Source organism: Saccopteryx leptura, chromosome 5 (assembly GCF_036850995.1).
Source record: "Saccopteryx leptura isolate mSacLep1 chromosome 5, mSacLep1_pri_phased_curated, whole genome shotgun sequence".
Lineage (NCBI taxonomy): Eukaryota > Metazoa > Chordata > Mammalia > Chiroptera > Emballonuridae > Saccopteryx > Saccopteryx leptura.
In genome coordinates this window covers 63,647,221-63,769,116 of record NC_089507.1, presented here as the reverse complement: position 1 = coordinate 63,769,116, position 121,896 = coordinate 63,647,221, and the positions used below count along the sequence as shown (strand labels likewise).

General features: G+C 42.2%; 3 protein-coding genes across 8 annotated transcripts in view; 2 read left to right on the top strand and 1 right to left on the bottom strand.

Moving 5' to 3' along the window:
- Positions 1–2,787: 2,787 nt before the first annotated feature.
- ENOPH1 (enolase-phosphatase 1) lies at positions 2,788–67,229 on the bottom strand. 2 transcript variants are annotated; one of them, XM_066385484.1, is made up of 7 exons: positions 66,935–67,229; positions 23,095–23,168; positions 15,112–15,213; positions 13,700–13,902; positions 11,415–11,547; positions 8,918–9,041; positions 2,788–3,995 (listed from the first exon to the last, which is right to left on the bottom strand). In XM_066385484.1, the coding sequence occupies exons 1-7, from the start codon at positions 66,987–66,989 to the stop codon at positions 3,856–3,858; spliced, it is 831 nt and encodes a 276-aa protein (XP_066241581.1). In that variant the 5' UTR covers positions 66,990–67,229; the 3' UTR covers positions 2,788–3,855. The 2 variants fall into 2 exon arrangements, with proteins under 2 accessions (XP_066241581.1, XP_066241582.1); XM_066385485.1 differs by lacking the exon at positions 23,095–23,168 and having other exon boundaries at positions 66,906–67,228.
- Positions 67,230–67,367: 138 nt separating this feature from the next.
- Positions 67,368–73,073, top strand: HNRNPDL (heterogeneous nuclear ribonucleoprotein D like). 2 transcript variants are annotated; one of them, XR_010751583.1, is made up of 9 exons: positions 67,368–68,542; positions 69,315–69,483; positions 69,586–69,747; positions 70,208–70,339; positions 70,474–70,588; positions 71,098–71,268; positions 71,580–71,673; positions 72,031–72,135; positions 72,811–73,073. XR_010751583.1 is itself a non-coding variant. In XM_066385474.1 (8 exons), the coding sequence occupies exons 1-7, from the start codon at positions 68,100–68,102 to the stop codon at positions 71,648–71,650; spliced, it is 1,263 nt and encodes a 420-aa protein (XP_066241571.1). In that variant the 5' UTR covers positions 67,369–68,099; the 3' UTR covers positions 71,651–71,673; positions 72,811–73,073. The 2 variants fall into 2 exon arrangements, 1 of the variants encoding a protein (XP_066241571.1); XM_066385474.1 differs by lacking the exon at positions 72,031–72,135 and having other exon boundaries at positions 67,369–68,542.
- A 39,009-nt stretch (positions 73,074–112,082) lies between these two features.
- The window catches only part of HNRNPD (heterogeneous nuclear ribonucleoprotein D), a 17,363-nt gene continuing 7,549 nt past the window's right edge, over positions 112,083–121,896 (top strand). For 2 of the 4 annotated variants that reach the window (XM_066385482.1, XM_066385480.1), the window contains exons 1-2: positions 112,086–112,611; positions 114,408–114,464. In XM_066385482.1, the coding sequence (XP_066241579.1) occupies positions 112,379–112,611; positions 114,408–114,464 (290 nt within the window). In that variant the 5' untranslated portion in view covers positions 112,086–112,378. Of the gene's footprint in view, positions 112,612–114,407; positions 114,465–121,896 lie in introns of all 4 variants that reach the window. The other 2 variants (XM_066385481.1, XM_066385483.1) reach the window with 2 other exon arrangements.

The window sequence follows — 121,896 nt, the reverse complement described above, 5'->3', positions numbered from 1 at the left end:
CAAGTGGATTAAAAAGCAGTGGTACATATATACAATGGAATACTATGGGGCTACAAAAAAGAAGGAAATCTTAACTTTTGCAACAATATGGATGGACCTGGAAACTATTATGTTAAGTGAAATAAGCCAGGCAGAGAAAGAAAAATATATGACCTCACTCACTGGAGGAATCCAATGAACAATGTGAACTGAGGAACGGAATAGAGGCAGAGGTGGGATCAAAGGGACCAGAGGAAAAGGGGATGAGAGGATGGGATCAGAGAAGGGAAAGAGATGAATGAAATTATATATACATAACACAGCATTATAGGGAATAGGACAGCAAATCCTGGAGGGAAGGGGGGAATGCATTAGGGGGAAGCGGCATGGGGGAGCCGAGGGGAATAAGGGATAGGTGGAGATATATTCGGTGGGACACTTGAATCTATGTAAACACAAATTATAATTAATTATAAATTAAAAAAAAAAACATATGGCAGGGAACAAGAGGGAAGAATATTAGTGGATGAATTTCATTCGATTACTGCCATTTTTTCAAAAGTACTCTGACTCTTAAAATATCATGCTATTTCCTTTTAAAGATAAATGAACTATATGTACTTTCTCTTAATGCTCTGCTCCATCTGCTGTAGCTGGCGGCCTCAGGCTTGGTAAGGTCTCTGGAGAAACAGCACCATCTGCTGGGCAAAGGCTCTGTGCAACTGTCTTGATACCAGACCAGTAGTTCTCAACCTTTCCTTGTACAAAATGCTACACTGGATCCCAGTTAGGCTTAGCAACCAAGGCCAGCCTTTCAGAAGGCCAAACAAGAAGCTTACCACTCCAAAACTACTAGGAAGATTAGAGAAGCCAATCTGTCTGAGGCTTTTCTTTTAAGAAACCAACTTGGGTTTTGACTCAGGATTAAAAATCTGCCATTGTGGGAAAGAGCAATCTGGATTAACAAACAGAAATGAAAAGGGCCACACCTCAAGGGGCCGCAGGATGCTGAGAAAATTTAGTGCCTTTGTTCTCCTTCTGAAAACTCCAGAAGTGAGATTTGTCTTTCCATACTAAGGGCCATGAGTTTATCTGGATTTTCCTCCTAGCTGCTCGCTACCCACTTTCTAGGCAACTTCTTCCCTCGTGGCCAGTCTCCTTGAAGACTCAAGAATCTTCCTAAAATCCTGTCTATCACACTGTGAATGAGTTTCTTAGGATCTAAGAAATAGTCCCCTCACCTTTTCCCCTTCCTCCTTCCTTTCACACCCCTCTTTGGCCAACTTGATATCGTCACCTTCTCTTTAATTTTTGAATTTATTTCTATCTTCAGTTACTCAATATAAACTCGTTTTTCTAGTACCTTTTTTAAAAAATCATGGACAGTACATGCCTGTTGCTATAGACGACTACATGTTTCTGCCCCCAACAAATGCATATATTGAAACTTAACACCCAAAGGGATGTATCTGGAAATGGGGCCTTTGGGGGCCTTGACAGAGCCCTCAGGAGTGGGATTTTAAAACAAGTCCTTTTAAAAGAAGCCCAAGAGAGCTCTTCGTCCCTTTCACCATGTGAGATTACAAAGAGAAAACTGGTCTATGAAGAAACCGGCTCTCATCAGACTTTAAGTGTGCAACAACATGATCTTGAACTTCCCAGCCTTCAGAACTGTAATAACATTTTGTTGTTTATAAGCCACTTGTCTCTGGTATTTTGCTACAGCAGCCTGAATCCACTAAGACACTGCTCTACCTCAGTTCTCCATTGGCAAGATATTGAGTACCATTGCTTTTTCTTAAATTCTTTTCTAATCCAGACTCTGATGTGTACTTTTCTCATTTCTTCCTTAGTTTTCCAATTATTCCTTTACTTTTATTGAGACACCTTTTTCTGTCATCTTGTGAGCTTTTTCAGAAATTGTATGAAATTGAACCTTTTATTATCATTTGTGGTTTTATTATCATTTACAACTCACTCCCGTTTCTAAGATTATTCTAATTCATTCCCAACCACGACCAGTGGCTCAGTGGATAGAGGGTCTGCTGGGCATATGGATGTCCCAGGTTTGGTTCCTGGTCAGGGCACACAGGAGAAGTGACCATTTCCTTCTCTCTCTTTCCCTCTCTCCTCGTGCTTTTCCCCTCTTGCAGCCACTGGCTCCACTGATTCAAGCATGGCCCCAGGTGCTGAGGATAGCTTGGTTGGTCTGAGTGTGTCAGCCTCAAGTGCTAAAAATAGCTCAGTATTTGAGCATCAGCCCAGACAGGGTTGCCGGGCAGATCTTGGTCAGGGCACATGCAGGAGTCCATTTCACTATCTCCCCTCTTCTCACTTAAAATAAAAAGAATTTCCCTTTTACTACTCTTCCGTATTTCCAGTTCTTAGATTTTTTAATTAGCTACTAGAAGATAAAAATTATTAACATAAAATTTTTTATATTCCCTGTCCTTTCATATTTGAAAGGCTACTTCCTTCTTATTCAAAGCATTTCCAAAAGTATTACTCCAGAATTCATTAGTTTTTCTTGATTAATTAGAATAACTGCCTCCTTCAAGCATTATCCTATATACCTCAAATATGTCTCATATTCTGAATGTTTACTATCAAAATGAAATAACTAATGAAATTAGCCATATATGTATACCTACCTCAAATAATAGTCAATAATTTTCCAATAGCATTCTATTAAAACAAAAACAATTAAGACAAAAACAAAAATAAAATCCTATTTTTCTCAATCTTTACAGTTTCTCTTTTGATTACAGCAGTATGTGGTGTAGTTCAGGGACCTACATAAAACCAAGCAAAGAAGAAAATGTGTTTATTAACCACAACATGAAACTAACATGACATCCCTTTAGAATTGAGCAAGTAGAAGTAATGCTGCTATAAAATTTACATTTCTCACATTCATTTTAAGGAAAATAGCACACGGTAGTGCTCTTCCAGGTCTTATAAACTGATTTCAGTAAACTAAAAAAAATAATAAACAGTATTAATAAATATTCTCAAACTGTGCTAAGAAGGAGTTAGAAAGGCAACTATAATATCTGCAGTGATAATAACTGACAGGATCAGAACTGTTTTGTTAAGACTATTAAGATGTTGACACTCATGTTTCTGTGTTACCTGATACATCAGTGCACCCTTTTCAGTGACAAGGCAGCTGCCTGCTGAGGGTGCCATAATGATTAGCAAGTTTCTTAAATAATAGACATTTGATTAATCAGGACTCAAATAAGCTTCTTTTCCTAATTTTGTCACTTTTGGAGCAGAAATAAATAACTGTCTTTTGTACATAAGGTTGCTAATATTTTGAAATTCAGCTGTTGTAATCTTTTTTTTCTTTTCTTTTTTAATTCAGTGAGAGGAGGGGAGGCAGAGTCAGACACCCGCATGCGCCCTAACTGGGGTCCACCCTGCAAGCCCTCAAGGGGCGTTGCTCCATTGCTCAATAACTGAGCTCTTCTTAGTGCCTGAGGCAGAGGCCATGGAGCCATCCTCAGTGCCTGAGGCCAATTTGATCCAATCATACCATGGCTGTAGGAGGGAAAGAGAGAAAGAGCGAGAGAGAGAAGGGAGAGTGGAGGAGTGGAGAAGCAGATGGGTGCTTCTCCTATGTGCCTGACCAGGAATCGAACCCAGGATATCCACATGCCAGGCTGACACTCTACCACTGAGCCAACCAGCCAGAGCAGCTGCTGTAATCTTCTAACTCATCATTAAAAGGGGAGATGAATTATTATTAGAATAAGTCATTGAAATACTTCCAGTTTACATGTATGCTTAAAGTTCATTCCTCTTACCATTAGAATAAAACTAGACTACTGGGATAACTCTGAGAAGACAATGGTCTCCCTTGGAAACCCTCCCCTAGGCAGAGGAGGGCAGGGACAGTTCGCTGAAGGATGTGATGAGGCTGTAGTAAGTCTTTTCATCATCCGTCAGTCCTGCGTTGCCAGGCCTCACCACCACGGCTACATGCACATCTGCTTCCTCAGCAGCACTGGCCTCTGTGAAAATCAGAAGATGTGTCAGAAACATTAAAATATGACCTGAGATTTGCTTCAAGTAATCAGAGGAATGTGGGAATGTAAGAAACAAGTCTGGCCCTGATCTGATAATTGCTGAAGCTAGAAGATTGGCACATGGACGGTTACTCTATTATTCTCTTTTACATAACTTTAATTTTTCTGTAATAAAAAAATTTCAATATACAATTGTACTTGACAGACTAGAATGCCAATGTATCCAGACTGCAAAGTTTTATTAAGTACACATGGCAGAAGGGCAGAGCCATGCTCTGTCCATGACTTTCCTCTATTCCCTTCCACTAGTCCTACAAAGAACTGAGCTGTTTCCCAAAGGGCAGCCTGGCAGGAAAAACACCAATTAGGCAGATACGAGACAAGTGGAATCTTAGGGCCCAAACAGGCTGAAATACCTGCTCTCACTTCCAGAGCCCAAACGTGTCATGACTAGACTGCCCATCTTTTTTCCTGGTAAATTCCTACTCTTTAAAATTCAACTCAAATATCTCACCTTCCACTATTACAGCATCCTATGTGCTCCTCTGACATCCTATATTTAGTTCTATTGTGACAGCATTAATGGACAGTTATTATCTGTGGTCTGTCTCCTCCCTCAAGGACTGCATGATAGATAGAAATAAAAATAGAACTAATAAAACTAGGTAAACTAGATATTACAGGAAATATCTCTAAAATTACTGGGTTACATTTCTCTCCATTTTGATTCCATCTGAAAGAGTAACAGCTAATATATTAATTTAGCACCTACTATGGACCAGGTACTGTTCCAGGAGCAGAGAACAAAACAAAGCTCCTCCTTCATGGAGCTCCCCTTCTCATCTAAATCTTCACAACCCCAAGGTAGTTAGTATCACTATCCCCACCTACAGCTATGGAAACTGAGCGCTAGCAAGTGGTAAAACTAAAGTTGGAAATTGTTCATCTGACTCTGTGATCTGTGCTCTAGAAGAAGGGTCAGCAAATTATGGCCTGCCACTTGTTTTTGTAAATATAATTTTATTGGAACACAACCATGACCATTCAGTTGTGTTCTATTTATGGCTGCTTTTGCACTCTAAGGACAGAGTTGAATAGTTATGACGAAGGCTGCATGGCCTGCAAAGCCTAAAATATGTACTCTCGGCCCTTTGTGGAACACATTTGCCAACTCCTGTTCTAGAGTACTACCAGCCTTAGTTGATCCATGGACCAGCAGTGTGGGAGCCACCTGGCAGCTTGTAAAAACTGAAGAAGCTCAGGTCCCCAGGGTGGAATTGCTGCGTTAGGATCTGCAATTTAACAAACGACACCTCTGCCGAGGGTGAGTTTTGATCGGAAATTTCAAGGAAAGAAAACTGGCAAGAGAGGAGGCATTCTAGGCAGACATAAAATATATGTGTGACTATTGGAAGAATGGAACAAGTCAGTGTAGGAGACAGGACACAGGTCAGAGAGTGTGCATATTTGGATAGAGAGCAAAACTGAGGAATAACCTGAAATGCATGCTACAGAATTTAGATGTGGTATAAAAAAAACTTCAGTGGTTTCGAAACCTTTGGAAAACAGTTGCAGCATCTGAATGGACTAAAGGACAGCAGTGTTAAGAGAGATAGTAAGTTTCCAGAGAGAGTAAATGGGACAGAGCTGCCTTCCTTCTACTCACCTCAAGTGTCTATCTTCTGCTCTTCCTGGGAAAGAGCTGTCACCTTCCCAGGGCAAAAAAGTGCTAACCAATCCCGTCCTTGGTCAAACACTGCACATGCCATTCCGTCCAGCAGAAGAGGCCGCTGCCTCCTGCTCCCTTGCCAGTTTCCAGCTCAAATGCCTCAAGCAAAGCTTTCCTCCTATCTAGCAATCGGGGATCTTCACTCAGCTAAGCCATCATGATCTATGCATGATGCACGATCCACAATCCAACAGGGGACTTGACACTAGCTAATGATTGTTCCACACTCAACATCTTACCTAGATAACCACCAGACAAGTTTTGTTCCTAAGCATCTAATTTGCTCTATTCATATAAAGTCAAGACACTTCACTAATATTTGTTGACTTAAAACCCTGGATCTCTAAACCCCCCCCCCCAAAAAAAAAACAAAAAACAAAAAAACAAAACAAAAAAACCCCAACTCTGGATCTCTTTTCTTTCCCCAAAGGGAGAAAGTCTTTCAGTTCTCCCAATATACTTGGGTATTATTTGGGATATCACTTAGTCTTCCATTCTGCCTTGGCAATGGAAGTCTGGGCACATGGTACCAAAACACAGGATCAGAGATAACAGACAAGAGTGAGGCAGGCAGCCAGCTGCCTGGCCCTGGCCCAGCTGCAGATGGGCCCAGTTCTGGCTCTACTACGGGGCGGGGTCTGGCAGAAGTCTAGGGGCAGGAATAAAACCTTTTTGTGGAGAACTCGGAGCCAATTTCATTGTGAGGCAACTTGGGAATCATCTCTACTCTCTAAAAAGAATAGGAATAATTTCTGGGACTGCAACCTAAGAAAATGGCTTAAGGGAAAAAAGAAAGATCTGGAAGTATAGATGTGCTATGATGGCAATTAAGACAAAAAATGTGGTTAAAAACAAGACTGTGAAGAAACTTTAAGGGGTCTTAGGTGGGGGATAGGACGAGTGTCTGGGGATCACAGAATGCTCAGGACAGGATGACTGGGGGGGGGGGGGTCCTGCCACAGGCAAATCCTTAACACTAAGCTGCAGAAATTTACCACTCAAAATGCTAAGGAAATTAAATATAGGACAAACCACAAGATTTTCATCTCCAGCAGCTCCCTTTATGTGAATGATTAAAGAAAAGCCATTCACAGATGAAACCAGACTAACTTACCAGAACAAGGCCTGTCTCCATAAAGAGCAAAATTATCATTACTCACAGAAACTGCTGGCACATCCCTAACCTATACAGACAGTAAAGCACCCTCCCTACCCCACCACTCTAAACCCCCCCAAAATCGTTACTGTATATTGTGGCTCTGAATCAGTAAAAGGCTTTTTTTTGATAGGCGAACATTTACAGTTCAAAGTAGAGACCAGGTGAAACCCTTGCTGTTACGGCTAACATTTGCTGACAGTACAGTTAGGTGGCTTGGTACCTAGTTACACAATGAACCTGAAGCAGTGTGTCTGTGCATCTGTCTGCCACTCACCTTCAATGCAGTCAGACGTGCAAACAGAGCGCTTTACGAGATGCAGAAAAATGAGATACGATTTGCAGAAACCTTTAGACTCTTGAAGCTGACGCAAGCCAGGGAGTGCAGGGCAGGGACTGATCCCCACGAAACACTGTCTACCTAGGTCAAAAATTCCAGTCTAGATTCACCAGGCTCCGAGATTTAACAAAGGTATTAAGAATTACTGAATGTCTACTGTGTACCAGGCGAAATTAAGCCTCTTTTACTACTTTTACTGTGAAAAACATGTAACTTCTCAAAGGCATCAGATGACCTGTGCTGATTATGATTTCTTTTTCAAAACCACTTAGCAGATTAGTAGTCGCTTCCGTATACCTACAATTTTCCCCTAACAGACCCAAAGGTCAAGGGTCAGCAGTAAAAAAGTATACTCATACACACGAACACAGGTAAGACGCCTCTGCCAGCAGCCTGGATCCTAGCTCTGAATGTCCTAGTGAATGAGGGTGACTTTAGCTCTGTGACAACAGACAGAGGGCTGAAGGGAGAAGCAGTGTTTACAGGTACTGACGCTGCCTCCAAGGGGCCCAGGAGCCACGTGGAGCTGACTAGGTACCCCTGGCCCTCGGCCTCTTCCCCAACACCCTTCCCCAGCCTGCCGCACTGACAGGGTGCTGGAGCAACAGTACACAGAGCTGTTTGGGGGGTAATGGAGGGTGAAATTTAAAATCCAAGGGGAGTGGAAGAAACAAATACATAGACCTACACTCAAATACAAGTGCAATTATAAACACACCAAAAGGAGGCCTCTGGGAGATGCACAGCTCTAAGGAAAACGACCATGCAATCAAAACCCGGGGTCAGGCTGGGAAGTGTGGGAAAGCCGTACCAACTAGGGGCTTTCAGGTAAGAAGGGCAGAGATCACCTTCCCCAGCCCCCTCTATCTCTGTGCCTGCGGCTTCCTGTTTTCCTTCTTCACCACTCTCCTGCTAGAATTCTGTAGAGGACCTAGTCTTATACAGACTCTTGAGTGCATGTTTTACATTTGGTCAAACCACTCTTGAAATTACTTAGATTACCAACAGTATATATTGTTTTGTGCACGCAATCTGTAAAGTAATAATGTATCTGCTAATGTACCATATAAAATAAAGTGGGCCAAGTTGGGTAAAAAAGACTCTATCTTTGAACAGGTGAATCATGAGAGGTGCCTAGGGGACTGAGACTGTCCTCGGGAAGGCAGGGATGAGGCTCCCAGTCTCCGCTGGGCAGTGTGCATCAATCGGAATGACAACGAGGCAGAGTCATTTCAAACTACAGAGTCTTCTTTCTCTCTTTATTGGCTGAGTGTGTATATGTGATCTCACTGTACTAAATATATTTGATGCAGGTCCACTGTGACTTTATTGTCCTTAACTAGACATGCACCTACTGTCATATTTTTGCTTGCATGCTCATTCCCACAATATCGCTTTTAAGTTATCCCGCTTATTTCATCTGTGTGCATAGGTACAGAGGAATGGTAGGGGACCAAGGATAAGGAGTTAAGATGAGAAGAATTAGTCTTTCCAATGCCATTTCCCCACACCCAACCCCCAAGGATGGGTAAATGGAGAGGGAGTTGAGTTGGCTAGTTCACTGCTTCTTTTATAAATCTCTTATTTTTCAAGGGTCCAGACATAAACTTTCTTTAAAGAGGCGATGTGTTTGCAGTGCCAGGCTCAACTCCCCTCATGGAGTAAGAAGTCAGATTACTCACCTCGAGTAACGTCTGTCAGAAACAAGATGTTGTTGGTTGAGCACCCAATGCTGCTCGCAATCTTTCGGTAACTCTCACTCTCTACTTTGTGTCCAATCTTGGTATCAAAATGACCATCAACGAGCTGAACACAGAGAAGGGGAAGAATGACTCTCTCAATACACTTGTGATCTGGCCCCCTTGTCTCTCATCCCTTATCTCTGACACACACAACAATCAGAGTAAGCTCACTCAATACGTAACTGACAATCTTCCTTTATTTTTTTTTACCTTTTTTTCTTTAAGTGAGAGGAGAGGAGATAAGACTCTCGCATGTACCCTGACCGGGTCTACCCAGCAACCCTTGTCTGGGGCTGATGCTATAACCAACCGGGTTATCCTCAGCACTTGAGGTTGATGCTAGAGCTATCCTCAGTGTCCAGGGCTGAAGCTTAAACCATGCAGCTCAAACCAATCAAGCCACTGGCTGCGGGAAGGGAAAGAGAGAAGGGAAAGGGAGGGGAAGAGAAGCAGATGGTCGCTTCTTAAGTGTGCCCTGACTGGTGATCAAACCCAGGACATCTGCACACTGGGCCGTTGCTCTATCCACTGAGCCAACTGGCCAGGGCCTGAAAACCTACTCAATGGAGATCTTAGTGAGGCTTTGTGAAGTACCAAGGTTTTATAGCAATAAACATTCAAAAGGAGAAAACTATTGCAACTAATTCAACATATATAAGATCATTTTATAAACTGCTTTTCTTTCATCAGCATTACTTTTTTATCCAAACTCTTTTGGATAAAAGTACATGCCCTACTTTGTACCCTTAAAATATATAACATTTGCACTCAAACTAGTTACTGAACTAGATTTCTCTAACCTGCCTCATTAATAAGCTGTTACTTGACTTTCCAGGAACTTTCATTTTTTGATTAAAACGTTCTGAAATTCTACCCAAGAGCTAGTATATACCCTTGCTGTCTTAGAAATAATTGGGCCAAATGTGTACCCTGCAAATCAACCAACAGTGATTAAAATAAATCCATACTAAAGATCAGATTTTATAATGTGATCTTTTAAATATGTACTTTCAGAAGTTTTTTTTTTTTTGTGGCAGAGATAGAGTCAGACAGAGGGACAGACAGACAGAAGGGGAGAGAGATGAGAAACAACGATTCTTTGCTGTGGTTCCTTAGTAGATTGGTTTCTCATATGTGCCTTGACTGGGGGGGGGAGGGGCTACAGCAGACCGAGTGACCCCTTGCTCGAGTCAGCAACCTTGGGCTGAAGCTGACGACCTCGGGATCTCGAACCTGGGTCCTCTGCGTCCCAGTTCGATGCTCTATCCACTGCGCCACCGCCTGGTCAGGCTCAGAACTTTTCACAAACTAAAAAACAAGCCTAACAAGCACTCAAAGACAAATTAAGGTAATATAAATATTATGACTTTTTAAATTCTAAAAAGATTGGTTTTGTATATTTTTTCTCTCAAGTCTGCCACACTTAGTAACTGGAGAATAAAGTTTTTATTATTGAACTCAGTACATAATTATGGTCTCTTATACCAGAGAGTATAAAAGACGTTTGCATCTATTCAGAGGACAACAGCTACTAATAATTTTAAAATGTTATTACTGATTTAATTTTTGATTTAGAATAAAAAGCATGAAAGTACTAAAATGAGAACTCGACAATCTCCAAAGCCAGTGTTCTCTGTATACAGAAGTAATTCAATAAGTATTTATTTTTAAAAATAGTTGGCTGAGTGACAGCACCAAGTTCAGTGTGTACTGAGTGAGCGTTTCTGTTTGAAGCCCTACAGGTATTCCCTTCCTCCAATGACCACTCCTCTTCCAGGGGCCGTGGGGATGGCAGGGTAGAGGAATGAACAAGAATTTCTCATGAACAAATTTAACAGGTGGTCTTAACTTATAATGTTTAATAATGTACCCAGTTCTCTTACACAAGAATGCTGGTTCTGCTAAAATAAAAATCTATATCTCTCCAAAGTACCAGAAAACAATCAATCCTTGTTGTACTCTGCTGCATTCAAGAAATCTATTTTTTTTTCATATAGTGGCACCTATCATTATTTTACATTTTACCTGCTACTTAAATGTCTTTGTTAACTGTATTTTATATATTGTTCTAGTACTACCATCACCAGAATCACTTAGGGTGAATGTTTAAAAATGCAGGTTCCCGACTCCCCACCCCAGCCCTGCCAATTCAGATTTGCTGGAAGGCAGGGCTCAGGGCTCCACATTTTTAACCACTCCCCAGGTGACCCTTATGCTTGACAAAGTTTAAGAACCTTGCTGCAAAGGCTGATAACAGAAACATTTCGCCCTTGCCTGTAACATGTTCCCCAGTTTTTCTACTTCCCCTTACAACATGCTTAGCATATATAAGTACAATTATCTGAATGCTGATTTAGCTGAAACTGTAGCGTATTCCTTTAACATTCATTATTTTATGCTTTAACAGTGTCAAAGACAAAGTAATCATGTAACCTACCTCAAGGATGTCTCCCTCAGTAGAATGACCAAACAATAGTTTCTGCGCCTCTACACTCCCTGAAGAATAAATATACACCTTCATCCCAGCCTCTCGCCACTTCCTGACTGCTGGAACTACATCTTCAAAGAACCTATAGGGAAAACCAAGTTAAATGCAGAAACATATTATCTAGCAGGATAAAAGTCAGTCAAAATTGTTGTCGCAGTTTCTCTATTTGTGCCCAAATGATCGCCATCAGAAGTAACTCCATGAGACTGTATCTGCAGATCTGAGAAGGGTGTCGGCGGAGTTCCAGGATCACCGCAGAGCAGAACAGCTTGGCTGGAGAGGAGGACAGTTTTTGATAGCCCTGCTAATGATAGTCAAAAGTGATTACAGATAAAGGGAGAAATGAGAAAGTGACGTTTTAAATTCCCAAGTAACTCAGAAAAGCAAACAATAATATTCTATTATTATTTAATCATTGATGTAATGTATAAGAAAAGGTTAATTTATGTCCAGTGTGCCTTAAGAAAGCATGGGAATGCATTAAGAGAGATTTGCACCCAAACAAAAGAAAAAATGTTTAGGGGCTCAAAGCTACTAATCTTTGGTTAGCTAGAAAATGGAACTATATTTCTTGAGAACTAAGATAACCTAAGGTTTTACTATACAGGAAAGAAAACTATGTAACAAATCAGATAAGAGACTTATACCATCTCACTAATCAGAAAACAGTGTCTGGTTTTCTGATTCCTGACATTGTCCTGTTTACAATTTTATGGCATATTCAGTGGTGAAAATATCGCAGGAGATGGGTGAAAAGTGAAGCACAAGGAAGTTGGGACGTGGAGCTCGCCATCCTTCAAAGATTAACTGAAAAATGTCGGAGAGGTCCTCTACTGGGTAAAACAGCTTAATATGGTGCACTAACTGAAGAAACCAGCACACATAATTGTGAGTTACTCTGTGTTATTTTGTACCCAAGGAGACACAATTTTTCCATGTTGAATATGCAGATTGTTACTGCACCAAAGCAGGGCTTAGAAGCGTAAGACAACTTATTTCAGGTCCCTGGTTTTACTGAGGAATCAAGACCAAGAGAAGGAAGGGCTAAGTACTTGGAACATAGTCTCCTACCTCCACTCTTGAGTGTTTTACAAAGCTATCTAGCTGATTTTCCCAGATCACTGGACTATACTACAATTCCAGTGCATCCTTCAAACGGTGGAAGCCCCTTATAAGGTACATAAAGAAACTGGCATCTCATTTGCAAAAAACAAAGGAAACAACGGCAGCTGGAAACAGTCTCGGGCCTTAGGGTTTACATCAGCCAATGGCCTAAAATCCTTAGTAGCAGTGTCTTAAGAGTTTCTTAGCAGCACGTGACTTAGAAGTCTCCTTTAGCAGGAGTACTCTCAGGAAATCCACACCAAGACAAAGGGTCTGTGGAAGTTGCTCAAAAGAGCACAGAAAAGAGTGGCACTGCTGATACTGTGAGTACCCCCAAAGTGACAGGTGCATAATTTTATAGAGTTCTCATTTCTCTAACACAAGAGAAAACAGGTCATCTAATGGTTCTGGGAAGCAGCCCAATAGGGCTATTACTCTTATGCAAAGGCTCAAATATGACTTAGTTCAAGAAAAGTTATCATTGTCTTAGAAGCTATTTTCAAATTGGGATTAAAAGTTCTTCAACCAGCCTGACCAGGTGGTGGCTCAGTGGAGAGTGTCGGTCTGAGACACGGAGGACCCAGGTTTGAAACCCCAAGGTTGCCAACTTGAGCATGGGTTCATCTGGCTTGAGCACAGGGTCGCTGGCTTGAGAGCTGGATCACAGACATGACCCCATGGTCGCTGGCTTGAGCCCAAGGTTGCTGGCTTGAGCAAGGGGTCACTTGCACTGCTGCAGCCCCTGGTCAAGGCACATATAAGAAAGTAACCAATGAACAACTAAAGAGCCTAAAGAGCTGCAACAAAGGATTGATGCTTCTCATCTCTCTTCCTTCCCGTTTGTCCCGCTCTCTCTCTGTCACACACACACACAAAAAAAGATCTTCAGCCATCCCACAAAGCCAAACATCAGGTTCGGGGAATTTGGCTGGGTGAAATGTTTTTATTCCTAGCTTTGAAAAAGCAAAACACTTACTTGTTAGAATGAAAAGAATGTTGACTGTATCTATTTTACTAATCATGCAACACTGGAGGGAGAGTACTAGTGGAAAATGTATTCGGTTTTTTTTTTAAATGTATTCGGTTTTGAAGCGAGTGAAACGTTCAGAGCCACAGGAGCAGCTACATACTCGGCTTTCACGCGCCCCGCTGTGAACGCTGCCCTCCACATGTGGCCCTGCAGCTGTTTCAGTGCCGTGGTCTTTCGGTCCAGAGCCATCTGCCAGCACACATTATCTACCACGGCCTGGATTGTCTGTTGCAGGTCATCTGCCCCATTCTCAGATGCAGCAGGGATCGGAACAGCCCCATCCAGGAGGGAGTCTTCTTCAGCCTTCAAGTCATAAACAACATGAAGATTGTTTCTTAGTTATTTGAAAAAAAGAATATTGAAAACAAGACCTGAAAACCAAGGTGACCAGCTTTCTCCAACTATCATTAGCACCAAGCACTGTTACAAATTAAAAGTATCCTACACTTTGGGGCTGATCTGAATGATTCCTAAAAGAAACCAGAGTATAATTAATAACTTACTATATAACTAACACTGAAATTTACAATGAGAGGTATGTGTGAAGAGAGGTGGCACATGATAAAATGACACAGTAAGACCTGGTTTGTTGATTCACTTACTAGGATTGATAAACCAGGACTTCAATTAAATGTGATCATTTCCTCTGCATGTTCTAACTGAGGAAAAAACAAAGAAAGCCTTTAAAATTAGTTCATGCCTGGAATTCAATGAAAAGAAGCCAGTGAAGTAAAGCCTTCAGCTGGTTCACATTCAGTCTCTTGCCATCTCCCACATCTTACAAAAACTCTTAACAGCTACTGGAACAACCACAATGTGACAGCACCTATTTCAACCTCTAAAGACCCAATGATTTATATCCTACAATGAGGGAGTATGCAGGCATGTTTTCACAAGACATTTGAGACAACAAAAATGGTAAGGGAGGGGAGTGTTTCAAACTAACCAGAGTTATCTAGAAAATCCAAGAAACCTAAATATCACACGCCCATAACGGATATGACTAACATTAAAAAATCCAGAGAGCATTCCACATTGTCCAATGTAGAAAATTAACTAGAAGATTACCGCCACAGAGTGAGCTCCGCACAGCATGTAAGATCTATGCCACTGAAGCAATTGTAATAGGAAAAAATACAAAAGAGGAGTTCCGTAGCACACAGAATGGAAGGGGGAAAAAAGAGACTGAAAACGGCACTCGACAGAGCAGAATAGAGCATGTGAGAGTTGGATGGGTAGGAGGGCTGAGCCTCGTTTGAGCTGGGGAAGGGGTCTGGAGGCGAGGTGCGGGTGTGAGGGGTAGGAGCTCCAGGCTGGGCTCAGCCGGCGCTCATGCCAGGAGGCAGAAGAGAGTGGAGAATGAAGTGATGAGGTGCTATCACTTGGAGCCATTAATGAAAAATGCAAAAAGACAGCACAGAACCTTTTGCAAGGGCCTAAGCATAAGGCTCTAGCACCTTTATTTCTAAGACACTTGGGAATATAGAAGCAATGGCACAGTACTGTCCCGACCTGTTTTCTCAGGAGACTGACGTCCTGCTGGCACTCCTCTTCTTCCCAATGTGTCTGCAGATAATCTTTAACATTTTCTTTGATATAAGGAAATAAAATGTCCTGGTAAAAGGGTAGAAGAAAAAACCAAGAATTAGCTTTAGTCATCTGCATGAGATCAAGTTCTTCAACAATCTCACCTTAGCTAATTGTAGCAAATTAGCCACTGAAAATATGAAAATTGCAGCTGCAGATATATGAGTGAGACAAACAGAAACCAAGAAATAAATGAAGTAGATAAGAATCAGTAAACTATGGCCCCTGGAACATACCTGTTCTACCTTTTCTTTTTGTAAATGAAGTTTATTGGAGCACAGCCACCATCATAATTACATAGTATTGATGGCTACTTTGGGGATACAACAGCAGAGCTGAGTATTTATAACCAAGACCATATGGCCACAAAGTCCAAAAATTTACTATTCAGCCCTTTACAGAAAGTCCGCTGACTCCAGAACGAGATTGCTAGACCACAGGTCCTTGAGGGCTGGGACCAAGGATATGCTGCTATGTTGCTTGCAGCTGTAACCACAATGCACCCCACAGCACTCGGCACATGTACCTCACTCAAATATCCACTAAAAGGATGGTGTCCATGCGAGTGCTGTGCAGGAGGCGCGGTACAGAGTTGCAATTACTCACGGATGGATTTCGGGAAATTTATTATGATTAATAACAATAAAAAATAATCAAGGCAAAATCAAAAGTGGTTTGAACTTTTATGGGTAACCTAAAGTAGAATAAAGAAAAAGAATCAATGCAACAGTAAGCTACACAACATCACCAGATGAAAACACATCAGCCTAAGCTCCAGAGCAGGGGTCGGGAACCTTTCTGGCTGAGAGAGCCATGAACGCCACATATTTTAAAATGTAATTCCGTGAGAGCCATACAACAACCCGTGTACCTTATGCATTATCCAATAAAAATTTGGTGTTGTCCCGGAGGACAGCTGTGATTGACTCTAGCCACCCACAACCATGAACATGAGCAGTAGGAAATGAATGGATTGTAATACATGAGAATGTTTTATATTTTTAACATTATTTTATTAAAAATTTGTCTGCGAGCCAGATGTAGCCATCAAAAGAGCCACATCTGGCTCGCAAGCCATAGGTTCCAGACCCCTGCTCTAGAGTAGTAAATAGCTAGTTAAAGCAACAGACTAAGAAGAGAATTACGAGTACGTACAAATCCCACCAAACCCTGGAGGAACACAACACCACACTGGGAAGCAACAGCCTGGGCTCCAAAGTCGGCCACAGGCCTTGCACATCCACAGGAAGAATTCTCTAGCACCTCAGGGGTGGTCTAAAACTCTACCTATTTTATGGGAAAATTTTGGCTGGAGGCTGCATAACCTCTAGGAACAAAGAAAGGTCACCACATTCTGGAATAATTAACTAGGCCAGCAGTCAAGTGATGAGAACATCCTCCCTGGTTTCCAGAAGAACTACTGCAGGAGTCTCATCCCACCCTCAGTAAATGACTCAGTCATTCCTGCAGCCATTTTTTTCTGACTCTTATTGTTCATGTTCAACTGCATTCAAATTCATATATATATATATATATATATTTTTTTTTTTTAATTTTAGTGAGACGAGGGGAGGCAGAGACAGACTTCCGCATGTGCCCCGACCAGGATACACTCTGCAAGCCCACTAGGAGGTGATGCCATGCCCAGCTGGGGCCCTTGCTCCACTGCAACCGGAACCATTTTTTAGCACCTGAGGCAGAGGCCATGGAGCCATCCTTAGCACCAGGGGCCAACTTGCTCCAATTGAGCCATGGCTGCAGGAGGGGAGAGGGGAAGAGAGAGAGAGAGAGAGAGAGAGAAACAAGAGGGGTAAGATAGAGAAGCAGATGGGCACTTCTCCTGTGTGCCCTGGCCACGAATCAAACCCAGGACATCCACACACCAGGCTGACGCTCTACCACTGAGCCAACTGGCCAGGGCCCATATACTTTTTATATACTGTTCTTCCACAATGCATGACAAATGTTTTTTAAAAAAACACTTGATCACTATGATTCCACTTATTAGAATACTCTTGTAAGGCTGGTGGCCATCACTGTCATGGCCATGCAGGTTTACACTGGATTTGGGTAGATGGTAAAAGTGTGGTAAGGCACCAAAAAGTTGCAAAATTAATACTGATATTTTAGGAGGAAAGGTCAGGCTTTCTGTTCCGTCCTTTCCTTGGGGAGGGGAGGGAGAAGAATGTGGAAGCTTCCTGACCTACAAGGACAATGGGTCATTTAGTTTTAACTATAGAATAAAGGTTGTCTGAGGAGCTTCTTTTCCCTCTCAGTAAGAGACAGAATTTACATACTATCCTACATTGATTTTGGCTCTTTCTCCCTTCCTGGAATCCTGAGAGTAACATACCTCCAGGAAAAAGAGGGAAAATAGACACTAAAAGATTTGTAAATGTCTTTGATTGTATTACTTTGAAAGTTTTAATGTTCTTATGAAGCCCCTAAACAAATGTTATAAGCTCGTGTCATGATGTCATGCTCCCCCCAGACTGTTATGTGATCAAGGGTATATAACCAGCCTCTGAAATGCATTTAGTGCGCATGATTTGGATCTGCAATGCCCTGTGTTAGCCATATGCGGCTGGCATATTTAATAAATCTCCTTTCAATAAAACCCTTCAAAATTCATCTGGACTTTGTGTCTCTACGTAAACCTGCAGAAGTGAGGTACGAGTACTTTACAACAGTGGTCCCCAACCCCCGGGCCACGCAGACCGGTAGCGGTCCGTGGGCCATTTGGTACCGTCCGCAGAGAAAGAATAAATAACTTACATTATTTCCATTTTATTTATATTTAAGTCTGAACAATGTTTTATTTTAAAAAAATGACCAGATTCCCTGTTACATCCGTCTAAGACTCACTCTTGACGCTTGTCTCAGTCACGTGATACATTTATCCGTCTGTAAAGCCAGGAGCTACAGCCAGGGCCACTGTCAGAGCAGCCCTCTGGCCCATGCAGGTTCGCATTGGATTCGGACAGTTGGTAAAGAAACAACAGAGCCACAAACTGATGAGCCATAGTCTTTAATTCTAGGTTGCACCCGGCGGGCAAGTAAAAAATACACACTGGGCTCCAAAACCCAATCACATTCAGTGCTCACAAAGCCACTGACTTATCCAAGTGTAAAGCCAGGAGCCGCCATCATGGCCATTCACATGCAGGTTCCCACTGGATTCGGACAGTCGGTAAAGAAACAGCGGAGCCAAAAACTGGTGGGCCATAGTCTTTAATTCTAGCTCGCACCCGGCGGGCAAGTAAAAATACACACTGGGCTCCAAAACCCAGTCACATTCAGTGCTCACAAAGCTACTGACTTATCCGAGTTTCCTAGAATCAAAGGTTTCTAGCTCACCAGACTTATTCACCTCTGTTCCCCATCTCCTTCCTTATCCCATATACAAACTCTACACAAACTGGCATCTCACTCAGCACTCCGCCATCTTGGCTGCTTCTCCTGGCCTCCTCCACGTGGCCTTTCTCTGCTCTCCTCTGCTCTCTCTTCTAATGATAATTTCAGGAACCAAGAGCGCAAGTTCCCGTTCTACCCCTATTTTATAGTGTAGATTCACAACCTCTAATCCAATAAACAAAATAGGGAAGTCTCTAATACAAAGTCACTTCTCTGAGGCATGATTGGATTGTACCACCCCACATCAAAAAGGGTGGGAAAGGCTTAATCCCAAAACCAAGCCCCAGGCTACAAGGATTCTGCCTGCCCAGAGACACACATTAATATCACCTGGGCAACGGCCTCCACGTGGGCAACAGTTATCTTTTACAAAGTGAGCATAATACATTTTATCTGCCCAACAAACACCATCAGCCTCAGCAGGGTTCCCAAACCCCTCAGCACTCCCTCTTTTTTTCTAGACTTCCCAGCAAAACAAGCCAGGTCTAAATACCCCTTCTCAGGCAAACAATTGCAAACAATCACCCCTCCCCATGGAGAAGGCAATCTGCAGTATGCTGCCCTGAGGGCAAGCACCTGCAGCCTTCCATAGACTATACACATAGTGCACTATCCAAATACAAGCAAGCAAACTTAACACTTGTTTACCCAACAACTCTATAAGAAAGTGATATGTGCCTGACCAGGTGGTGGCACAGTAGATAGAGCGTTGGACTGGGATGTGGAGGACCCAGGTTCGAGACCTCAAGGTCGCCAGCTTGAGCGCAGGCTCATCTGGTTTGAGCAAGGCTCATCAGCTTGAGCCCAAGGGCACTGGCTTGAACAAGGAGTCACTCAGTCTGCTGCAGCCCCCCCCTCCCGTCAAGGCACATATGAGAAATCAATCAATGAACTAAGGAGCTGCAATGAAGAACTGATGTTTCTCATCTCTCTCTTCCTGTCTGTCTGTCCCTATCTGTCCCTCTCTCTGACTCTCTCTGTCTCTGCCCCCCCCTCAAAAAGTGATATGCAAAACAAGTCAGAAACTGTCAGTAATCCATGCAATGGGAAGATGATTTCTCTTAGGTTAAAAAGTTTTACATTCACTTGCAATTGTAACATATGTATCTTTTCAAGTGAAATGTGGCACTCTCAACAATTATTTCAGTGTCTACTATATACCAAGATATGCGAGTCCTAGAGTGGGGCATGGAGAAATGGACTGAAAAGATAAATAAATCACAGTCCCTATTCTCAATAAGTTTAACGTTGAGGTGGCAGGTTGTTGGGCAAACCAATGTGTTTCAAGTGTGTTTAGGTTTGCTTGCTTGTACTGGGGCAGCACCACGTGTGTGTAGTCTATGGAAGGCTGCGGGTGCCTGCCCTCAGGGTGGCAGGCCACAAATTGCCGACTGCCTGCTGCAGTGGGGAGGGGCGGCTGTTTGCCAGAGAGGGGCTATTTCCACCCCACCTGTTTTGCTGGAGAGTGCTGAGGCTGGTGGGGGCCTGTGGGTCCAGAGAATGAGTCTGTGTTGTGGAACTGAAGACTTGAGTAGAGTCGGGGCTTGGGAGCCCTGAGAAAAAGGGAAGCAGTTTTCCCTGCCTGTGTGCTTGTCCGCCATTACAAGGCTCTAATAAACAGAATGGCCCGCCATTTTCTGGCTCCACAGTTCCTTTACCGTCTGCCCAAATCCAATATGAACCTGCATCTGCGTGGCCATGGCCACTGGCCTTACACAGGTAAACAAAGACTTATACTGGGGTACAATGGGGAAGACTAACAGAGTATGAACAGAACACTGTGTGAACTCAGGGTATAACGGCTCTGCCACAGTCTTAGGAATAGTGAGTCTAAAAAACATGCTGTGAATGTAGATCCCAAGTATATAATTCAGAGTAGGTCTTCTTACATTATAAGAGAAATTCCACAATGAAGTTGAACTCAAGAAGTCAACTAGAATTCATTCACTCATTTATTTATCCAAATATTTACCTAATGTCCGATACAGGGCAGGCCCTGTGCTAAGAACTGGAAATATAACTATGAACAAAAACCGCACCGGACCACTAATCTCAAGGAGTAGAATCGGACCCTTTTAGGGGGTCCCGTAAGGGCAAACTATTTTTATAAGGACACTAAGTTATTTGCCTTTTTCAGTTCCATCTCTTCAGGACTATGTAATAGTTTTTCAGAGCCTATACAATGTGTGATATCACAAGAGATCCAATGCAGACAAGAGAATCCAGATGTCTTCAATAGCTAGACAGTGAAGAGGAATACAGAACATATGAAACAACGCCACTCTTCTAACCATGTTTTCCAAAACAAAAAACTTGTTTTGTGAAAACATAATTTACGTTAAAGTAATGAGATTTATTGTTGTTTAAAATAAATGAGTATTTTAAAATTACTGTTTTAACTTCTAATAAGGTAAATATTGGTCAGTGTAATCCACATAAATAAAAGTTCTTTGGTTCCTCAGTCATTTTTAAGAGTGTAATGGAGGCCCTGGCAGGTGGCTCAGTGGATCAAGTATTGGCCCAGTGTATGGACGTCCCAGGGTCGATTCCCAGTCAATCACACAGAAAAAGCAACCATCAGCTTCTCTACCCCTCCCCCTGCAGCCAGCGGCTGGATTAGTTTGAGCACGGCCCCAGGTGCTCAGGATAGCTCCACTGGATAGCCTCAGGCACTAAAAATAGCTCAGTACTCCAGCATTAGCCCCAGATTGGGTGCCAGGTAGATCCTGGTAGGGGTGCCTATGAGAGTCTGCCTCACCATCTCCCCTGCTGTCACCTAAAAAAATAAACAAACAAGAACAAGGGTGTAAAGGAATCCTGAAAACAAAAAGTCTGAGAACCACAAAGTGAACAGGATTAACACAGAGAGGACCAGAGGAGAGAACGTTCCACACAGAGAAAACCCTGTGGGAGGGAACGGTTCTAAGTAGTCACCTGATCTATGAAGCATTTAAATCAGAGATATAAGACACAGGTTTCCAAATATTCCCATACCACCTTGAGGTGTACAAAAGGCCCTGAAGGTAAGCAATCCTACTTCTTGCAAAGAGGGCTCACTAAATGTAATAATAAGAATGGGGTCCAATTCCTGAAGCTCCAGCATGTGCCAAACAGAGCACCCACCTTTTCTGATTAGTATTAACCAGAACCTGCCTTCAGCTCAGCTTTGTGGGGTGTAGGGAACATATTACAACCACAGATCCAAGCTTTCTCCCTCTCTTCCCTTTTGACGTCCTCCTCGTTACAAGCTTCTAGACCATTACATTTTCCTAAATACTAGTACAAGAGTGAACAAGGGCAAAAAGAGGTGTAAGAAGCTGGCAGAAAGCTGAGAGAGAATATGGTTAGGACACAGTTAATAGACCCATATAAACACAACTACACTGCTCACAAAAATTAGGAGATTTTTTATTGCTTCATGTTCATTTTGAAATGTCTGCTAATTTTTGTGAGTAGTATATGTGCTGTTTTAGTGTGTAGAGTGTTTCCCTAACTGACACAAAGGTTTGGAATCATAATTAGAATCTGTTAATATCTCAGAAGACCCAAGTCTAAGTTCAACTTAAACTGCACTCACAAATGAAAATATACAAGAAAGTTACTATGGCTTTTTTTTTTTTTAAATGGTAGGACTTAAGTATTTATCTCCCTCATAATATGTTATTCAAATTTCACCAGCCCTAGAAAACAGAAAGAAGTCATTCAATTTTGCTTGTTCTTATGTAGCATTCCAGCAAGTAATAGATCATTCAGCGGATTGTGAAGCATACAAACAGATCGGGCATATTTTTCAGCGTACTTGACAGAAGAGCCTCCTTTAAGCTCAATAAAAACTCATTCTTGATCTAAAACAAGAAAAATGAAGAGTTAAGATTGACAGCTTCCTTTTTCTGCATGAAAATCCTTTTACCCTACTGATATACTTCTGATTTTCTTTGAGTTTTCCCATCATGCCCAACATCGCGCCCCTCCCCACTTGCGCACTGTCATCTGCGGCAAACTGGCCCCTACTTGAGATTGCTACCTGAGAAGATGTTGTAAAAGGGAAGGCGCACTAGCCATTCCTTTCTAGGCATATACCACAGAGTAACTAACACATGCACAAAGGGCAAAGTAAGAAAATGTTTATTGTAGCACTGGGTATAAGCACAAAGTAACCAGAAACACATAATTATCAGCTAGAAAATAAACTGGGGGATATTCATACTCTAAACATTATAAAACAGTTAAACATGAATGTACCAAAATTATATTTGTCAATATAAATATAAATGCTAACATATAAATAAAACTCTAATACAAAATGGCTTATACTCGGGCCTCAGTTTTATCTGTAATGTTTTATCTCTGAGATCTGAAACAAACATAGTATCAAAAGTTAGCTTTATGGTGGGTGCATGGTCATTACAATACTTTTTCTTCTTGATATTTTAATTGTTTCACAATTAAAAAACAAGCAAGCTAACTTTGTTCCCTTATCCTACCTACACTTACTTGCCTTTTTCTCTTGGTCATCCTCCTCCAGTGTCCTGCCTCCATTCCCAATTTCCAAGCAACCAGAAATACTCCTGGGGGAAAACTGTTGGTTAGATTCAGGACCTCCTAGTAACTGAAGAGCTAAAGTACTAACCAGAAGTTATAAAAATGCACGCAGGTTCTAGACTGCTTTGTGCTTCACAAAGACTAATTTCCTACGTACACCTCTATTGGTACCAAGAATAATTCGTGAGATGAACTGTAAATGCTGAGATCCCAGTTTCCTGTGCTCTGTGGGACAGGAGATGAATACAGATTCTAGGCGGCAGGCCAGGGCAGGCCCCTATCTTTTACTAGCTGTGTTCAAGTAACTTACCTTTCTGAGTCTCAGTTTTCTCATCTGCTATATGTAAATAATATCAAGCAAAGACACTGTAGTAATTCAAGACAAATAGAAAGCACCTTCTATCACTTATTATATTCTCCAACACAGACAAATATATACACTGGGCAAGGATCACCTTTGACCTGAGTTTATTGGTAAATAATAGCAAAAAAGTTCCCAGGGGATAAAGCGAACCAACTCATTTACCAGATATTTACTGAAGATCTATTTAATGCCAGATAATTCTGATAATGGTAGTTATAAACCATAACCCCGCTCCTCAGAGAACGTGCAGAAACAAAAGGTGCAAGGTTCCTAACAATTCCAAACTTTTAGGAAAAACTTGAGAAGTTAGAGATTACTTTGGAATTCCTGTTCATCCAATTTGCCCCTTTCCTCTATAAGTAAACTTCTCTTCTGCACTGAGTAAACCCCAAACTAGGCAATGAAGCTAGAACTTACTTACACCTAGAATATCAATATCACCTGGGGGTGGCATGTTAGCAGACTGTTCTATTTTAGTGCCAAAGTATTACTGCATAACATAAAAGTATAGTTAACTACATTGTAAAGATTTGTCCAGCCTTTCAATATACATATTGAGCATATATTATGTAAATTAAGTAAAATTCCTTCACGTTGCTTATTTTAAAAAGCCAGTAATTATATCATGGTCTGAATGTGCTATGATACCATATAGGGAAGCTCTAAAAATAAACTTTTTAAAGCTGGTGTTTATTGCCCAACCCTGCCGCACTGAAAATGTTCAGGCTTTAAAAGTAATTCCACAAATAACTGTGATGGTAAACATTTTAACTTCAGTTATAATCCATTTATAGATAATTTCAGAATTCTATATATAGTACAAAAAATGCAGCTATGAACCTATGATTACAATTGTGTGCCTATTTTTAGTTCATCAGATACCTGAGGGGTTGTTGTGGTTTAGTAGTACATATAGCAAAAGGCTATAGAAATAAATGAGAGTAGAAGACAAGATGGCGATGGAGTAGGCGGACATACCAACTTCTACCTCCCAAAACCAAAGTGGATTACAAACTAATTTTAAGAACCATCATCTGGAAAAACCAACTTTGGACTAAACTAAGAGGACTCTTCAACCAAGGAACACAGAAGAAGCCACACTGAGACTGGTAGGAAAAGCGGAAACGCGGAGAGGGCTGCCCAGCTCCTCCGAGCGAACGGCAGCTGGGAGAGACTTGCGTGGCAGGAAGTGAGTTTAGCAGAGAGGGGAGGGTCCTAAGCCCCAGGAACAAAGCCCCAGCCTGCAGCTCCAGAGCCTAGAAGAGGTGTATGGACAGTATTTAGCTGGAAATAAGGCAGGATACTGTTTGTGAGAAAGACTGACTTCTCAGACCGAGGATTCTTCTTAAAGGGACCGCACAGAAAACCTCTCTCACAACCACTCACCTGGGGCTACAGGGGATGAGGAGAGGACTTGAGTAGCAGGAAGAGAGTGTAATCTAGGAGGCACAGGGAGAAACATTTTGAGAGACAGCCACCCTAACCCCTGGGACAAGTCACTCCCCAAACCTGAAGTGAATATTTCCCCTGGAAACAGCAATACCAGCAAAGGGAAGCAGGACACCAGCCAAACAAGGTCTCCTGTGGCACTCAGCACAGAGTTGCTTAGAAGGAGGGAGCTTTCGGGACTACAGTAGTCTTAGGGTCTGAGCTGCAGCGCCCCCACCCACATGGCTGAGGGCTAGCCTGAGGGCGGGCGGCGGCGGGACGCAGAAGTCCAGTTCTGTCGGAGAGGGCGGAAGCTGACTGGCCTCCACTGAGGCCCAGGTGTGAGCTCAGTCTTGCCCAGTTGGAGAGGAGGGGACGTTGGAAAGTGGTCAAGCCCAGCTGTGGGCCGCCTTCAATCCAGCCTGGAGAGGGGGGAAGAGCAGGAACCCCGGAAGAGATGGAGACCCGCCCTAAAGCAACGGCGTAGAAGCCCAGCCCAGCCCCGCCCTGCCCACGGAACCGAGGCTTGTGGCCTGACTTGGGAGCCAGCTCCTTCCGGCGGGTGGTGGAGCCAAAAGCCCAGAACAGGCGGAGTCCCGCTGAGCGTGGGCACGCAGTCCCACGGGCCTGTGGAGCCAAGGCTTGCAGTCGTCCCACGAGCAGGCTCCTCCTGCAAGGGCGAGCGAAAGCCTGGAATCAGGTGGAGACCCGCAGCTGAGCAAAGGTGCTCACCCCTGCCCTCAGGGCCCAGCATGACGCCACCCGCGGGGATGGGGCGAAGGCCAAGTCCACCTAGGCTTGTATACCGATCATGTGATCACAGCCACTCCCGTGAAGGAGAGGTGGAAACCACAGCAACAGCCCCAGTGGGCAGGCACCGGCAACGCCCATACCTGAACGCCCCAGGCAGCAACAGCAGAGGGGGTGGTGGGACTGCAGACAGACCACACATAGGGAACACAGAGGATACACCCAGTGGATTCCAGTGACCAAAACCTTCTTTTACACAGACAAAATGAAATGACAGCGAAATGCAACACAAATGAATCAAGAGAAATCCCTAGAAAAGAACCTGAATGAGTAAGATATAACCAAATTACCAGATGCAGAGTTTAAAATAACAATTGTTAGGATGCCCAAAGATATTAGAACAACAATAGATAGTCATTACGAACACCTAAATAGATAGCAAATATAAAAAAGGACATTGAAATAATAAAAAAGAATCAGTCAGAAATGACAAATACAATATCAGAAATGAAGAACACAATGGAAGGAATTAAAAGCAGATGGATGAAGCTGCGAATCGAATCAGCGAGTTAGAGGACAAGATAAATAAAGGCATGGAAGCAGAGCAGAAAAAAGAAAAGAGACTCAAAAAGTCTGAGGAAACTCTAAGAGAGCTCTGTGACAACATGAAGAGAAATAACATCCGCATCATAGGGGTTCCTGAAGAAGAAGAGAAAGAACAAGGGATAAAGACTTTGTTCAAACATATCATAGCTGAAAACTTCCATCAATTAAGGCAGGAAAACATCTCACAAGTTCAAGAAGCACAGAGAACTCCATTAAAGAGAAACCCGAAGAAATCTACACCAAGACATATCATAATTAAAATACCAAAGCAAAGTGATAAAGAGAAAATATTAAAAGCTGGTAGAGAAGAAAAGACTGTCATCTACAAAGGAGCCCCCATAAGGATGACTTCCGACTTCTCAACAGAAACACTTGAGGCCAGAAGGGAATGGCAAGAAATATTCAAAGTAATGCAAAACAAGAGCCTACAATCAAGACTACTTTATCCAGCAAGGCTATTGTTTAAAATTGAAGGAGAAATAAAAAGCTTTACAGACAAAAAAAAACTCAAGGAATTCACTACAACCAAACCAAGGCTGCAAGAAATATTAAGGGGCCTGTTGTAAACAGTTCAAAGGAGAAAAAGAATATAGCAAAAGAGGAATACAGTTTTAAAGAATAAAATGGCAATAAACAATTACATATCAATAATAACCTTAAATGTAAATGGATTAAATTGATCCGATCAAAAGACATAGGGTAGCTGCGTGAATAAGAAAACAGGACCCATACATATACTGTCTATAAGAGTCACACCTTAAAACAAAAGATGCACATAGACTGAAGATAAAAGGATGGAAAAAAATATTTCAAGCAAATGGAAATGAAAAAAAAGCTGGGGTAGCAATACTTATATCAGACAAAATGGACTTTAAAACAAAGACTATAGTTAGAGATAAAGAAGGTCAATACATAATGATAAAGGGAGCAATCCAACAGGAAAATATAACCGTTATAAATATCTACACACCTAATATAGGAGCACCTAAATATATCGTATATAAAGCAGACTTTGGTGGATTTAAAGGGCGAGATCAACAGCAATACTATAATAGTAGGGGATTTCAATACCCCACTAACATCATGAGATAGATCCTCAAGAAAGAAAATTAACAAAGAAACAGCAGACTTAAAGGACATACTAGATCAACTTAATTTAATAGATATCTTCAGAACCTTTTACCCTAAAGCAGCAGTATATACATTTTTTTCAAGTGCTCATGGTACATTCTCTAGGATAGACCACATGTTAGGGCACAAAAGCGACTTCTACAAATTTAAGAAGATTGAAATCGTTATCGAACACTTTCTCTGATCACAATGGCATGAAACTAGAAATCAACCACAACAGAAAAACTGAAAAATACTCAAACACTTGGAAACTAAACAGCATGTTGTTAAATAATGAATGGGTTAACAATGAGATCAAAGAAATTGAAAAATTCCTAGAAATAAATGATAACAAGTATACATCAACTCAAAATTTATGGGACACAGCAAAAGCAGTCCTGAGAGGGAAGTTCATAGCATTACAGGCATACCTCAAGAAGCTAGAAAAAGCTCAAATAAAAAATTTGACCCTGCATCTAAAAGAACTAGAAAAAGAACTAGTAAAGCCCAGAGCTAGTAGAAGGAAGGAAATAATAAAGATCAGAGCAGAAATAAATGACATAGAAGCTAAAGAAACAATACAGAGGATCAATGAAACCAGGAGCTGGTTCTTTGAAAAGATAAACTAGATTGATGAACCTTTAACCAGACTCACCAAGAAAAAAAGAGAGAGGACTCAAATAAATAAAATTAGAAATGAGAATGGAGAAGTAACAACTGACACAACATAAATACAAAATATTTTAAGAAAATACTATGAAGAACTGTATGCCAAAAAACTAGACAACCTAGATGAAATGGACAAATTCCTTGAATCATATAATCTTCCAAAAATTAATCTGGAAGAATCAGAAAACCTAAACAGACCAATTACAACAAATGAGATTGAAACAGTTATCAAAAAACTCCCAAAAAAGAAAAGTCCTGGGACTGATGGCTTCACAAGTGAATTCTACCAAATGTTCAAAGAAGAACTAACTCCCATCCTTCTCAAGCTATTTCAAAAAATTCAAGAGGAAGACTTCCAAGCTCCTTTTATGAGGCGAGTATAATTCTGAATCCAAAACCGGGCAAAGACAACACAAAGAAAGAAAATTATAGGCCAATATCCCTGATGAATTTAGATGCTAAAATCCTCAACAAAATATTAGCAAACCAGATCCAGCAATATATGAAAAAAATCATACACCATGATCAAGTGGGATTTATTCTTGGGAGACAAGGCTGGTACAATATTCACAAATCAATCAATGTGATTCATCACATAAACAAAAGGAAGGAGAAAAGCCACATGATAATATCAATAGATGTAGAAAAAGCATTTGATAAAATCCAGCACCGATTCATGATCAAAACTCTCAGCAAAGTGGGAATATAAGGAACATACCTCAACATGATAAAGGCCATCTATGAAAAACCCACAGCCAACATCATGCTCAATGGGCAAAAGTTAAAAGCAATCCCCTTAAGATCAGGAACAAGGCAGTGGTGCCCCCTTTCACCACTCTTATTCAACATAGTTCTGGAAGTCCTAGCCACAGCAATCAGACAAGAAAAACAAATAAAAGGCATCCAAATTGGAAAAGAAGAAGTAAAACTATCATTATTTGCAGATGATATGATAATGTATATATAAAACCCTAAAGTCTCAGTCAGAAAACTACTAGACCTGATAAATGAATTCAGCAAGGTGGCAGGATATAAAATTAATACTCAGAAATCAGAGGCATTTTTATACACTAACAATGAACTGTCAGAAAGAGAAATTAAGGAAGCAATCCCCTTTACCATTGCAACCAAAAAAATAAAGTACCTAGGTATAAATTTAACGAGTGAGATTAAAGACTTGTACTTGGAAAATTATAAAACATTGATAAAAGAAATCAGGGAAGATACAAACAAGTGGAAGCATATACTGTGCTCATGGTTAGGAAGAATAAACATCATTAAAATGTCTATATTACCCAAAGCAATTTATCATATAAATTCAATGCAATACCGATTAAAATACCAATGACTTACTTCAAAGATATAGAACACATATTCCAAAACTTTATATGGAACCAAAAGAGAACACGAATAGCCACAGCAATCTTGAAAAGGAAGAATAAAGTGGGAGGTATCACACTTCCAGATATCAAGTTTTACTACAAGGCCATTGTACTCAAAACAGCCTTATACTGGCATAAGAACAGGCATATAGATAAATGGAACAGAACAGAGAACCCAGAAATAAACCCATAGATCTATGGACAACTGATATTTGACAAAGGAGGTAAGAGCATACAATGGAGCAAAGACAGCCTCTTTAACAAATGGTGTTGGGAAAATTGGACAGCTACCTGCAAAAAAAATGAAACTAGACCAACTTACACCATTCACAAAAATAAACTCAAAATGGATAAAAGACTTGAATGTAAGCCGTGAAACCATAAGTATCTTAGAAGAAAACATAGGCAGTAAGCTCTCCGACATCTCTCGCAATATATTTGCCGATTTATCTCCACGGGCTAGTGAAATAAAAGACAGGATAAACAAATGGGACTATATCAAACTAAAAAGCTTCTGCACAGCTAAAGACAATACGAACAGAATAAAAAGAAAAACTACACGATGGGAGAATATATTTGACAATACATCTGATAAGGGGTTAATAACCAAAATTTATAAAGAACTTGTAAAACTCAATATCAGGAAGACAAACAATCCAATCAAAAATGTGAAAAAGAAATGAATAGACACTTCTCCAAAGAGGACATACAGATGGCCAATAGGCATATGAAAAAATGCTCAACATCACTAATCATTAGAGAAGTGCAAATTAAAACCACAATGAGATATCACCTCACACCAGTCAGAATGGCGCTCATCAACAAAACAACACAGAGTAAGTGCTGGAGAGGATGTGGAGAAAAGGGAACCCTCCTGCACTGCTGGTGGGAATGCAGACTGGTGCAGCCACTGTGGAAAACAATATGGAGATTTCTCAAGAAATTAAAAATCGAACTGCCTTTTGACCCAGCTATCCCACTTTTAGGAATATACCCCAAGAACACCATAGCACTGTTTGAAAAGAAGAAATGCACCCCCAGCAGCATTGTTCACAATAGCGAAGATATGGATACAGCCCAAGTATCCGTCAGTGGATGAGTGGATTAAGAAGCTTTGGTACATATATACTATGGAATACTACTCAGCCATAAGAAACGATGACATCAGATCATTTACAACAACATGGATGGACCTTGATAACATTATACTGAGCGAAATAAGTAAATCAGAAAAAAACTAAGAACTGTATGATTCCATACAAAGGTGGGATATAAAAATGAGACTCAGAGACATGGACAAGAGTGTGGGGGTTATGGGGAGGGGGGGAGGAGAGGGAGGGGGTTGGGGGAGGAGAGGGGCACAAAGAAAACCAGTTAGAAGGTGACAGAAAACAATTGGACTTTGGGTGATGGGAATGCAGCATAATCAAATGTCAAAATAACGTAGAGATGTTCTTTCTGAACATATGTACCCTGATTTATCAATGTCACTCCATTAAAATTAAAAAAAAAATCTCCCAATGAATGCATGAGTGGGTAGAAAAAAAATCAATGTTTATTTCTATCTTTCTCTTCCTCTCCCCCCTTTCTCTTTCTCTAAAATCAATCAATAAAAATATATTTAGAGAAATGTATGACATACTTCATCAGCATTAAATTTCTAACTTTGCCTTCATGGTTCTGTTGTTGTTGGACACAAGTCTTTAAAATGCTTCCAAAGCAGGGAGTCTCAATCTTAGCAACACTGACATTTTGACCTGGATAATTCTTAGGGAGGGATAGGGCACACAGGCTTTCCTGTGCATTGTAAGATATTTAGCAGCATTCCTCACCATTACCCCATTAGATGCCAGTAGAACCCCACCTTACTCCATTTGTAACAACCATGTTTCCAGACACAGCCACATAGACACTAGGGAAGGGGGGTAAAAAAATAAAAAATAAAACATAAAGAAATAAATGAGAGTATTTGTCTTCCAGGGCACTATGATTAAATTCTGCTAAATGCCAGAAGAGATGATGCAAGCAGCAATCTATTCTACTCTGTACAGTTCTATGGCAGCTTTCTGAAAGCACTCCATTTAGGGCCACAGAACTTCTGAAGATCTAATTAAAGAAGTTGCCTCATAAATGCTTAGAAGTCCAAATATGGATCTGTTTTATGATTAAGCAGTTATTTTAGTGGGAAAGTCATAGAATCAATAAAAATAAAATTGTTATAATATTTTCGTCTCCTGTGAAGAAATTGTGTATATAAAAAGGTAATGGGCCCTATGTTCAGTGCAGTGTTATTTACAATAGCCAAGATCTGGAAGTAGCTCACCATCCATCAGTAGGTGAGTGGATAAAAAAGCTATGGTAGGTCCTGGCCAGTTAGATCAGTCCGAGCAGTGGTTCACAGAGCCAAATATCAACAGTACAACGATTGAAATTTCTTTTGAGAGCCAAATTTTTTAAACTTAAACTATATAGGTAGGTACATTCCTTATCGAGGTAGCACTTGCACATGGTATTTTGTGGATGAGCCACACTTTGCCAACCACTGAGATAGAGCACTGTCCCAACTGCCAAGGTTGTGGGTTTGATCCCTGGTTATGGCACATAGAGGAAGCAACCTGATGAATGTACGTACAATACAACTAAGTGAAAACACAAATGAATGCTTCTCTCCCTCCCTCTCTCTCTCTCTCTCTCTCCCTGTCTCTCTAAAAGCAATAACAAACAAACAAAAAAAGCTGTGGTAGGTACATTTACACAATGGAATACTACTCAGCCATAAAAAAGGAGATGGAAATCTTACCTTTCCCGACAGCATGAATAGACCTGGAGAGCATTATGCTAAGCGAAATAAGCCAGTCAGAGAAAGATAGGTACCATATGAAATCACTTATATGTGGAATCTAATGAACAAAATAAACTAACAAAAAAAAAAACCAGACTCATAGATACAGAGAACACACTGACAGCTGTCAGAAAAGAGGGTAGTTGGGGAGCTTGGTGAAAAAGGTGAAAAGCTTAAGCAGAAACAAAATAAAACAAAACAAACACTCATAGGCACAGACAACAGTATGGTGATTATCAGAGGGAAAGGGGTTAGGGGAGGTAGAAGAGTTGGTATAGGGGGAATAAATGGTGATGGAGAGAGACTTGACTTGGGGTGGTGAACACACAATATATAGATGATGTATTGTATACAATGGTACTTTTGAAACCTATATAATTTTATTAACCAATGTCACCCCAATAAATTCAACAATTAAAAAAAGGTAATAGGTAATACTTAGAGTGGGTATAACTACTTAAAGAAACTACTTGAAAAGTATTCCAAAGAAACCACATAGTGCAAATGATCTCTAGTATTTGAGAATTTAAAACTTTTTAGCCAGAAAATTAAACAACACAAAGACAATATTGATGGGCTACTACAGTATTTCTCTATTAATCTGAGAGCCTAACAAGCATAGAAAAATTACATGGTTTGATGGGTCTTAAATCACATTCTCTAAAAAAGAAATAAAACAGATTACCAACAGTATATAGAGCACAACCCTATTTGAGGGACAATCCACAGAACAAAATCTAAGAGAACATGGACATAGTTTACAAAGGTTCTCTCTGGGTCATGAGATTACAGCCAAAAGGGGTTTAAAAAAACCCTTTTGGGGGGGCATATCTATCTTTTACAATAAAAGTGTATAATCCTTTTTTAAACACAATGATTCAACACAATAAGTCTTTTTAACATCTGTCATCATAAATTTTTTTAATGAGAAGTTTTTAAGATCTACTCTTAATGACTTTCCAATATACAACATAATATAATTAACTAGAGTCACCATGCTGTACATTACATTCCCAGGACTGACTTATTTTATTACTAGAAGTTTGTAACTGCTTGGACATTTCTAATGCTGGGAATTTACTCCCTTTTAGAATGAGTGGTCCATGCTGTTCATCAGACAGCCTTAGTAGTTGTGGTATTAGAACTGCTCCGTGAATATACTTCCTGAAGACCACTCTAGAACCTACCAAGAAAAGTATTACACAGGGCTACATGTTGTCCCTATCTTCAGGGGTTAAGTAGGAACATAACCATTCTCTTCTGAAAGCTGAAGTCTTTAGGAAAAACCATTAGATTTCACTATTTACATTCAAAATGAATTAATAAATGTGTTGCTGATGACACAATAGTGTCTTCTACACCCCATTAAGGATATTAAGCTGTAATTAAAGAAAGACAAACTATTATTTAATTAATGCAATGAACCACATCACACAAGGGAAGATTATCATTATAAGGGGCTAATAAGTTGGGATAGGTTTTTAAAAAGCAGAAATCAGAGAATATCTCATGTTCTGGAGAAGAAAATTTGGCCCAGAGTCCTAGTCCCTAAAAGAGGGGAAAGGAAAGGAAAGGGAAAGGGAAAGGACATTTATCTCCCTGAACCCATCTATCAGCCCTGCAAGGTGACCTTTTACAGATGAAGACGAAGTTCAAAAAGGTTTCACTGCTGATACAAAGTAAAGCTAGGACGCAAACCCTATGCCTGAGCCCATCCAGCTTATAGGTGGATGACTGGGCAGCACAACTTATTAGGATCACCTAACTCCTAATACTATATTCTCTGTAGGCATTCCTAATGTACTTTTGGTTTCTGAAAGAGAGTCTACTAAGAAAATGAGAGATTTGCGTTCACCTGGCAGTTCTGTAAGATACCCAATAAACAGTGATAATATGAGTAGCCTGGCCAGCAGTGGCACAGAGGATAGAGCATTGATCTGGGACACTGAGGTCCCACGTTTGAAACCCCAAGGTTGCTGGCTTGAGTGCAGGATCAACATGATCCCATGGTCACTAGCTTGATTCCATGGTCGCTGACTTGAGCCCAAGGTCACCGGCTTGAGCAAGGGGTCATTGGCTTGGCTAGAGCCCCCCAGTCAAGGCACACATGAGAAACAACCAATGAACAACTAAAGTGCCACACAATGAGTTGATTTTTCTCATCTCTCTTTTTCTTCTTGTCTATATCTCTCACTCTAAAACCTCAATTGTCTCCCAATCTAAAACAATAATAATAGTAATACGAGCAGTTATAGTAATGGGGGGAGTAATGCCAGCATTTACTAAGCCCCTACTATTGCAGGCACCTCTATTTACAGACAATCCTTAATGAGCTCATCTAATCCCATGATTTTAAACACCATCTATTATTGCTAATGACCTCCAAATCCATAGCTTTAGTCCAGACCTCCTTCCCTAAATTCCAGACTGATTTTCTCTGTCTATCCCAAATCTCCACTTGCATGTCTGAAACCAAATTGCTGCTTCTGCTCCTAAATCCTACCCCTCCCATGTCTCCCCATCGCAGTGTGGAGCAGCCCCACCTATCCGTGTGCCCAGGCCGAAGCCTTGGAGGCAGCCATCTCTGACTCCTCTCCTTCACACTCCGGGTCCAAGCAATCCATCAGCAAACTCTGTCAGTCCTACCAGCAACTATCCAGATTCTAATCACTTCTCACCACTGCTCCTGCTACCAAGCACTTCAAATTACTCAAAGAATTAATCGAGTAAAGAATGGCTTGAATGACCGCATTTCAATTCTCACAATAACCCTATGAAACAAGTGCTATTATTGTCTCCATTTTATAGAGGTAAAGGTTACGAGGAAATCAATGAAGTATGATTACAGTTTATTAGTCAAGTCTCTTTCTTTTAAGTTTGAAGAGTCAGATCCCCATGCCTTATTATCCCCATTGAAGAGATCTATTTAGCTTACTAAGAAAGTCCAGCCCACTTAGTCTCTGGGAGCGCACCAGATGTCAAACACTGGTCTTGCCTGATCTCTGGTGGCTAAAGCCACCACAGTGGATAAAGCGTCAATCTGGAAATGCTGAGGTTGCTGGTTCAAAACCCTGGGCTTGCTCCCATATGGGTCAAGGCACATATGGGAGTTGATGCTTCCAGCTCCTCCCTCCCTTCTCTCTCTCTCTCTCTCTCTCTCTCTCTCTCTCCCCTCTCTATAATGAATAAATAAAATCTCTGAAAAAAAAAAAACACTGGTCTGACCAGGAGCTCCTCTTCAAAATCCAAACCCAAGTCCCACTGCTGGGATTACTACTAGTTTTCAAACTTTGTGTTTTAGTCTCTCTTCACTCAGTAAAAGGTGTCAGCACCACACTTTTAAGACTTAAAAGAACCTGGCCCTGGCTGGTTGGCTCAGCAGTAGAGCGTCTGCCTGGTGTGTGGAAGCCCCAGGTTCGATTCCTGGCCAGGGCACATAGGAGAAGTGCCCATCTGCTTCTCCACCCTTCCCCCTCTCCTTTCTCTCTGTCTTTCTCTTCTCCTCCTGCAGCCAAGGCTCCGTTGGAGCAAAAGGTTGGCCTGGGTGCTGAGGATGGCTCCATGGCATCTGCCTCAGGTGCTAGAATGGCTCTGGTAGCAGTGGAGCAACACCACAGATGGGCAGAGCATCATCCCCTGGTGGGCGTGCCAGATGGATTCTGATCGGGCGCATGCGGGAGTCTGTCTATGTGTGCTCCCCTCCGCCCGGCTTCTCATTTTGGAAAAAAATGACTTAAGAGAACCTGTTAAAAGGTGACAAAATGAATCATTGAAAAGCAAATCAAGAAATGAACCTCTCTCCAGGCCTGACCTGTGGTGGTGCAGTGGATAAAGCGTCGACCTGGAAATGCTGAGGTCGCCGGTTCGAAACCCTGGGCTTGCCTGGTCAAGGCACATATGGGAGTTGATGCTTCCAGCTCCTCCCCCCCTTCTTTCTCTCTGTCTCTCCCTCTCATCTCTAAAGATGAATAAAAAAAAATAAAAGACTTGTCTTTGTATGAAATCTGTGTTTCTAAAATGGAGTACCCTGGGAACTATCAGAGATATTCCAGGAGGGCTTCTTAGGACAAGGCTAGTGACTTTCCACACAATTCTTCAGAGAGGTGATGGAGAACCTGGTGCAACAGGAGAAGGGTGGGTTGCCTCTCACCCCTCCTCTGACTCCTACCTTCACCAAACCAATTTGGAAATTAAATGAGTTAATAAACATGAAAATCAAGTTTTATTTAAAAATGAGCTTTCTTAAAAAAGAAGCTTTTACTGAAAAAAGAAGACCTTTTTTTCCTTTCCTTTTAGTGAAAGGGTGGCATAGGGTGAGCTGTAAAAATGGAAAGTTTTAAGAACCATCAGACAAAGTAGGCCTTTATTGACCTAAACACGGGGTATCCTTAAGATGTTTATCTGAACAAGACAAAAGTCTACCTATGTATTTAAAAAGGGGTCATATATTCCAACTGTGCCTAATTTGGGGTTGACCTGATTACATTTCTTTCAAGGATCTAAATGACTTTATGTATAAGGGGAAAAAAAATCAGAAGGAATGTTAACCAAACTCCTGATGGTCATCTCTGGGTGGAAGGAACATATGAGAAGGGGGCTTCACTCTCATTATACTCTTCTACAGTGTTTGCGATTTTTAAACAAGTATAAAATTAATTTTTGAGAAAATGAATTTGGAAAAAAAATACTTTCCTCTACCTCACATTAATAGATACAAGTTTCCACAGAATAATTAACTTTTCAACTTAATTTTAATTAATAAATTTCTTCCTTTTATGGTTTTAAATTTCCATTGTTAGCTGATTTCTTCTTCTAAAATGTGTAGGTTTTAGAGTTTTAGAAATGTTGAATCAGTGAAAATTCTATGCTTCCCTAGAAACACTTTCATTAAATTGCATGCTGTTCAAATGGGATCAAGTAGCATTTTAATGAAATCTGAAATAGCAAGAATAGCAGAGTGTGGGAGAAACCTGATTCCAGCCTCTCCCAGGCCCATTCTGGAATGCATCACATCACCAACACTAAGCATTTACTGAATGCCTTATTGCAAAGGTCGGGAACCTAGGGCTCACGAGCCAGATGTGGCTCTTTTGATGGCTGCATCTGGCTCGCAGACAAATCTTTAATAAAAAAATAATAATGATAAAAATATAAAAAATTCTTATGTATTACAATCCATTCATTTCCTACCACTCATGTTCATGGTTGCAGGTGGCTGGAGCCAATCACAGCTGTCCTCTGGGACAACACCAAATTTTTATTGGATAATGCATAATGTACACGGGGCGTTGTGAGGTCAGGAAGTAAACTTCCCTCCTTTTAATCAAGTAGTCAGCTAGCTAACTGCAGAAACCCTTTTGACAAAGAAGATGGCTAAAATAAAAAAAGATGAGGAGTATCATACTTTTCAGCAGGAATGGACAGAGGAATTCGCCTTTGTGGAGAGAGCAGGTTCTGCATTGTCTAATATGCAAAGATAAAATTGCATCAATGAAACACGGTCAAATATAAAGTGGCACTTCACCTGACTGGGCGGTGATGCAGTGGATAGGGCATCGGACTGGAATGCGGAGGACCCAGGATTGAGACCCTGAGGTCGCCAGCTTGAGTGCGGGCTCATCTGGTTTGAGCAAAGCTCACCAGCTTGGACCCAAGGTCGCTGGCTTGAGCAAGGGGTTACTTGTCAGAAGCTGATCAACAGCTGCTGGTTGACAAAGTCACAGCAGAGAAGATCAATGGCTGCTGGTTGACACAGTAACAGCAGAGAAAAGGCGTGATACTGCCCCCTTTAACTTTTTGAATTAATTTGACCTTTTATCCCCCCTTTTTCTGGGTGTGTGTGCTATCATTTATGGCACAGGGATAATAGCACCGTGCTTTCCCTGAGTTTGTAGTAATTTCTTTGGAAATGAGACAGAGGGTGTGAGTTCCACAGAAAAGCCTGTAAGTCCCTTTGCCTGGCCTCATAGACATAAGAGGCTGGCTATGATATCCCTCAAAAAGGGTTAAGTTTGTAGGAGAATTCCTTCCTATTAATCATGTTAGAAAAAATAGATTGTGACTTATGAATAGGTAGGAAACAGTAACCATACAAAGAAGTACCTTTCAGCCTTCACTTAATTCATTACTTTACCTCCCTAGCCTTTTCATGTGGTAGAGAAAACTTTCCTTTCCTCTTGCATACCTGACCTGCAGATGGTAGAACACTCTGAGAAAAATAAAGTTAGAACTTAACTAGTATATAAATATAGTAGACACATAAAATTTGACTGGACAATAGACCCTTAGATAAAATAGTTATTAATCAATACTGACCTTTTAGAAGTTTGTGCCAATATTATTGTTGCTACTCCAGTTATTGTATAACTATACTTAGAATGACTTACCACCTGATTTATAGCTTATAGAAATGAATTAACTGTTGCCTAGAAATATGTAACCATGGTGAAACAAAAACAATTATTAATCAATGTATTCTGAATACCATATGATTGTAACTTAGTGTGTGTGTATAAAGATAAAGCTAGACTAGCCATTGGCAGAGATGCCTGGCAGTGAATGCTAAAAAAGAATTCGGCTCTCTCACTAGTTTCGTGCTGACGCCGTCTCTTCCTGTGGGACCCCTGGATTCCCCCCGGGGCTGGAACCCGGAAGTTAGTCTGCTGCAGCCCCATGGTCAAGGCACATATGAGAAAGCAATCAATGAACAACTAAGGTTTCGCAACAAAAAAGTAATGATTGATGCTTCTCATCTCTCTCCGTTCCTGTCTGTCTGTCCCTATCTATGCCTCTCTCTCTGTTACTGTAGTAAAAAAAAAAAAAAAAAAAAAGCGGCACTTCAACACACGCCATACTACATTTGCATCAAAATATCCAGCGGGGACAGCAGGAAGAAAGCATGTCAAGAGCTACCGTGCAGAGTGCACGCTAGTCAGCAGCAACTCCGTGTTTGGACCCAACAAGGTGACTAGAATTCGGCTAGCTTTGCTGGAGCTTTAGCAATTGTGAGAAGTGGAAAGCCATTCACAGATGGGGAGTATGCCAAAACATTCATGCTTGATGTTGCCAATGAACTTTTTGACGACTTTTCAGATAAAGACAAGATAATCAAAACGAATAAAAGACATGCCTCTGCAAGAACTGTTCACGATAGTACCATCATGATGGCAAATCAAATTGTGGCAACACAAATGAAGGACATAAATGCAGCACCATTCTTTTCTCTCGCTTTAGATGAGTCAACAGATGTAAGCCATTTATCCCAGTTCAGCGTGATTGCAAGGTATGCTGTCGGTGACACACTACATGAGGAAAGTCTTCCTGTTTTGCCTATGAAAGAGACAACAGAGGGGAGGATTTATTCAAGTCTTTCACTGAGTTCGCTAAGAAAAAAATCTACCGATGGATAAACTTATTTCGATGTGTACTGATGGTGCTCCGTGTATGGTGGGGAAAAACAGAGGATTTGTAGCGCCTCTTTGTGAACATGAAAAGAGACCCATCCTAAGTTTTCACTGCATCCTACATTAGAAGGCGCTTTGTGCTCAGCTGTGTGGCAAGCAGCTTGGTGAGGTGATGTCGCTGGTCATTTGGGTGGTCAACTGTATTGTTGTCTGAGCTTTAAATGATCACCAGTTTAAAACACTACTGGATGAAGTTGGGAATAATTATCCTGGTCTGCTTCTGCACAGCAATGTGCGTTGGTTGTCAAGAGGGAAGGTGCTCAGCCGTTTCGTGGCTTGTCTGAACTAAATTCGGACTTTTCTTTTTTTTTTCAGCGACAGAGAGAGAGTCAGAGAGAGAGATAGATAGAGACAGACAAACAAGAATGGAGAGAGATGAGAAGCATCAATCACCAGTTTTCATTGTAACACTTTAGTTGTTCATTGATTACTTTCTCATATGTGCCTTGACTGCAGGCCTTCAGCAGACCAAGTAACCTCTTGCTCAAGCCAGTGACCTTGGGTCCAAGTTAGTGAGCTTTTTGCTCAAGCCAGATGAGCCTGCACTCAAGCTGGCGACCTCAGGGTCTCGAACCTGGGTCCTCCGCATCCCAGTCCGACGTTCTATCCACTGCGCCAGCACCTGGTCAGGCCGAACTTTTCTTAAAATGAAAAACGTCAAGCATCCCAAGTTAGCTAACACTGAGTGGCTCCTAAAGTTCTACTATCTCGTGGACATGACTGAACATCTGAACCAGCTCAATGTGAAAACACAAGGCAATGGAAATACAGTCTTATCCCTTCAACAAGTAGTGTTTGCATTTGAAAACAAGCTGGAACTCTTCATCGCAGACACTGAAACAGGTCATTTACTACACTTTGAAAAACTGGGAGAGTCAAAGTGCACTCGTCTTTTTAAGTTCAGCACCCACCCACACGTGTGCTGTGGACAGTGCCGGCCTGAGTTACATCTCTGTGTCTCCGTTAGAGATTTTGAGCTACAAGCTGCTGACCTGAAGGCCTCAGACATGTGGGTGAATAAGTTCAAGTCATTGAATGAAGATTTGGAAAGACTTGCATGACAGCAAGCAGAGTTGGCGAGCAAACACAAGTGGGGAGAGATGAAAACACTTTAACCCGCGGACCAGCTGATTGTCAAAACTTGGAACGTGCTGCCTGACCAGGCGGTGGCGCAGTGGATAGAGCATTGGACTGGGGTGCCGAGGACTCAGGTTCGAGATCCCGAAGTCACCAGCTTGAGCGCGGGCTCATCTGGTTTGAGCAAAGCTCACCAGCTTGGACCCGAGGTCTCTGGCTCAAGCAAGGGGTTACTCGGTCTGCTGTAGCCCCACGGTCAAGGCACATATGAGAAAACAACCAATGAACAACTAAGGTGTTGCAACAAAAACCTGATGATTGATGCTTCTCATTTCTCTCTGTTCCTGTCTGTCCCTATCTATCCCTCTCTCTGACTGTCTCAAAAAAAAAAAAAAAAAAAAAAAAAAAAAAGCTGCCTGACCAGGTAGTGGCGCAGTGGATAGAGCATTGGACTGGGATGCGGAAGGACCCAGGTTCGAGACCCTGAGGTCGCCAGCTTCAGTGCGGGCTCATCTGGTTTGAGCAAAAGCTCACCAGCTTGGACCCAAGGTTGCTGGCTCGAGCAAGGGGCTACTCGGTCTGCTGAAGGCCCGTGGTCAAGGCACATATGAGAAAGCAATCAATGAACAACTAAGGTGTCGCAACACGCAATGAAAAACTAATAATTGATGCATCTCGTCTCTCCGTTCCTGTCTGTCTGTCCCTGTCTATCCCTCTCTCTGACTCTCTCTCTGTCTCTGTAAAAAAAAACAAAAACTTGGAACGCGCTTCCCATCACATACCACACACTGCAGCACCAGAAGTCGCATTAATGGTGAGAAGTACTTTACTCATCATTGATTAGTAACAGCATAACAATGTTATTAAAAAGAATTCAGAGACTTACTGTACTTTAAAAGTGTTGGTCTTACATAAAATGCACACATTTACTTGTATTTAGTGTTAAACATATTGTATGGCTCTCACAGAATTACATTTTAAAATATGTGGCGTTCATGGCTCTCTCAGCCAAAAAGTTCCTGACCCCTGCCTTATTGTGTAAGCACTGTGCAAGACTCTGGTACCTGCCCTTGAGCGCTCTCAGCATTGCTGGAAAGAAAAAACATATACAACACATGGCAGCATCTCCGACAGTGGCAAACACAGGACCATTAAGAGGAGGGAGAAGACTTTTAAATTTCTAGTTAAACAAAAGTCCTTTGAGAGCGGAAGCTGGTCTCACCTCTGTATTGCCACAGCCTAGTAAAAGAAATATTTTTAAGCCTGACCAGGCAGTGGTGCAGTGGATGGAGTGTCAGACTGGGATGTGGAGGACCCAGGTTTGAGACCCCGAGGTTGCCAGCTTCAGCACGAGCCCATCTGGTTTGGGCAAGGCTCACCAGCTTGAGCCCAAAGTCGCTGGCTCGAGCAAGCGACTCGGTCTGTTGTAGCCCCATGGTCAAGGCACATATGAGAAATCAATCAATGAACAACTAAGGAACTGCAATAAAGAATTGATGTTTCTCATCTCTCTCCCTTCCTATCTGTCTGTCCTTATCTGTCCCTCTCTGTGACTCTGTCTCTCCCACACACACAAAAAAAGTTTTAAGTTAATGAGTGCATGGGACCACTTTGCACTTGAAGAGGAAAAAGTAGAACATTCCAAGATGGAGTAATGGCGGTGGCATGAAACAGCATGACCCTAACGGGTTTTTCCAGCTATAAAAAGTATAAAGAAATAGAAGGACAGCAAGTTGGAAAACCCAATTCATTGAAGTTAGAAGCTGAAACAACCTCTTAGCCATTAGGAAACCATAAAGGATTAAAAAAAAATATCTTTTATGTATTCATTTTAGAGAGGAAAGGAAGAAGGAGGAGGGGGGAAGAAGGGGGAGAGAGAGAGACGAGAGGAGCAGGAAGCATCAACTCCCATTTGTGCCTTGACCAGGCAAGCCCAGGGCTGTGAACCAGCAACCTCATTATTCCAGGTCATGCTTTATCCACTGTGCCACCACAGGTCAGGCCATAAAGGATTTTATGGTACAAAGACAACCTGTTTATGAACCTGTCTTTCTTATTAGGTCCTTCAGTGTTGTAACTGGGTCTTAAGGATTTTGGCTCACTAACAGACCCTAACACATAATAAGTATTCAAATAAATGTGAAAGAAAGGATTAATTAGGCTGGAAAGATTATACAAGTGCCATAATACAGAATCTTCTAGAAAAAGAGATCAGAAATGAAAGCCAAAGGTGCTTTCATGATGTCCCTCTGGATATACACAGACCCAATTGGTAATTCTCCAAAGGTTCCCCCCCTTATTGCAAACTGAATCAACAAAAATCCTCTCTCATACCACCAAGGGTATATATCCCTATAGGAATCATTACCCCAAGCAATTGGGAAGTTTCAGAGGAATGTTAATTAACTACTTGTCAAAGTTCTGCCATTCCAGTTTTTCCACAAATTCTGAGATTAGCAATGTTCTGGGTCTTCCTTTTTTTTTTAAACTATTTTTATTTATTTATTTATTTTAGAGAAGAGAGACAGAGAGAGAGAGAGAGACAGAGAGAAAGAAGGGGGGAGGAGCAGGAAGCATCAACTCCCATACATGCCTTAGCCAGGCAAGCCCAGGGTTTTGAACTGGTGACCTCAATATTTCAGGTTGATGCTTGATCCACTGCGCCACCACAGGTCAGGCTCTTTCTTAACATATTTTTGGCTAGGGCCATAAGGAGCAGAAGTGGAGGCAATCATGGTGGGTGTAAAGCCAGGAGGCAAGGCCAGGGCCACCATCACAGCAGCCTTCTGGCCCATGCAGGTTCGCATTTGATTCGGACAGTCGGTAAAGAAACAGCGGAGCCAAAAACTGGTGGGCCATAACCTTTAATCCTACCTTGCACCCGGCGGGCAAGTAAAAATACACACTGGGCTCCAAAACCCAGTCACACTCAGTGCTCACAAAGCCACTGACTTATCCGAGTTTCCTAGAATCAAAGGTTTCTAGCTCACCAACCTTATTCTCCTCAGTTCCCCATTTCCTTCCTTATCCCAGATACAAACTCTACACAAACTGGCATCTCACTCAGCACTCCGCCATCTTGGCTGCTTTTCCTGGCCTTCTCCACGTGGCTTCCTCCCGCTGCTGGCTCTATTCTCTCTGCTCTCTCATGCTAACCTCAGGAACCAAGCGCCCAAACTCTCGTTCCGTCCCCATTTTATAGTGTAGAAATCCAAACCCTTAATCCAATATACATAATAGGGAAGTCTTTAATACAAAGTCACTTCTCTGAGGCATGATAGGATTGTACCACCTTACACCAAAAAGGGTAGGAAAGGCTTAATCCCAAAACCAAGCCCCAGGCTACAAGGATTCTGCCTGCCTTTAGCCCACCCCAACACACATTAATACCACCTGGGCAACGGCCTCTTTAACAAAGTGAGCATAATACATTTTATCTGCCCAACAATCCACCCCTATGCTCACTTTACTACCCACAATTTACATCACCAGCATTCCTGTGCAAGGAAATTAGAACATTACACAGATTACAACAGCAAAAATCATACAGTTTCAACAATTACAAAGGTACATTTCACCAGTCTCTGAGCACTTAGCCCAAAGCGCAAAATGTCCTCGGTCTTCTTTCTAGCCATGGGAAAAGCTTCCCGGGGTAGGGGAGTGCTTCCAGCAAAGCCACCCCCCACCCCCATCAGGGTATTTTACATTGTCCAAAATCCGTAATCCGAAAGTCCATCCAACAAAGGAGCCAATGCCCACTCCGGTCGTAGTCCAGGAAATCAGTCCACGCACGTGGGTCATCAGCCACCCCCCTCATTCCTGCCGTCCTGGCAGGTTTCACACTGTCCCAAAGAGGGGCACGTGGCAATGGCAGTCAGCATTTCCATCTCTGCTCCGGAAAGCATGTCCAGCCCTATGTCCCCAAATCGCAGACCTACCAGGGCCGTAGTAGGTGCTCCTTTCAGCTGCGTTTTCACCTTCTGGAGACTGCGGATTGCAACTCCAGTCCAATTCTCCTCATCCTCCAAAGAGGGACTGAAAACACCAGCTCCGGCTGCCGGGCTCGAGCCTCCGTCTGCCGCAGCCTTCTGCTCCACAGACCTTGCAGCTCCGGACCCGGCCTCAGCTTCAGCTTCAGCTTCAGCCTCAGCCTCAGCCTCAGCCCCAGCCTCCTGCCGCTGCTGGCTCTCCGCAACATCCAGGGCAAGCTGCAACTCACGAACCTCTGAATCCTCCTCCAGCGTTTGCTCCATTTCCAGGCGAATCTCGAACACCTGGTCGGCCTCCTCCTCCAGCATTTCCTCCAGCTCCAGGGTCAGCATCTGTTTCTCCTGCGTTTGCTCCAGCTCCTTCTGCTGCTCGGTGTGCAGGTCCCGGGCAGCCTCTCCCACAGAGCTCTCAGTTTCCTCACACATGGCTGTAAAAGTCAGCCAGCCTACAATCCCCAAAAGGACAGCCATGGGGAACCCTAACACTAGCCAGTCCTCTACTCCACCACTCAAAGGCTCCTTGCCGATCTGTATCGAATCCTGCCACAGACTACGCCAAATGTAAAGCCAGGAGGCAAGGCCAGGGCCACCATCACAGCAGCCTTCTGGCCCATGCAGGTTCGCATTTGATTCGGACAGTCGGTAAAGAAACAGCGGAGCCAAAAACTGGTGGGCCATAACCTTTAATCCTACCTTGCACCCGGTGGGCAAGTAAAAATACACACTGGGCTCCAAAACCCAGTCACACTCAGTGCTCACAAAGCCACTGACTTATCCGAGTTTCCTAGAATCAAAGGTTTCTAGCTCACCAACCTTATTCTCCTCAGTTCCCCATTTCCTTCCTTATCCCAGATACAAACTCTACACAAACTGGCATCTCACTCAGCACTCCGCCATCTTGGCTGCTTTTCCTGGCCTTCTCCACGTGGCTTCCTCCCGCTGCTGGCTCTATTCTCTCTGCTCTCTCATGTTAACCTCAGGAACCAAGCGCCCAAACTCTCGTTCCGTCCCCATTTTATAGTGTAGAAATCCAAACCCTTAATCCAATATACATAATAGGGAAGTCTCTAATACAAAGTCACTTCTCTGAGGCATGATAGGATTGTACCACCCCACATCAAAAAGGGTAGGAAAGGCTTAATCCCAAAACCAAGCCCCAGGCTACAAGGATTCTGCCTGCCTTTAGCCCACCCCAACACACATTAATACCACCTGGGCAACGGCCTCTTTAACAAAGTGAGCATAATACATTTTATCTGCCCAACAGTGGGAAACAACTGGGAACATGGAGGGTTTCAGTAAATGTTAGTTCCCCTTTTCCTTACTGATCCTTCACAAGTACTTTCTGTCTCTACCAGTCTGATATCTACTGTACTATATCAGTGTTTCTACAGAGCTCTGTAATTTTTTTCTTTCTTTTTAAATGTTTATTTTATTGATTTTAGAGAGAGGCTGGGAGAGAGAGAGAGAAAAAGAGATAGAACATCAATCTGTTTCTGTATGTGCCCTGACCAGGGATCGAACCAGAAACCTCTGTCCTTCAAGATGATGCTCTAACCAACCCAGCTATCTGGTCAGGGCAGGGCTTTATAATTTTCAAAAGCTTTTGCATTCCATCTCATTTGATCTTCATCAGCACCTTACAAGCATGACAAATCCTACCTAGTACCTCATTCTTGCAGGTGAAAAAACCTAAATCCATAGATTGAATGAAGACAGGGAAGTTACTCAATTACAGTTACCAGTGTCAATGAAAACACAGGTGAAAGCAAGCTTCCGGTTGCTGCCCCCTGTGGACAGTCTGCTAAGTTTCATATTGAGAGCAGAGTGGGTATCCTATACTTCTCAGAGCTGAGAACATCAGAAGTGATAATACTTTTCAAATAACTGTTTAACAACAAAGTTGGGAGATAATATCAAACAACACAAACTCTCTTCCTAGAAGGACCATTAAAATTAACATAGCTGTTCTCATGAGAATAAAATGACAACTACAACATACCCTATTATCTTCTAAAATATAGTTAGAATATAAAACATAAGGGTAAATTATATACATTAATAAACAATCAGGAATATATTGGCTATTAACACAAAATATATTTATTAAACACCAGAAAAAGTAAACAAGCAGGTTTGTTTTTAAAGGGAATCAAAATATTTATCATTTTGACTTTCAATTAAATAGGTATCTGCTATTTCAAATATTATTATTATTATTGAGAAGAGAGGAAGGGAGAGAAGGAAAGGGGAAAGGGAGGGAGGGAAAGTGGGGAGAAAGGTAGGGAAAGGGGGGAGAAAGGCAGGGAAAAGGGGGAGGAGAGAGGGAAAGTGTGGGGAGAGAGAGAGAGAGAGAGAGAGAAAGAGAGAGAGAGAGGGAGGGAGGAAGGGTGAGAGAGAAGCATCAACTTGTTGCTCCACTTTTAGTTGTGAATCCACTGACTGGTTCTCACAGTGTCTTGACTGGAGATAAAACTGGAGATACAGGCTGGCGATCACAGGCTGGAGCCAGCAACCATGGGCTCAAGCCAGTGACCTTGGGCTCAAGCTGCAGGATTGAACCAGCAACCTCTGCACTCTGGGTCAACACTCTGTCCACTGTGCCACCACTGGCCAGGCTCAAATTATATTTATAAGATAAAGGATTTATTTGCTTAGTTAAAATTTTCTAACATAGTTTGGTACGAGATTTCTTCTTTTCCTTTAGTCTTGTTCAAAACCTTGCCAAATACCTCTTTTTCTAAAGTAAAACTCCAGTCTCTAAATACTGTCTTTACTAACCTCTATACCACCAAAATCCTCAAACACCAACATAATCTAAAAAAAAAAAAAAAAAAAAAAAGTCAAGGAGCATTTGAGATCTTGCTTTCTGACACTATTGTCAGTTTGGCTCAAAATGAATATTTACACAATTTTAAAATTAAATAATTTTTAAATAAAAAAATTTAAATTATAGATTATATCCAACACCATAAATAATAAATTTTGGCCCTGGCCAGTTGGCTCAGTGGTAGAGCATTGGCCCGGCGTGCAGGAGTCCCGGGTTCGATTCCCAGCCAGGGCACACAGGAGAAGCGCTCATCTGCTTCTCCACCCCTCCCCATCTCCTTCCTCTCTGTCTCTCTCTTCCCCTCCCGCAGCCAAGGCTCCATTGGAGCAAAGTTGGCCCAGGCACTGAGGATGGCTCCATGGCCTCTGCCTCAGGCGCTAGAATGGCTCTGGTTGCAACAGAGCGACGCCCCAGATGGGCAGAGCATCGCCCCCTGGTGGGCATGCCGGGTGGATCCCGGTCGGGTGCATGCGGGAGTCTGTCTGACTGCCTTCCTGTTTCCAACTTCAGGAAAAAATAAATAAATAAATAAATAAATAAAATAAAATAAATTTCAAAACAAAATTATAGCCATTATAAAGTCTAACTCCTATGTAGCTAAGAACCTGTAAAGACACCTACAGTCAGGCCTGACCTGTGGTGGCGCAGTGGATAAAGCATCGACCTGGAAATGCTGAGGTCACTGGTTCGAAACCCTGGGCTTGCCTAGTCAAGGCATATATGGGAGTTGATGCTTCCAGCTCCTCCCCCCTTCTCTCTCTCTGTGTCTCTCTCTCCTCTCTATCTCTGTCTCTCTCTCTCCTCTCTAAAAATGAATAAATTAAAAAAAAAAAAAAGACACCTACAGTCAGAAATGTTTGAGTTAACCAAGTGTGTTAGAGAAGACAATGTTCCTTACCCTTAATAGCCACATCCTACTTCCCAAAATCTGTGAATGTTAAATAGCCACATCCTACTTCCTAAATTCTGTGAATGTTACTTTACATAGCAAAAAGAGCTTTGCAGATATGAATAAATTAAAGATCTCAAAAAACGGCAGAGTATCCTGGCTTATCTGGTTGGGTTTAATACAATTCCAGGGTCCTTCTAGGTCAGGGGTCTCAAACTCAACTCAGCATGTGGGCCGCAGAGCAAGATCACAGCCCTTTGGCAGGCCGCACTAGGTCTACAAAAGGCAACTGTTACGCAACACTTTTCTCACTGCAGTTGAAAACAAAAAAAAATCAGTACAACAAGCACAATCGTACATGCAGTTTACTTAGTGTCACAAAACGACCAGAAACTGTAGTTCGCATCACAACTGCTGTTAACTAAGCTAATATCTAGCTAGGATGCTAGAGAAATGAAAAATACAAATAGGCCCCTAGGCTTACTTAATTTTATCCAAAATATTTTGAACTTCGTGGATTAGTCTGCGGGCCGCACAAAATTGTTCGGCGGGCCGCATCGGCCCGTGGGCCGCGAGTTTGAGACCCCTGTTCTAGGTGAAAGAGGAGAAAGCAGAACAGTCAGAGTCAAAGTCAGGGAGTGAAGTACGGATCTGCAGAAGTTACACTACTGACTTTGAAGACAGAGAAAGGGCCAAAGAGCCAGGGAAAGTAGCCAGTGTCTAGAACAGGGGTCCCCAAACTACGGCTTGTGGGCCACATGCGGCCCCCGGAGGCCGCACTTCTGGAAGGGCACCTCTTTCATTGGTGGTCAGTGAGAGGAGCATAGTTCCTATTGAAATATTGGTCAGTTTGTTGATTTAAATTTACTTGTTCTTTATTTTAAATATTGTATTTGTTCCCGTTTTGTTTTTTTACTTTAAAATAAGATATGTGCAGTGTGCATAGGAATTTGTTCATAGTTTTTTTTATAGTCCAGCCCTCCAAAGGTCTGAGGGACAGTGAACTGGACCCCTGTGTAAAAGGGTTTGGGGACCCCTGGTCTAGAAGCTGGGAAAGCAAGGAATAGAATTTTCCTCTAGTCTCCAGAAAGGACATAGCCTGTCAATAACTTGATTTTAGCTCAGTGAGACTCATTTCAGAGTTCTGACCCTCCAGAACTGTAAGATGATAAACGTGTATTGTTTTGTGGTAATTTTTTATAGCAATCATAGGACACTAATACAACAGGTTTAGCAAGGGACTATTTACCTGTCCACCTGCCAAGGCCTATTATGCAGGTCCCTTTAGTACAGATATTTAGTACCAACAAATTATCTACAAATCAACACAAGATGGTGCTAGTCGAGGAATGGAGAGATTCACAAAAGAATTTTGGATATGTCAGGAATTTTTAGGCCTCTTAGCCGCTTTCCTACAAATACATCTCACTCCTAATTGTCCTTTAAGAAATGTGCTTTTGCTTTATTTATAGTTCAGTTATGGAAGACTTTGTAAAAGCTGGGCAAGTGGCCACTTGCTTAATGCTTTGGTCTACCAGGTTTATTTCATTATCTTGCTTTCTTTTGTAAAGAGCCTTACTCATCCATAATCAATTTACTGAGAGATTTGGGTTCTGTAAATTTGGGTTCCTCCAATTTATCTACTTCTCTTGCTTGGTCTGCCTTATCATGCACAAACTCTTGTTCACAGCTACTCCTAAGCTCCTAGAGACAGCCACCAGGGTCCCTAAGACCTTCTCCCATACTGCAGATGGCATTTTCCTGGGTGGGGCAGTCCCCTCCATTTGGCATCAGCCTGAAGGAAAGCAATAGCTCCACCCTCTGGGACTCCCTGCCACCTTATTCTGCAGAGCTTGTGCCCTGCTGAGGAGTCAGCTGCCTGGGCTAGGTATAGAGTTCTGGGCAGAATTAGGGGTGTCAGTGACTGAGTTGTGTGGCTTTGAGTTAGAGGGCATATGCCCACTTTCCTGTGAACCTGGCTGGTGCTACTTCCTCATGGAGATTGGCAAAACTCACTCTCTGATATCCTGGTGGCCACACCCTCCTGAATCCTGGTGGCTCCATCCTGCCAAGGGCTGGGCAGGATCTGGGACAGAACTGAGTTGTGTGAGTCTGGGTTGGAGGCCCCCCTCACCTTCCCTTAAGCCTGCCAGCACCATCTCTTACACAGGAGATCCACCAGCCCTCCCCTCCCCAACTCCCAGTAGCCTGCCCAGCTGAGATTGGCTCCTGGGCAGAATCTGGGAAAGACTGAGTTGTGTGGCTCTAAGATGGAGGACATTTTTTCTTCGCACACCCGAGCGGAACAGATCCCTCCCTTCACACAGTCAAATCTTGGTCTGTTGGAACCTGATAAGACTGCAGGCCTTACCCTGATGACTCCCTGGGATCCTGCCTCACCAAAATGGTGTGCAAGCCCCCAGGAGGGGGAGCTAGACTTGGTATACCTTGGGACATTTGCTGAGTAGCGTCAGACCCAGCACTGGCACACAGTTTGAATCTGTATTAGTCTGGTGAACACCATTCACCCCTCTGCCTGGTGACTCACCAAGAATCTACCTCATGCAACTCAAGTGCCACCAGAGACTCTTTCAGTTACCGAGCATAACAGGCAGCTAGCTGGCTGAGGCAGATCTGGGGTGCCTTGAGACTATTGCTGACCCTGCCTCTGGGGCCTGGCGCTGGCAAATGCCAGCCTTGGTGCACAGCTTAGAACTTCCCATGCACACCCAGGCCCCACAGAAGCAGCCACAAACTATAGATCCCTTTGTAGCTCCAAACAGGCTGCCCAGGGCCAATTACAGGCAGCATCTGACACTGGCTTGCACCAGAGTCCTTCCCAAGTGCCCCCAGAACCAACACATCCACTGGTCAGCTTCACACAACAACATAGCAGGACCCAATAAGCTTCACAAGTAGCATATCCAAAGGGAAATATCAGCAGGCCCCAGACCCTGCTGAGGTGTATTCTACTTCATGTGATCAACACCTAGACAACAGCTCATACAACCTAAGGGTTGACCCCATATATGAAAAGGGTTAACAGCAATCAAGACTCAATTACAACAAGAGGGCCCACATAACACCCACAAGGGACACTCCTGGAACACATAGCTCAGGTGATCAAGGAGACTATGCCACTGGGCACTGGGTCCCTGGGCAGCACACCTACTACATAAGGCCACCTTACCAAGACTGGGAGTCACAGTAGCTCTACCTCATACACAGAAACAAGCACAAAGAGGCAACCAAAAGAGGAGATAAAGAAACAAGCCCTAAATGAAAGAATAGGAGAAATCTTGAGAAAAAGAGAGCTAAATGAAATGGAAGCAAGCAATTATCAAGCAGAGTTCAGAAAAATGGTTATAAAAATGCCCAAGGAACTTAGTGAGAAATACAACAGGCCGCGGCTGGTTAGCTCAGTCGATAAGTGTGCCATCCTCAAACGCCAAGGTTACAGGTTTGATTCCAGGTCAGGGCACAAAGGTGAAGCAACCAACAGATACACAACTAAGTGGAACAACAGAATGAATGCTTCTCTCTCTTTCTTCCCACGCCCTTGCTCCTTCTGTCTCTCTAAAATCAAGTCCTGACCAGATAGCTCCATTGGTTAAGCATCATCCCTATACACAAAGGTTGTGGGTTAGATCCCCAGTCAGGGTACATACAGGAACAGAGTGATGCTTCTGTATCTGTCTCCCCCCCTTCTCTCTCTAATATCAATAAATAAAAATTAAAAAAAAAGGCCTGACCAGGCGATGGCTGGCGCAGTGGATAGAGTGTCGAACTGGGATGCAGAAGACCCAGGTTCGAGACCCCGAGGTCTCCAACTTGAGCGCAGGCTCATCTGGTTGGCGCAAAAAGCTCATTGGCTTGAGCCCAAGGTCGCTGGCTTGAGCAAGGGGTTACTCGGTCTGCTGAAGGCCCGCGGATAAGGCACATATGAGAAAGCAATCAATGAACAGCTAAGGTGTTGCAACATGCAACGAAAAACTAATGATTGATGCCTCTCATCTCTCCATTCCTGTCTGTCTGTCCCTGTCTATCCCTCTCTCTGACTCTCTGTCTCTGTAAAAAAAAAAAAAAAAAAAAAAAAAAAAAGAACCACTACAGCAAGGAGTCAATGGCTCAGCTGGAGCTCCCCAGTAATGGCACAAACAAGAATCAATGAACAGCCTGACCTGTGGTGGCGCAGTGGATAAAGTGTTGACCTGGAAATGCTGAGGTTGCCGGTTCAAAATCCTGGGCTTGCCTGGTCAAGGCACATATGGGAGTTGATGCTTCCTGCTCCTCCCCCCTTCTCTCTCTTCCCTAAAATGAATGAATAAATAAATAATTGAATAAAATGAAAAAAATAAAAAAAAAGAATCAATGAACAATTAAAGTGCCGCAACTGCAAGTTGATTCTTCTCATCCTTCTCCCTTCCTGTCAACAAATAACCAAACAAACAAAAGTTTCAACAAATTTAAGAAGACTGAAATCATATGTCAAGCACATTCTCTGACTATATGGTATGAAACTACAAATCAATCACAAGAAAAAAACTGAAACACACAAAAACATGGAAGCTAAATAACATATTACTGAACAATAAATGGGTTAGCAATGAGATCAAGGAAGAAATCAAAAGATACCATAAAACAAATGAAAATGAGAATACAACAACCCAAAATATATGGTACATAGTGAAAGCAGTCCTCAGAAGGAGAGTCACAGCACTGCAGGCTAATCTCAAGAAACAAGAAAAATCTCAAATAAACAATCTAACTTTACACTTAAAACTTAAAAAAAGCCTGACCAGGTGGTGGCACAGTAGATAGAGGATTGGACTGTGGATGCGGAGAACCCAGGTTCAAAACTCCGAGGTCACCGGCTTGAGTGCAGGCTCACTCAGCTTGAGCGTGGGGTCATAGACATGACCCCATGGTCACTGGCTTGAGCCCAAAGGTTGCTGGCTTGAGCAAGGGGTTACTCGCTCTGCTAGAGCCCCCCAGTCAAGGCACATATGAAAAAGCAATCAATGAACAACTAAGGAGCCTCAACGAAGAATTGATGCTTCTCACCTCTCTCCCTTCCTGTCTGTCTGTCCCTATCTGTCCCTCTGACTCTCTCTGTCTCTGTAAACCCCCCCCCCAAAAAAAACCCTTGAAAAAAACAACAAAGCCCAAAGTTAGTAGCAAAAAGTAAATAAGATCAGAGCAGAAGCAAATAAAATGGAGTCCATAAAAACAACACAAAAGATCAATAGAACCAAGAACTGGTTCTTTTTTTTTTTTTTTAATGTACCTTTCTTTTAATTTTTATTTATTTATTCATTTTAGAGGAGAGGGAGAGACAGATACAGAGAGAGAGAGAGAGAGAGAGAGAGAGAGAGAGAGAGGAGAGACAGAGAGAGAGAAGGGGGGAGGAGCTGGAAGCATCAACTCCCACATGTGCCTTGACCAGGCAAGCCCAGGGTTTCGAACCGGCAACCTCAGCATTTCCAGGTCGACACTTTATCCACTGCGCCACCACAGGTCAGGCCAAGAACTGGTTCTTTGAAAAGATAAACAAGACTGCCTGACCAGGTGGTAGTGCAGTGGACAGAGCATCAGCATGGGACACCAAGGACCCAGGTTCGAAAACCTGAGGTTGCAGGCTCATCTGGCTTGAGCGCAGGCTCACCAGCTTGAGTGTGGGATCATAGACATGATCCCATGATCACTGGCTTGAGCAAGGGATCAGTGGCCCACCCCCATCAAGGCACGTATGAACAACTAAGGTGCCAGAACTATGAGTAGATGCTTCTCATCTCTCTCCTCCCTGTCTGTCTCTCTCATTTAAAAAATAAATAAAAAAGGATAAACAAGACTGACAAACCTTTAACCAGGCTCATCAAGAAAAAAAGGAGAGAAGGCTCAAATTAATAAAATCAGAAATAAAAGAGAAGTAACAACTGACACCAAAGGAAACACAAAGGATTGTAAGAAAATATTCCAAACAAGCATATGCCAACAAATTGAACAATTTGGACAAAATAGATGAATTCCTAGAAACATATGATCTTCCAAAACTGAATCAGGAAGAATCAGAAAATCTGAACAGATTATAACTACTGAAATTGAAACAGTAAAAAAAACCCCAAAACTCCAACAAACAATAAGTCCTGGACTAGATGGCTTCACAGGTGAATTTTATCAAACACTCAAAGAAGAACTAACACCTATGCTTCTCAAACTATTCCAAAAATTTCACGAGGAGGGAAAACTACCAAGCTCATTGTACAAGTCCAGCATTATCCTAATTCCAAAATCAGATAAAGATAATATATACATTAAAAAGATCATACACCATGATCAAGTGGGCTTTTTTGGGGGTATGCAAGGTTGATACAATATCCACAAATCAATAAACATGATACAACACACAAATAAAAGACAAAAACCACATGATCATATCAATAGGTGCAGAAAAAACATTTGATAAAATCCAGCACTCATTTGTGATAAAAACTCTCAACAAATGGAAATAGAGGGAATGTTAAAGGCCATATATAACAAACCCACAACCAACATCATACTCAATGGGCAAAAACTATGTGTTTTCCTTAAGATCAGGAACAAGACAGAGATGTGCACTATCACCACTCGTATTCAGCACAGTACTGGAAGTCCTAGACAATGCAATAAGACAAGAAAAAGAAATAAAAGGCATCCAAATTGGAAAGGAGGAAATAAATCTGTCATTATTTTCAGATGACATGATAATGTATATATAGAACCCTAAAGATTCCACCAAAACACTACTAAAACTAATAAATGAATTCAGTAAAGTAGCAGGGTACAAAATAAATATTGAGAACTCAGTTGTATATTTATATACCAACAATGAATTATCATAAAGGGAAACTAAGAAAACAATTCCATTTATGACTGCATCAAAAAAATTAAAATACCTAGAAATAAATTTATCAAGAATGTAAGACTCATACTTAAAAAATATAAGACATTGAAGAAAGAAACAAGGAGACACATAAATGGAAGTATCTACCATGCTCATGAAGAATTAACATCATTAAAATGTCATACTACCGCCTGACCAGGTGGTGGCGCAGTGGATAGAGCGTCGGACTGGGATGCGGAGGACCCAGGTTCGAGACCCCGAGGTCACCAGCTTGAGCGCAGGCTCATCTGGTTTGAGCAAAGCTCACCAGCTTGGACCCAAGGTTGCTGGCTTAAGCAAGGGGTTACTTGGTCTGCTGAAGGCCCACGGTCAAGGTACATATGAGAAAGCAATCAATGAACAACTAAGGTGTCACAATGAAAAACTAATGATTGATGCTTCTCATCTCTCTCCATTCCTGTCTGTCTGTCCCTATCTATCCCTCTCTCTGACTCTGTCTCTGAAAAAATAAAAAAATAAATAAAATAAAAATGTCATATTACCTATCATACTACCCAAAGCAATCTATAGATTCAATGCCAATTGGTATCAAGATACCAATGGTGTATTTCATAAAACTAGAACAGCCTGACCTGTGGTGGTGCAGTGGATCAAGTGACGACCTGGAATGCTGAGGTCGCCGGTTCAAAACCCTAGGCTTGCCCAGTCAAGGCACATATGGGAGTTGGTGCTTCCTGCTCCTCCCCCTCTTCTCTCTCTCTCTCTATCTCTCTCTGTCTCTCTTCTCTAAAAATGAATAAATAAATTAAAAAGAAAAAAAAAACTAGAACAAATATTCCAAAAGTTTATACAGAACCACAAAAGACCCCAAATAGCCCCAACAATCTTGAAAAAGAACAAATTTGGAGTAATCACGCTGCCTATACTACAACACTATACTAAATCAAAACAGCATGGTACTGGCATAGAAACAGACATATCGATCAATGGAACAGAAAACAGAGAGCCCAGAAATAAATCTACGTCTTTATGGTCAATTAATATTTGACAAAGGGACAAAAACATACAAAGGGGTAAGATAGTCTATTCAATAAACAGTGTTGGGAAAATTGAACAGGTATGTGAAAAAAGTGAAATTAGACCACCGTCTTACAGCATACAAAAGAATAAGCTCAAAATGAATTATAAACTTAAATGTTAGACTTGAAACCATAAAAATCCTAGAGGAAAATAGAAGCAGTGGCCTGACCTGTGGTGGCGCAGTGGGATAAAGCGTTGACCTGGAACACTGAGGTCGCCGGTTCGAAACCTTGGGCTTGCCTGGTCAAGGCACATATGGGAGTTGATGCTTCCTGTTCCTCCCCCTTCTCTCTCTCTCTGTCTCTCTCTCTCTCACTCCTCTCTCTCTAAAAAATCAATAAATAAAATATTAAAAAAAAAAAAAAAATAGAAGCAGTAAAATCTTGGACACTGGTTATAGGGATATTTTTTCTGATGTATCTCCTCTGGAGAAAAAAACAAAAGAAGAAATAAATAGGAGTTCACCAATTAAGAAGTTTTTGCACAGCCAAGGAAACCATCAACAAAATGTAGACAATTCACCTGACCGGTGATGGCACAGTGGATAAAAGTGTTGACTTGGGACACTGAGGTTCCAGGTTGGCAACCGAGGTTGTCGGCTTGAGCACAGGCTCATCAGCTTGAGCATGGGATTATCGAAATGATCCCATTGTCTCTGGCCTGAGCCCAAAGGTCGCTGGCTTGGGTAAGGGGTCACTGGCTCGGCTTGAGCTCCCCCACCCCCATCAAGACACGCATGAGAAGCAATCATGAACAACTAAAGTGACATAATTAAAGTTGATGCTTCTCATCTCTCCCTTCTTGTCTGTATTTCTTGCTTAAAAAAAGAAAAAAAAAGATGGGTAAAGGACCTGAACAGAAATACAGATATGAAAAGATGCTCAACGTCACTAATCATAAAAAAAATGCAAGTTAAAACCATAACAAGGCCCTGGCCGGTTGGCTCAATGGTAGAGTGTTGGCCCAGCATGTGAATGTCCTGACTTTGATTCCCAGTCAGGGCACACAGGAGAAGCCACCATCTGCTTCTCCACTCCTCCCTTCTATCTCTCTCTTTCTATTCCAAAGCCATGACTTGATTGGTTTAAGCACATGGTGCCCCAGGTGCTGAGGATGACTCCAAGGAGCCTCCGCCTCAGGCATTAAAAATAGCTAGGTTGCAAGCATGGCCCCAGATGGGCAGACCACTGGCCCCAAATGGGGGTTGCCAGATAGATCCTGTTCACGGCACATGTTGGAGTCTGTCCATTTCCCATCTTCTCATTTGGAAAGAAAAAAAAAACAAGCATAATGAGACATCATCTCACACCTGTCAAAATGGCTATCATCAAGAAATCAATAAACTAGTATTGGCGAGGGTGTGGAAAAAAAGAAACAAACCCTTGTGCACTGTTGTTGGGAATGCAGATTTTAGTACAGCCACGGTGGAAAGCAGTATAGTTACCTCAAAAAATTAAAAATAGAACTCCTTATGATCTAGCAAGTCTACTTTTGGGAACATATCCAAAGAAATCCAAAACAGTAAGTCAAAAGAACATATGCACCCCAGTGTTCCCTGCAGCATTATTTACAATATCCAAGATTTGGAAGCAGCACAAGTGTCCATCAGTAGAAAAGCAGATTAAAAAAAAAAAAAAGAAGCTGCCTGACCTGTGGTGGCACAGTGGTTAAAGCGTCTACCTGGAATGCTGAGGTCGCAGGTTCAAATCCCTGGGCTTGCCCAGTCAAGGCACATACAAGGAAGCAACCACAAGTTTATGCTTCCTGCTCCTCCCTCCACCCCTTTCTCTCTTTCTCTCCCTCTCTAAAATGAATAAATAAAATCCTTAAAAAATTTTTAAAAGCTGTTGTACATATAATCAATGGAATACCATGCGGCCATAAAAAAGAAAAACTTACCATTTGTGACTACATGGACGGATCTGGAGAGTATTATAAGTGAAATAAGCCAGTAAGAGGAAGACAAGTATTGTATTATTTCACATATAGATGGAATCTAATGAACACAATAAACCTAAAGAGCAAAACAGAAACAGACTGACAAAGAGAAAGGACTGACAGCTGTTGGAAGGGAGGACGGTTGGAGAGCTGAGTGAAAAGGAGAAGAAATTAATAAAAAAACAACTCACAGAGATAGACAAGAGTATGGTGATTATCAGATGGAAAAGGGGGTGAGGTAATAGAAGAGGGTAAAGGAGGGATAAATGGTGATAAAAGGAGACTTGACTTGGGGTGGTGAACACACAATGCAATATATCAGGGGTCTGGAACCTTTTTGGCTAAGAGAGCCATGAACGCCACATATTTTAAAATGTAATTCCATGAGAGCCATACAATATGTTTAACACTAAATACAAGTAAATGTGTACATTTTATGTAAGACCAACACTTTTAAAGTACAGTAAGTCTCTGAATTCTTTTTAATAACATTGTTATGCTGTTACTAATCAATGATGAATAAAGTACTTCTTACCATTAATGCAACTTCTGGTGCTGCATGGTTTTGCTGATGGCTTTGTAGTCTGGTTGATACGTGGTGAGGTTAAGCTTCATGCAGGTGTTGAGACTTTCATCCATTAAACGTGATCGTAGGTTGGTCTTAACGTTCTTTAGATGTGAGAAAGACTGCTCACATGCATACATAGAGCCAAACATTGTCAGTACAGCAATACTCACACACTGCAGTGTGAGGTATGTGACAAGAAGCGCGTTCCAAGTTTGTTTGTTTGTTTGTTTTTTTACAGAGACAGAGAGAGAGTCGGAGAGAGGGATAGACAGGGACAGACAGACAGGAATGGAAAGACGAGATGCATCAATTAGTTTTTCGTTGCGTGTTGCGACACCTTAGTTGTTCATTGATTGCTTTCTCATTTGTGCCTTGACGGCAGGCCTTCAGCAGACTGAGTAATCCCTTGCTCGAACCAGCAACCTTGGGTCCAAGCTGGTGAGCTTTTGCTCAAACCAGATGAGCCCGCGCTGAAGCTGGCGACCTCAGGGTCTTGAACCTGGGTCCTTCCGCATCCCAGTCCAATGCTCTATCCACTGTGCCACTATCTGGTCAGGCAGCATTTTATCTTTGTTTTTGTTTTTTTTTTACAGAGACAGAGAGAGAGTCAGAGACAGGGATAGATAGGGACAGACAGGAACAGAGAGAAATGAGAAGCATCAATCATCAGGGGTTTTTTTTTGTTTTTGTTTTTTTTTGTATTTTTCTGAAGCTGGAAACTGGGAGTCAGACAGACTCCCACATGCACCCGACCGGGATCCACCCTGCACGCCCACCAGGGGCAACGCTCTGCCCACCAGGGGGCGACGCTCTGCCCCTCCGGGGCGTCGCTCTGCCACGACCAGAGCCACTCTAGTGCCTGGGCAGAGGCCAAGGAGCCATCCCCAGCGCCAGGGCCATCTTTGCTCCAATGGAGCCTTGGCTGCGGGAGGGGAAGAGAGAGACAGAGAGGAAGGAGGGGGGGGGGGTGAAGAAGCAAATGGGCGCTTCTCCTATGTGCCTGGCCGGGAATCGAACCCAGGTCCCCCGCACGCCAGGCCGCCGCTCTACCGCTGAGCCAACCGGCCAGGGCCAATCATCAGGTTTTTGTTGCGACACCTTAATTGTTCATTGATTGCTTTCTCATATGTGCCTTGACCGTGGGCCTTCAGCAGACCGAGTAACCCCTTGCTTGAGCCAGAGACTTTGGGTCCAAGCTGGTGAGTTTTGCTCAAACCAGATGAGCCCGAGCTCAAGCTGGCGACCTCGGGGTCTCGAACCTGGGTCCTCGGCACCCCAGTCCGATGCTCTATCCACTGCTCCACCGCCTGGTCAGGCGATGCATTCTAAGTTTTGACAATCAGCTGGTCCGCGGGTTGAAGTGTTTTCATCTCTCCCCACTTGTGTTTGCTCGCCAACTCTGCTTGCTGTCGTGCAAGTCTTTCCAAATCTTCATTCAATGATTTGAACTTATTCACCCACATGTCTGAGGCCTTCAGGTCAGCAGCTTGTAGCTCAAAATCTCTAACGGAGACACCGGGGATGTAACTCAGGCCGGCACTGTCCACTGCACACTTGTGTGGATGGGTGCTGAACTTAAAAAGACGAGTGCGCTTTGAATGACTGCAGGAGATTAGATGTGAAGCCCACTAGGTGCTGGAGATCAAGATGTTGAGCAGGGTCATTTGCTGTGCATGCATCTTTAAACTCTCCCAGTTTTTCAAAGTGTAGTAAACAACCTGTTTCAATGTTGGAGATGAAGAGTTCCAGCTTGTTTTCAAATGCAAACACTGCTTGTTGAAGGGATAAGACGGTATCTTCAACACCTTGCATTTTCACATTGAGCTGGTTCAGATGTTCAGTCATGTCCACGAGATAGTAGAACTTCAGGAGCCACTCAGTGTTAGCTAACTCAGGATGCTTGACGTTTTTCATTTCAAGAAAAGTCCGGATTTCGCTCAGACAAGCCACAAAACGGCTGAGCACCTTCCCTCTTGACAACCAATGCACATTGCTGTGCAGAAGCAGACCAGGATAATTATTCCCAACTTCATCCAGCAGTGTTTTAAACTAGCGATCATTTAAAGCTCAGACAACAATACAGTTGACCACCCAAATGACCAGCAATATCACCTCACCAAGCTGCTTGCCACACAGCTGAGCACAAAGCACCTCCTGATGTTGGATGCAGTAAGAACTTAGGATGGGTCTCTTTTCATGTTCACGAAGAAGTGCTACGAATCCTGTTTTTCCCCACCATACACGGAGCACCATCAGTACACACCGAAATAAGTTTATCCATTGGTAGATTTTTTTCTTAGCGAACTCAGTGAAAGACTTGAATAAATCCTCCCCTCTGTTGTCTCTTTCATAGGCAAAACAGGAAGACTTTCCTCACGTAGTGTGTCACCGACAGCATACCTTGCAATCACGCTGAACTGGAATAAATGGCTTACGTCTGTTGACTCATACAAAGCGAGAGAAAAGAATGGTGCTGCATTTATGTCCTTCATTTGTGTTGCCACAATTTGATTTGCCATCATGATGGTACAATCGTGAACAGTTCTTGCAGACAGAGGCATGTCTTTTATTCGTTTTGATTATCTTGTCTTTATCTGAAAAATCGTCAAAAAGTTCATTGGCAACATCAAGCATGGACATTTTGGCATACTCCCCATCTGTGAATGGCTTTCCATTTCTCACAATTGCTAAAGCACCAGCAAACCTAGCCAAATTCCAGTCACCCTACTGAGTCCAAATATGGAGTTGCTGCTGACTAGCTTGCACTCTGCACAGTAGCTCTTGACATGCTTTCTTCCTGCTGTCCCCGCTGGATATTTCGATACAAATGTAATACGGCGTGTGTCGAGGTGCGGCTTTATATTTGACCATTTCATCGATGCAATTTTATCATTGCATATTAGACACACAGCAGAATCTGCTCTCTCCACAAAGGTGAATTCCTCTGTCCATTCCTGCTGTAAAGTACGATATTCCTCATCTCTTTTTCTTTTAGCCATCTTCTTCATCAAAAGGGTTTCTGCAGTTAGCTAGCTGACTACTTCATTAAAAGGAGGGAAGTTTACATCCTGATCTCACAACGACCTGTGTACGTTATGCATTATCCAATAAAAATTTGGTGTTGTCCCAGAGGACAGCTGTGATTGGCTCCAGCCACCCGCAACCATGAACATGAATGGTAGAAAATGAATGGATTGTAATACATGAAAATGTTTTATATTTTTATCATTATTTTTTTTATTAAAGATTTGTCTGCGAGCCAGATGCAGCCATCAAAACAGCCACATCTGACTCGCGAGCCATAGGTTCCCTACTCCTGCAATATATGAATGATGCATTACAGAACTGTACACCTGAAACCTATATAAATTTAGTAACCACTGACATGCCAATAAATTCAATTGAAAAATAAAAAGTAGAAATTAAAAAATTTTTTTGAAAAAACAGATGTACACATTCCAAGCAAAAGGTGATGCTTGCCTCATTTCACCTCCCATATTTTAAATAAGCATCCTTTTCAGAGTCTATTTAGTGGCACATTTTTTCTCATTTTATTCTCTTTGTTGGTGATTTTGCAGCTTAAAATTGGCCAAGTACTGTCTAATGTTCCGTTGGGCAAGAAAGCTTTGATGTGCCTTATGCAGAAAATTGTGTTAGACAAGCTTTATTAAAGCATGAGTTACACTGCCATTGGCCAGGAGTTCAATGGTAACGAATCAATAATATATATTAAACAAGGTAAACAGAAACACATAAAGCAAGTTTATATATTGATCCGTGGATGAAAATGTTGTGACCAGAGGCTCACAGGAACCTAACCCTGTATTTTCTCTAGGGGAGATAATTCAGTATTTGCTAACATGATGTTCTCAGTGACTTTACAGAACATAACTACTGCAACTGTTGTTACATGTAGTAACTCAACATGTAGCAACAGGAAAGCCACCGAATTATAGAGCATTTTCAGGGACAAGAGGTCATTTTCTCCAAACTCAAACATTAGTTGAAGGTTCCTGACAGGATAACTACTGGGGCTGATGATAGTGTTATTTCATAGCATACATAATAAAGACATTAGAAGAACGCAACGCACAAAGTCAGAAAATGAAAAATAGATCACCAAGTTCAAAAATCAAGAGGTGGCTGCATGGGGGTAAGGGAAGAGAATATAACATTTATCTATACTTATTAATTTTGTCTTTAAATTTCAATTTACTTTATAATTTAATAATGGTACAATATGTGTACACAGTTTATAAATTCTATTGGTACTGCCTGCTGCAATTCTGCTGATGGTGTACAGGACTGAAAAAAGTTGGGAGATCACCACTACAGAGGATCAGTCAGTATCTGCAAATAAACACCAAGGGCACCTGTCGTTCAGTGAGGGACAGGGCTGGTGGTTTTGAGGAGTCAGATGCACTGGGAACATGTGAGGAAATCTAGGTTCTACTGCTGCTCTGCCCCCAAGTTGTGATGATCTTTACAAAGCTGTGATGATCCTCACACCGGACATTCCTACAGGAATCAATTGTCTCATGAAAAATTAATTCACAGATTGTAACACTCACCAAACTAAGCCAGGAGCCCTTCTTGCTGCAAAAATTTGACAATTCTATGACTCGGAGAAAAAGACACAATAGCTGGTAAGTAAAACCACTGTGTGCTGTCGCCTGGAGTCCCCAATGGTTGAGGCATGCCCTTGATAGAGTGACAGGCTGTCCACAGAACACTACTTCCCGAATGGGAAGAGTCTATGGAATCCTTCAAGAGACTCTGTTAGTGTTGTATTACATAGTTCAACTAATCGACTGTAAGTGCTCGGCAAAAAAGAGAGAGTTGGGGAGGGAAGGAAAAACTAATCCTAACCATAACCAGTGCTGGCAATCTGTCTGTCATTCCACCAAATGAGGGTTTTCTGTTCCCTGGGTCAATTCACCAGGCTCTAACAATGTGAGGTTCATATCTAATACAATGTATTATTCATTTATATCACCTGACCATTAATCAACTACTTTCTTTGGTGCCCAAGTGGAGAAACAGGTATTGTTTCAACCTTAAAGGAAAAATGGCTGCATCTGACTTACTAAAAGATGGAAATCAGCCATAGAGGACTGACCTCCTCAGAATAATTGACAATATTCAATTTTCACAGTATACACTGACTATAGAATCAACCCCCAAATAAAGTAATACTCATTACAATTTATTCTAGTCTAAGAGCTCACTCCTGAACCTATCACCAAGAGGTAGTGTAAAGTGAATTTTGTTACAATATGCCTTTATGGTACCTCACATTGTTTAAAGTGCTCTCATATTAACTGAGTCATTTAATGCAAAGACAGAACAAGAACTGTGGTTCCCAACTCAGAGATCAAATGCAATAATGAAAAAGATTTTGAGCCAGACAATTAGAGTTCAAATTCCATACTGTTCAAATTTTCAGAGCTTTAGTTTCCTATCATTTTCACACCTCACCGAGTTTTTGAGGATGAGTCAAGTATACAAATTGCATGTATACAGTTCTTTCATCATTCCACAGAAAATAGTGCTTCAAGTTCACACACCTAATGTGACTAATCCCTAATTCTCAGCTCCATCAGCTCCCTGTTCAGAGATTCAAGAAAAATTTAACAGACTGACTGGTGGTGGTACAGTGGATAGTGTGGACCCAGAACACAGGTCACAGGTTGAAGCCCTGGGGTCCCTGGCTCTGAGTGTGGGGCTCATCAGCATAGGGTTGCTGGCTTGAGTGGGAGAATGTTCCACATGATCCCAAAGCTCGCCAACTGGAGCCCAGAGGTCGCTGGCATGAAAAGCCCAAAGTCGCTGGTTTGAGCAAGGGTTTGGCCCCAGTCATGGCACAGACAAGAAGCAATCAATGCACAACTAAAGTGAAAGCAACTACAAGTTGATGCCTCTCACCCTCTCTCAATTCCTGTTTCTCACTCTCTTGCTCAAAAAACAAAGAATATAACCTAGCATCTTTTAAAAAGATGTTCAAAAGATAGAACTAGGCCCTGGCCAGTTGGCTCAGCAGTAGCGTCCACCCAGCATGTGGAAGTTCCACACTGATTCCTGCTCAGGGCACATAGAAGTGCCCATCAGCTTCTACACCCCTCCCCTTCTCCCCTCCCTCCCTTTTTCTCTCTCTTCCCCTCTTGCAGCCACGGCTGGATAGGTTCCAGCATTAGGCCCCCTGGCCCTAAAAATAGCTAGGTTGCTGGCATCTGCCAGGTGGATCCTGGTTGCGGTGCATGCAGGAATCTGTCTCTCTCTCTCTCTCCTCTCCTCTCATTTAAAAACAAAACGAACTACTCCGCGAAATGTTTTGGTTCAAGTAAATTTGTGAAATGCTCTCTTGAAGACTCAAAAAGGGTATGTTTGTGCAGGTGTGTATAATACAAAGTCTCTATAATTGTTTTTATATAAAGCTGGCTCATCATGTACACATTTCCCAAAAGTACATTTAATAATGGAATCCCGCCTGACCTGTGGTGGCGCACTGGGTAAAGCACTGACCTGGAATGAAGTTGCTCGTTCGAAACCCCAGGCTTGCCTGGTCAAGGCACATATGGGAGTTGATGCTTCCTGCTACTCCCTCTGTTCTATCTCTTTCCTCTCTCTCTCTCTCCTCTCTCTCTAGGGATAAAAATGAATAAATAAAAAAAAATAAAATCAATAAATATATTTTAAAAAATAATGGAATCCCTTTTTGCATAATTACTATAAACAAGCACACAGACCTAGACTTCTTATGAACATATAGTACTGTCAGGTGAACCTACTTTTTTAGAAACGTTGGTTTTGAGGCCCTGGCCGGATAGCTCAGTTGGTTAGAGCATGGCAGGACATATACACATTGCAGGTTCATCCCTGTCAGGGTACATACAACAATCAACCAATGATGGCATGAATAATTGGAACAAGAAGTCAATGTTTTTCTCTGTCTCTCCCTCTCTCTCTAAAAATCATTTTAAAAAGTTAAAAAATAAACATCGGTTTAGATAAATCAGTGTATAGCAAATTGACATAATTATATTAGGGTAGTTAATATTAATAAAATGATTAACAGATTGTAGAACAAGACACAAGAAACCAGGGATACCTGAAAAATCATCCTAACACTTAAGTCTTTTTTTTTTTTTTGTATTTTTCTGAAGTTGGAAACGGGGAGGCAGTCAGACTGACTCTCGCATGCGCCAGACCGGGATCCACCCGGCATGCCCACCAGGGGGCGATGCTCTATTGCAACCAGGGCCATTCTAGCGCCTGAGGCAGAGGCCACGGAGCCATCCTCAGTCCCGGGCCAACTTTGCTCCAATGGAGCCTTGGCAGCAGGAGGAGAAGAGAGAAAGGAGAGGGGGAGGGGTGGAGAAGATGGTCGCTTCTCCTGTGTGCCCTGGCTGGGAATTGAACCCGGGACTCCTGCACGCCAGGCCGACGCTCTACCACTGAGCCAACCAGCCAGGGCCTAACACTTAAGTCTTTCCTTTCGCAGGACTAGAAGCCTCAAGGACCACTAGATCGCGGCCACCACATCGCCAAGTCAACCAGACAGAAGGCGGGGGTTCAACTACGCCGCGGGCGGCGCACACTTCGCCTCATCCTGATGCTGCAGACAATTCCCTCCTCCACCCTCTTCCACCACCACCTCCATCCTTTCCCACCCATCTGCTTGTAACCAAACACTGGGATGGGAGAGGGTGAGATGGTGCCGGGAGAAAAAGCATCCCCGCAAGCCGCCGCAGCCTTTCTACTTCTCCCCCACAGCGGGTGCAAAGCCACACCGCCTTTTCTACCTCTCGTGTCTCTACTGCAAGGTCTACAATACTCAAAATATTTTAAATTGATTTTAAGCACAAGTAACTTCCCCGCTCCCTTCCTCCCCTCACCTTCACGAAAGCAATCGGGGTAGTGGTACCTTCGATATCTAACAGGATCACTGTGACTTCGGCGGGCACTGAAAGCACGACCATTTCAACACCGAATTATTACCACGGGCCTACTGGTAAGGAGGGCGGTGCCGAGCGCGCCCCCTGCACTATCCTGGGCTTCTGACAGCTCCGCAGGGATCTCGCAGTGGTCAACCGCCAGCAGCCGGAAGCACGAGGGGAAGAAGCCACCTCCACGCCCCCGAAAATGGAGAAGGGAGCGCGCAAGGCACCTGAGCTCTGCAGCTGCCCAGAGCCGGAGGCCGAGACCACGTGGGCAGGAAAAAGGCGGGCCTGGCGGGGCGAAGGGGTGGGGGGAAGTAAAAGCGTCGACACCGGTTGGCCGCTAGAGAGCCTCGAACTGATCCGTCAAAATAGACCTCGCATGGGCGGGAACAAAGCGAACGCGGGAGCGGAGTGCGCGGGCGCGCTCTCTCCGCAGACTGGTTGAGCGAGCGGGAGCCCCGCGAGTGGCGCGCCGGGGATGTGAGTGCCCCCTGCCCTCTACAGCACCTGGCCCCCACCCCGCCCACTGTCTCCGTTTTTGCATATATACAGTAATCGGGCCGGCCCTGCGCCCCTCCTCCCGTCCTCAGCCAGCAAAAGAGGCCGTACGGACGTCCTGGCTGGTTTGACTGCGGTGGCGCGGGTCCGGCCTATCGGCCGCAGGGAGACCCGCCGCCCCTCTCGCCTGGCGTACTAGTAGCGGTAGGGGAAGAGGCGCCGGCGCCGCGGGCCGTAGGGGCCGCCGCGCGCCCGTTTCCTGTTCGGCTGGTTCCAGCCAGCTCGAGGACAAAACACGCGTGCGCGCGGCGGACGGGCAGGCGCGCTCGCCGCCTCATCCGTCGGTGCCGGGTGCAGTCCGCCTTTTTCTGGAGCAGGCCGGCCAGGGTGCTAATCGATAGCGGCAGCCGCAGCAGTTCCGCACTGGGAACCGAGGGCGGAGGAAGGCAGGGTTGACGGCTGTTGCTAAGAGTGGGCTGGACCGGACGCCAGAGACAAAGGCTCTCAAGGCAAGAAAGACTTGGCCCTGTGACCGCGCTGCTCGGGATTTTTGAACCCAGGAATTTTCGCCCCTTCGTTTTCTCTTCGGACGCTTCTCTCCCAAGCCTGCGTCCTCTCATCCGCGACCTCGCTCCTCACCGGAGGGCCGCGATGGAGGTCCCGCCCCGGCTTTCCCATGTGCCGCCGCCATTGTTTCCCTCCGCTCCCGCTACTTTAGCCTCCCGCAGCCTCTCCCATTGGCGGCCACGGGCACCGCGGCAGCTCGCCCCGCTCCTCCCTTCGCTCGCTCCCAGCTCTGCCCGACAGGGGGCGCGCCGTGCCCAGCGCCACGTCACCGCCCAGCAGCCCTCCCGATTGGCGGGCGGGGCGGCTATAAAGGGAGGGCGCAGGCGGCGCCCGGATCTCTTCCGCCGCCATTTTAAATCTAGTTCCATACAACGCTCCGCCGCCGCTGCTGCCGGGACTCGATCTACGCGCCAGCACCCCCTAGCAGACAGCTCCGCCACCATGGAGGACATGAACGAGTACAGCAACATAGAGGAATTCGCAGAGGGATCCAAGATCAACGCGAGCAAGAATCAGCAGGATGACGGGTACCGCACGCTTCTCCCCTCTCCCCCAGCGCGCCGCACGCGCCCTTCGTCTCTCGAGAGCCGCGCGCTGCCCACATCCTTGCCCGGAGTCGATGCCCCGCGTGCCCGCTGTGCCCTACTAGCTTGAAGGGGAGAGAAAAGTAGGAGACGGAGGGTTTGACTCGAGAGGCCCGCGGAAGGTGGGGGAAGGGCGGAGGGGTTGGAGGCGGAGGGCGGAGACGGCGTCTGTGTCCCGAGTGCGCAGGCGTCGCTTGGGGCCCAAGGGGGAGGGGCCGGTCTCGCTGCACCACATGCTGCAGCTGCGGCCGCCTCTTCATTGTATGTGTGTGTGTGTGGCTCCGCAGTTTTCCTGGAAAGAGTTTAGAGAACTCTTAATTTGGGAACCAGTGTGCAGTGGTCCCCAGGTCCCTAAAACGCGTTACTATGAGTTTCTTAGGTGGAACTTCAGCTTGACAGCTGAGGGAGAGGGTGGACCTAAATTTTGAGGGATTAGAAAGAAAGCAAGCTGGACTTTCTGAAGTAAAACAGTGCTTAACATTTTGTTGGCCTTGGCCTGGTTTAAACTTTGCGTTTATGCAGTGTGGAAGAGCAAGCTGTAATGACCTCAGTGGGATTTTGGAGTTTTTTGTGGTCTATTGATAATGTACTCTGAAAACATGGATTAAATTATTTGTGCATAGAGATTAATTACATTTACTGTACTTGTTTCATAAACCTAATCCCAAAATTTGATCATTTTAGTTTTTAACCTTTAAAAAAATTTTATTTCTAGTAAAATGTTTATTGGAGGCTTGAGCTGGGATACAAGTAAGAAAGATCTGACTGAGTATTTGTCTCGATTTGGGGAAGTGGTAGACTGCACAATTAAAACCGATCCAGTCACCGGAAGATCAAGAGGATTTGGATTTGTGCTTTTCAAAGATGCCGCTAGTGTTGATAAGGTAGGAATGTGTTTTGCATGATGCTGCTCTTGTGTGCTTCTTGCCAGTTGTTAGGAGGGTTGGTTGTATACTGCTGTCAGATTAAATAAATGTGTCTTTTAGGTTTTGGAACTGAAGGAACACAAACTGGATGGCAAATTGATAGACCCTAAAAGGGCCAAAGCTTTAAAAGGGAAGGAACCCCCAAAAAAGGTCTTTGTGGGTGGATTGAGCCCAGATACTTCTGAAGAACAAATTAAAGAATATTTTGGAGCCTTTGGAGAGGTGGGCTGTGTTGTTGCTAATATGTGTCTTATATTTGATTCCTTTATGTAATATTTATCCTTGGCCTACTTCTTACAGAACAAATTCATGTCAGGTGAGGGGTTAAATTACTGCTTCCAGTCACACCATAGTTGGATCACTGTCTTTTGTGCTGCAATGGCAATCAGTTTCTAATTTTGGTGAAAACTTGGATGCTCTGGTGTGGTCATTGTTTGAACTTGTAACTATTGGACTCTGTTGATTATGAAATGATACTGGGGGAAAAAAAGGTTTTTTTCTCCAGGTCACCAGAAATACTTAATGGATGAAGTGAATCACATTTAGTTTGATGTCGATATTAAGTCGCAGTAGTCTACAGAAGTGATCTTGTTAGAGTAACGTGTTATGTTGAAGCTTGCAAAGGGCCTGTGATGTTCTGAAACCTTTGCTGGCTGATCTTGAGTGTGCTTCTTGATTTCAGATTGAAAACATTGAACTTCCCATGGATACAAAAACAAATGAAAGAAGAGGTTTTTGTTTTATCACATATACAGATGAGGAGCCAGTAAAGAAATTGTTAGAAAGCAGATACCATCAAATTGGTTCTGGGAAGGTAAAGCTATTTTAGTTATATTGAATGAAAGGTTTTGAATATCTTTTCACTAATGAAATAGTTTGTTTTGAGAATAAAATCTCATAACAGAACTTAAGTAACAATATTGTTTGCTTTTTAAAATTTGTCTATAGTGTGAAATCAAAGTTGCCCAACCCAAAGAGGTATATAGGCAGCAACAGCAACAACAAAAAGGAGGAAGAGGTGCTGCAACTGGTGGACGAGGTGGTACTAGGGGTCGTGGCCGAGGTGAGGTTTAATTGTAGGGTCATGACTTACTGGTTTGAGCTGTAAACTACTAAATATGAGTAAGCCCATAAGAAAGTAAAGCCAGGTTTTAAATGTTTCAACATGGAAAATGCTCAGTTGAGTGGGTTGGTTTTTCATTTTAAAGATTGGCCACTGTAACACTGTCATCAATGATAGGGGAATCATACCCATTAAATGTAGTAAAGATTACATAAAACACCAGGGCACGATAGTTTTTCTTGGGCATGAGTTCTTGCTTTATAATTAGTCTGCCTGTCTTCACCTTTATCCTGATTTTCCATTAAATTTAGGAAGCCTGATACTGGCATGATTGGACTTTCTGCCCCTGCCCCTGCCCCCCCCCCCCCTTATGGCAGCTGGAGTAATACTTTTTCAGTCAGATGGTCCATTCTGCCTTGTTAAGATTTGCAGAGTGAGAGATAGGAACATATCATTTTATGTTAGGAATGGGGGTCAAAATTGTTTCCTAACATTGTGCATTGTTTCAGGTCAGGGCCAAAACTGGAACCAAGGATTTAATAACTATTATGATCAAGGATATGGAAATTACAATAGTGCCTATGGTGGTGATCAAAACTATAGTGGCTATGGCGGCTATGATTATACTGGGTATAACTATGGGAACTATGGATATGGACAGGGATATGCAGACTACAGTGGTAAGAATATTTAACTTAATTTCCTAACCATTGGTATTAAAATTCAGTGTTAAATTATAATCCATTCTGAAATTGTGTGACTTTTCATTGAAGTATTTGAAGTTATATTTTTAAGGCAATTGATAGTCATAGGGTGATGTGAAGCTCAGGTTACAGATTTTCAAGATTGTGTGACTAGTTTGTAGGCTGTTGAAATGATTGTTTTCATATTTGTCATGCACAGTTCTATACATCTAATAGTTTTCTAAAATATATATAATAAAACCATGTTGTAAAGTCTCTTAATAAACATTTTTGTATTGTCAAAATAGGCCAGCAGAGCACTTATGGCAAGGCGTCTCGAGGGGGTGGCAATCACCAAAACAATTATCAGCCATACTAAAAGGCGGACATTGGAGAAAACAGGTGTGTATAAGAGCACAAGCCACCAGTAAAATTACCTAATTTAATTTAAAGATCAATAGACAAATGAAAAACAAGTAAAAACATATTGCGTAGCCTGTTTTTACTAAATTGTTAATTTTAATTGCTTTTTGCCTAAAGTGTCTATAGATCTTTAACTTTAAAGTTTTACCTCACTTTCTTTAGTATTACAGAAAAACTTAAAAGTTTTTCTGTTTGCTTTGTGTACCAGGTGGTCTAGAGGAATAATTAAACTTTTTTAGAACTATTAACAGGTAAAGTACTGAAATGGGTACAACTTAAGGAAAACACGAATGTTGTCTTCTAACTCTGACATTATACCTTGTTTGTACCCGCCAGCGGGAACTTCATTGCAGGCCGTGTGTCACCCTGACCACGTCTATCTCTGGGGGTCGCACGTTGCGGGCAGAGCGCAAGGCATACACCAGAAAACGCTGTCCTGTGGTATGGTCTCTTCCAACTTCATGTACCAGCGTAAAGATTAAAGTGGAAAACTTCAGACTTTGGCTTCTTTTTTAATCTTTTTGGAGATTAAGTGTCTAAACTTAACTTAAATGGTTTTTTACAGGAGTTAAAGTACATAAATGCCTTTTTACAGCTTAATCATTTTGGTCTTCTGTTTAGTGTTGTATTTCAATTGTGGAGCCTCATTTTAAGTGTTCATTCTTTAAGATTTAATGCTTGCTTTTTCTTTTTATAGCTAATAGTGAAATCTACAAACCAAAACAAGAACTTTAAAATCTGGGATATTAATTAAAGATCATATGCACACAGCAATTTTTCTTGTGACATAATAACCTCATTAGAAATTAATATTTGTAGAAGCATTTTACTTGGTTTACTAGAGATGCTTCTAGTAGACTAATCTAGCACAGTTCAACCTGTGGATATGGGAAGGTTGCATTCCCCAATTCTTTTCTAAATAGATTTAAATTGATATCATTTGGGAACTTCAGGGTGAATTTATTATGTACTCAAATTGCATTTTGCCAATGAATATGCATGTGATCTTTAATTATTGAAGAAAATAAAGTGAGGACTTAAAACAATTCATGAAAGTGGACCTGAAAGCTTGTCAGCTTTGCACAAATCTAATTACTATTTTGTTTTTGTTTTTAGGAGGAGATTGTTAAAGTAACGCATCTCGCAGGATGACATTGAAGATTGATCTTCTGTTGCTCTAAGATGATTATTTTGTAAAAGACTTTCTAGTGTACAGACACAACTGTGTCCAACTGTATATAGCTGCCAATTAGTTTTCTTTGTTTTTACTTTGTCTTTTGCTATCTGTGTTATGATTCAATGTGGATTTGTGTTTATACAAACTTTATTTGTATGATTTCATGTTAAACCTCAAATAAATGCTTCCTTATGTGATTGTTTTTCTGTGTCAGGTACTAAATAGATCTGTAAAAGTGTGATTTTTAAATAAGCAATAATTAAGGCACAGTTTGTTTTGTAAGGAGTGTTGGTACATAAGCAGAAACTGGTCTTCATGAATAGCCAGCTATAGTGTCACCCTGTTCCTCCTTTTTAGATGTATTCTACACTCCCAGTCTTCATCTCCTTGTTAATAGAGGCTTTCACTACACTTCTAAATAATGTAATTTCCTCTCTGTATCTGGAGATGTTGTCATGGAAATCTCCATGTTGTTGTGGTGTGATTAGTGGAAGCTTTGTAGTAGGCTGTGAGTCTTCTAAGGATTATATTCTGAAGATAAGTAACCCTTTAATGGCACAAAGCATGTTAGCTCCTTTTATGAATAGAAAAGGTTTTGCTTTGTTCCTGTCAATGGAAAGACATTTGTTACAATTTGCTAAATATCTCTTAACTTAATCAGTAGCCTGTTTGGGTGGGCCTTTGAATAATCATAGTTCCATGAATTTAACTTTTGGTAAATTAAAGAAGCCCAGGGAAAGGGCACTGTTAAACTGGTAAGACCTACAGTTTGAGAGTATCAAAAATAGTCACATCACACAGGAATTTGGTAGATAAGCCTGAGGTTATTAAAATTAGAGCAAAAGTGAGATTAAGGTATTTGAAGTAGTGCCTGAGTAAATTAGTTGTATTCTGTTAGTATGTCATAGCAAGCACCAAACTGAACAGTTTACTACTGGGTTATTACGGAGCTTTATTGAGTGTGAGCAAGGTGATATGATCTCTTAGAAAAAGCCGTGCTAATAGATTTGTTTTTAATCCAATTAGTGCATGAGCTGTGTAGGTAAGCATATCCATATTTGTACATAGAAGGAATACTGGGAAATGATATGCTTGAAGTCTTATGTTAATGCAGATCTAAGGGTGACAAAGTCGTGTCATTACAGCAGATCTTCCTGGTACACTAAAAAGCAATTTTAACTAGATTTTAAAGGATTTCCTAGGTAAATCCAAGCTTTGAATTTTACAGTAAGTGAAGTTAATAGAATTAAGGTTTTTAAAGTTTTGTTTTTATGGATCCATGTTAGTCACTAGGATTGACATATGTGTTCACGTGTAAATAGCTGACCTCATCTTAAAGTGTAAATTTTATGCTGATGAACCTGCCCTCTTATTTGGTGCCTGCAACTTTGTTCCGATGATGTCTGTACTTGCTGGAGTATTAAGTTGCAACGCTCTTGGCTTTGTTTTGCTCCGGTTTTCCTTTAATCTAATACCTAGGCCAAGTACCAGTTTTGGCTATTACAAGGGGTGCTGTTGATTCTTTATACAACGCTAGGGAACAGAAGGGTTGGTTTTGCTTTGGGGGGAATATTTTTCACTTTATGTTGTCAAAGTCAGTAGGTGCAGTGTCTTTAGGGTAGTGAATTCTGTAGTTCAAGTTTATGATTAGGTGACAGGCTGACATTGAGATTGTCCTTTCCCTGATCAAAATTGAATAAAGGCTTTTTAAACAAAATCCAAACTCTTCAATCAAGTCTTGATATATATGACTTAAGAAATACACTACATCTAGAGATTGAGATCTTTTACAAAGATTTGGAGCGGGAATGAATATGCTCGTGTTTTGCACTTGTCTGAGGTACTTCGGACTCAATTGTGATTTTAGGCTCTAGTACCAGCATGAAAATTTGAAATAAATATCCCAAGGCTAAGTGCTATAGACAATTCTGTAAGGATGAATGGTAAAGTTAGTATCAAGGTTTCACTATGAAGTACCTAGAACTAAGCAAAGTGATTTGACAATTGAAGGGGAAGTAGAAATTCTGAAGTACCTGTAATAAACACTCAGCAAGATTTTTAGAGGCGAGGGGAGGAGCAGGAAGCATCAGCTCCCTTATGTGCCTTGACCAAGCAAGTCCAGTTTTGAACTGGCGACCTCAGCATTTCAGGTTGTTGCTTTATCCACTGCATCACCACAGGCCAGGCTAGCAAGTCTCATAGCTATGTTTATAAGATTAAGAATATTCAGCCCTGGCTGGTTGGCTCTGTGGTAGAGCGTCGGCCTGGTGTGCAGAAGTCCTGGGTTCGATTCCCAGCCAGGGCACACAGGAGAAGCACCCATCTGCTTCTCCACCCCTCCCCCTCTCCTTCCTCTCTGTCTCTTCCCCTCCCGCAGGCTCCACTGGAGCAAAGATGGCCCGGGCGCTGGGGATGGCTCCTTGGCCTCTGCCCCAGGCGCTAGAGTGGCTCTGGTCGCAACAGAGCGACGCCCCGGAGGGGCAGAGCATCGCCCCCTGGTGGGCGTGCCGGGTGGATCCTGGTCGGGCGCATGCGGGAGTCTGTCTGACTGTCCCCATTTCCAGCTTCAGAAAAATACAAAAAAAAAAAAAAAAAAAAATTCAGATGTGTGTTTGGCTTGATTGGTTCAAGTGCATTGGCCCTGGGTGCTGAAGATGGCTGCATGGAACCTTTACTTCCAGTGCTAAAAATAGCTTGGTTGCAAGCATGGCCCCAGTTGGGCCGAGCATTGGTGCCAGGTGGATCCTGATCGGGGCGCATGTGGGAGTCTATCATCTCCCTGTCACTTAGAAAAAGAAGGAAAAAAAGTCTATTGGGAAACTAAACATGGATGAGCAGAGCTTTAATTTCATTGTTTGATATTTTCGTCATGGTGAGAGACCAAAAACCCTTTGCTTATCTCCAGTAATTGTAATAGAAATATTCACTACTAAGGTTACGATGTGATAACTCACTTAACTGAAAAGGTAATTCAGAACACTGCAGGTATGATAAATTAATTTTTAGTTGTAGGAAATGAATGTTATATAATTTGAATTGCTTCACCATTAAGCAAAATCATACCATTCTGTAAAAATCACTGCAGTCTGACTAGGCAAGTGGCGCAGTGGATAGAGCATTGGCCTGGAATACTGAGGACCCAGGTTTGAAACCCCAAGGTCATTGGTTTGCGCACAATCTCACAGGCTTGAGTGCAGCGTCGCTGGCTTGACCCCATGATAGCTGGAGCCCCAGGGTCAAGACACATGAGAAAGCAATCAATGAACAACTAAGGTGCTGCAACTACGAGTTGGTGCTTATCTCTCTCCCTGTCTCCCTGCACCCCTTGCTAAAAAAAAACAAAACAAAAAAAAAACAAAACTAATTCCTCCCAACTTTCCAACCTAGTCACTGCCATTTACTGAGGTCTCAACTTTTGGAGCAAAAATAATGCAACTTTATCTTTTATACTGTCATTCAAAAGTGTATTAGTCATAAAAATATGGGCTGTTCTTTTAGGATTGGTTAGTTTTATATATTTTTGTCTTGAAACAGTCCAACTGGATGTGGAATACAAGTTTTGGTTGAATAACAGAAATTCACATAGGACTTCTCAACCACTTTTTTTATAAATGGTAGGAAAGAATACAGTGGTCTGGAGGCTAAAGGGTTATGCTGAACATTCTGAAGATTTGTTACTTTAAATGGCAGTTCAAGCTCGTTTTAGCCTTGGCTGGTTAGCTCAGTGGTAGAGCATCGGCCCAGTGTGTGGAAGTCCAGGGTTCAATTCTTGGTCAGGGCACACAGGAGAAGCGACCATCTGCTTCTCCACCCCTCCCCCCTTTCTCTTAGTCCCGCAGCCATGGCTCGTTGGCATGATTTGAGCAATTTGGTCCTGGGTCCTAAGAAAGGTACCATGGCTTTGCCTTGGATGCTGAAAAGGCTTGGTTGCTGAGCAACAGAGCAGTGGCCCCAGATGGGCCGAGCATCACCCTGTAGGGGGTTTGCCAAGTGGACCCAGTCAGTTGGGGTGCATGCTGGAGTCTGCCTCCCCACCTCCCCACCTCTTAAAAAATCTCCAGTTTTCCTCCTATCAGTATTCATTTAAGAGGTGTGCCACTTGGGAAGGCATATCATCTTGGTGGTGGGACTGAGGGACAGTTTAAAAAGATATTCAACATAATCTCCAGATTTGTTACTTAAAATTTAGTAAGATAAAAATGATTACATAAGTTGTGATTTAACAAAAATCAGCAGAAGTTTGAAATATCTGAGAAACACTATCCTTATCCAGCAGAACTCTTCAGATGAAAGGAAAACTTAAAACATATCTATACACAAGTAAATGTAGTTCCAGCGAAATTAAACTTTGAAAGCCACGTAGCTTAAGTGGCTCTTGAAATTGTTTGCTTTTATGGTAGAATGACTAAAATTTATTGAATTTGCTATCATTGATGAGTTGCACAGAGCTTCAGGTGGTACTTGGATATTTGTGTATTGGCTGGTGAATACTCATAGGGTGACTGTTATATTGATGAGACAGTAATGGCCAATCCCACAAAAGGTCCTATGCAAAACCTTGATTAATTCTGATTTTTCAGGTTGGAGAAGTTAGCCAATTAGTTGGAAATGCCCATTTATTAAATTTAGTAAACCTACATTTCTATCAAGCTTCTATAAAACTGTCAAGCATTTCTGAGGCCTAGATTTTGAAAAGTATTCTGGAAATAAATTTTAAGCATTAAGACTGGTCAGCAGTCTTTTAGTTAATTTCTGAGTGCTGAGATCTTTTGAAGTGGGATTTTTTTTTTTTTCCATTTTTCCAAAGCTGGAAATGGGGAGGCAGTCAGACAGACTCCCACATGCGCCCGACCGGGATCCACCCGGCATGCCCACCAGGGGGCAATGCTCTGCCCCTCTGGGGCATGGCTCTGTTGCATCCAGAGCCATTCTAGCACCTGAGGCAGAGGCCATGGAGGCGTCCTTAGCACCCGGGCCAATTTTGTTCCAGTGGAGCCTTGCCTGCGGGAGGGGAAGAGACAGAGGAAGGAGAGGGGGAGGGGTGGAGAAACAGTGGGCGCTTCTCCTGTGTGCCCTGGCCAGGAATCGAACCTGGGACTCCTACACGCCAGGCTGATGCTCTACCACTGAGCCAACCGGCCAGGGCCTGAAGTAGGACTTAATAATTGATTTCATTCTGTTCCTCTGATAAACTGGAGCCACCGCTTGTTCCCATGATAGGTATGTCCTATGGAATTGACAGCGACTATTTCAGGTAGTCCTACACCATCACACATTTGGGACAAAGTTAGTTTTCTATAGACTAGTGGTTCTCAACCTTTTTACACTTTGGGGCTGGTGAAAATAGGATTATTTCGGGGACCGCTAAGGTGCAAATCACCCTGAGCATAAGATCACTGAGTACATCAGGGTGATTAATACTTTCATGGACCGGCATGAAATTTCTAGCAGACTGGTCAGCAGACCAGCGGTTGAAAACCACTGCAATAGACCACACAAGCAGAGGGAGAAAAAGCAGGAGGGATAGTGGGGGCTATGTGGTATTAGGGTAGTTTGAACATTTTTCATTACTAGGAAATCTTTTATTTTCTCCCTGTGGACTCTATGTTTTGAATAACTTTACTTGTCAAATTGTATATTGCTCTCATTATGCAGTGTCATTTCTATTAAAGGCATATAGCTGCCAGAACTATACAGTATGTGATAATCAGCATCATACCACCAAGTTAATACAATGCCAGCTAAAATCACAGGAACCATTTTTGTTAGCTTGTGCTGATTTTTTTTAATGATACGTGTTTCTATCACTTTAAACATATTGATAATCACTCCCAAGAATTTACTATAGTAGCCCCCTTATCCATGGTTTTGCTTTCCACAGTTTGTTACCCACAGTCGACCAAGGTCCAAAAATATTAAATGGGAAATTCCAGAAATAAACAATTCATAAGTTTTATTTTTTTAATTTATTTTATTGATTTTAGAGAGAAAGGGAGAGAAACATTGACTTGTTTGTTGCTCCGCCATTCATGCATTCACTGGTTAATTCTTTATGTGTCCTGACCAGGGATCATACCCACAATTTTGGTGTATTGGAATGATGCTCTAACCAACTAAGCTACCCGGCCAAGGCTGACAATTCATCAGTGTTAAATCGCACCATTCTGAGTAGCATAATTAAATCTTTTTTAAAATTTATTTATTCATTTTAGAGAGGGGAGGGAGAGACAGAGAGAGAGAGAGGAGAGACAGAGAGAGAGAAGGGGGGAGGAGCTGGAAGCATCAACTCCCATATGTGCCTTGACCAGGCAAGCCCAAGGTTTCGAACCGGCGACCTCAGCATTTCCAGGTCGACGCTTTATCCACTGCACCACCACAGGTCAGGCCATAATTAAATCTTGTACTATCCTGCTCTGTCCCACCGGGGACGTGAATCATCCCCTTGTCCAGTGTGTCCACACTGTATATGCTTCCCACCCGTTAGTCACTTAGTCGCTGTCTCAGTTACTGGATCAACTGTTGTGGTACTGCAGTGCTTGTGTTGAAGTAACTTTTTTACTTAATAATCACCCCAAAGTTCAAGAGTAGTGAAGCTGGGAATTCAGATCTGCCAAAGAGAAGCCTTTGGCATACAGTACTTCCTTTAACTGAAAAGGTGAAAGGTCTGGACTTACTAAGGAAAGAAAAAATTGTATGCTGTGCTTGCCTAAATGTAGTGAAAACAAATCTATTGAAGTGTGAAGTAAAAAAACTTCTTGCCAGTTATAGGTTATCATTAGTTATTTTTGTTACAGTAGATTATCATTAGTTGTAGTTAATCTCTTACCACGCTTAATTTATACATTCGACTATATCATAGGTATGCATGTATAGAAAAACAGGAAATATCAGGTTAGGTACTATCCACGTTTCAGGCTCCACTGGGGTCTTGGAATGCATACACCTCAGATAAGAGGGAGTATGCATTGCTTTCATAATCTGGAAAAAAAGGATTTAAAAATACTTGTGGTATGGATATAATTAAAATTTTTTAAATTTTGCATGTGAAATAAAAAGTCCCCCAAATTGTACTTTTGATTTCATTTAAAACATATACTATTTTTCATATATTTATATTTTAGTTTTAATCCATGTAAACATAGGGTTTAGACCCTATGAAAACTAAGAATAACTCCACTCTGGTCTATGATTTCCCCTATTCTTTTACTTTAAAGTTATTTTAGTTGCTATTAGCATGATGTTTTAGACATGAAGATACACACTAGCAAAAGTGTTATTTCCCCTGAATTTCCCATCTGAGACAATGCCAAATGCAAACACACCATTTCATTTCTGATTCTCTGCTGAAAGTAGGATTATTATTTTTTTTAATATCATTCCCAAGAAGGGAAGGTCTTCTTGGTGTTGGTGACAGATACAGAGAGATTTTCCATTGATTCACACTCAAGAACCACAGTACTACCAAACTAGTACTTGATTTTTTAAATCTGAATCTTTTTAAGTTCTGGGTGTAAAACATGCTCTTGATGAAATGAAGTCATTCTTTTCTTCATTAAGTATACCAAGGGGCAAATTTCTCTCTGCCTGTAACAGAAACAATCAAGCACTCCTAACCAGGAGATGTACAGGCATTAATTACTGTTCTCTTGACAGTTCTCCTAGGAACGGCAAACAAATTCAGTATAACTTAAGAACAGTGGTCACTTTATTAACTCCATTTGCTGCCATGAGAAAGAAAAAAAAGACATTAAATGAAGACGTCAAAGGTTCTCAGATTCACTAGTTCATAAATTGCTCCCAAGATCATGTCCTGTTCTTTTTTATGTCGCATTACATCACATTTCCATGTGTTAGCAGTCTTACATATAGTGTAAAAGTATACACTCAGGTGTATAAATATATGCATATAAAAGGTAGATACGTTTTCAAAAAGTATTGCTTCCGCCTGACCGGTGGTGGTGCAGTGGATAGTGTTGATCTGGGACACTGAAGTCCCAATTTGAAACCCCCAAGATTGCTGGCTTGAGTGCCAGCTCATCTGCCTTGAGCACAGGATTACCAGCTTGTCCATGGGATCATCGACATAATCCCATGGTTGCTGGTTCTGCTGGAGTGCCCCCCACCCTCCCACCTCAGGCAAAGCACATATGAGTAGCAATCATATGCATTGATGCTTCTCATCTCTCTCTTCCTGTCTCTCTTAAGAGGAAAAAAAAAAAAAAAAAAAAGACTGCTTCTACTTGCAGCAACAAATACAAAATAATATTGAATGTAAACCGTAACTGAAATATAAAATTTTAAGCTTGAGCGCGGGCTCATCTGGTTTGAGCAAAAAGCTCACCAGCTTGGACCCCGGGTCACTGGCTCAAGCAAGGGGTTGCTCGGTCTGCTGTAGGCCCATGGTCAAGGCACATATGAGAAAGCAATCAGTGAAAAACTAAGGTGTTGCAATGCGGAACAAAAAACTAATGATTGATGCTTCTCATCTCTCCATTCCTGTCTGTCTGTCCCTGTCTATCCCTCTCTCTGACTCTCTCTGTCTCTGTAAAAAATAAAAATAAAGGCCCTGGCCGGTTGGCTCAGCGGTAGAGCGTCGGCCTAGCGTGCGGAGGACCCGGGTTCGATTCCTAGCCAGGGCACACAGGAGAAGCGCCCATTTGCTTCTCCACCCCCCCTCCTTCCTCTCTGTCTCTCTCTTCCCCTCCCGCAGCCAAGGCTCCATTGAAGCAAAGATGGCCCGGGCGCTGGGGATGGCTCTGTGGCTTCTGCCTCAGGCGCTAGAGTGGCTCTGGTCGCAACATGGCGATGCCCAGGATGGGCAGAGCATCGCCCCCTGGTGGGCAGAGCGTCGCCCCATGGTGGGCGTGCCGGGTGGATCCCGGTCGGGCGCATGCGGGAGTCTGTCTGTCTCTCCCTGTTTCCAGCTTCAGAAAAATGCAAAAGAAAATGCAAAAAAAAAAAAATAATAATAAATAAATAAATAAGTAAATAAATAAAACACTGAAAGAGAGAGAAATTCACGTGGCTAAAACCTAAAAGGTCAAAACCTAAAACTGGTACTCAAACTGGATTTTGACGGCCTTATGGGACAAAGGACACAGAAGTCAAAGTTTTTGTGTGTTTTTTTTTTACAGAGAGTGAGTCAGAGAGAGGGATAGACAGACAGGGAGAGATGAGAAGCATCAATCATTAGTTTTTTGTTGCACGTTGCGACACTTTAGTTGTTCATTGATTGCTTTCTCATACGTGCCTTGACCATGGGCCTTCAGCAGACCGAGTAACCCCTTGCTCGAGCCAGCAAGCTTGGGCTCAAGCTGGTGACCTCAGGGTCTCTAACCTGGGTTTTCTGCATCCCAGTCTGATGCTCTATCAACTGTGCCACTGCCCGGTCAGGCAGAAGTCAAAGCTTAAAACCAACTGAAGACTCTGATTACTCCATCAAAAAGCTTCCACAGGGCTACATTCTCCAGACAAGATGTAATCCGGGTCCTCAACTGGGTGGTTAAGGAAACCTCAACCTCAGAATTTAAAAGTCCTAGAAAGGTAAGGAGCCTCAAGTACCTGAAATAAAACAAATAAAAATCATTTCTTCACTTGATTTGATTGTTTTGACAAAGATTTTCTTTTTTTTTAATTTATAATTTTTTACAGTTCTTTTTAGATTTTATTTATTCATTTTTAGAGACAGAGAGAAGGGGTGGGAGAATTAGGAAGCATCAACTCCCATATGTGCCTTGACCAGGCAAGCCCAGATTTTTTTGAATCAGCGACCTCAGTGTTCCAGGTCAACACTTTATCCACTGCACCACCACAGGTCAGGCTCAAATATTGTTTTCTAACATATAAAAATGTAAAAACTTACTTTCCCAGGCTCCCTTAGTGCCAGAGCACAAATATGTGATCTCAGCTATTATCAATTGAAATTCTCCTACATTAGATTTTTGATTTTTTTTTTTTTTAAGAAATAGAGGGAGAAAGAGAAGGAGTGAGATCGTAGTTGCTTCACTTTAGTTGTTCACTGATTGCTTCTCATAAACACCTTGACTGGGCAAGCCCAGGGTTTCGAACTGGCAACCACAGCATTCCGGATGGATCAACTCCACCCACTGCACCACCACAGATCAGGCAACGTTAGACTTTGAGACAGGAGTTAGTAAATCAAATTGGTTTAGTGGAATTGATGCTAGAACAGGTGGCAGCCACAGTGGCAAGTACTTTACTAAGGGAGCAGTGGTTCCAGCAGTGACATCCAGTATGTCACATTAGTAAGGTCAGTGTTGAAAGCAGCAGTATTTGTGAACAGCAGGAATCACCAGCAGTAGAAACAGGTGTCTCATGGAGCCAGTTCTGTGATTTTCGAAATAGCTCCTGGATGAAAGTTCCCAAGTATGGCTTTCAACTTTCCTGGAGAGTCTGAGGTAGCTAAAATATATTTTTAGTTAAAAAAAAAAAAAAAAAAAAAAGCCTGACCAGGTGGTGGCACAGTGGATAGAGCGTTGGACTGGGATGCAGAGGACCCAGGTTCGAGACCCCGAGGTTGCCAACTTTGCTCATCTGGTTTGAGCAAAAAGCTCACCAGCTTGAACCCAAGGTCGCTGGCTCCAGCAAGGGGTTACTCAGTCTGCTGAAGGCCCGCGGTCAAGGCACATATGAGAAAGCAATCAATGAACAACTAAGGTGTTGCAACACGCAATGAAAAAAAAAAAAGTATGGAATGGATATATAACAGGCATATTAATCAGAAGTACTTCCAGAAAAGCAGAGGGCATCCAAAATTTCACTTCTCCATAAAAGCAATGAGAACAGTGGCAAAAATTGTCAAAATAATTGTTTTCAGAACTCTGGAAATAAAATCTTTGCAATGATCCAAGGATCATTTTTTTAAACACAACCTCTCAGAACCAGTGAGCTTTGTGACACTGTAACTTCCCTATAAGGAAATATAACAAATAATTGTATACCAACAAATTAGATAACGTAAAAAATGGATAAAGTCCTAGAAAGATAAAACTATTGAAATTATCTCAACAAGAAACAAAAACAGCCCTGCCTAGATAGCTCTGTTGGTTAGAGCACTGTCTGGAAGCACAGAAGTGCCGATTCGATCCCCAGTCAGGACACACACTGGAACACATGGATGTCCGTCTCTATCTCTCTCTCCTTCTCTTCCTCTATAGCTAAAATCTGTAAGTAAATTAAAAAACTAAGAGATTGAATTAAGTATTTTTGGGTTGTGTGTTTGTGTGTGTGTGTGGCAGAGACAGAGAAAGAGAGAGAGGGACAGGCAGGGAGAGAGATGAGAAGCATCAATTCTTCGTTGCGGCACCTTAGTTGTTCATTGATTGCTTTCTCATATGTGCCTTGACGGCAGGGGTGGGGGTGGTTGTGGAGGGGGCTACAGTAAAGCAAGTAACCCCTTGCACAAGCCAGCGACCATAGGGTCACATCTATGATCCCATGCTCAAGCCAGCAACCCCGTGCTCATACTGGTGAGCCTATGCTCAGTTGGCGACCTTGGGGTTTTGAACCTGGGTCCTCTGCATCCCAGTCTGATGCTCTATCCCAGGCATGGCCAACATATGGCCCACGAGCCGGATCCAGCCCACGTAATGAGTTTTTGCAGCCCGTGATTAAATTTTTAATATTCTCCGCACAACGCACTGTGTAAATGAAATAAATGGTAGCTTTAAATCGTTATACATAAACTACGATATCTTCAGTAATCTTCAGCTCAACTTATATTTGTGAACAAACTTTTTCTTTAATGAATCTAAATAAAAGTACAAGATCAAGATTGAATGATTTATATTTGGAGGCTGTTAAGAATAGCTACTACAAGTATAGAGCCAGATATTAAAATAATAATAGGTGATGCAAAGCGCCTCAACACGTCCATTAGTTTTTTGTTAATTTGTTGTACTAAATTACTTACATTCATAAACAAATTACATAATAAAATTTTGTTTACGTAAACTAATCGTTTTTGTATTTAACATTTTTTAATTTTAATATTTTGTCCGGCCCGTGAAAAAAGTTTTCTTTCTAATCTGACCCGGGGGCAAAAACTGTTGGCCACACCTGCTCTGTCCACTGCACCACAGCCTGACCAGACTGAATTAAGTTTTCTCTTTTTTTTTTTTTTACAGAGAGAGAGAGAGAGAGAGAGAGTCAGAGAGAGGGATAGACAGGGACAGACAGACAGGAACGGAGAGATGAGAAGCATCAATCATTAGTTTTTCGTTCCGCATTGCGACACCTTAGTTGTTCATTGATTGCTTTCTCATATGTGCCTTGACCACGGGCCTTCAGCAGACCGAGTGACCCCTTGCTCGAGCCAGCGACCTTGGGTCCAAGAAGGTGAGCTTTTGCTCAAACCAGATGAACCCGCGCTCAAGCAGGTGACCTCGGGGTCTCGAACCTGGGTCCTTGGCATCCCAGAATGACGCTCTATCCACTGCGCCACCGACTGGCCAGGCATGAATTAAGTTTTTAAAAAACTTTCCATTTTGAAAACCCAGGACCAGATGCTCCAGCGATGAATTTCACTAAAACATTTAAAGAATTTGCACCACCTGACTGGCGGTGGCACAGTGAATATAGCATTGATAGAGATCGCTAAGGTCCCAGTTTCAAAACCCCAAGGTTGCCAGCTTGGATGCACAGTCGCGAGCTTGAGTGTGGGATCACAGACATGGCCCCATGGTCATTGGCTTGAGTCCAAAGGTCATTGGCTTGAAACCTAAGGTTGCTGGTTTGAACCCAAGGTCACTGGCTTTAGCAAGGGGTCACTGGCTTGGCTGGACTCTCCCCCCCCCCCCCCGTCAAGGCACATATGAGAAGTAATCAATGAACAACTCATGTGCTGCAACTACGAGTTACTGCTTCTTCTCTCTCTTCCTTCCTGCCTCTCTATCTCTATCACTAAAAAGAAAAAAAAAAGCCAAAAAACAAATAAAATAATCCCCCATAACTAATATCATACTTAACGGTGAACGATTGAATGCTTTGCAACTAAGATGAGAAACATGATAAGGATGTCAACTCTTGTTTTTTCTACTGAACGTGGTACTGAGGGTTCTAGCAGGCCAGTTAGGCAGGAAGAGAAATGAAAGGTATTCAGATTTAAAAAGAAGTAAAACTATCTCTATTTGCAGATGACATGATCATGTATATATAAATAGAAAATACTAAAGAATCCAAAAAATATTAGAATAATTGAGTTCAGTAAGGCTGCAGGGTATAAGATCAATATACAAAAATCTATTTTATTTCTATAATCTAACAATGAGCAATCCAAAAATAAAATTAAGAAAATGATTCTTTTTACAATAGTCTCAGAAGTAATGAAATACTTAGGAATAAATTTAACAAGAGAAATGTAAGACTTTAAAATATTAAATACATATTATTGAAAGAAATTTAAAAAGTTCTATGTAAGTGGAAATATAGCTCATGTTCATGGGATGGGCCTAATACTGTTAAAATGGCAATACAGTACTCCCTAACTTCATATACAGCAGTGGTTGTCAACCTGTGGGTCGCGACCCCGGCGGGGGTCGAATGACCAAAACACAGGGGTCACCTAAAGCCATCGGAAAATACATATTTATTATACATTTTTAAATAAAATATGTATTTCCGATGGCTTTAGGAGACCCCTGTGTTTTGGTCGTTTGACCCCCGCCGGGGTTGCGACCCACAGGTTGAGAACTGCTGAAATACAGAGTCAATGCAATGACTGTCAAACCCTCAGCTGGACACACTGCTAATATTGACAAGCTGACCTTAAAGTTCTTATGGAAATATGTATATTACAGCATAGGGAATATAGACAATAATACCATAACTATGTATGAGAACAGTTAGGTACTTGAAACATCAGGGGGACCACTTTGTAAAGTACATAATTTTCTAACCACTATGTTGTACATCTGAAGCTATTCAAAATAATATCTAATGTAAACTGTAATTGAAAAATATCCATAAGAATTAATATATATGTATTTTAATTTTACTTACTGATCTTACAGAGAGAGGAGGATGATAAAGTTTAGATATGCAAAATTAGAGCTGGGAAAATTTGATTAGGTATAAATTATGATCATAAAAAGAAATTATGTCCTAGCTGGGTAGCTCAGTTGGTTAGAGTATCATCCTGAATCACAGACGTTGCCAGTTCAATCCCTGGTAAGGGCACATACAAAAACAGATCAGTATTCCTGTCTCTCTCTTTCTCTCAAATCAATAAATAAAATAAAATAAATAAAAAAGAAAATATAGCAGGAAATCTTCAATGGTAAAATTAGATATGGGCAAGATGGGACTAAATCTTCAAAGCATTGATTCTGATTAAATAATTTCAGAGAAATAAAAAGAAAATGAAAAACATTGGAAACAGGTTTACTGCTCTCCATATAAAATTAATCAGACTTAAATTTACATTATATTTAGCTATATAAAATTGATAATTGATTCTTCAATGTATCATTCTATTAATTTTTTTTTTTTATAGAGAGACAGAGAGAGAGTCAGAGAGAGGGATAAACAGACAGGAACTGAGAGATGAGAAGCATCAATCATTAGTTTTTCATTGCGCATTGCGACACCTTAGTTGTTCATTGACTGCTTTCTCGTATGTGCCTTGACCGCGGGCCTTCAGCAGACCAAGTGACCCCTTGCTCAAGCCAGCAACCTTGGGTCCAAGCTGGTGAGCTTTGCTCAAAACAGATGAGCCCGCTCTCAAGCTGGCGACCTCGGGGTCTCGAACCTGGGTCTTCCGCATCCCAGTCCGACGCTCTATCCACTGCGCCATTGCCCGGTCAGGCTCTATTAAAATATTTTTATTGATAAAAAATGTAATAAAAAATTTCCTAATCTCAAAACCACAGTATGGAAAGTACTCTTAATTTCACATTAGCTTGACTAGTGGTGGCACCAGTGGATGAAGCATTGGCCTGGGACACAAGGTCCTGAGTTTGAAACCCTGAGGTCACCAGTGTGAGTGCAGGCTCATAGGCTTCATTGTGGGATCACAGACATGAACCTATAGTCAGGGGCTTGAGCAAGGAGTCACTGGCTCAGCTGGAGCCCCCATCAATCCAGCACCACAGTTTAACAGCCTTTTGCAACCTAATCAGTGAGGTGGGGGGTTGGGCAGACTGTCAGCTTATAGCCAATTCCCCACACTCTGTCCCCCCAAATTCTAAACTCCAAAAACCCTGTTGTTTTTTTGTCCCCAACAGGCACATATTTCTCTGGAACAGGGCGCACCTGGAGATTTTCTAGGCTGCACCAGTGCGCCCTGGCGAACACTGAGAACCACTGGACTATCCCTTCAGACCCCTGGACCTCTTGTGTAAGTTGCAATTATGTCTTCACCCATCCACTAGAACTCTACGTCAATTACTCCATATCCCTCTTCCAGACTTCCCTTTACATTTTAAGGCTCTGTGTTGCATGTTTTGGAGGACAGAAACAGTGCTAAATATACACCTGTTAACTTATTTAATTCTCAGAATAACCCTGATAAGAGAAATCTAGTTTAGAGAGTGTGGAATAACTTGTTCAATGAACATCTGTTGATGACAACCTCAGCAAGGGCAGAGAACTCCTCCACTGTCTTCTCCTGTTACAGCCAGGATTCAAACCTGTCTGGCTTAAAAGCCTGTCTCCTTGTATGTAGGCAACATTGCAGTGTCGTGTTCAGGTATTTTCCCTAGCTTGGATCCCCATGGAAAAGTTTATCAAGACCAGCTATTTATCAGTCTATACTCCTTAAATATACCAAATCAGTAAGAATTGATGTATAAAATCTCAATGTTATTTCTGTCCTGAATAGTGTTAGAAAGAGCACCATCTCAGCCTTAAAATCTGAGAAAGTAAAAACATGCCCTGCTATGCATCCATCTAGGAAAACAGATAAAGTCAGTTGCAAATTTAACAAGAAATAATGTTTTCTCCAAGGACATGGTGCAGTTATAAAGCATCAAAAGAACTCCCTTCATTGAGTGGCTACTGGTTCTCTAGTCATAGACTAGAAACTTAGCTGTTTGAAATGATATTTAGGGCCTGACCTGTGGTGGCCCAGTGGATAACGTGTTGACCTGGAATGCTGAGGTTGCTGGTTCGAAACCCTGGGCTTGCCCGGTCAAGGCACATATGGGAGTTGACGCTTCCTGCTTCTCCCTCCCCCCCCCCCCCCCGCCTCTCCTCTCTAAAATGAATAAATTTTTAAAAATATTAAATTATTTTTAAAAAATGAAATGATATCAGAAAGGACATTAGTTTGTCCCAGAGAATCTAAGGTACAAGGAAGCGACCTTCATTTCCAATCCAGGTGTACAGCTTCAGAAAACAGGTTTCTGAACACATTCTACCTGTACCTGAACTTTGTCGTTTTCAAGGAAACATGGGCTTGTTCAATTTTATAGTCCAGATCTGATATGGCCCCTTTACATACGACCCCACTTTGCTTTGATCCTGTCAAAACAGTGGTTCATTTATATTTTATCCAAATGCCACCCTTCCCCCAAATCCTGTAATTCTTCTCTTTTCCTTTATTTAGTGAGACATCCCATACATAGTTCTTCTGGTAAGCAGTCTCTGTTGTTGCAAAGAGTGTAAATCCCACTATGACTACTGTGCCTGATGGTCTTTGGCTGATTGAGTTAGAGTGGTTCCCATCCAGGTATGGCCAACACCCTTGCTCGGTAATAATGAACCAGGACCTCGACTCAATAATAATATGCACAGCCCTGGCCGGTTGGCTCAGCGGTAGAGCGTCGGCCTAGCGTGCGGAGGACCCGGGTTCGATTCCCGGCCAGGGCACACAGGAGAAGCGCCCATTTGCTTCTCCACCCCTCCGCCGCGCTTTCCTCTCTGTCTCTCTCTTCCCCTCCCGCAGCCAAGGCTCCATTGGAGCAAAGATAGCCCGGGCGCTGGGGATGGCTCTGTGGCCTCTGCCTCAAGCGCTAGAGTGGCTCTGGTCGCAACATGGCGACGCCCAGGATGGGCAGAGCATCGCCCCATGGTGGGCGTGCCGGGTGGATCCCGGTCGGGCGCATGCGGGAGTCTGTCTGACTGTCTCTGTTTCCAGCTTCAGAAAAATGAAAAAAAAAAAAAAAAAAAAAATAATAATAATATGCACAGCCTGACCAGCTGGAGGCGCAGTGGGTAGAGCGTCTGACTGGGATGTGGAGGACCCAGGTTCAAGACCCTGAGGTCACCAGCTTGAGCACGGGCTCATCTGGCTTGAGCGAAGCTCATCAGCTGGGACCCAAGGTTGCTAGCTTGAGCAAGGGTTTACTTGGTCTGCTGTAGCCCCATGGTCAAGGCACATATGAGAAAGTAATCAATGAACAACTAAAGTGCCACAATGAAAAACTAATGATGATGCTTCTCATCTCTCTCCATTCCTGTCTGTCTGTCCCTGTTTATCTCTCTCTCTGACTCTCTCACTGTCTCTGTAAAAACAAAACAAAACAAAATAATATGCACAGCTAAGACCCCTTGAGTTTTTCTTGCTTGAGGACTCTGTCCTTGAGTATGTACGGGTGTGCTGATGCTAGATTTTTATCTCTCGCCCTTCAGAGTCATGCAACTTTTTTTTCTATCATTTTTTTAAATGTTTATTAATTTTAGAGAGAGGAAGGGAGAGAGCAGGAGACAGGAATATTTGTTCCTGTGTGTGCCCTGACTGGGGATCAAACTGGCAAGCTCTGTGCTTCAGGACGACGTTCCAACCAACCTAGTCATCTGGCCAGGGCTTTTTCTTTTTTTTTAAAAAAGACTTTGCCTGACCAGGCGGTGGCGCAGTGGATAGAGCATCGGACTGGGAGGCGGAAGGACCCAGGTTCGAGACCCCGAGGTCGCCAGCTTGAGTGCAGGCTCATCTGGTTTGAGCAAGGCTCACCAGCTTGGATCCAAGGTCGCTGGCTCCAGCAAGGGGTTACTCGGTCTGCTGAAGGCCCACGGTCAAGGCACATGTGAGAAAGCAATCACTGAACAACTAAGGTGTTGCAAGGCACAATGAAAAACTGATGATTGATGCTTCTCATCTCTCTCTGTTCCTGTCTGCTGTTCCTGTCTATCCCTCTCTCTGACTCGTTCCTGTCTATCCCTCTCTCTGACTCACTCTCTGTCTCTGTAATAAATAAATAAATAAATAAAAGTAAAAAAAAAAAAAGATTTTATTTGGCCCTCCTCAGTTGGCTCAGTGAGTAGAATGTCAGCCCAGTGTGCGGACATCTCAGGTTCGATCCCTGGACAGAGCACACATGAGAAATGACCATCTGCTTCTCTCCTTCCCCTCCTGCAGTCAGAGGCCTGTTTGGTCCAAGCATCAGCTGGGTGCTGAGGACAGTTTGGTGGGTCCAAGTGTCAGCCTCAGGTGCTGAGGATAACTCGATTGATTCCAGCATTGACCCCAGATGGGGGTTGCCAAGTGGATACCAGTCAGCGTGTATGTGGGAGTCTATCTCCCCTCTTCTCACTTAAAAAAAAAAAGACTTGCCTGACCTGTGGTGGCGCAGTGGATAAAGTGTTGACCTGGAAATGCTGAGGTCGCCGGTTCGAAACCCTGGGCTTGCCTGGTCAAGGCACATATGGGAGTTGATGCTTCCAGCTCCTCCCCCTTCTCCCTCTCTCTCTCCTCTCTAAAATGAATAAATAAGTAAAAAAAAAAAAATTAAAAAAAAAAGACTTATTGATTTGGTGGGGGGTAGTGAGAAGCATCAACTCACAGTTGCTTCACTTAAGTTGTTCATTGATTACTTCTCATGCATGCCTTGACCGGGCAAGCCCAGGGCCTCCAACCAGCGATGTCAGCGTTCCAGGTTGACATTCCATTCACTGGACCACCACAGGCCAGAGTCATGCTGTCTTTTGAGTAAGAAGGCAAGGCAACTTATCCTTAGGGTTAGAACACAAACTTTTTTTTTTTTATTTTATTTATTGATTTTAGAGAGAGGGCGAGAGAGACAAATATTGATCTGTTCCTGTAAATGACCTGACTAGGGATTGAACCAGCAACCTTTGCATATTGCAACAATGCTCTAACCAGCCAAGCTATTCGGCCAGGGCCCAAATCTCTTGTATTTTAATTTTTGACCAAATGTCTACCAACTTCTCATCAGTTGCCTGCGAATAAACTTTCACAGGCTCTGGCCCGTTGGCTTAGCAGTAGAGATAGCCTGGTGTGTGGATATCCTGGGTTTGATTCCTGGTCAGGGCACACAAAAGTGACCATTTGCTTCTCCACCCCTCCCCTTCTCTCTTCTCTCTCTCTAGCTCTCTCTTCCCCTCCTACAGCCATGGCTCGGTAGGAGCAAGTTGGCCCCAGGCACTGAGGATGGCACCATGGCCTCGAATAGCTCGGTTGCCAAGCAATGGAGCAATGCCCCCAAGGGGTAGAGCATCACCCCATGGTGGGCTTGCCCATTGGATCCTGGTCAGGGTGCACACAGGAGCCTCTCTGCCTCCCCACTTCTCACTTTAAAAACCCCCCACAAACTTGCACAACTTCCTGCCATAACTTTTCAGATGGTTTAAAAATGTAATGACCCCTGGCCGGTTGGCTCAGCGGTAGAGCGTCGGCCTAGCGTGCGGAGGACCCGGGTTCGATTCCCGGCCAGGGCACATAGGAGAAGCACCCATTTGCTTCTCCACCCCTCCGCCGCGCTTTCCTCTCTGTCTCTCTCTTCCCCTCCCGCAGCCAAGGCTCCATTGGAGCAAAGATGGCCCGGGCGCTGGGGATGGCTCTGTGGCCTCTGCCTCAGGTGCTAGAGTGGCTCTGGTCGCAATATGGCGACGCCCAGGATGGGCAGAGCATCGCCCCCTGGTGGGCGTGCCGGGTGGATCCCGGTCGGGCGCATGCGGGAGTCTGTCTGACTGTCTCTCCCTGTTTCCAGCTTCAGAAAAATGAAAAAAAAAAAAAAGAAAAAAAAAAAAATGTAATGACTACTCTGAAAATTTCTGACCTAAGACTGTTTGTTGTAGAGACACCTAAGAATGAAAAAGAAAACAGAAACCTCCATGAAGAGATTGCCTGTATTATCTGTCTAAAAGAAAGATCATTTAGTTTAATAAAAGATCCCCCCTCCTCAAACATCATTCAGTTTTGTTCTCAAGGAATTAAATAGTTTTATTTTGTGACCTAATAAAATTGTCAAGAGCCTACAAGTTACTGTTTAAACCAGCTCTAACAACTCATGTATCATCATGTGTTTTGAAATGGATTTTTCTTTCTTAAAGATTTTATTTATTGCCTGACCAGGTGGTGGCGCAGTGGATGGAGCATCGGACTGGGATGCAGAAGACCCAGGTTCGAGACCCCGAGGTCGCCAGCTTGAGTGTGGGCTCATCTGGCTTGAGCAAAAACCCACCAGCTTGAACCCAAGGTCGCTGGCTCCAGCAAGGGGTTACTCGGTCTGCTGAAGGCCCATGGTCAAGGCACATATGAGAAAGCAATCAATGAACAACTAAGGTGTCGCAACGCGCAATGAAAAACTAATGATTGATGCTTCTCATCTCTCTCCGTTCCTGTCTGTCTGTCCCTGTCTATCCCTCTGACTCATTCTCTGTCTCTGTAAAAAATAAAAAATAAATTAAAAAAGATTTTATTTATTGATTTTTAGAAAGGAGAGAGAGAGAAATAGAAAGGCGGGAGGGGGGGAGCAGGAAACACCAATTCATAGTTGCTTCTCATATGGGGTTTCAAACCAGTGACCTCATAACTCCAGGTCACGCTTTATCCACTGCGCCACCACAGGTCAGGCTGAAATGGGTTTTTCTAAATCTAAGTTTTTTCTTTATCCTTACAGCAGAAAGATTATTAACCGTTCTCCAATGATAATGTTATATTTTTCTAAGGCTGGCTCTCACTCAATTTTTTTCCCCTTCTCCTCACTTGAGAAATTTTAAAACTTGACCAGAAAAAAAATTCTGTTGTCATGTGTGCATTCTAGAAACATCCAGTGTACATAAACAATCAAAATTTCAACAAGAGCCTGACCAGGTGGTGGCGCAGTGGATAGAGCATCAGGCTGGGACACAGAGGATTCAGGTTCAAATCCCTGAGGTTGCCTTGAGCATGGGGTTGCTAGTTTGAGCATGAGATTATAGACATGACTTCATGGTCGCTGGCTTGAGCCCCCCAGTCAAGGTACATATGAGAAAGCAATCAATGAACTAAGGTGCCACAACAAAGAACTGATGCTTCTCATCTCTCTCTTCCTGTCTGTCTGTTCCTCTCTCTGTCTGTCTTTGTCCCTGTCTCTCGCTAAAAAAAAAAAAAAATCTACAAAGAAATAAAAAGTTAATAAAGTCTTTTACCTTAAAGTTAAAAGCTTTAATTTTATATTTATATACTTGTACTTACATGTCTAAGAATACACATATACTGTAAATAAATACTGTGATTATTAACTCAAGAATCACCTATAAATGGTAAAAACAAACAAACACAAATTTAAAGTATATTCAATGTCAGATTTATTCATTAAAAAAACCTTACACATTCTTTACTACAAGTTGGTACACGGATGACATTTTCTAAAAAACAAAACAAAAAAGGAGTAAAATTAGAATTGGGTCTTCTTTTTGGAAAATGACCAAATTAGTATATGTACAGATATCAGATGTTCTTTTCAATTACCAAAATATTCTATTCTCTGGACTTCTGGAATATTCTTGAAATTCAATTCTGACCAAAAATTCTTCACTTTGAAGTTCTTAGCAATCACTGCTCTTTATTGCAGTGGTTTTAAAACATGGATAATAAGTATGTTCATATATTATATATACATAGTCTCCTCTGAAAATTCTTCTAGATTTTGTCTTTACTATATTAGGCCCTACATTCAGAACAATTAAAAACATTAAGATGTCTTTTGTGCTTAAAATCTCAGAGGCTTCCTGGAATGGCCACCAGGTAGCACAAAGATTTTCTCCTTCACTTACAAAAAGAAAGGAGCCTGACCGGGCGGTGGCGCAGTGGATAGAGCATCAGACTGGGATGCAGAGGACCCGGGTTCAAAACCCCGAGGTTGCCAGCTTGAGTTCATCTGGTTTGAGCAAAAGCCCACCAGCTTGAGCCCAAGGTCGCTGGCTCCAACAAGGGGTTGCTCGGTCTGCTGAAGGCCCGCGGTCAAGGCATATATGAGAAAGCAATCAATGAACAACTAAGGTGTTGCAACGTGCAATGAAAAACTAATGATTGATGCTTCTCATCTCTCTCCGTTCCTGTCTGTCTGTTCCTGTCTATCCCTCTCTCTGACTCACTCTCTGTCTCTGTAAAAAATAAATAAATTAAAAAAAAATTCTGTTTAAAAAGAAAGGATAATTGAAAATAATTGTTTATGTATTCTTCAAATTTTTCTTGAACTACGGTAAGAATGTTCTCCTTTTTAACCAAATAAAAAATACTATAAATACAGAAAATCAGAAAAGAAAAAAAACCCTATACTTTATCAATTTTCTATAATGTGTAAACATTATTTTAAAATAGGTATGACATTTTCAATGAAAAGTTAAAGACAATCAGTCAAACACATACTTAGTGACTTTGTCTGAACCTATCCTGTTAAGCCAACAGCAGGGAGGCATCAATGAGAAAATGAGAATCAGCCAGCAGGGAGGATTTTGAACTATGGAGAAATGACTGCAGCAAAGAGGGGCTATGGGAATCTGGAGTCACAAAGAGGACTCTGGGTTGGGGCAGGTGAAGGATGTTAGGAAAAACAGAAGACAGAAAATTTAATTTTTCTTCGGGAAATGAGTCAGAAAAACTGCTCTGGAGGCAACACAGAGCAAATGAACACAGTCCACTTCTGGGATGAAAGAGAAGAACAATGTCCGGAAGCTGGTGTGTAGGGTGACTTAACCAGCACTTTTCCTGGGTGTCCTTACCAGGGATGACTAAGTCTTTCTTTATGAAGTGAAGAGCCCTGAGAATTCTGGGCTGGAAATGTCAGCAGATCATTTTACCTATTCAGAACTCAAATTTCCACTTTTATTCTGAGTTTAGAAGAGTGATGTGTTTAATATCACTCAAGTCCCTGGGGACTTCTTAAATGTACACTGTTTTATTCTAAAAGAGGACCTTTGATCTCAAATAGTAGTACACTCTAGAGCAGTGGTCCCCAACCTTTTTTGGGCCACGGACCAGTTTAATGTCAGAAAATATTTTCACGGACCAGCCTTTAGGGTGGGACGGATAAATGTATCACGTGATCGAGACAAGCGTCAAGAGTGAGTCTTAGATGGATGTAACAGAGGGAATCTGGTCATTTTTTAAAAATAAAACATCATTCAGACTTAAATATAAATAAAACGGAAATAATGTAAGTTATTTATTCTTTCTCTGTGGACCGGTACCAAATGGCCCACGGACCGGTACCGCTCCGCGGCCTGGGAGTTGGGGACCACTGCTATAGAGAAAAGGGATAGAGGCATGCATAAAAGCCATGAGTACAAATGTGGCACAGATGTAACTCCTGTCAATTAGCAGTTGTGCCAGACACTTTTTTCTTAAAGATTTTATTTATTGATATTTTAGAGAGAGAAGAGAGAGAGAAGGAGGGGAAGAGCAGAAAGCATCAACTTGTAATAGTAGCTGCTTCTCCTACTGCCTTGACCAGGCAAGCCCAGGGTTTTGAACCGGCGACCTCAGCGTTCCAGGTCACTTTACTCACTGTGCCAACACAGGTCAGGCACACACTGCTTAAATTAACCTGTGATTCAATAATTGGAAATGTGAACTTTATCAATAAAAATTTATATTAAACTGAATATCTTAATAAGCTCAATCAAGAAAAATAATACCTCAGTTAACTACATTCTCCTTTGGAATTTTATTCTTTTTGCTCACAAATATTTTTGAAATTTAATTCCTAGAAACAAAACAAAATATATAAACATACTAAAATTAGCAACTACTTCTATTCATTTTTTTCTTTCAATTTTATTTTCTATTGGTGTCAGGTGTATAGTCTAGTGGTTAGACAATTATATACTTTATGCTTCTATTCATTTTTTATACAATAGCTTTATTGAGATATAATTCACATACAATACCACTCACTCATTCAAAGAGTACATACAACTCAATGATTTTTAGTATATTCACAAAGCCATGCAATCATTACCACAATCAATTTTAGAACATTTTTATCACGCCAAAAAGAAACTCCACACCCATTAGCAATCACTTTCCATTTCCTCCAACTTCCCAGCCCTAGGCAACGAATACTTCTTTCTATCTTTATAGATGTGCCTATCCTGGGCATTTCATATGCACAGAATCATACAATATGTGGCTTTTTGTTGCTGGCTCTTTCACTTAGCATGTTTTCCAGGTTCGTTATGTTGTAATGTATAATAATACCTGACTCCTTTTTTGTTTTCTTCAAGATTTTATTTATTGACTTTAGAGAGAGAGACAGAGAGAAGTATCAACTCAACTCATACTTGCTTCACTTTAGCTGTTCACTGATTGCGTGCTGTATGTGCCATGACCCGGCAAGCCCAGGGTTTTGAACTGGCAACTTCAGTATTCCAGGTCGACACTTTATCCACTGTGCCACCTCAGGTCAGGCAATACCTCACTCCTTTTTATTGCTGAATGATATTCCATTGTAAGGTTTGCAGAAAAGTTAACACAGCAAGCCCAAGAAAGTTCTGCTTGCAAGGTTAGCACTTGGTTGGCATCTCGGAACTTGAATTTGGGGAGATTGCCACCATTCCCTAATAGGTAAGAATGGTTTATTCGTGGCACAGTGGACAGAGTGTCCACCTGGGGCACTGAGGTCCCAGGTTTGAAGCCCTGAGGTTGCCAGCTTGAGCACAGGCTCACCAGCCTGAATGTGGGGCCACAGGCTTGAGTGTGGGATCATCGACATGATACCACGGTCACTTGCTTGAGCCCAAAGGTCGCTAGCAAGGGGTCTCTGGCTCAGCTGGAGCCTCCCCCACTTCCCCACCCCTGTTAAGCCACGAATGAGAAGTAATCAATGAACAACTAAAGTGCCTCAATTACAAGTTGATGCTTCTCATCTCTCTCCCTGTTTGTCTCTCTCTCTCTCAGGAAAAAAAAAGGGGGGGGGGCGGGATTGTGACTGTGTAGTGACTACTGCTTTTTTCTTGACTGATTTTACAGAGTGAGGGAGAGGGAGAGAGACACGGAAGGAGGGGGGCAAGAGGAGAGCAAGAGGGGGAAGAGAAAGAGAAACATCAATCTGTTCCTGTATGTGCCCTGAACGGGGATTGAACCAACAACCTTTGTACATCGGGATGATGCTCTAACCAACTAAGCTACCCAGCCAGGGCCACATAGATCTTTGTTCTTGATCAAGGTTTTTTGAGTTACAGTAACAGAAATCTCCTTAGATTGTTCTCATGTAAATTGTGAATCCAGGGCATCCCGGAGCACTGCAAATAACCCAAAGAGTAAGTTCAGCTGAGAACAGAAGTGACTGGTATGTTTTTTTGTTTTGTTTTGTTTTTTACAGAGACAGAGAGAGAGTCAGAGAGAGGGATAGATAGGGACAGACAGACTGGAATGGACAGAGATGAGAAGCATCAATCATCAGTTTTTCGTTGTGACACCTTAGTTGTTCATTAATTGCTTTCTCATATGTGCCTTGACCGTGAGCCTTCAGCAGACCAAGTAACCCCTTTCTCAAGCCAGCGACCTTGGGTCCAAGCTGGTGAGCTTTTGCTCAAACCAGATGAACCTGCGCTCAAGCTGGCGACCTCGGGGTCTCTAACCCGGGTCCTCCACATCCCAGTCCAACGCTCCATCCACTGTGCCACCGCCTGGTCAGGCTGGTATGTTATCAAGAACAAAGGCAGGTACCATCTGCATCTTGTCAGGACCACATGGCCTCTGATCCCTAGTTATTTCTACACATCTGCTTCACTCTCTTCACTTCCCACTCCAACCTATGTTCTTAGCATCTCTGATCCACCAGGTGCAAAAAGGCTGCAAAGTCCTGTCATCAAATTTCTCCCTAGTTCCTGCCCTTTGTCCAACTGCTTAGAGACCCAGTATCCCAATTTCAATTTCTAGTTGATTGGCTGGGTCAAGTGTCCACCCTGGATTTAGCTTTGGCAATAAAAGTGGGGGTAGAATCATCTAATATAAATTTGGCTGCAAAGGAGTTACCCTTGGTTGCAGGGAAGCGTTCAGAGGAGCAAGTCATGGCCTGGCAGACAACTCAAAAAGGTATTTACTACCTGGACTTCTCATACGTCTTCAGAGTTAAGGTCCAGATATGGGAATTGGTTGAATAGACAACATGATAAACTGTAACTGGTTAAATGACCACACACTCATACCAGTGACATACTATAGTGCTGAAGGTTTCTGGAGAGAGTTGCTTTCAGATCTTATAAGTAGATCTCCAGTAGCATCCAAAAGGTGAGCTCCTTGTGGCCTCTGCCTTGATGAACATTTTTTATTAAAGTTAAGATTTCCCGGGCCCTGGCCTGGTGGCTCAGTTGGTTCAAGTATCATCCCAACATGCCAAGGTTGTGAGTTTGATCCCTGGTCAGGGCACATACAAGAATCAACCAATGAATGCATAAAAAAGTGGAACAATAAATTGATGGGGTTTTTTTCTCTCTCTCTCTCCCTAAAAATTAATAATAAAAAAAGGAATTAAAAAAAAAAAGGATTTTCCAGAACTAGTAATTTTGTGCTTTCATGTTGCCTAATATACTTAAATCTTCTCTATTTCTACCCTATCCACATTCTCAGCTAATGACAGACTTCTTAACTAGCTAAGAAAAATAAAAGGAATCAGAATTATCTGTTTATCACCAAACCTATCGATGAATCCACACCTGCATTCATATAATCTCCCTTCTTTCCTATACAATGAAAGAACCATTTCTACTCTACTTGTACATTGGACCCCATCTCCTCTCACCTACTTAAGAAACTGGCTTCTGCATTTATACCCCCATTTCCACCTACATCACCAGTTTGCCTTTCCACTGGCTCATTGTCATCATCATACAGCCATGGTGTAACACTGAGGGAAAAAAAACTAGCAACCACAAATAGAGCTATACGGCACCCAGACGTTTTTTTTGTTTTGGGTTTTTTTTTTTGGTGTGTGTGACAGAGACAGAGAGAGGGACAGATAGGGACAGAAAGGCAGGAAGGGAAAAGAAATAAGTAACATCAATTCTTCATTGCATCTCCTTAGTTGTTCATTGATTGCTTTCTCATATGTGCCTTGATGGGGTACAGCAGAGTGAGTGACCCCTTGCTCAAGCCAGCAGCCTTTGGGCTCAAGCCAGTGACCCAGTGCTCAAGCTGGATAAACCCGCGATCAAGCTGGCAACCTCAGGGTTTCAAACCTGGGTCCTCTGCGTCCCAGACCGACACTCTATCCACTTCGTTACCGCTGGTCAGGTGGCACCCAGACTGTTAGCCACACATTTAAACTATCAGCAAGCCAAAAAAACCCGTTTATGTTCTAGTCCTCTTGAACAAATACTCTATCACTTTTGAGAAATGTTTTAGCAATCTTTACAAATAGCTTTCCAAATTTGTTAAACTATGGTAAACACCAGAATATTATGCAATGTACTTGTTCTGTTGGGGTCTTCCAGGATTTGAGTTATTATTAGTCTAGAAGTTACAAAATGAGAAGTGAAAGGTATGAGTCTTGAGGAAAATCCACATTCCTCTGCAAAGCAGCTACCTCAGGATAGGTCATTACAGGTTCTTCAGGCAAGGGGAGGCTAATCTAGATAGTAGATGGACCATATTCCTATTACTGCTATGACAAATTACCATAAATTTAGAGGTTTAAAACAAGTTACTATCTAGTTCCAGAGGTCTCACTGGGCTAACTTAAGGTGTCTGCAGGCCTGTGTTCCTTCAGTTTTTTGTTGTTTTTTTTTAATTGATTTTTAGGAGAGAGAGAAAGGGAGAAGAGAAACATCAATCTTCTGTTCCACTTATTTATGCATTCATTGGCTGATTTTTGCATGTGCTCCCACTGAGGATCACACCCACAAATTTGATGTAACAAGATGACACTCTAACCAACTGAGCTACCCAGCCAGGGCCATCTGTAGGTTTTGTTTGTTTTTTGGGGTTTTTTTTGTATTTTTCTGAAGCTGGAAACGGGGAGAGACAGTCAGACAGACTCCCGCATGCGCCCGACCAGGATCCACCCAGCACGCCCACCAGGGGCGATGCTCTGCCGCGACCAGAGCCTCTCTAGCGCCTGGGGCAGAGGCCAAGGAGCCATCCCCAGCGCCTGGGCCATCTTTGCTCCAATGGAGCCTTGGCTGCGGGAGGGGAAGAGAGAGACAGAGGAAGGAGGGGTGGGGTGGAGAAGCAAATGGGCGCTTCTCCTATATGCCCTGGCCGGAAATCGAACCCGGGTCCCCCGCACGCCAGGCTGATGCTCTACCGCTGAGCCAACCAGCCAGGGCCCATCTGGAGGTTTGTTTTTTTTTTAATTTTTAATTTTATTTTATTTATTCATTTTAGAGAGAGAGAGGGAGAGAGAGAGAGAGAGAGACAGAGAGACAGAGAGAGACAGGGGGAGGAGCTGGAAGCATCAACTCCCATATGTGCCTTCACCAGGCAAGCCCAGGGTTTCGAACTGGCGACCTCAGCATTTCCAGGTCGACGCTTTATCCACTGCGCCACCACAGGTCAAGCCCATCTGGAGGTTTTAAGGGAGAATTTATTTCCTTGTCTCTTCCAGTCTCTAGAGGCCACCTACATTCCTTGGCATGTGGCCCCCTTCCTTCCTTCTCAAAGCCAGCAGCATATCACCTTCAAATCTCTCTGACTTTAGCCCTCCTGCCTCCCTCATATAAGGATCCTTGTGATGACAGTGAACACACTCAGATAATCCAGTATAAGTTTCCCATTTCAAAAACCGTAATTTAATCAGAGCAGCACAATCCCTTTAAGCACAGTGGTCCCCAACCTTTTTTAGGCCACAGACTGGTTTAATGTCAGAAAATATTTTCACAGACTGGCCTTTAGGGTGGGATGGATAAATGTATCATGTGATCGAGACAAGCGTCAAGAGTGAGTCTTGGATGTAACAGAGGGAACCTGGTCATTTTTTAAAAATAAAACATCGTTCAGACTTAAATATAAATAAAACAGAAATAATGTAAGTTATTTATTCTTTCTCTGTGGACCAGTACCAAATGGCCCACGGACCGGTACCGGTCCGCAGCCCGGGGGTTGGGGACCACTGCTTTAGCACATCAGGTAATATATTCACAGGTTTTTGGGATTAGAATGTGGATATTTTGGGGGGCCATTATGCTGCCTACCACAGTACAAGAAAAGCTGTTTTTGCTGGCAAGGAAGGCTCAGCAAAATTTTGAGGGTCAAAGTACTCAGCTTCATTGAAATCTATGCAAATGTCCCCATGTAATTTTCAGTTTTATTTTTTTCCTGATCAATACTTTAATCTTAACATAGCTCATGCAAATGAATTCAAGTTTTTTACTTGATTTAGAGAGAGAAAGAGTGGGGAGACATCAATTTGCTGTTCTACTTATTTTTCCACCCACTAGTGGATTTGTTATGTGCCCTGATTAGGGATCAAACCCGCAACATCAGTCCATTGGGGTGACAGTCCAGCCAGCTGAGCTATCAGCCAGGACAACTTGCTTTGTAATTCAGTCATCCTCATGATCACTTTCTGAGTCTCTTTTTCTGAAATCTTGACCGTGGTTACATCTCGAAGGATCCATCCCCACCCCCCAGGCAGGTAAGAAAGAAACTTTCTGGCTACTTATCCAGACCTCAAAGTAGGAATTTATACCTTGAGCTGATCATTTCTTTCTCTAAATTCTCCAGTGTAAGTTGAAATAGTTGCTCCGCTCCAGTCCTTGTGCCTTTTTTTCTACTATGTTATCATACTGCAGCTATTTCTTGGTAGTCCAGGGTGATAATTAACCATTTGCCATTGTATGCCATGAACTAATACCATTACCAGTGGCAATGGGGTTCATTAAATCAAATGGGATCAAAGAGCTAATTCCCATCTTTAAAATTCCGAGCCTTTTAATAACTACTTCCTTCTAATAACTAGGTGTAGTGAGGAAACAAAGCCACTGCAAGTACTCTGGCTTTAAAGAGATTTAATGCAGGGACTGAGGATTAGGCGAATGTAGTAGAAGCTGAAGGAGTAAAAGGTCTGCGAGCTGCAGCAGAAGGATTAGAGAACATTTACTAATGACTGACTTGAAGCACTGGAGCAGGTTGAATAAGCCAGAACTCATGGAGAAAGGTAAGAAGCCAGTTTGTGGAGTCAGAGAAGCTGCCATTATGGTCACCTTGACCGCAAACCAGGAGTTTGCAAGGAAGTCTGCAAAGCCATTATGTTTGGCGGCCACAACTGCAATGTGAGTTTGTGGTGAGATCTGAGGAGCTAGAAACTGCTACAATCTCCTGGAAGAAGTCTATGCCCCTGCCACAACTTCCTGAGAATAAGTTTTTTTCCTCTATTTTCCCAATCTACTGTGAGTACCTGTCATTGGCAAACTCTAACTCAGAACCATAAAGGAAGGGGATTGTGGGAAATGTTCCTGGCTTCTCTGCAAAGCAGAAAGGGTACAAGTGGGTGGTTGTAATACAAAGCTGACGACCAGCAATTCAGCATAGTTAGAACACTTTTGATTTTGAGGTATAAACTGGCAAGGCAAACTGGCTTAACTGATAAAGGGAATTTATTGAGTTACCTAAGTCTACAGGTAGAAACAGCTGTAGGCAGAAACTCATTTGGTAGTTCAAAGAATGTGACCAGGACCTGGTATCCGGCCCTTCATGTTTTCTTTTTGTTTTGGTTTGTTTTTGTTTTTTTTTATAAGCTGGAAACGGGGAGAGACCGTCAGACAGACTCCCGCATGCGCCTGACCGGGATCCACCCGGCACGGTGGTGGGTGACGCTCTGCTCACCAGGGGGCGATGCTCTGCCGAGACCAGAGCCTCTCTAGCGCCTGGGGCAGAGGCCAAGGAACCATCCCCAGCGCCTGGGCCATCTTTGCTCCAATGGAGCCTTGGCTGCGGGAGGGGAAGAGAGAAACAGAGAGGAAGGGGGGGTGGGGGGTGGAGAAGCAAATGGGCGCTTCTCCTATGTGCCCTGGCCAGGAATCGAACCCGGGTCCCCCGCACGCCAGGCCGACACTCTACCGCTGAGCCAACCGGCCAGGGCCTCTGGTCCTTCATGTTTTGGTAACAACTCACTGCTGATTCCTAACTTCATAGGCATCTTTTTGTCGCCAAATGGCCACTGTTGGGTTGTTCCCTCGGCCACATGCTTCTCAGTTTGTGAATGACCAGTCCACAATATTTTTCACTCATGGCAAAGAGAAGTTCTACAATATGATTGGCCAACTTAGGCCTAGTGCCCTTCCCAAACCAAAAGATGTGACCAAGGGTGATGAGTTCATTCTAATTAGCTGACTTGCTGTTCCTTAGACCCTGTGCCAGCCTAACCAGCTTCTCCTATGTTATTTTTTTTTTATATAGGGACAGAGAGTCAGAGAAAGGGATAGACAGGAACGGAGAGATATGAGAAGCATCAATCATCAGCTTTTCGTTGCAAGACCTTAGGTGTTCATTGATTGCTTTCTCCTATGTGCCTTGACCAGGGGCGGGACTCCAGCAGACCGACAAGGAACCCCTTGCTCAAGCCAGCAACCTTGGGTCCAAGCTGGTGAGCTTTTGCTCAAACCAGATGAGCCTGTGCTCAAGCCGGCGACCTCGGAGTATCGAACCTGGGTCCTCTGCATCCTAGTCTGACGCTCTATCCACTGTGCCACCGCCTGGTCAGACTCTCCTATGTTATTACTGAGAGAAGGGAAACTTGATGGTGTAGAAGGAACCCCAAACAGCAAATGTCTACTACAGCAGCCAAAACACCAAGGACACGAACCTGTTAGAACAGATAAAGCCCTCCTCTACGGCCAGAAGAACTATCTGATTATGTTTCACTTTTATTTAAAAGTGACTTTTGAGGAAACTGTGTTGAGAACACACAGTCTTGGTGTAAAGAAGTGATCATTCTCACCTGACCAGGCGGTAGCACAGTAGATAGCTTGTGACACTGAGGACCCAGGTTCGAGAAGGCTCACCAGCTTGAGCGCGGGATCCTAGACATGACCTCATGGTTGCTGGCTTGAGCCCAAAGGTCACTGGCTCGAGCAAGGGGTCACTGGCTTGGCTGAAGGCCCCCACCCTTCCCCGTGTCAAGGTACATATGAGAAGCAATCAATGAACTAAGGTGCTGCAAATATGAGCTGAGGCTTCTCACCTCTCTCCTTTTCGGTCTGTTTGTCCAACCCTCACTAAAAACAAAACAAACAAACAAAACACACACAGAGGCACACACGAAAAAGAAGTGATTATTCTCATGCAGTTTGTATAGGATAAGGAGTATCAAATAACTCAGAGCCACTGCAACAAAGGACAAGGCTCCAAATAGCCCCAGGACAAGAGACATATTCCTAACTTTTTTTGAGGCTTTCAATATTTGTTAGTTGAACCCTAATCTGGAAACCTCAAGTTTTTTGTATTGTGTTCTCTTTCTGTAATTATTCCCTTGAACTGTAGCTCTTACAAATTAAATAGGACAGTTATAAAATTACAGCTAAAAGAAGCTTAAAAGTACATTACGACACAAAACCTGATACTATTTGGCTTCAGTCTTGTTCCCTGGGGAAAAAAAACAAACAAACCTGGAGTATCCAGCATGCTGGAACTTAGTTCAAATCAATATACATATTGTACTGTACTTATTGCAACGCCTGAGGCAGAATTATGAATAGGCTCTGTACAAACCCTAGCTGAAGTAGCTAAACAAATTTCATCCAAGAGTTTCAAAAAGGCTAAGAAAAAGGAAAAAATTCTGAATTTAATGAAAATTACAATCTTATTATTCTTTATTCAAAATATACCGCTCACAAAAATTAGGGGATATTTCAAAATGAATATGAAGCGATAGAAAAAAGAAGCATTTCATTTATTTATTTATTTTTTTTAATTTTTTTTTTTTTTTATTCATTTTAGAGAGGAGAGGGAGAGACAGAGAGAGAGAGAGAAAGGAGAGACAGAGAGAGAGAGGGAGGGGAGGAGCTGGAAGCATCAACTCCCATATGTGCCTTGACCAGGCAAGCGCAGTTTCGAACCGGCGACCTCAGCATTTCCAAGTCGACGCTTTATCCACTGCGCCACCACAGGTCAGGCCGCATTTCATTTATTAAACAAGAACATCAGAAAAGCACACAAGTCAAAGACAGTTGTCCAATTATGCAAATGAGATGCAAAACCAACTTATTTCATTGGTGAAAATGCACTGTACAAAAGGCTGAAAGTACTGGAGTACCTGCATGTTCGCTGATCCCCTAAATTTTGTGAACAGTGTATTATCAATATTAATTGTTTTTATTTTTAATAATCCTTTATTAGATGTTTTTCTTTGTAGAAAATGTAGTCATTATTTTAATGACTATCTTTAAATAATATCCTATTTGTAGATTTGCCTTTTGTCAGAAGAAATCAACCATGAGAGGCCTAACTCATCTCCCTGATGCCCTCCTCCCTCCACAACATCCAGAATGATATGGATTATTAGAATCCAGATTATAATGATCTGGAGTTTTCTGGACAATTAAGGCTTGTCAAATCATGTCCTTCCTCTGCTCAAAACCATCACACAGTTTATCATACTTGTAATAAAAACAAAGTGCTAACTGCAGCTTACAAGTCCCTGGCTGACCTCATTCTTGGACACTTCTTCGATATGATCTATATGCTTTCTTCCCTTCACTCTAGCTTTTATCTTGTATTCTTCCTTAAACTATATTTATAGCTTTCTCCAGAACTTCTTTCAGGGCTCCATTAGTTACCTCCTTGCAGTCTTCTCTGACCACCCTATCTAAAAGAGTATATAACCTGTCTCTAGCACCTTATTATTTTTCTTACTACTACCTAAAATTACATAACACATCTACTTATTTTGTCTATTGTTGCCTCTCCCACAGAATGTCAGCTGAGATCAAAGACTTTGTTTTGAACACATATTCCTAACACCAGAAATGTACCTGTGCTGTGTTGCATGGTTAAAGGTGAATAAATCTTACCAGAAATAATCCCACTATTTGTGTTTAAGAAGCAGTTAAATAAATCAAGATGCATTTTGGAGGTAGGAGTTGATTGATGGAACATATGGAGCAATATTAAGGACTCCCTAACTTTGGGCAGGAGCACATGGGTTAGTGGAGGTTTCATTTACTGCAGAGGAAGACAAGAATCGGATTTGTTGAGAAGGTGTTCAGTTTTGGACATGTAAGCCTGAGATGCTTGCGGGACATCAAGTGGAGATGTTCAGTAGGCTGTGTGGAACTAGATTTTAATTGAATTTAAAATTCTGTACTGACATCTCTGGTTAAACAAAACTCAGACTCTACCACAGACTTGACAAAATAAAATCTGACAGTTCACAATGATGGGGCCTCTGTTTATCTAGTGAAGTGGGAGCTTCCTGACAACGAGATATGATGTTAGAGATTGTTCAGTTTGGGCAATTCATCACTTTACCTAAAACCACAAACTAATTCAACAAAATGCTTCAATCCTACTGAGGGTGTTTTGTAGGTGAGCAAATGGCTATTAAGCAGGGTTGTAGAAGAGGTTGGCTCAGCAGTAGAGCGTTGGCCTGGCGTGCGGGGGACCCCGGTTTGATTCCCGGCCAGGGCACATAGGAGAAGCGTCCATTTGCTTCTCCACCCCACCCCTTCCTCTCTGTCTCTCTCTTCCCCTCCCGCAGCTGAGGCTCCACTGGAGCAAAGATGGCCCGGGCGCTGGGGATGGCTCCTTGGCCTCTGCCCCAGGCGCTAGAGCGACTCTGGTCTCAGCAGAGCAACGCAGCGGAGGGGCAGAGCATCGCCCCTGGTGGGCGTGCCGGGTGGATCCCGGTCGCGCGCATGCGGGACTCTGTCTGTCTCTCCCCATTTCCAGCTTCAAATTTTTAAAGAAAAAAAAGAAGAAGAAAAAAAAGAGGCTCAAGTATGGGTATCTCATATAGGAAATGGGTTCTTCCTTGCTTCTTCTGGACAGTTTATTTTAGGTTGCCACTTAAAAAAATATGTATATATAACATATATATATATATCAACAGAGTGGCAACAGGCAGAGGGAAAAGGGAGGCAAAGGGGGAGAAATGGGGGTGGAAACTTTGCACAGGGTAGAAATGGTGCACGATGTATGTGTAGATGGTGTTATACTGAGTGGGACACTTGAAACCATGTCAACACAATCAATTAAAAAATAAACAGGCTGACTGTGGTGGCACAGTGGATAAGGTGTTGACCTGGAATGCTGAGGTTGCTGGTTTCAAACCTCAGGATTGCCAGGTCAACTCATAGTTGTCACTTTAGTTGTTCACTGTTTGCTTCTCATGTGCCTTACAGTGGCAGACAGTGGGGGATGGAGAGTGAGGCTGGCTCTAGATGAGCAGCAACCAGGAGCCAGCGCTAGAGCTGGGCTTAAGACAGCAACCAGGAGCCGGCGTTAGAGCTGGCTACTTCAGGTTTTGAATCTGGGTCCTCAGCTTTCCAGGTTGATGCCCTTTCTATTGTGCCACCATCAGTCGGGTGACAATGGAATTTTTGATGTCATGGACCTTAAGAGGGGATATTGCTTCCTTGTAGTGGTTTGGGCCAGTCTAATACAGAGCCAATAAATAATCTTCAGTCACTTAAACATTAAATTCTCACATATGATTGGGGAATAAAGGTTTGGTTTTCTCCTTCTTAAGGAATGTCATGTATCAGCAAGTGGTGTGAGGAAGTGTTTGTATGCCAGAGATGAAATGGGATCGTGGGGAGAGGATCCTTTTAATTCCATTGGAAGCACACCTAATTTGCCTCAAAGGCCTCAATCATAACGGGTTGGAAATATCTAGTATTTTGTCACTCTATAACAGTGGCAGTCAACCTGGTCACTACAGCCCACTAGTGGGCGTTCCAGCTTTCATGGTGGGTGGTAGCAGAGCAACCAAAGTATAAATAAAAAGATTTAACTATAGTAAGTTGTTTTATAAAGATTTATTCTGCTAAACTTAGCGAAAATCCAATATAAACTACTTGATAAGTAATTTTTTTTCTTCTTTTTTTTACAGAGACAGTCAGAGAGAGAGATAGACAGGGACAGACAGGAATGAAGAGAGATGAGAAGCATCTATCATTAGTTTTTCATTGAGCGTTGCAACACCTTAGTTGTTCATTGATTGCTTTCTCATATGTGCTTTGACCGTGGGCCTTCAGCAGACTGAGTAACCCCTTGCTCGAGCCAGTGACCTTGGGCTCAAGCTGGTGAGCTTTTGCTCAAACCAGATGAGCCTGCGCTCAAGCTGGCGAGCTCGGGGTCTCGAACCTGGGTCCTCTGCATCCCAGTCCAATGCACTATCCACTGCGCCACCGCCTGGTCAGGCAATAAGTAATTATTATTGTATGCTTTAACTCGCTGTAACTCTGCTTTATAAATTTTATTAAGTCAAGTTACTTCCATACTTTATAAATCACCATTACTTTGGAACCAGTGGGCGGTTATAAAATTTTACTAACAGAGATACAAAAGTGGGCAGTAGGTATAAAAAGGTTGACTACCCCTGCTCTATAATATAACTGACAACTAGTCTACTATGTGTAGGCTCGTAAGTATGCCTTAGATACAAAGACTACATTGTCTTGGCTCTCCAGGAACTCATTCAGTACAATTACATACTTAAGAATAACAGGATAAAGGGCTGTGAGAATGGATGATTAATTCTGCCTCAGGCAGTCTAAGTTATAAAAAAGGAACATTTGATTGGGGTTTTCAAAGATGAATAGGGGTTTACTAGGCAGATGAAGAATGTGAAAAGAACTAGGATTGAAATTGAGTGAGTTGTAAGTGGAATGCTGGGTGGATGTAAGAGTCAAGGGTGCAGAGATTTGGACCATAATATATAGAGATAGGAGTGATACCGCACCATACATCAGCAGCATATAGTAAAGGTGTTAGCTTTAAAATGATTCCTATTTTTTTAAAATATTTTTTATTTATTGATTTCAGAGAGAGGAAGGGAGAGAGGCAGAAACATCAATCTGTTCCTGTATGTGCCCTGACTGGGGATCAAACCAGCAACCTTTACATATTGGAGGATGCTCCAACCAACTGAGCTATCCAACCAAAGCAAATAAATCTATTTTTACATAAACTCCAAGAAGTCTATAAATGACTGGGCTACATGTGAGTGAAAATAAATCTTTAGGGAAAGTCTATTACTTTGGTAAGCATGTCTAAAGCTGTCTTAAGAGCAAAAGAATCCTCTCTGCAAGACAGAAAAGATTCAAGATACCTCTCTTCAGGTGATTTTCTTGGTTGTCTCTAAATTGGAGTATTTGGCTTGAGCGCAATACCTCCTTTCTCCTTAGCTAGTATTCTGACTGAGGGCTACAAACCTGAAATCACCAACAGCTGATCTAAGATATTTCTTCTTGGCATTGCCTGTGTGTGATCTGCTTAATACAGGAATTCAGTGTGTATATGTATATACTTTTTAGTTTTCAATTGCAGTTGACATTCAATTTTATATTAGTCTTGAGTGTACAGAATAGCAGTTAGAAATTTATATAATTTATGAAGTGATCCCCCCATAAGTCCAGTACCCACCTGATATCATACATAGTTATTACAGAATTATTGATTATATTCCCTATGCTGTACTAATAGGATTCTATTTTTAGGACGTTTTCAAGAATTTGAGCTGTACTCTTGAGTTTTAATTATTCTGTAATGCAAATTTTGCTAATTTAGTAATAAAATTAGATATTTTCAATCTTCCTTTGAGATTTTTAATTGGCATCCAATCAAACAAATTCACTTAATTACATAGGGGATCTCAAACCAAATATTTACAATCTTTAGTTCTTTACTGTATTTTGCATTAGTTTTTGTTTCTCCAGTGCCTGAGCACATGCTAAACAGGCAAATAATTATTTGTTGACTAAAGCAGTAGCTAAAAAGTATATTTTCTTCTGGGTGTACTGCAGGAAGCTGCAAATCCCAAAGCCCAAATAACCCAGTTTTCAGCCAACGCATTTGGGATTTCTAATAGGTCTATTAAAGAATTTTAATGTTACCCTGCATGAAACGCCTAGCGGTGTTTAAACACACACACACACACACCCCACACATAACAAACTCAAACCTTGTAAAGATGATTCACGGTATTTATATATTACAGTAAGTAGGACAAGAACTAGAAATCATTAAGTTAAATGAACCTTTGGTTGATCTAACACACTTTCCAACTCAATATTTTTAAAGAATCGCGGTAGGTTTTAGGATCTTCAAATAAAACAAGCAAAGCAAAACAATCACTGCTCCTTAAAATGTACAAGTTACCTGTTTCTTTAGGCGAAAACTTTCAGGAGAAAGCAAGCAAAAAAAAAATCTTACTTGGAAAACAAATCTTAAAAGAAAAGATCCTAAATCGTCAGCGGTCTCAGCCTGCCCGCCCATTGTCGGAAAGCGCGGCGGCGGCGGCAGCCGGAGGACCTCAATGTCACCGGGTCGAGGGCGATTAAAGCGGGCGGAAGAGCTGCGGCAGTCCGTGCACGCGCGCAGCCCGTCGCGGGGTCTCGCCCAGCGTGGGGTGAGCCGGGAGTCCCCAGGCGCCGCTCAGGACGGAACCGGAGGCAAAGGGACTGCAGCTCAGGGCGGCCTCCTTTCTCGGGCTGGCACTTCTAGGACACAAGGAGCAGCTGCTGCGAGCTCCACGGCCCCAGCGCAACGCCGCAGGCGCACAAGGCACAGTGGCCGTCCGGGAGGTACTACCACACCCCCGCCCGCCGCTGGTGGGTGAGCGGAATCCAGGAACCCTCGGGAGGGAGGGGGCAGAGGAAGGGGCACTTCTAGCCGCGCCTTCGAAATAGCGCTCCTTGTTCTCGATGGTCCCCGCGCGGCCGTCTAATCGAACGCCACTTCCGGTTCCGTTTAAAGGCCCCACGCTGTGCGGCGCAGCGCGAGCAAGGAAAATATAAAAAGGAGCGAGAGGGCGGGACCGAGGAGGAAAAGGAAAAAAATAGCGGTAGAGGGGGCGGGGGAGGTGCAAAGGGCGCGCTCGCGTATCACGTGACCGGGACGCGCCGTTCTTCCGTCGGCCATTTTAGGTGGTCCGCGGCGGCGCCATTAAAGCGAGGAGAAGGCAAGAGCGGTCGCCGCTGTTTCGTATTCTTTTTCAGTGCAGTCGAAGAGAGCGGGAGTACGCGCTGCGCGAGAGTGGGAGGCGAGGTGGGCAGGCCAGGGAGAGGCGCAGGAGCCTTAGCAGCCACGCGCGCCTTCTCTGTCTTGTTGTGTGCCTCGCGCGGTAGAGCGGGCGCGCGGCAGCGGCGGGGATTACTTTGCTGCTAGTTTCGGTTCGCGGCCGCAGCGGGTGTAGTCTCTTCGGCGGCGGAGGCAGTAGCACTATGTCGGAGGAGCAGTTCGGCGGAGACGGGGCGGCGGCGGCAACGGCGGCGGTAGGCGGCTCGGCAGGCGAGCAGGAGGGAGCCATGGTGGCGGCGGCGCAGGGAGCATCGGCGGCGGCGGCGGGAAGCGGAGCCGGGACCGGGGGCGGAACCGCGGCCGGAGGCACTGAAGGGAGCAGCGCGGAATCGGAGGGGGCGAAGATCGATGCCAGTAAGAACGAGGAGGATGAAGGGTGAGTAAGGGGCGGCCCGGGATAGCCAGGCCCAACTAGTTCCCCCTCCCCCTCCCTATTCCCCGCCATTAGGCCTCGTTCCCGCTCTCCGCCCGCCCTCCAGGTTCCCATGCAGCCTCCTTGCACTGTTATCACCTTCTTTACGTTGGGATCCCTGGGGCTTTTATTTCTTTTCTCCTGCCTGCTGTGGCCCCCTCCCCCATCACACACGTTTCCACCTTTAGCCATCACCACGCTGCTCCCCGGCCCGCCCTCCTTCCCTCCCTGCCACGGGTCTCCTCCCACCGACTTAGCCGCCAGGATTTTTTCCCGCCTGTCGAGGGTACCTTTTTTTCTTTGCCCTCTATCGCTTCCGTTCCCTTTTTTTTTTAAAGTCCCGGGCATAAAAACACAAACATACAAAAAGCTTTTCTGCCTGAAAAACTAAGGTTTATTTGGTTCGAGTCACTTCATCCGAGAGACGATACGATTGTATTATAAGCACATGCTTTAGGGACCGTGTAGGCTTCCACCTGTGCTCCACCCGTTTTGGCTTCAGGCCGATTTTTTTTTTTTGCTATTTTAAGTAAGTTTCTTTTCGACCTCTTCGGTGTTCCACTGTACGCTGTCACTCAATGGCTTGCTTACAGTCCCTACTTTTCAGTCGAGGGAGCAAATTGAACTAGATGAAATTTCCCAAGCCGCCTGTTGGTTCGCTGGTTTTGCTCCACGGGCTTTGGTTAAGTTCCTTGTCCGCGGGGCCTGCACTTGACTGGAGCTCCTCTACCTCTGCTTGCGGGCTGCCCTTCCCCCCACCCCGCCGGGTTACACTAACCGCGCACCCTTTTCTCGCTCTCAGCTATTGGGTTCCCTAATTGTTCGTACAGATTATACTCTTACCTACTTTCCTTCTTCTCTGCAATTTCCATTTTTACCAAACCCTTTTTTCCCTACCCAGTGCCCAGGATCCTTTTTTAGTCTCTCTTGATTTCTCCTTCCCGCTCTTATCCACTGTTAAAAGAGGCCCACTAGCCTTTCAAAATTGGACAAATTCTTTATTATACTCTGGCGTGACTTTTTTTTTTTTTGCAGGTTTTTAAGTAGTAACTTGCGTCCCCCAGTTGGAATTGGTTGTATACATTATTTAAAGCTGCAATTAATATATTGAAATGCAGCATTTGGGAGCGGGACCACAATACAGGAGTTAGCAGGAGGGACTAAATCGGGGTTCTTGGTTGGGTTTTCTTATTCCCGTTACTACTGACCTTGTGTTAAGCTTCCAATCCTTTTTGTTGTGTGTGTGTGAATTTATTTCACTGTACAAGGAGGAAGGTGTTGGAAGGTAAAAGCAGTTGGGAAGGAGCACAAGATTTAGAGGGGGGGAGAGAGAAGAACTTTGGAGTGTAGGATTTAATCTTGGCCCAGACAGATTTGTCTGGCTGTTCTGCTGATTGTGCTGACTTTGGGAGAGGAGGTGGGATAGGAAACTAGGTTTTCTTAATTAATATTGAATGATGTATAGTTTAATTTAATAAAGGAATGTGTTAAATATTTGGAAACTTAAGCCTTTAATATTTTGGTTTTCGTTTTCTGAATTCTGTTCTTTGGGCAGAGGCACCAAAATGAGTAATTGTATAACTTGCTGTTTGGGGCAGTCTTTGTTAGCCCCGATTTTTCAAATCACAAAGCAGCTGCCTTTGTGTAGTTATCTACTGTTGAACTGAAGTGTAAATGAATTAAAAGTTTTTAACCCTAACAATGTCAAAAACTAAAACTAGAATTTTGATTGGTTGCTGTACCGGTTGTTAATTCCCTAGCCATTCAAACTCCTCCCCACGACACACTGAAGCAGCGACGGCACAGCGGGAAGAATGGTAAAACTTTTAAATTTTATTTCTGTATTATAAAGGTTTCAGTAGTCATAACTTGCAGAGGCTGTGTTTTGGTTGGTTGCCCATTGACTCCCCAGGAAATTCTCGACATTAGTACAGTAGGATATCTTGTACCTGGGATATAAAACCTTTTTAGGCACTTTGAGTGATCTTTGGGCAAAACTAATGCCATTACATGGTTTTTGGTCTGTGGTAATGCATGTAATTGTGGCTTGGCTAATTAAAGCTTAATATAATTAGTAACGATATTTTTTACCTATGCAAGAAAAATACTGTAATTTTAAATTTGATTTGTTCTTAAGATATATTTTTGGAATTTTCTATTTAGTGCTAAATGTGAAGGTTACTTGATACAAAATCTTGGTGTTTAAAATGTCTTGCATGTTATATTGAAATATTCTGGAGATATCAAAAGTAAAGCAATTTTTATTTTTCCCATTTAAAAATTTTTATTGACTGCTGAAATGATATTTTGCATATATTGAGTTTAATAAAGTACATTAAAATTTTTCCTATTTTACTTTTTGCTGTTTTTTTTCCTTTTCATTGAATGTTTTGGGGTGACAGGTTAACAATTATACAGGTTTCAGGTGCAAATGCAAAAGTTTTTAAAGTGGCATTGTGTATATAGATAGGTATTATGCAAAAATGTATGTCTTTTGTCACCAAACTTATTTATAAACATAACTTGAAGAATTGGGCATGTACTGGTCAGAGGTGCGCTGATGTGGCTTTCCACTACAGCTCTTAAATCAGATTTTTAACTTGTGTGGTTTGGCTGGAATGTTAATTGTAGTTGGTTGACATGTGTTCACAATTGTATGGCTTCTTTTTGGAAGGCTGGTAGATCGAGTATTCTTTATATTCCTTTTCCCTAAGTGTCAGTCTTTAGGATTATATTGGAGTTTTCCAAGAGTTTTGTATCCACTACGAGTAGAATATAGAGGGCCAATTTGTAGACGGTGACTTATGTGTGTACAAATTACATTCCATTTTAAGAGTCCAATTGGGATAACCTTTAAGTTTTATATGAGTTTTTATTACTGTATTCTCATGCACTGAAAACTGTCCAGTTTTATATTGGCGATAAAGCAGATTGGCAGCAAGTCTAAAGGGCAGAGTGAGAGAAGAGACTGGGGTCAGGGTTTGACATACAGAATAAAAATGTTTCTGATGAAAAATACCTTCTCGTACTCTTATTTTCAAGGCTAATAGTGGCAAACTGAGATTCAACCATAACTACTTGACTTTTACTTCATTCTATAGTTCAAATCTTATGTAAGCAGTTATTTTCAGTAATTTGAAAGGACCATAAACTTACATTTGAAGGTCACTGTTTTTACTCTTACAGAAATTATACTTACTCTGCTACCTAATACCGTGTTTCCCTGAAAATAAGACAGTGTCTTATATTAATTTTTGCTCCTAAAGACGTGCTAGGTCTTATTTTCAGGGGATGTCTTATTTTTCCATGAACAAGTCATTGTTGAACAAAAAATCAACATTTAAAATTCCATCAAGAATTTCTTGTGACTGTTTCCATGTACAACAATCTACCCTGTTTCGCCCAAAATAAGACAGTACCTTATACTAATTTTTGCTCCTAAAGACCCGCTAGGTTATTTCTAAGGTTGAAAAAATTGCACTAGGTCTCATTTTCAGGGAAAAAGGGTACTATATACATACCTTTATAAGTTTTTTGAGTGACCTCAAGAAAAATGGGCAATTAAGTTTATAGTTTACAAATATTTTTAGATTCTGACCGGTTATTTGGCTTTTTAAAATTACTACCAATCACCCAGCCTCATCCTGTTAATATTTTTTTAACTTTCTGAACACAAAAAAAAAATCTCAAGACAAACTTCTGTTTGGTGTCTGCACTTGCTACCCTGTTTATTCTCTGTCTCCCAGTTTGAGGGACATTGGGCAGCAGTTTTATAATAATAGTTTCAGTAGTGGGGATAAAACTGCTTACTAGAAAAGCATCTAAATTTAATTTCTTAAACATACTCCTGAATGTTTTTCTTTTAAGTTTTAACTTAAGAATTGATTTGTTTCATCCTAGAATACTTTAAAAATAAATTTGTTGTAGATTTTAAAGTTTTTTAAAAATCTGAATATAAGAATAAACAGCTGCTTTAAGGAGCGAATGCCTGTTACGTCTATTGGGATGTTTCCAAAGTTTACTGTGGACTTTTAGAATAATTTTTCCATATTAAAATGCCTTCCTGAGTTCACCTCATTTTAATCTTTCCAGCTTTAATATCTTTAGTTTTTACTTAGAAGCATTTGCACTGGAATTTCCTGTTTTGTATGAACTCATGTTTTCTACAGGGCTGCAGTTCTATTAGGTAGATACTTAAGAATTAATGTCTCGCAAAATATACATGCCAGGTAGCTACCTGGAGTCAGTTTTTAAAAGTCATTATCAGCAGAAAATTGTAATACTGTATGGTGTTAGACAATTTTACAAGATAGCACATTGACTGGTCTGCATTGGATTGGGGAGGAAGCAAAATACTAGGCTCATTTAGTTATTGAAGTAAATCAATACTGTTCTCATTAGTGTATAAGCTCAAATGTAATTCGCCTGTTGGGGAATTTTGTGACCTGCTGTAGGTTGTCACCTGTTAATTTTTAAGAAATGTGACTACATGTGTTTTAAATATTTGATATTGTAGTCTATACCTTGGTGTTTTGGGGACATTCTGGACACATTTTGCTTTGTGAAACAATTTTAAAGCAGTCTCACGTCAACTTGATTGGCCTTTGATTCAGTAAAGGTGGGTTTACTGGAAAGTTGAGAGCCTGGGTAGATGGGTCTGAATTAGCATTCTTTGAAATCTTTGACAGATTTCCGGTGTTAAATTTGCAGAAATTGATGCCCCAAATCTGAGGTGATGAACATATAAGGAAGGGATATTAAATTCTCTCCATTTCAAATTTTTATCTGTTATGAATAGGGCTATGTGATTAATCTGACCTTTTGGATTTGGAATTGGAGAATATCATTGAAGTGTTTCAGTGCTCATTTTTAAAATTAATATATGTATTTGCCTTAAGCCAGTTTATTTCCAAGTCATGTGACATCTATAAACTGTATTTACTGTGTAGTTTTAATATTGCCTGAGTATTCTGTCATCTCTAAGACTGCCCTAATAGAAGAAAGTTTTGAGTCTACTATTGGGATTTATGGCCAACATGTAGGCCTTATTTTGACCTTCGGGTGATATATTCCATGCTTGAAAGCATTTGAAAAGGAATAGAATAACTTTTTTCTATCCTACTTAAAGATGTGCACCTCAAATGTGTACAGGTTCACAAATGGAGTGAAACAACTCTGTTAGTTCAAAGTTTTATTTCACTTTAGTTCTGCTTCAACGTTTTAGTAGATAGGGCACTGAACTGGATGCTGGAAGCGTGGGATCTGTTTCTGTTACTTCACTTCCAACAATGTGGTCTCAGGTAATATAACCTGTTTGTTACTTGGTTTGCTGATCTATGTGTTGGAAACAACGCTCACCACAGGAAGATTGACTACGTAGCTTGCTTTCATAGCTTGTGTGTATTTGTCCTGTGTCTTAATAGTTTACCAGTGGTTTACTCCTGTGGAGTAAAGGTAAGCATGTTTTAGTTTCTGGAGTATTATATTGTACATTGGAGCTAGACATTTAAGACTTTGGGGGTGGGGCGGGGCGACTCTTGTTACTGGCGGTGGCAGTGTTTGGCCAATAATCGAGGTGATAGTTTTAAGTATTGGGTCATGTTCTGTAAACTCCTGCTTACCTAAACTTGAAACTATCACAAAGCCCAAATAATTAGGGAAATCCCCTCATCCCCCTTTAGTCTCGTGAGGAAGATGAAAAATTATCAGCAAATATACTCAAAAAGTAACCAACAGAGAATGTCATGGAATGAATCTTTTGTAATTTTTCCCTTATATTAAAAAATCAAAACATTGCAAGATTCTGAGATTTCATCAGTAAAGGTAAAAATCATTTTCTGAGTTTAGTGTTGATATCTCAATTCATTTTCAATAGAAATCTTTATAGAATTGTGAATGTGTAGCAATCTCAGTTAACCAGAACTTTAACCTCTATGTTAAGGAAACCCTAGTCCTTAACCGCTAGGTAGATGGGAGTTTAACTTATAAAGCTGGGAGTTTTATTTTAAAAGTAAAGATACAAGATGTCATTTTTGCCTTGGAATGAATGAACAAAAAGGGAGATTTGGGGTTAAACATTTAAAGTTTATTCAGAACCTGTTTGTTATGTTTATTAACTATTGTTTTCAACCTAGTTATCTTTTAGTCATTTGGGTTCATTCTAAAGTATAAAGTCATGAGATTTAATATACTGGGCTAAAGAAATTAATATTTTTTAATGACTTGTTAAAAGTTTGTCAGGCTATTTCCAAAGATACTTTTTTCACAGAATCTAAAATGTGATTATCCTAATGTGATAACTGTCTAGTCACAAAAGGAGAATCCAGCCCATCCCTTTTATTATAGGTAACTGGTGGCTTTAAAATCTATAACTTCTAAGGAGAAAACCATTAATGCTTTGGTGAGAAGATGTCATTATACTTAAATGTCATTGTAGGATTTTAAAAGAATAATTACAATGATAAAATACCAGGAAATTTATTTAAAGAAGGGTTAGTGGTGTGCTTGAGTAGTGTTACTCTAAAAGGTGACAGTGATTGGCTAGCTATGTTACATACTTGAAATATAACATTTACATTCTGTTGTATTTTATAAACTGTCAGAACTTGTTATGCAATCATGTATGAAGATCACGATTTGTTCTAAAGTTTCTGAAAGTTACAGAATGGGGGAGGAGTCCCTGTACTCAAAATAATGGTGCTTATTATTTTACCTTAAATGAGGTGTTTCACAGTAAAGACTTATTAGGGAAAGTACCTTGAAATAAAATACCGTTGGCTTTTGAATCTTAACCCTAATGACCTCAGAAGTACAGAGAATAAGTTCCTTGGATGGGAAAAAGGTATTAAATCAGAACATTTCCTACACGCCAGCTCTGCTCCATACACGTATTACCTTTTATATTTTGAAATTATTCCTTACTAACATTAAGTGGTGTTCATGTTAAAATGCAGATAGATCATCATATGATTTGGAACTACACTTTAGAGTCTTAGACAACCTGATTTTCAGTTTGTATTTTTTTAATGTGGAATACTTATAAATTTCTGAGTTAAGTCTGAAAATAATCGTAGGATCATTTATATAAAATCATCCTGCCCTTTTCCCCTTAATGTTGGAAACTTCATATAGCTCAAGTAGATTTAAATTATGCCATTAAGTAAATAAGTTACTTTATTAAATTATAGATTGTACTCTACCAATTCTAAGTAATAACTTATTTTTATTGAGCACTTAGTATGCATCAGACTATGTTCTGTGCCCCTTTATTCTGTTCATTTAGACCTCACTTGCAGATTTGTGAGGTAGGCTCTTGGTCCTTTTTTATTCCTTCTACAGATGTGGAAACAATCAGAATTTTTTTTCCCCTTGGGGGTCCCAGTTAGTGAGTGGTGGAGGCAATATTTAAACCCAGGTATTTTGATTTACTGTCTCTAAATTTATGTTCTTTATAAAGTATGTCCCACAGCCTGACCTGTGGTGGCATAGTGGATAAAGCGTCGACCTGGAATGCTGAGGTCTTTGGTTCAAAACCCTGGGCTTGTCCAGTCGAGGCACATACAGGAAACAACTATGAGTTGATGCTACCAGCTTCTCCCCATTCTTCTCTCCTCTTCTCTCTGTCTCCCCCCTCCCTCCCTCCCTTCTCCCCCTCTCCCTCTCCTCTCCAAAAAAATCAATAAATAAAATATGTCCCACATAACAGCCTAAATCCTAAGTGACACTGCATAGCATTTAGATAAGTCACTTATACTGGGTTATATAACTTTATGCCTGTCATTTAGTGCTATAATATGGTATAAAATCAGTATCAGTAAAAGCAAGGAGATTTCAGTTGAGTAGATGTTTTAAATGAAGACTGTATTGCCTTTGGGATGCTAAATAGCTTACAGGTAGGATTAAAAAGTTAAATTTTGTTAATACTGTATGTGAAGTCCTACATTTTAATTGGGATAATTGATTTATTTACAACTAAGGATCAGATTTTAAACTATTGAAGCATTGGGGGCCCATTTTTGTTGCTACTTGAACAAATCTTTTGATGTATAGTAGTTTTAACTTGGCTGCTTAGCATTTTTTGACATTCTACCTGTACTTCATAAAGTGTTTGCACATCTCTGCAGGAGTGACACCAACTTGGAAGTCAGTCTTTGTATTCAAGGCAGCAGAGGTAATCTGGATGGACAATAGGTATTGTGCTTTAAGCAAGATACAATAATATAAAACATAGAAAATTTAAATTAGTATCATCTTCTATCATAATTTGAGGGAGAGCATATCAGAGAGCTGGTGTCCTATAGAGGCAAAGACATTCCCATTTATCTAGAATTAAGATGACATACCTTACTGTACCATACTATGACATTTTGGTGATGGCATATATTTAATATTTTCCAGACATAATGAATTTGGTACAGTTTATAAGTTCATTGTAGTATATTTACCTGTCTGGTAGTTCATTGTATAGCAACCTTCCTTGATTAGAACAGAATAGGAAGTTCTTTTTTGCCTACCAAATGGTAATATATTTGCCTCAGAAGAGCTACTAAGGCTTTTACTCGAAGATTGCTACACAAAATTTGGAAAATTTGAGTGCCACCTACCCTACAAAATGTGTGTGTGGGGGGGTGATTTTAAAACAGCAACTGGTGGTTAACCTGGCAAAAATGAAAAATAACCTGTTAAAATAGTGAAGACATGGTATACACTAAGTGTATTAATAAATAGCTCTCTTAATTTCTGAAGAGCCGAGCCTATGGACATGCTGTAGTAGCATAATAGGGATGACTGGACCCATACAGTATCAAATAGTAATTACTATATTTAAGAAGGGAGAAGGGTGATATGATGTAAAGCAGCCTTTATTCCAAATAATTAACTGAAGGTTCAACAATGGGGAGAGGTGTTAGGGAAGGCTGGCAGTGTCTTAAGGAAGGTGGAATATTTGTCTTGCCTTCTTTAAAGGTGCTGGGATGGCTGAAGTTACACTACATAATTTGCTCTAAATTTTTGAGAAATAGTAATTGATCTTAGGGAATATGTAATTATAGTTGTCCAGAATACTTTATATTCTGAATAAATGATTTGATTGATTAGGATGGATAGCATCTTTAGTGACTTTTTCAGTTCTAAGATAGACACATTTAACTTGTCTACCAAACACTGTTAAAGGTGGAACTGTTTTGGGAGAGCACTTTATAGGGCTAATTACTTAAGAACAATCCCTATTCTGTAAAAAAATAAAAAAAG

Bases quoted from the DNA above. Each gene is read 5' to 3' on its own strand.
- ENOPH1 (XM_066385484.1), bottom strand. From the start codon at position 66,989: ATGGTCGTGCTTTCAGTGCCCGCCGAAGTCACAGTGATCCTGTTAGAT. The intron at 13,903-15,111 runs GTCGGGACAGTA...TATGACTTGAAG, and splicing joins TCAGTCTCCTGAGAAAACAG to GCTGAAGAAGACTCCCTCCT. The intron at 3,996-8,917 runs GTGAGTAATCTG...TGATTTTCACAG, and splicing joins TCTGACAGACGTTACTCGAG to AGGCCAGTGCTGCTGAGGAA.
- HNRNPDL (XM_066385474.1), top strand. From the start codon at position 68,100: ATGGAGGTCCCGCCCCGGCTTTCCCATGTGCCGCCGCCATTGTTTCCC. The intron at 69,484-69,585 runs GTAGGAATGTGT...TGTGTCTTTTAG, and splicing joins ATGCCGCTAGTGTTGATAAG to GTTTTGGAACTGAAGGAACA. The intron at 71,269-71,579 runs GTAAGAATATTT...TTGTCAAAATAG, and splicing joins GGGATATGCAGACTACAGTG to GCCAGCAGAGCACTTATGGC.